The 121896-nt window shown below is 41.1% G+C and overlaps 5 protein-coding genes and 1 long non-coding RNA gene across 8 annotated transcripts; 2 read left to right on the top strand and 4 right to left on the bottom strand.

Moving 5' to 3' along the window:
* Positions 1 to 299: 299 nt before the first annotated feature.
* Positions 300 to 47679, top strand: ATP2A2 (ATPase sarcoplasmic/endoplasmic reticulum Ca2+ transporting 2). Of its 2 annotated transcripts, none has more exons than XR_010910498.1 (21): positions 300 to 983; positions 2847 to 2864; positions 2956 to 3038; positions 11902 to 12006; positions 15070 to 15208; positions 26317 to 26397; positions 27556 to 27641; positions 29369 to 29833; positions 31942 to 32030; positions 33670 to 33772; positions 34926 to 35057; positions 35171 to 35293; positions 35460 to 35678; positions 36104 to 36439; positions 37082 to 37302; positions 37605 to 37807; positions 38433 to 38518; positions 38875 to 39008; positions 39468 to 39585; positions 39753 to 41408; positions 46782 to 47679. XR_010910498.1 is itself a non-coding variant. In XM_060785497.2 (21 exons), exons 1-21 carry the CDS (start codon positions 866 to 868, stop codon positions 46793 to 46795), a joined length of 2994 nt encoding a protein of 997 aa, XP_060641480.1. In that variant the 5' UTR covers positions 301 to 865; the 3' UTR covers positions 46796 to 47679. The 2 variants fall into 2 exon arrangements, 1 of the variants encoding a protein (XP_060641480.1); XM_060785497.2 differs by having other exon boundaries at positions 301 to 983; positions 39753 to 39873.
* LOC132781339 (uncharacterized) lies at positions 47247 to 50671 on the bottom strand. Its single transcript, XR_009631977.2, has 2 exons — positions 49082 to 50671; positions 47247 to 48148 (listed from the first exon to the last, which is right to left on the bottom strand). It is a non-coding gene; the product is annotated as an uncharacterized lncRNA (long non-coding RNA).
* A 3300-nt stretch (positions 50672 to 53971) lies between these two features.
* Positions 53972 to 69646, bottom strand: ANAPC7 (anaphase promoting complex subunit 7). The gene is made up of 11 exons (XM_060785498.2): positions 69417 to 69646; positions 66063 to 66249; positions 65406 to 65525; positions 64049 to 64160; positions 63611 to 63764; positions 63186 to 63328; positions 61781 to 61898; positions 57915 to 58111; positions 57393 to 57617; positions 56734 to 56884; positions 53972 to 55953 (listed from the first exon to the last, which is right to left on the bottom strand). The coding sequence occupies exons 1-11, from the start codon at positions 69515 to 69517 to the stop codon at positions 55764 to 55766; spliced, it is 1698 nt and encodes a 565-aa protein (XP_060641481.1). The 5' UTR covers positions 69518 to 69646; the 3' UTR covers positions 53972 to 55763.
* A 6917-nt stretch (positions 69647 to 76563) lies between these two features.
* Positions 76564 to 86443, bottom strand: ARPC3 (actin related protein 2/3 complex subunit 3). The gene is made up of 7 exons (XM_060785488.2): positions 86288 to 86443; positions 81893 to 81992; positions 81110 to 81186; positions 79604 to 79672; positions 78354 to 78480; positions 78016 to 78110; positions 76564 to 76843 (listed from the first exon to the last, which is right to left on the bottom strand). Exons 1-7 carry the CDS (start codon positions 86291 to 86293, stop codon positions 76781 to 76783), a joined length of 537 nt encoding a protein of 178 aa, XP_060641471.1. The 5' UTR covers positions 86294 to 86443; the 3' UTR covers positions 76564 to 76780.
* Positions 86444 to 90013: 3570 nt separating this feature from the next.
* Positions 90014 to 99609, bottom strand: GPN3 (GPN-loop GTPase 3). 2 transcript variants are annotated; one of them, XM_060785490.2, is made up of 8 exons: positions 99363 to 99609; positions 96772 to 96880; positions 96018 to 96164; positions 94563 to 94705; positions 93702 to 93817; positions 92204 to 92300; positions 91801 to 91929; positions 90014 to 90291 (listed from the first exon to the last, which is right to left on the bottom strand). In XM_060785490.2, the coding sequence occupies exons 1-8, from the start codon at positions 99408 to 99410 to the stop codon at positions 90229 to 90231; spliced, it is 852 nt and encodes a 283-aa protein (XP_060641473.1). In that variant the 5' UTR covers positions 99411 to 99609; the 3' UTR covers positions 90014 to 90228. The 2 variants fall into 2 exon arrangements, with proteins under 2 accessions (XP_060641473.1, XP_060641472.1); XM_060785489.2 differs by having other exon boundaries at positions 94563 to 94687; positions 95997 to 96164; positions 99363 to 99608.
* A 61-nt stretch (positions 99610 to 99670) lies between these two features.
* On the top strand, positions 99671 to 113677 carry DENR (density regulated re-initiation and release factor). Its single transcript, XM_060785493.2, has 8 exons — positions 99671 to 99844; positions 106048 to 106167; positions 106838 to 106857; positions 107194 to 107278; positions 109581 to 109664; positions 109874 to 109990; positions 110082 to 110221; positions 113371 to 113677. The coding sequence occupies exons 2-8, from the start codon at positions 106068 to 106070 to the stop codon at positions 113413 to 113415; spliced, it is 591 nt and encodes a 196-aa protein (XP_060641476.1). The 5' UTR covers positions 99671 to 99844; positions 106048 to 106067; the 3' UTR covers positions 113416 to 113677.
* The last annotated feature ends 8219 nt before the right edge of the window (positions 113678 to 121896 follow it).

Genomic DNA, 121896 nt, shown 5'->3' with positions numbered 1-121896 from the left:
AAAAAAAAAAAAACCTTTGGTTTCGGCGCCCGCCCGCGTCCACTCCTTCCAGCCGGCGCCGTTTCCCAAGCGGCGGACGAGAAAGCTCCATCAGCGCTGCCGCAAAATCAACGCGCGGGCGGGCAATGAAAAAAAAGAGAAAAGACTTCAGGGATGTCTATTAGCCGGCCTTCATTCCGCTCCTCCTCTGCCGGCTTGTGGCGAAATCTCAGCCGCGTCGGGCTGGGGGAGTGACGTCACGAGGAGGGGCCGCCTCCTCCTCCTCCTCTTCCTCCTCCCCACCTCCCTCCGCCGCTGCCGCTTCCAAGCTCTCGGCCAATGAGCGTCGTCCACATGCCGCGGCGGCGAGAGGGGCAGCGGCGAGGTGGCTCCAATAAATTCTATTAGAGCGGACGAGGCCGGCTCAGCGAGGGAGGGAAGGAGGGACAGACAGAGAGAGAGAGAGAGAGAGAGGAAGGAAGCGAGGGAGAGAGCGAGAGAGAGAGGACGGAAGCGGCACCCAACGTTGCTCAGCTCGCTCTTCCCTCGAAGGAAGGGCAGCCGCGTCTTGGCGCCTGCCTGGCAGCGGCCTCCATCTCCTCCAGCCGAGCTCAAGTCCTGTCAGGGGCAGCGGCTCTTCCTCCTTGAGGGAGCTCTTCCCTTCCCTCTCCGCCCGGCTCGCCCGCTTGGGCACCCCCCGCATGGTGGCCAGGCCCAGGGCTTGGGGGGCTCCGTGAGGGGCGGGAAAGCGAGGGGCCCGCGAGAGGAGAGAGCCAGAAGAGGCAGAGAGCGGAGGGAGGAGAGCCAGTCCCTCTCGCCGCCGCCCGCCAGAGGAGGAGGAAGGAGGAAGCGCCCTTTGGGAAGAGGAGAGAGCCTTCCCGGCACCATGGAGAACGCGCACACCAAGACCGTGGAGGAAGTGCTGGCTTACTTCGGCGTCAACGAGAGCACCGGGCTCAGCTTGGAGCAGGTCAAGAAGCTCAAGGAGCGCTGGGGCGCCAACGGTAAGGCTTCCAGGGGGAGATGCCCCGAGGGAAGGAGGGCGGGGAGGAGATCCTCTCCATCCCCTTGAAGCCCCCCCCCCCATCCCTCCCCCTTCTCCTCTGGGCCCGGCTCCACCAGCAGGACCCGGGGGGGAAAAGGGACGAGGAAGGAGTGGAGGAGGAAAAGAAAAAAGAAAAAAAAGAAAGATGGCTGACGGTGCGAGCCACCTCGTGGGTTTCCCTTCCTCCCCGCCTCGGGGCCACTTGCCCCACTCGCCTGCCAGCCCCACGCTTGCCTTCCCTCCCGGCCTTTTCCGAGGCCCTCTCCCGAGACTCAGGCCACCCCTTTTTTGGATTCTTCTTGGCCTCCTCCTCCTCCTCCTCTCAGCCCCTTCTTCCTGTTCGACGTCGTTCTCAATGTCTTTTCCAAAGGGCAAGCAAACAAACATATCCCTGATGATGTGTTGGAGAACCCTCTTTCAAGGAGGGAAAGGATGGGGAATTATTCCATATAGGCGTATTGCTATTATTTATTCTGCCCCCCCCCCCCGCCGCCTTTCAAAGAAGGAGTGTATCACAGGACAGGAGAATGGGGAATTATTCCACATAGGCATATTGCTAATTATCATTATTCCCCCCTCCTTTCAAAGGGATTCAATCACAGGACAGGAGGATGAGGAATTATTCCATATAGGCATATTGCTAACTCATTTCTTGTGCACCCCCCTTTCAAAGGGACTCAATCATAGGGCAGGAGGATGGGGATTTTTTCCAAATAGGCATATTGCTAACTATCATTTATTCCCCCCCCCCTCCCTTCAAAGAGGGTATATATTACAGGGCAGGAGGATGGGGAGTTATTCCATATAGGCATATTGCTAACTATCATTTCTTTTGCCCCCCCCCCCCTCTCAAAGAGGGACTCAATCACAGGACAGGAGGATGGGGAATTATTCCACATGGGCATATTGATAACTATCTTTTCACCTGCTCCCCCCTTTCAAAGAGGGACTAAATCACAGGACAGGAGGATGGGGAATTATTCCACATAGGCATATTGATAACTATCATTTCATCTCCCCCCCCCCCTTTCAAAAAGGGACTCAATCATAGCAGAGGAGGATGTAGAGTTATTCCACATAGGCATATTGAGAACTATCATTTCTTCTGCCCCCTTTCAAAGGGATACCCAATCACAGAACAGGGGAGTTATTCCACATAGGCATGTTGCTAACTCATTTCTTATGCCCTCCCCCCCCCCCTTTCAAAGAGGGACTCAATCATAGAGCAGCAGGATGAGGTTATTCCATATAGGCATATTGCTAATTATCAACCCCCCCCCCCCCCACTTTCAAAGAGGGACTCAATCATAGGGCAGGAGGATGGGACATTATTTCATATAGGCATATTTCTAATTATCTATTCTTCTCCCTCCCCTTTCAAAGATGGACCCAATTATAGGGCAGGAGTATGGGGAGTTATCCCACATAGGCATAATTTCTTCTGTCCCTTCTCCTTTCTGGGAAAAAATTAAAGGTGGAGGCATGTCAATCCATGTTTGGTTGTGACCTAGAGAGAAAGTGGGGACAGGGAAGTGCTCGAAACCTTTGAACTGCATTAGAAGTTATGGTTAGCAGCAGTGATGACTTGGCTGAATTGGTAACCTCATTACTTTGATGCTGAAGCATACTACAATATAGGAAGCACGAGGCTTTCTCTGCCTGTGTCATTGTAAGAAGCATTTGCGTTGTGTGTGATGTTTGATTTAATGTAAATGTTTGTCAGTATCTAAGATAAATGATTGCTACCCTTATTTTAAATATCTTTGTCTTGATTCCTCCCCCCCCCCCCCCCATGCCTTCTGGAAACCTTCGCCTCATAAAGAATTACCAGCTGAAGAAGGTAAGCAAGCTCTTGAAATATGTGTGCTCTTTATGCCATCCCCTTTACTGGTATTTCATTGACAACTTTTATTTGCATTTTATATTGGCAGGAAAAACTTTACTTGAGCTTGTGATCGAACAGTTTGAAGATTTGTTAGTTAGAATTTTGTTGCTGGCGGCATGCATATCTTTTGTAAGTATCTTCTTATATCTATACTTTCCCACATTTATGTTAGAAGTTTCTCAAAAATAGTTAAAATTAAAGGTGCAATATGACCCCCCCCCCCCCCAAAAAAAAAAATTAGCCTTAGGTTGAGCATCAAGTTTCCTGTCTGGAAAAATAACCTCTCAATTTTAGGACAAGGCATTGTTTCTCAAAGCAAGTTCAATATTAGTGAACATTGGTTTAATGCAAAGGTGCGCTTAGAATGGGGTTGAGTTTACATACCGGTTAAACCAGATGTGTGCAATGCTAGTTTTGGATAAATATTTTCATCTGTCTTATTGAGTTTGTGATATTTGAGACAGGTTCTTCAGTGCTTTTTCTTGCCTTTTAACCTTGCCCCCAATAAGAAGGTGAACTAGCATTCTTTTTGCAGTTGATTGTTATGAAACTCACAGGGACTGCTGGCTGTCTTTTTTTGGATGCAATGCAAACTGTAAATAGAATTTGCATGGGGGGAGTATTCCAGTTGCCTTCTCTTGCTGATAATAGCAAGGTGACAGTTGTTGCTCTTGACAGTGACAAGAATGATGACAGCAGTGATGGCACCATTGTTGACCAAATTTGGTAACTGACCTTTGGGGAGCCTCTTGTAAAATAAACTCCTTGCCTTGCATTCTGAATTGGTAGATGAGACTGTAAAACTAGTTCTGGGGTCTTGATTTTTTAAAGAAAGAAAGTAATGAAGTGAGCTAATGTTGCATGGTGCCAAACATGTGATTGCGGAGGAATGATACATATGAAGAAAGATCAAAATAGAATAGGGGGCGGTTAAGGCATTCACATTCCGACATATTGAAAAAGAAATAACTACAGATTTCTTTTTAAAAAGCAATAAAGTTGGAGCTGAAATGTCATGCAGAGATGTGCATGATGCACCTGAACATGTATTGTTTGATTGTAAGAGGCCCAGGTTCAAATACCTGCTGTATCCTTAAGGCTCATATTGGCCAAGGGTATCTTGCTACCTGTCTACTTGATAAGGATGGTGTAAAGGGGGAGATTGAGATGAATAATATCCATAGCTTTGTACAATGAAAAGTGGGCTGGGATTTGGAAGACTCCCTGAGCACATCTAAGCATGTGCCATTGTGCTTCATGCACAGAATAAATGATAGATTGCTGGAAATGCCAACAGCATTTCAGCAAGACTGAGAAGCTGTGATGGTAGATGGAGGTTGAGAAGTCCTTTTTCACATTCAGCAGCCCTGGCTCATATGGAATTTCTACCTTGGCTCTCCTCCAGGTGCTGCTGATATATGGCAGCTTTCTAAGTAACCTCACAATGTAACCCAGTCTTGTTTTACCATTAGAAGAGGTATTAAGTTGGTGGGGATATGCTGAACGATAAAAATGCGGGAGAGAAGGGTCATCACTTGTACAGTTATGTGGTGTAGTATGTTGCTAATTCTTGCCCAGTGAAGGTTTCAGATGTCATGACGCTGGCATGCTATTTCAAAGAAATGAAGCTTCAATTCTAGTACATGTGCATCACTGTAGCCAGCCAAAAGTTGGCACTGTTTCTTCATGTGAAAACGGGCAGCTTAGTCATTCTGATTTTTTTTTCATTACCAAGGAGAACTGTGTTGTGATGGAGTTACCATTTTTTGAATGAATGAGCAGCTTGTTCTATGGGGCATCTGTTTAAGTGTGAGTTGAGATTTATATATTTTGGAGACCAGTAGAGAGTGATGGGAAATAAAGGTTTGTACATGCTCATGTATTTGTAATTTGAATGGTAATAGGAAGTAGAATTAGTAAGCAAACTGACCAGAGACTTATGCTACTCAAAGCCTTGTATTTGTAGTACCCGTTTCCTTTTTCAAACAATACAAATTCAAGGTTTTGAGTAGCATAAATCTCTGGTCAGTTCGATTACTAATTCTACTTCCCATTACCATTCAAATTATAAATGCATGAGCATGTGGTGCTCTAAGAAATGAACATTCACTGTTGTTGTAGTCTCTTTTGCTACATAGGCTTTTAGCATCATATCATTTGAAGAATTGCACACATAAATATGATTTTAGAATTAACCTGTTTAAACCAGAAGATGATTTGCCATGACTGAACTATTTGTCCGGAAGATGCTTTCCAAAAAAGTAGTATGAATGTGTACTGCTGATTCTGGTTCTCCACTGTGCTTTTCCATGTTCATCTGCAGGATATCTAGTCCAAAGTGGTAGCCAGCACCGAATCATAAAATCTTATATTATCTGCACTTTGTTTTTAAACTGAATTTATCCAAGTTATTGCTATTATCTTATAGTTTAAGTCTGCCTCAGAATTGAACAAATGCAATCCAAATCTGAATAATTAGATATTTACAACATAGCTTTTTGGGCACTGTTCAGCATTTGTAGTGTCCCTGGTTCCAGGTATTACCAGGTTCTTTTTAGTCTATAGATTGAGGGTGGGAATTATGTAGCCATCTAAAATATTGAGGGATTCTGCTCACAGATTTCTTTGCCATTTGCTGGTTTGGCTAGGTGTACTGGGACTTGCAGTTCAACAATATCAACGGGGCACATGATTCTCTACTGTAGAATTTACAGCTATACAAAACATATGTGAGGATTGCCAATTGAATGTAAGTTGTATAGTCACGAGCACAAAACTATTCAGCCTCTAAGGCTTGTATGGGATAGAGAAACAAGGAGTACACAACATGTGTCTTGTTTAAATATTATACTACCAGATAAGACTTTAACATTAGAAAACTTGAGTATTGGGTATAATTTTGGATCAATATATTCAACTTCCATGTGTAAGTAGAAAAAAAATGGCTGTATGTGGCACTGAATTCTTCACTTCTCAACAACAAAAGTTCAGTACACCAACAGAGTTTTCATTTACACCTGTGTCACTACCAACATGCCAGCCAGTGTAGCATTTTACCTTTCTCCCCTTGTATATGGTTGGTCCATGCTCTTCCTTATTATTTCTCCTCTATGTTTAACTGTTTTATGTGGCAGTGTTTTAAAATGGGCTAAATTCCATTAGAGAAGGCAATGGTGATTTTAAATGATCAACACTTCATTATTTTATGATTGTTCATTGTCAATAAATGGACTGTGGGAAGCCAGTTCTCTGTAAGTTTGCGTATGTCTGTTAGCAGTGCTGAAGGACCAATATTTGAAATTGTGGTACTGGCTATGCAACAATGGCTTTGAAACCATAATTCGATTTCTTGAGTCTAATGTCAAGTACCTTGTTTATGTAATCACTGTAGATAGTGCTTGATGGCAAGAAGAGAAATGAGAAGGTGGAATTCACATCCCCCTCAATCATGAAGCTTATTAGATGAACTTGAGCTGGCCACCGTCAGATTTATCTACCTGACATAGGTTTGGTGAAGTTACAATTGAATTGTACTTCCGTGAGCTTCTTGGAGAGGGGGACAGTGAAGTGGAAACATAATAAATAAAAAATTTTTGTAGTAAGAAACTGGCAGTGCTCTGTCCTGTGTTGTCTATTTTTGACTGATACCTCAGACAGGTCTTCCACAACTCTAGTAGCTATCATTCTTCGACTGCCAGTGCCGATAGATCAAGCTGGAGCTGTCTCTATGGTTAAACATATTCCCTGCAACTGAATCAGACTTCCACTGTTAGGAAGAACCTATTGTTTGACGTCAAACCAACCAATATTAGTATTGTTTCTTGAATGCATGTTGGAATATGAGGCATTATCTGCCCGAACAAAAATGGCCTTCTTCTGTACTTGTAATAGGGAGCATGAAATTGGCATGTGTGGGAAAGATCTTAGTTTTCAGTTGTCAACCTGGTTCTGGAGAAGAACAGATGCAACATAGATAAGATTAAATTATTGGAACATTAAAGGTCATCTTACCTGCTTGTAATAACACAAGGACTTAGGAATAAAACTTCATGCTAAGAGTTCATATACAGTTCCAGTTTTGGCAATCCAACTTGTGGATTAACATGCAGTACCTCCATGTTCTTTGTACTTATGCCAGATTTCCTATAATTCAAGAAGTGCACTTCTTGAATTATAGGAAATCTGGCATAAGTACAAAGAACATGCACTTGTATCGTGATACTGTGTGTATCTCCTTGGAAGATAGTTCCAGTGAGTAAACGGCTGCCGTGTTTTTTCCCTGCACTTTAATAGATCAAACTTTATTTTATTGACCTTTCCAAACAAAATTGACTTTGGTAAGTATGGTCTGTTTACCCGTGTGTGATATGGAAAGTAGTGGAGATCTGAAATGTTCCTAGCATAAGAGATTTGCAAACTTGTTTTTCTGGAGAACTGACTTACATTATAGGAAGATGCTTTTAAGTCCAACTGCATCCACATCTGCCAGTAGAATGGAGTCTTACATTCTTTCAGTCCTCTATTCACTACACAATTCTCCTGGAGTGCAGGACCTCCCTGGAATAGGTTTGTGCAAAGAGAATTTGGGGTGGAAGGGAAAAAAGGGAAGTCCCAAAGTACAAGTGGAAGTCTCCACGAGATGTTGGACATTGCGTCAAGTTTCTGCAAAATTCAGACATGTTTTTCATGTAGTTTAAAGAATAATAAATAATACATAAGTGAAGTTTAAGAAACCTGATGGTGCCATTTAGGAAACGGTAGTACAAAAATTAGAAGGAAAAACTGACTGGTTATTTATTTATATAGATAATAAATAAAAGATGGTTTGATTGCTAGAGTTTAGAATAGGGAAAATATATTTGAACATTAGTTTCAGAAAGCAAATGCTTATTCTCTGATGCAATGCCGTGTACAGATGTAATAATGACCTGTCTAAAAATAATAAGAACCTTGATATAGAAAGGTACTCTCTGATTAAAGAACTTCGCCTCTTTTCAAGCAGCCTTCCTTGGCAACTTAAAAACATTTTCTTTAAATTTTGTTTTCAAAAAAGTATCCTGAAATATAGGTTGAGAGATTGGAAATAAACTTGAGTTGGTGGTTACCAATTTCCCAGGGTGAAATTATTTATATGGAATAATTTGACAATATTATTGCAAAAATACTTTATTTGCTTAATTTTAAACGAAATATGGTAAATGTAATAGTCTATTTTTAAAAGGCTGGCTTTCTCTCAAGAGAAATGGGAGAAAAAACATTAATAATGTGCTGTGAATTCAGTAATATGTGCTCATATGCAAAATTATGAACTAATAATTTTAGCACATTTTAAGCAGAGAAGTGAACCCAATTTAATAAGATTTGGATGGGAAACATTTGTTCCCTATCTGTTCCCCATCTCCAGCACAGTGGATCAATAAATACGTAGGTTATCTACTTAATCACTTCTTTGTTTTAGCTGTAGCACTGGTTTTAACTCAGTCCATAACTCACTTTTCATGCAGTGTTAACTCCGTATAGAAGTAGTGTTGTAATTAATTTTATTGCCTTTCATTACTAAATTACTGTTTGATAATGTAAAGTGCAAGAAAACGCCAGTGTGGTGGAATGACTTAAGTAAGTGTTGGGCTGGGAAACCAGGGTTTGAAACTCCATTTAGACATGGAAACTCTCAGGGTGACCTTGGGAAAGTCAGACTCTCTCATCCTCAGAGGAAGGCAAGGACAAACCTCTAAATAAATTCTATGAAGAAAACCCTGTGAAAGAGGATTTTCTTGATCACCGTAGATTAGAAATAAAGACTTGAACAACGCAAAGTGCAACTCTTTAAATTTCTATTACTAAATAAGTAAGCCATATTGGGTTTGGTCAAGTTTCATTCTTTAAGATGTAGTATGCACAGAGTTCTCTGTCATTAGGCAGGATTGAACAGACGCAGGCTAGTTTCTGAGTACTGTAAATATTCACTGAGTTGTATTGTTTGTTGTAAATTCAGTGTATGCTTGTGTGCTGAGAGTGACACTGAGCTACCAGTGTTTGTATTATTCCAAAAACGTGATGTAGACAGTGTTTTTGGATAGGAAGTTCTCTATAGAGTTATCAGTATATTACGAGTCAAAATAGGGCACATGAACATTTTGAAATGCCCCCTTTCATGTCTGAAAAGTGTCACTAAAATCTACATAAGATTTAATTCTGTGATGAAAACTGAAGCCAAAAATACTGGTAAACCTTTTTTTGTTTTGTTTTAATTGCAGTCTTTTTATGGCAAGTTTAATCCAACAGATGTATTATCACAAAATTGTCATGGTGATTAGTCAAGAATTGTAGGTAGTGACCGTGGCTTTCTAAGCGCCTAAATATTCATCAGCTCTTGATATGCCACCTCTTATTACAAGGAGGAAAGGAAAGCTTAGAGAAGACAATTATGCTGGGGGGAAAGGAAGAGGGGCCAACCAAGGGCAAGATGGATGGATGGCATCCTTGAAGTGACTGGATTGACCTTGAAGGAGCTGGGGGTGGTGACGGCCGACAGGAAGCTCTGGCGTGGGCTGGTCCATGAGGTCACGAAGAGTCGGAAACGACTGAATGAATGAACACACAGTACAAGGAGTTTGAAGACTCATTTCTAAATAATTTAGTTTTATTAAACTATACAAGTAAAAACTTCTTTAAAATGAGACTCCTGGCTTGGTGACACACATATCTTAGTGTGTCTTGCTGTCTTCTCCAATTGAGAAGAAAAGGTGGGATCTACTTTTGGAAGTAGTGAGACAAAGAACTGTAGTACCCATCTTTGGGGTTTGAGTAATACAATTTAATTGTTAAATAGGGAAAGTTCACTTAACCTTTACAATAGAATGAAAAGATTGAAAAGATTAAAATATTTTAAGAATAGGTCCTGTATAGAAACTGACAATTTATCTGGCAGTTGTTAAGGAATGAATGATGTAAGAATCTGAATTTTCTCTTTATAGAATAGATTTCTTAACCTCATAGTTACTGGGAAAAAACAGATGTGTGAGAAATCCCAATAAATATACAGAGGAAAGTTCCTTGAACTAAATGATGGTTAGTTGGGCATTCCTTTAAAAAGCCTGATGCATTTTGTTCCGTATTTGGAAAAGGCCTTTGGGGACTTAAAAAAGACCAGAAATACAAATCTATTATAAATATTAAAAACAAGACAGGACAACACTAAATTAAACACATAGAATCATAGCATTGGGAGAGATCCTCGAAGTCATTTATTCCAACCCTTTGCTAACACCCAAGGTTACACTTTTTAAAAAACAAAAGGATACTCAAAAGTGTATTTTCTGCTTTAGTCAAGCTAGAGACCTGTATTTTCAATACTGAGAGCCCAATTAATTAAAACGTATTACTTAATTATGGTAGTTTAAGGCACAACAGACAACACCGTTACCCAGTAATGTCTGAACTGATTAAAGACTATCTATTAAAAATTATGTACATCATGCTGGTCAGCTTATGGGCTAACCTTGCTAACCAAACGTAATGGTTTTACAGCATATTTGCACAGAAAAATATTTTGTTGCTACTTTTTAGTAATTCATGAACTATCCTCATATTGGTGGTATGAGAACAGTTTGGGGCACTTTTAATTGAGATTTCTTTGTATCAGAACTCATTGGACATGTCTTAGTAGGCAAATATGTGTTTTGGTCAATAGCTCTCTTTGCCCTTATTCACTAGAACATCAGAAGAATATATGTGGCAGAAAAAGTTATTAATTTACATTGCAGTGATTTGTCTATTTAAATGCATTTTATGGTATAAATTAAACATAATGTCAGATTTTAAGCTTAATCTGTATATTATGTAAATTGTATTTGTGCTTCTTTTAATGGGCTTGTTATGTAAAGGCCTTTGGCCAAAATCAGTACATATTTGTAGATGAAAAGTGAGCTACTGTAAAACTTGCAAGTGAAAGAACCTACATTTTCCTGCTTCTCTACTCTCTTTTCAAGCTCCTACTGGGGTCTGATTAGCAACATGCTGTATGCTGACTTCCAAAGATTGGAAATTTCACATTCTTGTTCAGTTGCTTTGCACTTCCTGTTGCTCAACACGTTCAATATAGTAACTGCTATTTTTTTCAGTAAATATTGTAGCGCTTACTAATGGCTGCCAAGAAACTATAGATCTCTCCTATGAACTTACTAGTATTAGCAACATATCTTGGCCATGACTCAAAGCACTTCCTTCAGTACATACAATCCTTGATTCTGTACAAGAGGTTTCACACTTCTTGTGTATTCTTATCTCCTGATCACTTTGGAGAGAGACCAGTTTGTGCCAAAAGTATGCATGCAAACCAGGACCACTCGAGATTTCAAAAATTAGCATCTCTATATTGAACAGAGAGAATAAGTTTAAGAAAAAAGTGCAGTGGAGGTAGAATTAGAAAGCACAGCAGTTCATAGTATCATTTTAGAACTTGATCTTCCCATCGATAAAAACTACCATGCTTCAGTTCTCGATATAGCAAGCTGGTTAACCATAAAATGCCAACTCAGATCTTACATTGTGTTAAAATGGTTTAAATCATAATATCCTATGGTTCCTGATTTCAAGTTGCCCTTCATATTTCCTTGTTCGCTACTTGTAGGAAGATAACTGTGTTTTCTGTTTGTCAGTCTAATCTATTTTGGGTTTTGTTTATAATTTAGTAACTTGTTTTGAAAACAGCTCTAGTCTGCTCATGTCTCAAATGTGTAAACTGCTTTCAAAGAGCAAGCCATTTGGAAAAAGGCAGGTGAGGATTATTTCTTTGAAATGGAATTTGCTTTCCGCTTTTAAGGTGTGGTTTCAGTGAGTCAGCAAACATCTTTTAATGGTGCAGTAAACCTAGGGGATATCTAATTGCAAGTGAATAAAGGACAGCTAAAATTTTGATGACTCTGTGGTAGAAAAATTCCACCTAATAATTTCTTTATGCAATCTGAACATTCTTCAATTTCCCTTACAGGTGTTGGCCTGGTTTGAAGAAGGTGAAGAAACAATCACAGCCTTTGTAGAGCCTTTTGTAATCTTACTCATATTAGTAGCCAATGCAATTGTGGGTGTGTGGCAGGTAAGCAGAAACTTTTGTAATACTGAATCTCAGAAGACTTGAAACATGACATGTATAAGGCAAGGGTGTATCACCTTTTCAGCAGTGACTGAGGTTGCTTGAGGATACAAGCCTATAAGGCAAGTGGCCCAGTTTACATTTAAACTATTTTGAATTAAAATTGCCATTATCAGTACATATATAAATGGATTCCATTCTGAAATGATGGCAAGAATTCAGGCATCTTATATCCCCTAATTCAACTAATTCATCCAAGGAGAGTTAAAGCTTGTGCTGCCTAAACAGTGGTTCCTAGTCTCTTTTTTAATGGGGGAATTTCATTGTGATTTGGCTGTTCAGATACAGAATGAATATTTTATTGCTTGAAGTTGGTTTTATGAGGTCAGGAAAAATGTTGACCTTTAAAAAAAAACCAGAGTACTCTTGGGAACAAGACAGTGTCTCAATATTGTGTGTTTTATGGAACATTTTTGGAGAATACCATAGTCTCTGGATCTGCCCAAAACAATTACATAGGTCACAAATCTGCACACACTTTCTCAAAACAAAACTCTTAAAAGCCTGTAGTAATAGACATAAAGGACACTGCATATTGTAACTCCTAAAGGTTCACTCGGATCATAGTGCTTGCTAATATTTAAAATGATAGCATTAATGGCTTGGCCTGAAACTTGTAGCAAAACCAATCTCCCAAGATAATGTTGCTGCTTAGAAACAATGATAAGAAGAAACAATGATAAGAAGTCTGCAGAGCCATTGTATTCTGACTGCTTATTTCGCCATGTGAAGTCATTGTCTCACATAGATGAAGCTCATTGCTGAAAGTCGGTTGTGATATATTTAAAGTGCCTAATGTTGCAGGTCTGCCTGTTTTTTCAGTATGCTTTCACCACATTCATTAGGCACAACTGTAACCCCCCCCCCCCCCCCGCCTAACAATCTGCAGATGTGTTACACTACAATACCTGTAATTTCTAGCCATCACAACCATAGGCCTGTTGGTTGGAATTATCCCAACAGTGACATTTGTGATGCTGTTTAAGGTTAAAACATGGTTTTCCTAGATGTGTTTATATGGTAGCTAGCTTGTATATATTTAGATGCAAGTCGAAGGAAGTATGAAGTAAAACTGTGTGCCATGAACTGCTTCCAGTGTGCGCTTTTGTTCAATTCTTTATAATTCTCTAATGTTTCAGTGGTTTGAATGCCATAAGTTGCCATAATGTCCACATGGTGACCATACTTCATCATATTCAGTTATAGCAAATTGGTAACCTCTAGTGACCATAAAGTAGAAGGCAGCGGAGAAGAAGAGGATAGGACAAAAAGAGAGGGAAGAAGCTGTTAACATAAGTACTTAACATGTTCCCGAAGACCAAAGGACAGCATCTTAACTAGCCCAACATGTGTTGCAAGTTGCCCAATATTACTGAATATTGGTTTTGAAGTCATTAGTTAATTTTATAAATATGGTAGATGAATGTAGTAGAAAGCCCAGGCATAGTGCAGATCCCTTAATTTATACTGAGCTCTCTCTCATGTCATCACTGATGGAATGTTAAAAATAGTCATTCTGAAAATTTCCCAGGGAATTTCTTTAAAGATGGCTCATCTAGGTGGCTTGATACTGCAAGTCTGCTCTTGATGGAATTACGAATAGGCATTATAAAGGGAGATAAACACTGGAATTTTGTCCCATGTAATTTCTAGTAATAGTATGACCATTTGCTATGAAAGCTAACTGTAGCAGCTGGAATGGATGAAAGGGCACTTGATTTTTACTGTTCAGTGTATGATCCTTCAAGCATTTAACTGGAAGTAAATGGTGGTTTTTATGGTGGAATGGTATGGAGAATCATCCTAACATTCATTATTCGTTTGCTAGGATTTGTGTGTGACTTCCTCCATGGAATTTGAAATTAAAAAGTACCATATCTTTCTTCAGTGTGCCTTTAGAAGTGAGGAGGGGAAGATTAAAACTGTCTTTCTTTTTCATGTCAAACTTTAGTAAGAGGTTTGTGAAAGAACAATTTCAGTGATAAGTTTGAAGAGATCTGTGGCTAATAACAGCTCCTGTCAGGATTTCTCCCTCTCCAGTATAAGCTTTCATCTTTAATTCTAAAGACTCGTTGTTTTCCCCATTGCTCTGTCTGTGTTTAGTGACAGTATAAATCATGGACAGATGACTCTCATTTGACCTTCAGCGTACATGTTAGAACTGGAGCTGTTGGCTGGTTAAATACTTTTTAAAATTTTGGCAACCTGTAATAATTTAGCAAGATTGTAGCATTAAACTGTTGGGAGAGAAGACAGCCTTATTAACTGAACGGCCTTGGCTCTTATTAAATAACTGCGGCCATAAAGCACTGTTAATATAATCATAGGATCAGTTTTTACAGTTGGATAAGGGACATCTGAAACTCTGATGAGGCATTAATGTGTTCTCTTCTAGAATATTACACCTGACCCCAGTTAATAATGGACACTCTGTTAGCAAGTTAGAGGTGCAAAATATTGTGTACTGTCCTTTAAACCTTTAAATAGGAGGTGTTGGGAACAATTATTTTCACCTCCTAATCTTTGTTTTCCAAGTTAGAAGTGTGGGCATACCCAGCAAAACAGGCCAAATATTAATGAAAGGATGGAATAAAGATGTTCTAAATTATGTGAAATATGCTTTTGGGTCTGACCTGCTTGCTCTAAAATAAAACAGGTTGCTCTCTGCCTTCTGTGAGAAATAATAATCTAAATTTGAAAGGTCATTCTGCTTGTTGAATGGACTCCAAAAGAACCTTTTGCCTCAAAGCACTAAAACTATTATTTTCCTGCTGAAACTTTAATGAAAGAATGTGAAGCAAACTGAAACATAAAATAGTGACTTCTTGCCTGGAGTGAAGCTTTACGGGCTGTTTCCTTAGCTTCCAGAGCTGCATGATATATCTAGTTATGTCAGTAAATGAAAATAGATTGTTTGCTTAATGGTGTACTAAATGGGAACATTGGAAGCAACTTCAGTATAAAAACTAAAGCTTCTGAGCACTCTTGATTTAATTTTTCTTGAAGGAGAGAAATGCTGAAAATGCCATTGAAGCTCTTAAAGAATATGAACCTGAAATGGGCAAAGTGTACCGGCAAGACAGAAAAAGTGTACAAAGGATAAAAGCAAGAGACATCGTCCCTGGTGATATCGTGGAAGTAGCTGGTAAGATGCTTTGATTGCTATATAATATGTGTGGTTTATAATAACCTTTGATATTGCTAAAGTTTTTGAAGCATATGGTACTAGTAAATTTGTTCACATGGGCTAATGACCTAGACTAAACATGCTGAATAGGGGTAATCCAGACCCATCAATTTGGCTGTTAACTTGCTAATTTGGGTTTAATCTGCATACCCATGGATTATGTGCTCATGCTAAAATCGCACTTTATATTGTAATCAGATTGCTGCCATATTTCAGCTGAAATAAATCATGTTGGCTTCTGCAGTGCTTGCAGTATTTCAGTCTCCAATACCCTTCCCATTATTCCTCACCAGTCTCAGTGCTGTGAGGGCAGAAAATTTACTTCTGGAGGCCAAATGTGCAGCCTGAACAACAGCTGACCTGATGTGAAGTGACTAAAATAGAATATATGTCTTCTCAGAGTGATTTGCTTTGTCATGGGTACACAATAACTTGTCTGGTGTTGCAGCTGCAAAACATTAATAGGAATGTACTAGTAATACAGCCAGAAGGTACACCTTAATGTTCATTTGCATTGCAGTTCAGGCCAGAGGACTGAAATTTACAGTATGTAAAATAAATGCTTTGGTGGTGTACATTTCCAAGCAAACAAAATTTTATATACTGGTAATAGGAGATAATAACAGAAATGTGTACTTGCAGAACACTGAATAGGGCTTCCAACTACTTTATATGTTCAAGAGTGAAAAGTGTTTAATGGTCATACATTTCATTATGGGGTTTGGGAGGATAATTAAAAATGAGATTTGGGAGGAGAAACTTCTTCTCTGGCTGATGGATAGGGATGGTCTCTTCCTTACCTTTATGTTCTTTCATGTTGTCCTTCGTTTTATTTTGTGGTAGCACTTGCTAACCATTCACTATGTTTGATGACATATCAAAAGGAAAGCTGTACTTTATTCCAGTCTTGGGGGCATAAAGAAATAATTACAATTTGCAATCATACTTCATGAAACTTTTAGAACAAGTAAATACACATACTTATCTCTCTTCTTCAGATTACTGTCCTTAATCATAGTTACTGACTTAAATGTATCTGACCCTTGTGTTGACGATTTGACATTGACACTAATCACAGTAATTCCCAAAGTAGCAGCAGTGCAATGAGCAGTCTTAGGATGACAAAATTCTCAACAACCTTCAATACTCCATGTAGTCCATGATGTTGAAATCAATTTCCTATGAGTGATTGCAACCTGGCTAAAATGTTAGGGTGTGTGACAGAGTATATACACTGTGTTCCATAGCTAGTGTCAAGACCTGGAGGTGAGAGAAATTGTGTGCATGCCTCTGTCATAAGTGCAAGCTTATTGAATGGCCTTTGACATGATGCCTTCAAAAAGAGGACCATGTAGGGAAGCGACAAAGCACTTGTTGCAGGGATGTGTATCTGAGCATGGAATTCTAGGCAGCGTGCCAATAGAGAATTTGCATGTGCCGGCAAGTGCACCCCACCATTGACTGGAGTAGAATGACCAGGTGGAAGTTCTCTCCCATGTGTTATCGCCCAGTGATGACGAATGTTTGTGGGGGAGTTCAGTGTGGGGTTTTCAGAAGAGCAGGCATTGTGTGTGTAGTCATTGGCCCTAAAATAAGCATTCTTTTTGTCAGGAAGGAACTTGATTCTAAACACAGAATGCTTTTAAAAATCCATCCTGAGCCACATTATGTCAGGAAGTACTGTATCAGCACTGAGCAAACAACAGGCTTCCAAAATACATATAGGACGTGGCAGATGATGCATTGGTAAAGGATTATGTTGTAGTATGTTAGAGTAACAGAGAAGCATATTCCTGTATGGTATCAGTAGGTTTTGACTTTCAAAGAATAGTGCTTTTTGCTACTATGTAGAATTGGTGAAGGGAGTAGAAAGACTTCTTTCACTGTGCAATCCATCACTTTGAATTTCTGTACATCTAGGTGTAGTTGTGAAGTATTACTAAAGCAGTTGGCTTTCTGAGACTAGGGCTCCTTCCACACAGCTGAATAAAATCACACATCTGTTTTGAACTGGAATATATGGTAGTGTGGACTCATATTTCAGTTCAAAACAGATATTGCGGGTTATTCTGCCTTAATATTCTGGGTTATATGGCTGTGTGGAAGGGCAACTCTGAACTGTGAAATGCATTAACACCAGTGAAGTAAAGAGGCTTTTGCAATAGGAGAACAGTTAATATAGAAATGAAAATATGACAAACTTGGCAGAAGTTCAAGAAGTACATTTTGAAGCTTCTCAATAATATTGAAGACTATCTAGAAAAGTGATTGTTCAAGAAGAACCTGTGAAGAGATCCAGCCTGATGTAGTAGTTCAGGCACCAAACTATAATTCTAGAAGCCAAGGTTCAAATCCCAGCTCAGCCATGAAAATCAACTGAGTGACCGGCAGGTCCCACTCTCTCTGCTTCAGAGGAAGACAAAGTCCTCCAAACAAATTTTGCCCGAAAATCTAATGATATGTTCACCTTGTGTTTGGCGTAAGTTGGACATGAGTTGAAGGCACACAACAACGAACACCTTAGGGGTGCCCTTAGATACTTTCTGTTTAGAGACCTGAGGAAACATATTCAAACTCTATACCCATGGACACTCGGGTTAATTAACACTGATGGTCCCTGGGTAAAGTTTTAATTTGTAAAATTGTATAATGTTTTACTTGTTTAGTTTTAACTATATGTAATGGCAAGTTACTAAATCGCAATAAACTCTTGTTCTATTCTTTTATTGAGGTGGAATTTCTTTTCAACCCTCTGCCAGCCTTTTCAACATATACACTGTTCACTTACCCTTTAAGTTCCTTCTTTGTTAAAGCTTAATACAAAGCAATGCTAAAGATTAGTCAGAAAGGACATGCATATTTTAGCTAAAGGGCACTGTGGAGAATTCTTAATTAGAAATGATTTGAGAGCCTCTGAGCATATGTAGAATATTTTTCTGTGCAACTGAATGTTCTCTGTCTCTCTGCTCCTAAAAAAAGAAGCACAAATCGCTGCAAACATCAGTGGCAGAGCGCATGTTTTGCATGAACAAACCAGGGATCTCCAATTCAGCCACTGGTACCTCTATAGTTTAAAAGACCAGATATCTTAACATGGCTACTGTTCTCTTCATACGTCTTACCTTAAGATATCTCTGTTTTAAAATCTTCACTTTATCCAATGAAGTTGATGAAGTGATGTTTGCATTCATTAATTTAGGCTTGGGCTGGGAAGTGCTGAGTGCTGCCACCCCAAGAAATGCTCAGGCAAGGTGGAGCGCCAGGACTTCTTGAGCTGTCTCAGGAATCACAATCAGAATTAAGCATAAACAGTGGAGCATAACACAGATTAATATCTGGAACAGTTTAGGTATAGACCACACTGAACACATTGCAGGGACTCCAAAGTAGACATTGTACTTGAAATAATGTTTGAGACCAATTGAATGTTAATAGAATGGAAAAATAGTTTGCCCTCCCTGTGACTGATAGAATGGTTGCTGTGGCATGACGGGAGACTCCAAAAAACAGCATGAAGTAGTGTGTTGTGCCCTCAGTGGCCCAACATGTACAGATACTGTATATTTATTTAAGATAAATAGAAAATATCTACCCTTTAAGAGTTTCACAAGGGTGGATGTACTTCCCAGAGCAGGAGAACAAGAGAGCTTGCAGCAGCCATTTTTATTCTGTATGTCGGAGAAAAGTCCATAATACAGAATTAACCTTGAGTATTACCCCCAAAGTGTATTCTTTTTCTGGTAATTTTAGTTTGCATTCTGCATATACTCTGGGGCTCGTTTCTGTCAGTACTTCGGACTTATTGATGAAATTTAGCAACATTGTTGGGCCTAATGTAGGCAAAAGGAAGAGGGTATATCCGTATTATGAATAATACCTTAGTTATTGTTTTGTTAGCAATGATAAAATGCACTAGAAGAGGACAATGGCATTTGTTCCTGCTCACTCCACACAATAATATGGAGTGGTTCTCAGCCTTGGGTCCAGGCTCCCTGGGGGTCTATGCTGGCATCACAAGAGGCTTGCGAAAGACTGAATTACTAACTATTAATGTTGATACTGTTATTTTAAATTTGTATGGGATCATTATAATCAAGATATGATATTATAATTTGGAGTGTGTGCTTTAACAGATCAAGTTATACCCCTTCTCTCTAAAGTTGAAGAACCTTTATGAGAAAATCAAAACAATTATTTGATGAAGGTGCCTTAAATCTTGTGTTAAGCCTTGGCGGTGCATGACCACAAAGGATATTTATCAGGGTCCGTGTTGAAGAAAAGGTTGAGAACCACTGGTGTAGTGTATTGCACAAAGTATTTAGTGATAATTCAGGAGTACATTTCAAGGCAATCAAAGCAACATACACAGAATTCAGAGGGTCTTCTACTGAATAATCAGATTACCCCTTTCCACATTCACATTGCATTCTAGACAAAACCTCACCATACTCTTGCTTCTAGGCAACAGGGAAGTTAGAACAAAGGCAGCACAAAGCTATGTAATAGATTTTTTCTCCAACCCTGATCCTTTTTCTCCTGGTGCCCTACTGTTTTATTGAAACAAGCAAAGAGAGAGCTGCCTCAGCCTAAAACTGCCTTGAGTATAGGTTGCTTGATTCCCCCCGCTGCTGTATGTGATTGACAATTCTGCCTTTATTCGTTTAAGGAGAGTTTCTAGTTCTCTTGACAAAATTTGGAAATTTAGAACTAGTATGTTACATTATTTTGCATGTTCTGATAGTTACTGTGTTTATCAGCATAAGAAACAACTTGATGATAATTCCAGTGTTATGGTGAAGGAGTTTGTGAATAGTGTCTGCTTTTATAAGTGTCAGTTCTGCATTTATACTTTTAATAAATAGCATTTGTAAAGCAATGTTCAGTATTAGTAGAACTAATTGAAGCATACTTCTAGCATTTCCAGTGGTTTTTAGCCTGAATTTTTCTGGCTCTGAGAAGTCCTGCTAAGGTGATTCTACTCCAAAAAACTAATCCTACTTCATGCCATTTTCCACAGATCTGTAAAATGGTTTGGAGTTCAAACTAGGACAGCATAATTACTGCAGTATTTATAGACGTATTGTTGAATTTGACCTCTCTGGGTGTAGCGGGTATGGTGACTGAGCTATGAGGATTGAAGAGCATGAAATATGCTTTATTTGTGGGCTGCATTCATAGTACACCCTTACAACAAAAATTGTGCTGCAAAGGACATGTGTTATTGGAAGCAAGGAAAAGAACAAAATGTTTTAAGATTAAGATAATTTGTTGTTAACTCTATTCTGCTTTGACAAATTATGAAAATGTGTTGAGGTGATGGATGTTGTGCTAAAATAACATTCTTTTCTCTTGCCTTTCATTACCTGAATGCATTCAGAATTGTTAATAGTGGTACAGATTGAGGCAGTATCTACACTGCCGTATAAAATCCATATTATCTGCTTTAAACTGGATTATATGGCAGTGGCCCCTTCCACACTACATATAATCCAGATTACCAATGCATATTATCCACATTATCTGCTTTGAACTGGATTATGTGAGTCTACACTGCCATATATTCCAGTTCAAAGAAGATAATATGGAGTTTATATGGCATTGTAGAAGGGGCCGGGGCCAGTGTAGACTCACATAATGCAGTTCAAAGCAGATAATACGGATTATCTGCTTTGATAATCTGGATGATATGGCAGTGTAGATCCAACCTGAATATCCCTTATCAGGAATGCTTGGAATCAGAAGTGCTTGGGATTTTGTTTTTTTGGTTTTTTTTCTTCTGGATTTTAGAATGCCTATATTTGCATATGCTTCCATGATGAGATATCTTGGAGATGGAACCCAAGTCTAAACATATAATTAATGTATGTTTCATATATACCCTATACAGATACCCAGAAGGTGATTTCACACAACTTTTGAAAGTAATTCTGTGTATGAAAGTACAACTGTCACTATTCCATTCGCCCATGTGAGCGATTTTGGATTTTGGGATTCTGGATAAGGGATGCCCAACCTGTATAAATAGATATGGCTGTTTCATTTGGCAATCCTGCACAAAATTCTTGTGCAGAGCACAAAGTAATGGTGCTGCTTCTGGACTCTAGAGCTAAGAGGCTGTCCTTCTGCTACTAACCTGTCGACTGCAGTTCTTTACTTATTTTCATACTGTTACTACTGTTCCATGAATTCCTTATGTTTGTCAAAGCCTACATGGTTATCTGTTGCTATAATTAAGTCTTCCCATTTTGAACCAATTGTAATTATATTTACTGAAAGAAAGCAGAGTAGACTTGCTTATGAATACTGGTAGGAGGCTCACTAACATTAAAGTACTACTGTAAAAAAAACTACCAAACTGATTTATAATGAATGAATGTAGGCCCCAGCTTCATTTTTTTTTTTTTTTTACCGATTCTACTAATCTAGCACTCCCAACATACTGCCTCGGAGGATATCCAATGTTATGGTTCTAAAGTAAATCTGAGCAGGAATTTTTTGGAGTCTGGCCAGAGTTTGTTTGGAAATTGCTAGCTTGTGTGTGCTCCAAGTTTTTGAGGGAGCAGGATGGTGAAGGAATATATATGCTTAAATATGTTTGCCTTTCCCAATGTTGACTCTTTAAGTGAACAGAATACCACATCTGTCCAGTTTTCGACAGAACAGTTCAGTTTTGGGCATGCCCATGATGCAAAAACAACAACAACAATAATAATAATTACAACACAGCAAGGGCATAGAGATGCCAATTGGAAAAACCATAAAGTGCAATCAGCCTGAAGCCTATAAATATCTGGGCATACTACAGTTGGACAATATCAAGTCTGGGCAAGTGAAAAATGTGGTCAGCAAAGAATATATCCAAAGAGTCAGAAAGGTTTTGAAGAGCAAATTAAATGGCGGAAATACAATCAAGGCTATCAACACCTGGGCCATCCCCGTCATTAGATACACTGCTGGGATTGTGAACTGGACACAAGGAGAGCTGGATGATCTGGACAGAAAAACAAAAAAACTGATGACAATCCACTACTCATTACACCCGCATAGTGATGTCGACAGACTTTACCTGCCCAGAAAATTAGGAGGCAGAGGGCTTCTGCAAGTGAAATGAATGGTAGAAGAAGAGAAACATGCACTGGCAGGTTATGTGAAAGGCAGTCAAGAACCAACATTGAAGGAAGTCAATAGTAGTAAACTGCTTCAAGTGCAAAAGACGAAGAGCGAATACCGTCGAAACACAATCCAGAGCAGAAGTGAAAACTGGCAAAAGAAGGCTCTCCATTGACAGTTTCTGGCAAAAATTGAGAGCCAAATTGACAAAGAAAAAACATGGCTGTGGCTCACAAATGGAACTCTGAAAAAGGAGACAAAGGAGGACCTGATTCTGGCAGCCCAAGAACAAGCCATTAGAACAAATGTCATCAAAGCCAGAATTGAAAACTCGACAACAGATCCCAAATGTAGACTCTGCAAGGAAGCAGATGTAACAATAGATCACATCCTCAGCTGCTGCAAGAAGATCACATAGACAGACTACAAGCAGAGGCATAACACCATTGCTCAGATGATTCATTGGAACTTGTGCCACAAACACCATCTGCCTGTGACAAAGAACTGGTGAGATCACAAGCCGGAAAAAGTTACAGAGAATGAACACGCCAAACTCCTCTGGGACTTCCGAATTCAGACAGACAGAGTTCTGGAGCACAATACTCCTGACCTCACAATCATGTTAAAAAAGCAAGTATGGATCATCGATGTTGCAATCCCAGGTGACAGCAGGATTGCAGAGAAACAACAGGAAAAGCTGACATGATATGAGGATTTAAAGATTGAACTGCAAAGACTCTGGCACAAGCCAGTAAAGGTGGTCCCAGTGGTGATCAGCACCCTGGGTGCAGTGCCTAAAGACCTTGGCCTGCATTTAAACACAATCGGCGCTGACAAAATTACCATCTGCCAGCTGCAGAAGGCCACCTTACTGGGATCTGCATGCATTATTCGCCGATACATCACACAGTCCTAGACACTTGGGAAGTGTCCGACGTGTGATCCAATTCAACAGCCAGCAGAGTGTCTGCCATGGACTTATCTTGTTGTGTTTCTAATAATAATAATAATAATAATAATAATAATAATAATAATAATATAATCTTTATTTGTATCCCATCCTATCTCCCCGATGGGGACTTAGGGAGGTTAACAACATAAAACGGCAATATTCAATGCTGTGTAATACAACCAACCAATAAACTAGACATAAAATAAATTTAAAATGACACAGTAAGCCTTAACATAAGCAATAACAAAACATTACCACTGAATTAAAGGAACACTAAAATTACTAAACAGTTTTAAAATAGGTATTTTTTAAAACAACATTAAAAATTTAAAAGAATATAAACCCAAAGTAGAAGCCCTTTTCCATTGGTTGTTTGCTCTCGGAAGAGCAACAAATCAAATAGGGAAGATTAACTAAGCATTAAAAGTGGGAGTGCATATGGAAGATGACTCGCACGAAAAAGAGTTTGACTACATTCTGGGAAGCTTTGGTCCTGACTCTGCAAGACCTGACTGAGCAAGGCTGTGGATAACAGGGTGCCTTGGAGTCTCTCATTCTTTGGATCACCATATGTCAAAGATGACCTGGGGGCAGCTAACAAAACTGGAAATTTCATAGAATTATAGAGTTGGAAGAGACCACATGGGCTGTCTAGTCTAAACCCCTGCCATCAGGCCCGTAGCCAGAGCAAGAGGGTTAAGGGTTCAACCCCCCCCCCCCCAAAATGTGTCAGGTTAAAAAAAACCCCTGGATTATTCATGAATTGTAACTGGTTAGCCAATTCACGAGTATACCAGGTTTTTTTTAACCTGGCACATTGGGGAGGGGGGTTGGACCCTTAACTCTCCCCCCCCCCCCCGGGCTATGGGCCTGCCTGCTATGCAGGAAAAGCACAACCAAAGTATCTTTGACAGATGACTATCCACTCCTCTGTTTAGATTCCTCCAAAGAAGGGGCCTCCACCAGACTCAGAGGCAGAGAGTTCCATGGTTAAATAGCTCTTCCTAATATTCATGTGGGATCTCTTTTCCTGTAATTTGAACCCATGGTTCTCGAGTCCCTAGTCTCCATGGCAGCAGAAAACAAGCCTGCTCCCTCTTCCTTATGACAGCCTTTCAAATATTTATACATGGCTCTCATGTCTCCTCTCAACCTTCGCTTCTCCAGGCTAAATAGACCCAGCTCTTAAAGCCACTCCTCATAGAGATTCATGGCCTCCAGACCTTTGATCATTTTAGTGACTCTCCTCTGGACACAATACTGGATCCCTGTAGCTTATTTGAGCAACAACTTTGTTTTTACTTGCTCTTACCATTTTTGACTGTCCCCATTTTTGGTGAAGAATTCATAAGAAATATTCAGAAGATTTTCTCTTAAAAGCTGTGTTGAAGAGTAAATGTGATGAGACATTAATATTGAAAGGAAATTGTGTGTTGGATTGATCTCTTTGGTCATTCTTCCTATAGTTGCCACACTTCTAAGTCCATTTCTAGGCCGGTACCTATACATTGCTAATACGGTGATCCTGTCTTTTAATGTGGTGGAGCATTTGAGATGCCCAGCTGTGTACCCCTATAGATTGATAGGCTTTTTTTTTTGCATTGGGCTGAGTTGAAGCTGCCTGTTTTGGCGGAACTGCGATAGCTGAGAAACAGCTGCTATCATGTATCTACATATAAACTTCCTCACAACATCAGTGGAGTACATTCAAATATTTTGCCCATTTTTGGCCTTGGCCATTGTTTGTCTTGTACTATTTTCTCTTCAGTGCTGAAGGGCACAGTGAATTTAGAGTTTTCATGTGCAATAATGGAGCAGACAAGGAACAATGTTTCTGGATGTCCCTATATAAGGATAGTGAATAAAACACACTTAGCCTGTTGGTCTGTTTATTCTAAATAGAGACTCATGCATATATGATATAGTTTGTTTCTCATCAAAGGGTTTGCCAAGGCTAGCATTGTAATTTTAACTTTGCGAGACTATCTTAAAGAGCACCTACATCCACAAACGTGTGTGTGCTTCATTATGTAGTAAGTCTTTCTCCTGTCGTGACAGAGCACATAAGGTTGCAAATCTGCTAGCTTTCTCGCAGCCTCATACTCTCTCTGAATGCATGATTGCCGCCAGTTGCATAAGCAGTTCCTGTAGGAATTTGCTTTTCTTTTGTGCATCCCTGCAGTCAAACTAGAGAGGCTCTGACTTAACAAGTCTGTTCCTTATGATAGGATCAGTAATTGATTTACCGATGATGCAAGTATTTTCAGTGCCCCGTTCTTGAGCTTTCCATGTACTTTTAATTCCCTGTTATGGTAGCAGATGACTGAGTAAATACTTTACCCAGCTTGGTATTTGCCATTTTATAAAAACACTTGCAGAACAAAATGTGGGCAAATGCAAAGAAATTGAATCTTGACAGTAGCCTGCCCAACTCAAAAGAGCCCTGTTGCTCAGTCCCATGGGTTTCTGTGCTTCTAGTGCTTATTTTTCCAACCAAATGCGAAGCTTTGCATGCCATAGTACAAACTATTTGTGAAACATGAAGCTTCAAATGCAATTGGCTGCATGGCTTTTGACAGAGTGTGTCCATTATACTGATTAAGAAATCGAAAGTCTCCTTGGATATATATATATATATATATATATATATCTTCACAGTTGCCAACATCTTCATAAGCTGATGGAGAATTCATAGAAAGCTCAGCGTGCGTGTGTATACAAGCCTATGTGAACTCTTTGAATATGTGCAATCATGTTAATATAATTTCCATTTTTCAGCTAAAGGGGGAACTAAAGATAATTGGATATAAGCTGCAGGGAAATAAATTCCAGCAAGTAAACACTTTCCAAAGGAGATAATGAAAAATAATTTAAATATGTGATCTGTTTAATATTTTCAAAAGAAAGAAGTATTTGGATAAACATAGAACTGATAATATGATGTAGAAGATCTTGCCTTTGCTTCTGGTTCGTCAAACTCATGTGGTATATTTTAAATCCATAGTTGGTGACAAGGTTCCTGCTGACATAAGAATTACTTCTATAAAATCCACAACTCTACGGGTAGACCAATCGATTCTCACAGGTTGGTGATTCTTACAACTCTCTTTTATAAAGGATATTGCTCATGGCTAGCATTCAGGACAAACTAGGAGTCATCACTACTTGTTCATTTGAAGCCATTGTGTGAGCTTGGTGTCTTTCTAGGATTGTTTATACTGTAAACTAAATAAAATACCTGAAATACCTGGTTTTTATGAAAGTGTGATATGAATATGATTTACTTTTTATTTTGGAGGGATTTGTTTCATTTTAGAAATGGATTTGAATTGCTTGCTCATACTTGCAAAATGTAATGTTTCAATAAGAAAGAACTATATTAGCTCGTTCTTTTTCACTTTAATTTTGACCAATTGGACATCATTGTCCATTCTTTTCAGAATTCAATGGCTTACATGCAAATTGTCCCTAGCAGGTCTGGGAGAAAATCCTGTTTGAAGCCACTGCCAGTCAGAGCAGATGATATTGAACTAGAAAGAGACTCATTTAGTGCCCTTCCTTGGCTTCACAAACTCTTAATTTTAAGGATGCTGTTTATATAGCTGCCGAAAATGTTACTATTCAAAACATTAGAGAAAACTCTTCCATCTTCTTTTTCCTGGACCCCAGTTAGGCTTTTATGTGACATATTAAATGTGAGGATAGTGTACTTGCTTTGTAGAATTTTAGAGCCAATTTAAGTGTAACTCTTCTTACCCAGAGTATCTAAAGATCTATGTACACAAGAAGACTAAGGAAAATGTCCATTTCTTTTTCCCTATTTTTGCCACGTGGTTCTAGTTTTAGACTTTTTGAATGTATTTCGGTCATGTCTGCAGCAAAGCTGATGCTTGGATATTAAGATTTGCTGAAATTTTCCAATGTTTCATTTGCTTGATCTTTGACCTTTATTCTAGACTACTGTTAGGAGTCAAATAATTCCAAGACTAGTGAATCATGCCTGCACAGTACAAAGCCCAAAGACAAATTGACCCCCTCTGATCTTATTTACAGCCCCCAGGGAGAATCCCAGATATACTTTAGTTATCTGTATCCCTTTCCCACATTTCCGTGGGTATCCAAAATCTTCTCAGTCCTATCAGTAGTGCAGATGGAAACATGAAAAATGCAGACTTTACAAGACTGGCCTTTTCCCTCTTCCTGCTTTATACTGTATCTCATTGGTTCTATTACAATCTTTTAGGTGAATCTGTGTCAGTCATTAAGCATACGGACCCAGTGCCTGATCCTCGTGCAGTGAACCAAGACAAGAAGAACATGCTCTTTTCTGTAAGTAAAACTTGAAACATTTTTCAGTATGATTAAACTGACAAACACTAGCTCTTAAGAAATTATTCTGCAATACTGGTTCTTCCTGCAAGTGTATGTGCAAGTTATCTATCAATTTATAGCAATCTCATCAATTTCATAGCATTATCTTCGCCCAGGAATCCTCAGGGGTTTTGCCCATTCCTTCCTCTGAGACCCCTTCTACACTACCATATAACATCCAGATTATCTGCTTTGAACTGGATTATATGGCAGTGTAGACTCATATAATCTAGTTCAAAGCAGAAAATGTGGATTATTTGATTTGAAAATCTGGATTATATGGCAGTGTATGAAATGTAGCCTATATCACCAGAGATTATTTAATGGTCTCCCATCCAAGTACTGATCACTTAACTTGCAAGGTCATATAGGATGTGGAGCCTTTAGGGCAGTGGTTCTCAAGCTGTTGGTCCCCAGGTGTTTTGGCCTACAACTCCCAAAAATCTCAGCCAGTTTACCAGCTGTTAGGATTTCTGGGAGTTGAAGGCTAAAACATCTGGGGACCCACAGGTTGAGAACCACTGCTTTAGGGTATTTGGGGATTTAAAAAAATACTTCGCCTATTTTGTTTGTTGAATTTGTTGGAAATATCTTGACTTGGTGATTGCCTTGTGTGGTACTAAATGAGCCCTTAACATATAAGTATTCTGTTGCTTTACTCTGGATAAACTGATACTGTTATATTTACATATACAAAAAGCAGAAACTCCCATGTAGGCAAAATCCTTGGAAATATGCATTTGTTGCCTAGTGAGGTATTTTGAGCTTTTCTTGCTTGGTAAGAGTCATCTTAAGAGGTTGAAAAGTTACACATAAGACAAATTAATAAAGTAACATGCGAAAATCACCCATAGCTGAACCATGTTAAAATGCCAACACTGTGTTGTCACCTACATTATTTTTGTTGTTAGCTGTAGCATTATTTTGCTGTTGATTATAATTTGATCATGAAGGTATGCTTGTGATACAGATTCTAAAACTTAGCTGGAAATTACTTGGGCATGTTGAACAAGGCCCTCTGCCTCATTATCAACTTGCAGAGCTGGAAACAAGAGGCAGTGTGGTGTAGTGGTCCCCACTCGACCATAGAAACCCCCTGGATGACCTTGGGCAAGTCACAGTCTCTCGGTCTCAGAGGAAGAAAACGAAAACATCCTCTGAACAATTCTTGTCAGGAAAACCCTCTAATAGGTTTGCCTTCGAGTCCCCATATGTCAGAAAAAACTTGAAGGCACACAATAACAAAGAGTTGAAAATACTCTCTCTGAATTGCTCTCAAGGTCAGTAATATATAGAGTCCTTAGAGTAGAGCACACAGTAGATGTGCAAAATAAAATCCAAACTACCTTTTAAAAAGTTGATAACAACACAAAAGAGTTAAGTTATTTTCTTACTAAATTGTTTACACTACACTCTAGGTCTCAAGATCTGTGAGTGGTTTATATTTTTAAAAATCAATTTAAACTGTTATGCGCAAATGTTTGTTGCTCAAATTATCCATAATGAAAGAGAATATCAGTCTCTGAAGTAACCAAAAAAGACCTACATAGGCATAAGGTGGATTCTTGCATATATCACTAGGGATGTTAGCTAGCCTCTGAAAGCATATGTGGTTAGCCTGCTTTATGGCGTTAGTGACTTTAATTACACTCTTATTCAAGTCTTGTTTTGACTTCTTGGTTTAGGGTACCAACATTGCTGCTGGCAAAGCCATGGGTGTGGTGGTGGCTACCGGTGTGAATACAGAAATAGGCAAAATTCGTGATGAAATGGTGGCTACTGAGCAAGAGAGGACCCCACTTCAGCAGAAATTGGATGAATTTGGAGAGCAACTGTCCAAGGTCATCTCACTTATATGCATTGCTGTGTGGATCATCAACATTGGGCATTTCAACGATCCGGTTCATGGTGGCTCCTGGATTCGAGGTGCCATCTACTATTTCAAAATTGCCGTTGCCCTTGCTGTAGCTGCAATCCCAGAGGGACTGCCTGCTGTCATCACCACATGTTTGGCTCTGGGCACCCGCCGGATGGCCAAGAAGAATGCTATTGTTCGTAGCCTGCCTTCAGTGGAAACCCTGGGCTGCACTTCCGTCATTTGTTCAGACAAGACAGGCACTCTGACCACCAACCAGATGTCAGTTTGCAGGGTATGGTTACATCACTCACTTGTTCTGTTCTTTTCTTTTTGGAATTAATTGAGTATCATGACATAACTGTGAATTTGGTGATATGGTTGTCTTTACATTGGCATCATTGTAGCCCACTACCAAGATATAGTTCAATCAACAAAGGCATTATTATTGGGAAAGCTAGAATTACAGTTAATTGCGATGAGAATGCTGCACTTCTTAGAATTTAAGTACTCTGTAGCACACACCAAACAACACATACAGGACTTGGTTTGAGTCAAATCAAGAATCTTTTTGCACTCCCTGGATTCAATATATACAGATAGGACTAGAGCGGCTAGCAGTTTGTTTCTGTGAGCATTATAAGTCCAATTTTGAATACTGGTTAAGAGAGGTGGCATTGTGCTGTTAAGCAGTTATCCCAGATTTCTTTTATTCTTCAATGTGTGTGCCTCACTTGCACTTGGCATTCCAAGCAGAATTTTATTAGGAGTTCAAAGCGACATTTCTAACTCAAATTCAGACATTCATTTTTAAAGAATTTTCGCTGGATGGGGACTAAATGTGCTGGAGTTTCTCCAAATTATGTGTCCATTCAGAATTGTTGGGACAAAGTAGTATTTCATACAAGTAAATGATAATAAAATGTCAGGACTTTTCTGTGTCTTCTGAGTTTCTTCAGTATTGGCATATTTGTTTAAAGAAGTGTCTATTCTCATTTGAAAGAGCTTTTTGGCTATCTGTTATTCCTTTGTCTTACTCAGAATTTTTCTGCTGTAGAGTTTACTGTGAAACACAAAGCAGTGGCTCATCTGTATTCTAGAGGTGGTTACTTGCAGGAGCATTGCATAACTGCCCGTCTTTTAGGGAGGTGGATGCCAAAAAACCCAGAAAAGGTTCCTCAACATAGGATCATCCAAGTTCTTCTCCTTTTGAAAAGAAATTTTGCAGTGCAATACTGGACTCAGTATTATTTTTGGAGGAAAAAGTTTGGCTAATCCTTGATATTGTGACTGGGGGCATTTGTTTAGTTAATGTGAGTGTCAGATCCTTTAGATGATATACAAAAGCAGTGGTTCTAATTTTTTTTGGAAGAAAGCCTTAGCACATTAAAGCAATATTTTCCTGTATACAAGGAGAGGTTGTCTGTTCAGGAAGCTTTTGTAGACGTAATCCTAGGAGATGATTTTTCTTCCTTGCAGTATGTTGCCAAACCGAAACCAGTCCAAGTTGATGTGACTAGCTCAGAGAAGGGCTTCAAGGAAGGTAGCTGAAGTGTTGGGAATTCTTTTGGAAAGGCCTTGCCTTGTTTTTTGATGGAGGCATTCTGTTTTGGGAACTGGAGTTCAGCTCTCAAACTGAGCATAGTGTGCTACTCATCTATTATTGATAGAATCCTGCCACTCAGAAAAAGAAATCAATTTCTTGAGAGTATGCTGTCAAGTGTTTGCATTAAACAAATACCTGGAACTAGAAGTCAATGTAGTAGTACAGTGGAATCGACTCAGGACATAAACTCAAGCTACATTTTTTATCTTGAATTTGTTGGTTCTACACTGATAAAGATTCATGAGACTCAGATTTAAAAATAATACAGACTTGAAGTGAAGAGGTAAGGATTTAAAGGAATATTAAGCAAGTATTTTTTACTTGATTAAGCAAGTATTTTTTTAAAAGAAAAGCTGTGTAACAGTGTGAAGTAATTATGCACCAACTGTTCAATCTTATATGAGAATAGGGAAAGTAATTCATATTCTTGCTGATTTTCAGTAGTAGATATGTGCAGCTTTCTCCATAATACAAGTTAATCATGTGTCTATAAACAATTCAACCTTGTTGAATTGTATGGGCCTTTTTTTCAGTTATATAAAAGCATTAGAAATAGACCCAAAGTTACTTAAAAGTGTAATTCGGAGGGTTTTTGTCACAAAAGAAGAAGGAAGAGAGGAGAATGATCCCAAGCGCTAAACGAAGGCACTTGTGGCCCAAGATACAAGATTGATATCCCTCTAAAACCACTGGGCTGATTACAAAGTTTCTCTTTCTTGAACTTCTACCATTCTCATTCACAATTTCTAAATTACTTTAATTGCTTGACTATTGTTGTACTCTCTTCTCTCTTGCAGATGTTCATTGTGGACCGAATAGATGGGGATAGCTGTTCTCTCAATGAATTTACTGTGTCTGGCTCAACATATGCTCCTATAGGAGAAGTGTAAGAATTTTATTCTTGCTAATTATTTATCAGTGGATTCATGTAAAGGTTTCATTCTAGACAGGGCAGTACTTAAGGAAACTGGATTCTCTAGTTGGACTAAAGTGCTGCCTATCAATACATACATTGCCCATTCAAAGATCCTCTCTTACGGGGAAATGGGAGAAGTGGAGGAGCATTGGTGTTCCAGTATCTTGGACTACCGCTCCTACAACAATTTGGCTTGATGGAGCTAATAATGATCACTTTGGTGCCAATTTGATTTAATGCAATTTGCAAATATTTGACTTGAACATAGATGGATCAGAGTGTGACCAAATATGTCTTTTAACTATGAACTTCTGCTTAGCATTGTAAATACAAGCCAGTTTTATGCTTCAGACCCAGATCTTTGTCTTGGAGGAGTGATCTCTCTTATGAGCATCATTTTAATTAATATCATACTCTCAATTCTTTAGACATTTATTTCACCATATCTGTTACATTAAATGCACTTATATCTGCCTTGTCGTTTTGCCAGTTCTCTAATACTTCAGTTGGTTTATGTGGCAGTTTTCCTTCTGTATAAGGAAACATCAGTACTTATGCCTGTGTGTGATGTCAACTCAAAGACATCTCAAAGAATGGTACAGATTGAAAAAGTCATAACATCTGTCACAATTTCCTGGTTGATGGCTTTGTTTATATAGAACTGTTAGCAAAAGGAGGAAATGTTTCATGAAGACACTTCATTAAGTGATATATCTCCCAATTGGAGAAAATTCTAAATTAGTTATATCCCTAGCTCTTCATGGGTAAGTCACTGATGGGAACATTTGGTGCAAACATTTGGTCCATTAAGACTTCTGACTAATATTTTCCTCTGGGGCAAAGGTGGAATCATGAGTTGAATTTTAAAAATAACAGCACATTTTGCTTCATTTACCAGAGCTTTGATTTTTGTAGTTTGTCTAAGTATAAGTGACCCAGAAAAAATCGCTCTCATTCAGGTTAGAAAAGATTGAAATTGACTAGTTGCAATAGCAAACTTGCCAGTGATACTGGGCCTTGTTTTACTATATATAGTTATGTCAAAAAAAATCAACCCAAAAACCTGGGGGTACGAGTCATTCTAAGTGCTGTACCTAAACACTTATCAAAAAAGGAATCATCCCATTCTTGAAATAGTGTGGTGAGGAGTTTAGTTAGTTGCACAACCAACCTTACCATAGTTTCGTCTTCAAAAGTTATACCTTCTGGAATTCTGTAGGTTCTTTGGCATCATTTTCCTTTGCTCCTTCCTCTACATCCTTTGTTTCACGCCCCTAAGTTTTACCCTCAACTTATCAAAATCCCAAAACCTGCCATCAACTTACACAGAAGTTATATATTGAGTATATATATGAATACCTCACGCTTGCCGCATAAAATTTAATCCAGTACAAAGATGCTCATTTCCTTTTTAAAAGAACTGGCTCCCCATCAATTTGTTTAAATGGACCCTGTGTAGTTCATACCCAGTAGTCACCTATTTCTTGGGATTTTACCTACGAACACCTGTGGGGAGGGGAAAGGACCTGATGCACCAGTGAATAAATGCTGATAATAAATACACATATGTCAGAAGTGACCGTCCTGTCATTCGTTTTTTCTCTGATAGGCATAAAGATGAAAAACTTGTCAGATGCTCTCAGTATGATGGGCTGATCGAATTGGCAACTATTTGTGCCCTTTGCAATGATTCCTCCCTGGATTTCAATGAGGTAAGTAACTCCTTCCAATTCAAGAGGAGAGCAGATTGAACAAAGTATTTGGTCTCCTCTGTTAGTTACCAAAAAGGGGGGGGGGGGGGTAGGAGGAGTGAAGCTATAGCTGCAATATTAGTGTCAATATATCTCTTACCCCTCTGGTTCTTCTCCAGAAATACCATGGAAGAGAATTTGATATTTCTTAGTGCCATATTTGTAATAATAATAATAATTTTATTTCTTACCCTCCTCTCCTCGTGGCTCAAGGCGGGTTACACCATAATTGAAATACATAAACATTGTAAACCTCTATAGATACGCATATTAAAATGTATTTCTATAAAATACATATTAAAATACACAGAACAGAGATTAAGCACAATCCAAATTTATCTAGCAGAGATCTCCACTAGCCTTGTTTCTTACACTCCAGATAACAAGAAAGGAACAGAACCCAGGTGGTTTTAAGCATGAATTTTAAACTCATGACTTTCGTAGTATCGGTGAGCTTTAAGATACATGCTTTCAACCATGTAGAAGTACTGGTGTCTGTGCAAATTGCTCTCCTGTGATCTGTGGTATGTATTACTTTCTAGCATCAAAGAATCCAGGTACTGTATAAAACAAACTGTTCAATTTCAGTCTTTATGGTGTTAAAAATGCACATGCAGTGAACATATTTGAAAACATTTGAGGCAGATTGTAGAATTGATGGTCTCTTGGATAGGACACTTGAAAAACAAAAGCTGCCAACAAAAGCATGATCTATCAACTACATATGTACAAAAACTGTTATATCTGAGCTTTTTTCTCACTAGTATGTTCTGCACAAAAAGAGAAAGGGTGGCAGATGCAGGATTGGATGGGGGAAATCCAAGAATTGGGAGGAAATGACTTGTAGCTAAATTGGAAAGTTAAGTGTAAGGCAGTGTATATATGGTTCTACCTTGATAACTCCTGATTACTACCAGATAGGGATACCTTACTAAAGTGCTTGACACTTGAAGCGCAGTAGACTTCAGCTTATATTTTCCACTTATGGCACTGATAAAAACTAGTTTTCTTTGCACTTAAATGTGAATTTTCGTGTTACCGAGAAAATACTCTGCATGAGATTATTAAGCAACCTGTGATTTTTGATTATGCTGATAACAGCTTTGTTTCAAAGGCTAAAGGAGTATACGAGAAGGTTGGTGAAGCAACAGAAACGGCCCTCACTTGTCTGGTTGAGAAGATGAATGTGTTTGACACCGAACTCAAAGGGCTCTCCAGAATCGAACGGGCAAACGCTTGCAACTCGGTCAGTACTTCTGAAATGCTGCACAATGGAGAATCAAATGAAATTATCCGTTTCATGTGGATTCATTCTAATTCAGTTTTAACCTGTCTTCATTGTCCTACCTTTCTTTGCAGGTCATTAAGCAACTCATGAGAAAAGAGTTCACTCTTGAATTTTCCAGGGACCGGAAGTCCATGTCCGTGTATTGCTCTCCAAACAAGCCCAGCCGGACTGCCATGACCAAGATGTTTGTTAAGGCAAGTATAATGGAGCAAGCATTTCTAGGAGGCTTCACAGCAGCATGGCTTGTAACAGTGCTCCCACCCCCCTCTGTGGTTAGTGGTTTGCCCTGAATAGTTCTGGTGAAGGAAGGCAGATGTCATGTCTGTGATGCTGAGCATTTCTCCTATTCTTCTTCTGTAGGGTGCTCCTGAGGGTGTCATTGACCGGTGCACACATGTCCGGGTTGGGAGCATCAAGGTGCCTTTGACACCTGGAATTAAGCAGAAGATCATGAGTGTCATCAGAGAATGGGGCACTGGGAGGGATACTCTGCGTTGTCTGGCTCTTGCAACACATGACAATCCACCAAGAAGGGAAGATATGAAGCTGGAGGATTCTGCAAATTTCATTACTTATGAGGTTGGTTATTTTTCATTATCTATAGCTCAAAGAGTAGCTAAGGTGCCAAAGTTGTGTGAGCCTTCACGATACCTGTTAATAAGCCACTCTGAAATATTTGCAGGTGAAGGAGTCAATACTGGTTTGTACCTCTGTTTTAGCCCCATGCTAACATTGTTCATTTTCACTAGACATTCTGATCTATGTTTTATCGAATCCTTTGATTCTCTTTTTTTATAAAATGAGAAGAGTAGCAGTTTACTTCCATGAAGTTTGCTAATGACCTAAACTGCATTAAAAAGTAAAGTTTGGAGAGCAACATAAATATTATTTCCCTAATGTTTATAAACATATTAAACGTGTATTTGTTCTGCATCACAGATTGTGTCTATGAGGTTTTGATTCTAGTTTTTCTTCAACTTGAACTGGTGCTGTTCTTGTTTCAGACCAATTTAACCTTTGTCGGTTGTGTGGGGATGCTGGATCCGCCAAGAATTGAAGTAGCTTCCTCCATAAAGTTGTGCCGTCAAGCTGGCATCCGTGTGATTATGATCACTGGGGATAACAAGGGGACTGCAGTGGCTATCTGCCGTCGCATTGGCATCTTTGGGGAAGAGGAGGATGTCACCACAAAAGCCTTTACAGGGCGTGAGTTTGATGAACTTTCCCCGGCTGCCCAGAGAGATGCCTGCCTAAATGCCCGCTGCTTTGCCCGCGTGGAGCCTTCTCATAAATCTAAGATTGTCGAGTTTTTGCAGTCTTTTGATGAGATCACAGCAATGGTGAGTGTTTTCTGGTTAATAGGTACGCAACAACTTCTCATGTAAGGATGAATTATGTGTATTTGGAAAGAGGTCTTCATAGAAAAAGGCATGACATAAACACCTCTAAATCCTGACAACTGTTCTGTCTCAGTAAGAAGATACAGAATAGGCTAGAATGTATGCCAAGTCTTTCCACTGTCCCTTCCTGTAAGTTCTTTGAGAATGTGTACCTTATTCAAATGTAGAACTTATTGAATGTAGAGCTAATTCAAGATCTAACCAGTCCATACTCCAGGAAATAAAACCCAACTGCTCACTGGAGGGAAGGATATTAGTGGCAAAGATGATGTAGAGAAGACAGGAAAGCTTGGAGAAGACAATGATGCTGGGGAAAATGGAAGGGAAAAGGAAAAGGGGCTGACCAAGGGCAAGATAGATGGATGGTATCCTTGAAGGGACTGGCTTGACCTTGAAGGAGCTGGGGGTAGCCACGGGCGACAGGGAGCTCTGGCGTGGGCTGGGTCATGCGGTCACGAAGAGTTGGAAGCGACTGAACGAAAACAACAAGAGCTTATTCACCCATTCTCAATTTAACCCTTGATGTAATTTGGGATACTCTCTTTTTTTATTCCTACTGTCCATTTTTCAAATTTCTTTCAGACGGGGGATGGTGTCAACGATGCTCCAGCCCTGAAGAAAGCCGAGATTGGAATTGCTATGGGATCAGGCACCGCAGTGGCAAAGACAGCTTCAGAAATGGTGCTGGCCGATGACAACTTCTCAACCATTGTGGCTGCTGTGGAAGAGGGCCGTGCAATCTACAATAACATGAAACAATTCATTCGCTACCTCATTTCCTCAAATGTCGGAGAGGTTGTTTGGTAAGTGCACTGAACTTTTGCAAAGTGAGCTTGCTTTCCTAAATTGAGTACTGATGGCTGCTGGCCCCAGTGCAGTCCATAGGTGGCTGTCAGGTCAGTTAAGAAAGCTTTCATGCCCTGGCAGGGCGGTTGAGAAAAAATGGACCATTGAGCAAATGCTCGGTGACATATCAGCTCTGGTTGTTGAGACAAAACAAGCAAGGTAGTAATTAAGGGTCCCCGATAGCCATCTTTCAAAGCTCTTATTAAAATCTCAGTAATGACTTAACCTCACTTGTGTGTTTTCTTCCTTTCTTTGATAGTATTTTCCTGACTGCTGCTTTGGGTTTCCCTGAAGCATTAATCCCTGTCCAGCTCTTGTGGGTAAATCTTGTGACAGATGGGCTCCCTGCCACTGCTCTGGGCTTCAACCCTCCAGATCTGGACATCATGAACAAACCACCTCGCAATCCCAAAGAGCCCCTGATCTCAGGATGGCTCTTCTTCCGTTACTTGGCCATTGGATGTGAGTGTTCCTTTGAGCTCTGTTGGAGTCCTGAAAATGCTGCCTCTGCTCGTTCTCAGTGCCCCTTTCTCTTCCCGGCTCTTACAAAAAAGAAATCCCATCTCAAACAGCTGTATGACTTCAGCCAATTCCTCCCTCTTTGGGGAGAAAGTGGCAAAAGTTAGCTTAAGACAATTAGAAAAAAATTCTTCTCTCCTTTACATTGTTTCCTTCTCACTGCTTTGCTTCCTTTTAAGCTGAATCCCTTAAACCTTTTCCCCCAACCAGTAGTGCCTTCCTGTTGGATTGTATGCTGCATGGAAAGGGTTAAAAAGCATCAGTTTGTATTTGTAAAGGAGATTTTTCTACTAAGGTGTACTTTTAGGTAGATGCAGTGTAGGTTTCTGCACAGAACTGTGTTTTGCCGCTGTATCTGTTTTAAATAAGATATGCAATCTTGGAAAGAATCCAGTGGTGCTGACCTGGCTATCAGGATCTAAACATGGATAGTAATTGCAGGAAATGGCCAAGGTTACAAAGTAACCTATTGTATAGAGGAGAGGAAGTTCAGGTGAGGTGAGCGCCCAATACAGATGCCCCATTATTCAGCCTGGCGAGAACTGAAATGTTTTTCCCTCCCTTTAAGGTTACGTTGGAGCTGCTACAGTGGGAGCTGCTGCTTGGTGGTTTATTGCTGCTGATGGTGGCCCAAGAATTACCTACTACCAGCTGGTATTATTTTCTTATTAATACTTCAAAATTAGAAACATTGTTAACATTTTGGAACCCAGCTTACATTTTTCAGAGTGCAGCTGCTTAGCCGTATTGATTTAATAGAATACAGAAGTCTCAGATATCTTATTAAAAGGCCGCCAGTATTTATCTGTGGCAGGACCTACATCTCAAACTAATCCCTGCGTAACAATAAAAACTATGATTAAAGGGCTGATAAAAAAGGACTCGTTCCTTTCAACTTTATAGCTGTCTTTTTTATAAAACAAGGAAGTTCTGATGAGGTTTTTGGCAGAGGGAAAGGTATGGTGATGTAGAGAGTTAGACTGACCTGCGTGTGTGTTATGTTATTCCAGAGCCATTTCTTGCAGTGCAAAGATGACAATCCAGAGTTTGAAGGTGTTGACTGTGTGGTCTTTGAATCTCCATATCCAATGACGATGGCCCTTTCTGTCTTGGTCACAATCGAAATGTGTAATGCCCTCAACAGGTTCGTATGCTTGAAATAAAAAGCTGAAGGCCCTACTCTTTGAGTGGGAGTCAAGTGAGATGTAGATGGCCTCAAGAGAGCTGCCATTCATCAGCCCAGACCAGGATTTGTTTTACAATCTCATTTTGTTATTTGAATCACATTCTCCATTCCTCCCAGAATCGGAACCCATTGTGGCTTAAAACATAAATACAGTATAGCACATTATTATCTTCAACCGATTAAGACAGTTGAAAAAACACATTAATTCAGAACATTCAAAATAGATTTATGTTTTGAGGGTTACAAATGGTGATATATTAAGGCCATGCCAAATGTTTCAAAGAGCATGTGAAATAGACTTTATACCTCGTATCAGCTACCTATTAAGATACAATAGTGAACCCTGAAGGTGTGTGCGTGTGCGTGTGCATACGTACACTGGTGTTCTTACACATCTGGACTTCCTTTCCTTTTCAGCCTGTCAGAAAACCAGTCTTTGTTAAGGATGCCTCCCTGGGAGAACGTTTGGCTGCTGGGTTCCATCTGCTTGTCCATGTCTCTTCACTTTCTCATCCTTTATGTGGAGCCACTTCCAGTAAGTTCATGTAACTCATGTCGAGAGCAGGTTTCAATTGTTTTATTTGTTTGTTTAACCTCCAAAAGCGAAAGAGGATATGCTCTTCTTCCCCCAACCCTGGCTCTGCCATGATCTCTTGCCCCCTTTGAATGATTTTAAGGGTGTTGTCTTCCCTTTTTTCCTAGCTGATCTTCCAAATTACACCTCTGAACCTGACTCAGTGGCTGATGGTATTGAAAATCTCGCTGCCCGTCATCCTGCTGGACGAGACGCTTAAATTTGTGGCCCGTAACTACCTAGAGCCTGGTAAAGACAGTGTGCCACCTCCCACCAAACCACGTTCCTTGTCCGCATGCACCGAAGGGATTTCCTGGCCATTTGTGCTCATTACCCTTCCCTTGCTTATCTGGCTGTATAGCACAGACACTAACTTTAGTGACATGTTCTTGTCTTGACCTGAGGGGATGGTAGTTTGACAGAGCGATGTTTAACTTAATCAGTTTTTTTATTGTTTAAAGCAATTGTCTTATTCTGCTGAATTTTCACATGAACATATTTGCCGGTGACTGAGGTTCCCATATTCAAAAAACGTTTGGTTTTTCCTTTTTTCTTTTTTTTTTTTGATCCCTGACTCCAGTGGGGAAGTAGTATCCCCCTCTCTCCCTGCCTTTTATACACATCTAGGGTGTCCATTGACATGTACAGAGAAATTAACACTATTTTATGCAAATATTTTTTGTAGAGGAGAAGCATGTACAGTGTTCTGTTTAATAGTCAACTCATCCTTGTAAAAACAAATCAGAAAAGTGTTTTTTGGGGGGAGTGCCAGTGGACACTATATCTTGAGCAAACTGTAATTGGTAGCAGATTTTAGGGAATGAATGTCTGTGTACGTGTGTTTTTGTTTTTCTGAAACTAAAAGCATGCAACTATTTGTCTTCTGCATGGTCATCTAATCTTAATTTGTCATTCATTTGGTTTTTTCTGCACTGGGCAGATTATACTGCTACCTCAGTATCTTTCTTCCCCGCCTTCCATTTTTTGCCTTTTCCTTTCTATTCTTTTTTTTTTTTTTAGATTCAGACTAAATCTTGTTTACACCTGTCTTTGTGAGAGGTATGCCTATTCTTGCTGGTGCAGAAAACATCATTCCAGGGGCAACCTGTTAGTATTCCCTCCCAACCCCTCCCTCCCCAACATATGTAGGTTTTTTAACATGAATTATTTATTTAAAGATATCGTATGCATTTTTATTGTAACCGCATTGTTTCACCAGCATTGCCCACTTTGGGGGTGGGGTGGGGGGGAGGGCCAAAGAGGGAAAAGACTACCTGGATGAATTAAAAGGACAAAACAAGAATAATAAAACGTTTTTTAATTGACAAACAAAATACTGCTTTTCATTTCATTTATATCATATAGAAGGTTTTTGAGTTCCATTTTAGCAAATAGGATCTATGTGCCAGATCTTTCCATTCCTTTTTGATTGGGGGCAGTTGTAATGGGACCTAGAAAAAAACCGAACAACTCTCACATATAATCCACTGACCACATCCTACCCTGAAGTGGAGAAGTAACAAATCGTGTGTGTGCGTGTATGTACATGTGTGTTTTTTGTAAGATCTGTAAATACCACATGACCAAATGAACATATTGTATAGAACTATTTTTATTTTTAATGTGGCACTAACCACCATCATTCTATTGCGATAAATGTTAGCGCATGATGTTGTGTTTCCCCCTGTTCAAATTGAGTCCTGTACCAACCAATGTGTAAGTTCATTAACAGTCCTAACTGTGTGGTGTTTCTCTCCAATGCCTTCCAACATTCATCGACTGAAGTGAGTATTTCTTCCATTTCACCATTTCAGTGGTGATATGCTGTGTAAAAAAAGAGTGAGAGAGAGAGAGAGAGAGACAAAAGATAGCATATGCTGTATAAATGTTAACAATAAATGCTAATTTTTCCTTCATTCCATGCTGCGTTTTGTCAAATATTCTGCTGTGCTACATTATTATCACCACTCTTCATGTCCTGTATATGGCAGCATTAATATCCAGTGTATTTGTGTCCCCGGTTTCTTTTGGCATCAGTCTTTAGAATCTAAACCAGTGGGAACAGTGTCCTAGGAGGCTTAGGAAATGTCTTCTAGTTTAAAAATCACAGGTTTTCCATCAATGTGATTGCTGGCACCTCCAGCATGACTTGATGCAGGGGCAGCTTTTTTAGAGCCACTAGTCATAGATGCCCTCTTCCTTGCATCTCAAGCGTAACAAAGGCATCTGGATGCCGGTTCCGAGTAGGTTATGTCACGCTGTGATACTATTGGACTCCTTTTCTTTTTGTCCTAAAGGTGTCAGAACTGTTTTGGATTAACTTCAGAGCATACAGCTCTTGCAATTGCATTCTCACTTACCTCTGTCTGTGATGGAAACCTTTTTTGATGGCCCCCGCTGTGTTGGAAGCCATCTTGCTCCTCACAAACACAGGCTGGATCAATGGAATTAGCCTGGCTTAGTTTGGAGACATAGGAAACAATGTTCTGGGGAGCAGCTATGTGAGTGGAGCACTTGCTGGCTAATTCTTAGACTAAACTTTGGCCGTAGTTGTGCTAAAGAACTTCTCACTAGCACTGGATCACTCTGTGGATTTCTGATTGTCTAAACATGGAACCAGATTAATATAGTGGTTTGAGCATTGGACAGCAACTCTGGAGATCAGGGTTGAATTCCTGCTTCGCCATGAGACCCACTGGGTGACCTTGGGCAAGTCCCACTCCGGCTTGGAGGAAGGCAGTGGAAGACTTCTTCTGAACAGATTTTACCAAGAAACGCCAGTTATACATTCCCCTTAGGATTGCCATAGGTCAGAGGCTACTTTAAGGCACACATTAACAAAGTGTGGATGCTCTTGGATATATCAAGTCAACCTTCTTGATCATGGAAGATTTTACATGTGTCTGTGTTCGAACAGTTCCTTACAATAGTAATTGATCTTTATGCAAAGATGCCAGAAATCATCCTAAATACTTATTGACTCTAGTGCTCGCCATAATACAATATATTATCTAAGCTATATAATTATACGTATATAGATGTATGTATGTATTGCATACAACTTCACCACCGTTATGGGATGGCTTTGACCTCTTGTCCACTGTTCTGGGAACAGATGACAGCATAATATTGGTGTCAGATCACATTTTTGTTTTCAAGCAGGGCTATCACAAAGCTTTTTCTGTCACCACTATGTTGGTTGGCCACATATACTCTGGTAGAAGATTTCTGATCTCTGACAAAGCAAATAAGGTGTGCTACAGTATAAAGTCTCCCCTCTCCCAGTGTGTCTTTATTTGCCTTCCATATCTCACTCTGTCACAGTCAGGTTAGATGCCCAGAAATTTCCAGATTAAGACATATAGGTCTTAAGACATATGAGATAGACTCATATAGGTAGGCCCATACATAGTTCAGTGGGAAAGCAGAATTTTTTTTACATAGTCTGGGCAAATTTAAGGGGGAAATTTGTTCCAAGTTGTGGAGAACTATTGCTCTCCCCACTGGGATAGGTGAGCCCCAGTCTATGTTCTTTTGTGATAGCTTCAAGCATGGATCTCTCAAGCATAGCTCCAGCTACAAAGTGGCCTTCCTCGGTGTTACTAGCTCCCCCTTCTATGCCCTCATACTGAAGAAAGGGTACAATAAATACATGTTTGTGGTATGGTAGCATAAGTAGTTGATAACTTCCAATTCATGGTACCAAAATGTGATCAAGAACTCATGGACCCAAAGGAAATGCATACTTACCAGGCTAATGAAACATTTTAAGATGTAAGATGGGCTAATAGAACCCATTCTTCAGCTTCTGCGTTGGTTCAAGATGCACTTGAGAAATAATAAGTGCTCTTCAAAAATGTAACTGAGCTAGTCTGTTCCAGCATAAAATGACACAAAGGACTCCTGTAGCATCCTTGAGACTAACGGAGCAAAAGAAATTTCTAAGCTTTTGTGGACCCCAGTCCACTTTCATTAATAAGTGTCTGTGAGTATACAGGTGACCCATTCCTTTGAAATGAGTAACAAGAACCAGGTTTGGCAAACTTGATACAGAAAACATCGAGTGGTTCTCAATCTTACACTTGTCTCCTTGGGCTAATAGCTTCTTGAATCATTTTTTTTAAACCCCAAAGTGGCTGGCCAGGTGGTGATAGGGATTCATGAGCTGCTTTTTCATGTAATTGACTGCCTTCTGCCTGGTTGAAAGATCTAAACACTGTGGTGATAAAATGCAGTACAGCAGTCTTCTAGTGTCTTCCAAGGACACGGCCGATAAAAGACAAATGGAGAAAAACGGGGATGATTGCAGAGGATGGGCGAGGCATAGGTAAAACAACCCAAATTGTCTGTCTTTGCACCTGTCTCGTTTGACTTCTTGCACTTCTTAACCATTTTTTCCCTAATCTCTGCTCTCACTGCACTAAAACAAAACAACCAATTAACACTGTCATTAAAACAAAACACTCTCTGCATACTTTCTAACACAATTTCCATGGGAAGGGGAGAGAGTAATTCTGTTAACACCAAACTGAAAATAGAACAGGAGTAAGCAAAGCTAGGGGCTGCAGCCTGAATTTGAACAAAACTTCTATCCTAGCTCTAAATTTCCACGAGAAGAAATATGCTTGTATGCCATGTGTCTAGTGAAAATGTGTTTCCCAGGGACAAGATAAGTTTGCTGTTCTTCTGTTGTCCACCTTTTTAAAAAATAAAAAGGCATGCATTGTATTTGGAAGATTGGGGAGAGACAAGCCAATAGAACATCTTCACCATGTCTGTCTCTCCTCATCATGTTCAAGAAGCTGCTGGCAGGAAAAACGAAATGCAAAGATACAAAATGGGGAATGCCTGGCTCGAGAGCAGTACGTGTGAAAAAGATCTTGGGAGTCCTCGTGGACACAAGTTAAACATGAGCCAATGGGATTTTGGCCTGCATCAATAGGAGCATAGTGTCTAGATCTAGGGAAGTAATGCTACCCCTCTATTCCACTTTGGTTAGACCACACCTGGAATATTGTGTCCAATTCTGGGCACCACAATACAAGAGAGATATTGACAAGCTGGAATGTGTCCAGAGGAGGGCGACTAAAATGATCAAAGGTCTGGAGAACAAGCCCTATGAGGAGCGGCTTAAGGAGCTGAGCATGTTTAGCCTGAAGAAGAGAAGGCTGAGAGGAGATATGATAGCCATGTATAAATATGTGAGAGGAAGCCACAGGGAGGAGGGAGCAAGCTTGTTTTCTGCTTCCTTGGAGACTAGGACGCGGAACAATGGCTTCAAACTACAAGAGAGGAGATTCCATCTGAACACGAGGAAGAACTTCCTGACTATGAGAGCTGTTCAGCAGTGGAACTCTCTGCCCCGGAGTGTGGTGGAGGCTCCTTCTTTGGAAGCTTTTAAACTGAGGCTGGATGGCCCTCTGTCAGGGGTGATTTGAATGCAATATTCCTGCTTCTTGGCAGGGGGTTGGACTGGATGGCCCATGAGGTCTCTTCCAACTCTTTGATTCTATGATTCTATGTTTGCACCTCAAAACTAGCAACATGTCCTGAAGGACTCACATTTTAAAGCACTGCACAAAATGCACTCCAGTTTGAGAAAAAAAGAGGTTCCCTGAACAATGGAGTGGCTGCTGTAAATTTTGCTGCTGGTTCAGATCTTGAAAAAGAAATTAATTGGGATGGCAACAGAACTGATGTTTGCCAGTTTGGACGTGCACAAATGAAATCATATGCAACAATGCAACTAGCTTGCATTTGTGACTCTTGCTGTGGGTTGGAAAATGGAGTAATAAGGATTCGGATGTGCCAGAGAGCCCCAACATACGATGCACTTTATTATCCCATTTTCAGTAAGCTTTCACAACCAAGGCATGTTCGTAGATAAAAGCTTAAAAGGAATGGTCCAGGTTGAGTATTCCTTCTCCAGATATCTGAAATAATCTAAAATCCTCCACATGGGCATAGTTATACCTATTATCTGATGGTTTGGGGTACGCAAATATTTCTTGCACACAGTTCTTAAGTATACTGTATTAAACTAGCTTCAGGCTGTGTATAAGGTATATATGAAGCAAACATGGGTTTTTATATTTAGTCTTGGAGTCCCATCTCCAAAATGCCTCATTATGCAGATGTATGGAAACACAGGTATTCCAAAATCCAAAACTCTGGTCCCATGCATTTTGGATAAAGGATGCTCAACCTGTTGTGGCGTTGGGCACATGGTGCCAGGGCCATATTCTCAGTACTTCAACCAGAGCAATTGCTCCAGGCCCTTCTCAAGCTAGTGTGAAGTAGAAAAGGTGTAGGTTCCTTCCTCTTCAACAGTAACTCCCAATATGTTCAGTATTTCTTAGTGTTATTGAGCAATTGCGTATCAATGCATGGAATCAGGCTGTTAGTCTCACTGAAGGTTGAGAATTAATTCAGCTGCCCTGAGTCCCTTTGGGGAGAGAGGGCGGGTTAAAAATAAACCTATTATTACTATTATTTATTACACATGAAGATTTGGGATTGGGGGGGGGGGGCTGTCTTCTGCCTGGTATTCGGTAACTTTTGTGCCTCTCAGAATGGTTCTCACACATAGAAAGGGACCTTATATTGAGAACTGCTCTGAGATCCAGAACCACCTCATTTTGGCCTTGATCACTGGTGGTTAATCTGAAACTGCTTTTATGCAGTCGGCCATTCAAAGTAAGTGATGAGATTTTGTCTTGATTAGTTCTCAGGGGGCTTCCATAATGAAATCCTATGCTGTCACATTACAGACTCTGTTCCTTTTAAGGGAATGGACGATCCTGTACAGTGTCTCCATTCTTCCCTTTTGCAACAGCTACCAAATCAAAAGCCCTGGCAGTTAGCTAGATGCCTGCCATCCAAACCATGAGCAAAGCTCCCAGGCTCCTAAAGAGTGATGGGCGGAGGACTGCTAATGGGGTGTTCTTCCAGCTTTTAATTCTCTTTCATTGCTTTTTTTTTCAATTAACCTGGTTTCTCCCCATTGGAAAAAATGGGGAGGCCCACAATCAAACTGTGTCAAAATGGTCTTTCGTGCCTGAGCTTTTAAAACAAAGTCCTTGCTTTTATTAAGTTCTCTTTATTCATCCTTTTCACTAATGTTTTTTTCCCTTTTCTCTCTCTCTTTTCCTTTGCAGCCAAACTGGAGTAATCATTTAGCCCTAAACACATTTTTGCAGACTTGTAAGGTTAATTTTCTTGCATGCGTCTTTAGCAGCGCATCTACTGAAAACATCTGCATGAAATCTTGTAAATGGAAAAACAAAATATCTTTCCTTAGGGAGGGAGAAAAAAAAATAGAACTGAAAACTTGTGTTCCAAGAAGGAAGTGTGTGGTGCTCTTTAAAGCTTCAGTTTTTATGCAGATCTACCAATGTGCAATATAGTTTTAAACTGAAAACAGACCTTTGCAAAAGACGTTTTGGGGTTGCATGAAGTCAAGACTCCCTAAACTGCTAAGCAAGAATTAAAGAGTGATGATTGGCCAAGTTTTACCCTTTTTTTTTTTCTTTCCATATCGCGTTGTGTAAAACGTCATAGTTTATAAAATGTACAGTATCAAACTGTAATGCATGCCTTTCAATTGTAAGTAGCTGATGATCTTTATTGTATCTTAGCATAACACTTTACAAAGCTCTGTACAATATGCAAATCTATTTATACAGACTCATTGACAAATGGTACTGTTGCTGAATGTTTAAGAAACTGTTAAAAAACGTCAATTCCATAACTTCAGCTTTTTGAACAAAAAAAAAGATCTCGGAGTGTGCAAATAGACTTATTTTGCACTGTAATAATGTAACTTATTTAAAAGTAAAGCCGTAGACACACATTGGTGCAATACACATGTGATGCGTTTTATCATAACGAAGAAAACAAAAATCCCTAATAATGAACCTAGTCAGTTCATAAAGACAGCATGTGTGACTTTTTTTAGAAACTGTAAATAACATTGTCTGATTCAATGCTGATGGTGACTAGCATCACACCTACTACCATCCTAGTTTTGGGTAAAATAAACTTATACAATATGTAGTTGCTGTGTTGTCTGGATGTATTTTTAGATGCGGTGGGAACATGCATCTTGTTCCTTAGCTCCAAGTTATCTTCACATTACATAAAAACGAGATAGTTCTGAAAAGTTTAGCTTCATAATATGGGGTGCCAGAATGTTTCCCCATGTGTTCGGGGAAAAAGAAAATGTGCCACCAATATATTGCTGTCAGATTTTAGCATATAGCTTCTGATCTGCCACATTTGAGGAGCTTTTTACATAGGAAAATATTCCAAAATACAAAGTCTTATCTGTAATCTCATACAGTAGAGTCCAGAGAGCTCAATCTGGTCATTCTAAATAATGTCAAGAGTGGCTTGTTGAGAAAGTTGCAGAGCCAGAAACCAGGGAACCAATACCAAATGGCTTGAAATAATGAGTTTATTCTAAAAGCAAGCTACTCCCAACCATCACTGAAGAGCCTTTCCAAATCTGCCTTCTAGTGTGCTACTAAAAGAAAAGAAAAAAGACTATTGAACCCCATGCACAAATCCTTGGTCACCTCCTAAGGTGTAACCTTTGATGCACAACATGTTTTTCCATTTTGATTTCTTAATAACCCTGTGCTTCAAGGTTTTTTTTCCAAGCGTGTTCCTAGCAATACTTGCCAACAATACCTGCTCGTAGATTCATATAGCTCTCCCCCCCCCCCGCCACCTTGTGTGTGCCTCTTACATGAGAAACTTGAGGAGCAGCTGCACATTAATAATATCATCCATACCTTATAATGTATTTTATTCTCTTCACTAGTTTTAGATGTTCTTTTTAATTTTAAGAAGAACATACCAATGCTTATACTCAACACTAAATGGTCTAGATAACCATTGTTTACAGTAGGGAATATATACAGTAGAGTCTCGCTTATCCAACATAAAGGGGCCGGCAGAACGTTGGATAAGTGAAAATGTTGGATAATAAGGAGAAATTAAGGAAAAGCCTATTAAATGTCAAATTACGTTACGATTTTACAAATTAAGCACCAAAACATGCTTTACAACAAATCAACACAAAAAGCAATTCAATACACAGTAACGTTATGTAGTAATTACTGTATTCATAAATTTAGCACCAAAACATCACAATGTATTGAAATAGCTGTGGATCCGGACGGGAGGCAGTTTGCATTGGTTAATACAGAACATTGGATGAGCGAAGGTTGGATAACAAGACTTCTGTATATATTTGTGCAGCATACATATCCAGCATGGGCCTACTGCCCACCTGCTTTCTCCCTTCTCCAGCTTTGAGAGGGCATCTCTTGCAGTGTCTACATAACAAGAATAGACATGTCACCTTTCTTTCCCAGTGACGTCACAAAGGGACACTTCACCTAGCAATAGCCTTTGTGGTAAATAAAGCAGTATGGGCTGAGAATAGACTTACCCATGTGATACCTCAGAAAGTGGAGGACACCTGTAGAAGCAGACAGAATACATCACATGTGATGGCTGCAAATGAATGATCTGTTTTTCTAAAGAAACTGAAAGGCACGAAATACAACAGTAAGAAGACCATTCCCCCTACTTCATGCTCCTAATGGGATGAGGTCCTAAGATGAATTCCACTGCTAACCTAGTTGAATCCTGTATGTAGAAAGGGGGCCCATCTTGCCATTTGCCTCTGGTTGGGCTGGTCCTGCCTTGTATTACTAAAGTCCAGCCTGAGTGACACAGCGAGGTCTAATGGTTTGAGCACTGGACTAGAATCTGAGAGACCAGGTTTTAAATCTCTGCTTGGCCATGGAAACCTGGTTGACCTTGGGTAGGTGATATTCTCTTAACTTCAGATTAACATAAGGGCAAACCCCCTCTAAACACATCTCTGCCAAGAACACCCCATGTTAGGATGACCTGAAGGCACACAACAACAACAGACGCTGAATGTTTCTGGAGTATGGCTAGCCATGGCAAGTCATTGGGATACTTTTGGCAAGAATTTGAGCTGGGGGCGGAGGAGAGGGGTTTAAATATAGAGACGAGGACACTGGAGGGGAAAAATAACTGATGAACCAGAGGATTTGAATGGAATTCGATTCCAAAGATGCATCAAAAACAGCTTGGCAATGGGAACTGGAAATAACCCACAACATTGCTAGCTGCATTTTCAGGCGTTTGGAACATTTCCCGGTCGTGAGTCCCAACTCTGAAAAATTTAGTGGTTGGTAGGAATTAGATGCCTCTCCTGATAATGCAAAAAGCCCTGATCAGGTAGGGTTTCTGCCCTTGGACCCTTCCAGTTCAGAGTTTAGGCAAGTATACCTCTTGTGTTGTTGGATCATCGTTGCAGATTTGTATATAAGCTAAGTACGCAAACGTTTAGAGCCACAGATGATAGGTCTGGTTATGTCTCTTTAAAAAACACGCACACAAAAATAATTGTACAATATAAAATACACAGCGGACTCTTAAAACTCAACATCACTTAGGTATTCAGTTCGTCTCAATTTGACTCAGACTGCATCATGCTGACTCTCTGCTTCTAGTCTGTTTGGCTCTTTGGTGAATATTGTCAGTGGTATGTTGTAGGTGTTGTTTCTTCTTGAGTTTGGGCTTGCTTTAAACTGACAGCATCTCCCGTTTTAACATATTTCTGTTTGCCATTATTTTGCTTTTTTTTAATGTATGAGCTGCCTTCTCCATTCTTCCAGCCAAAAAAGCAATATACTGTATATATTCGAATATAAGCCTAGTTTTTCAGCCCTTTTTTAGGCTGAAAAAGTCCCCCTTGGCTTATACTCAAGTCAAGGTTACTTATAATTTTACTCTGTTATTATTATTATTACATTTATTATTTTACTTTATTATTATTATTATTATTATTATTATTAAATGTATCATTTCACTCTATTATTACATTTATTATTTTACTTTATTGTTGTTGTTATTATTACATGTATTATTTTACTCTATTTAATATTACAGTTATTATTTTACTTTATTATTATTATTATTATTATTAAATGTATCATTTCACTCTATTACATTTATTATTTTACTCTACTATTACTGTTATAATTACATGTATTATTTTACTCTATTTAATATTGTTAATATTACATTTATTATTTTACTCTATTATTAGTTATAATTACATTTACATTATTTTACTCTTATTTTTATTTTTATTAAATTTATTATTTTACTCTATTAGTATTGGAAGGATACATAAGCACATGTACATTGAAGAAGGCTAGAATAATGGTTTAATCAGAGTTTAGCAGTCTTATCTTAAACTACAGTTTTATGCAAATACTCAAAAACATTTAACCTACTGATGCCTCAAGTAATGTAATTGTATTGGTATTTATTTTTACTTTGAAATTTACAAGTAGCTGCTACATTTTCCACCCTCAGATTATACTCAAGTCAATGCAATTTCCCCTGTTTTTTAGTGGTAAAATGGGGTGCCTCGGCTTATATTTGGGTCGGCTTATACTCGAGTATATACGGTAAATGTTGCAAATGAAATAATATGTATTCCTTATGTAGAACTTTGTCTCTGCGCAGAAGAACATAGCTGCCAATTGACATCTTCTTGCTCTGGAACTATGAAGTCTTCATCAGTAGGTGTCTGTTTTTATATAATGTACTTTAAAAAAAAAGAAAAGAAAACCTGTCATGCTTCGGCAGCCCTGGTGTGGGCGTGCAACTCACAGCCTCATAAAAAAGCACTTAGAAAAATTAAAAAGGCAGCTTCTTCTGCAACAAGGGAATGTGGTTTTTCCAAGTCCATTAAAGCCCCCCTGCGTGTATGCTGGAGGCTGGAGAAAGGGTGGTTGGCAGTCATTTTAATGAGAGATTTCATGATATAAATATCCATCACCAGCTGCAGTAAAACTTCCAATGCTCCTTCCCTGCATGGCACTAAAAGCTATTAAATCCATCATTATTAACACTGGAGGCAGGCGGTCCAGAGGCATTCGAAGGAAGTGACTATGGGTGATGTAAACTGCCCACCAGCAAGGCCTTGGCTTGCGGGGATATTTGCCCTGTCGGTTCAAAACGCCAGTCTCCTTTCTCTGCCTTGAACCCGGCTGAGCAGCATTGTATTAATTTGCTCCATGAGCAAACTCTGAGTCACTCTAAATCATAGGCGGCAGCAGCAGATTGTGGCATTGGGCTGGTAGACGGTGCCATCTTCTTGCCAAACCAATTTGAGCTTGGCAGCTCTTTTAATAGGCAGCTTCTTTTTTACTCATGTCCAGTTCTGGGCTCCACAATCCAAGGAGGATATGGGCAAACTGAAAGGCATCCAGAGGAAGATGGCCAAAACAATCAAAAGTCTAGAAACTACTAATCCTTTTGAGGAGCTGCTGAGGGAGCCGAGAGTGTTTAGCTTGGAGAAGAGATGGTCAAGATAAAGGAAACATGATAGCCATGTTTAAATATTTGAAAGGAGGTGCCACTGAGGAGGGGGGAGGCTTGTTTTCTGCTGATCTGAGACTAGGACACAGAGCAATTGATTCAACCACCGGGGAAAAGAGATTCCACCTAAACGCTAGGAAGAACTGCCTGACACTAAGAACAGTTCAATGCTTCCTTGGAGTCTGGTGGTATCTGTTTCCTTGGAGTCGGCCGATGACGAAGTCGTCTGTGTGCATTCAGAAGAAGACCTACAAGCCACTCTAAACACCTTTGCAGAAGCATACGACAAGCTCGGCCTGTCATTGAACCTTGAGAAAACTAAATTGCTCTTCCAGCAGGCTCCAGTCAACCCCTCTCCAATGCCAGACGTAGTTAATGGTGCAACGTTAAAAAATGTTGACCATTTCCGCTACCTTGGCAGCCACCTCTCCACAAGTCAGTATCGACACCGAAAAACACCACCTGAGCTCTGCGAGTGCAGCATTTTTTCAAATGAAGCAGAAAGTGATTGAGGATTGGTACATCCGTAGAGAGACCAAGGTGCTTGTTTATAAAGCTATTGTCCTCCCAATCCTGCTATATACCTGTGAAACGTGGACTGTCTACCGATGTCACACTCAACTCCTGGAACGATTCCATCAGTATTGCCACCCAAAAATCCTGCAATTCTCTTGGGAAGACAGGCGGACAAATGTCAGCGTGCTGGAAGAAGCAAAGACCACGAGCATTTAAGTCATGCTCCTACACCATCAACTCCCCTGCACTGCAACGTTGTCCGAATGCCCAATCACCATCTCCCAAAACAGGTACTATACTCCCAACTCAAGAACACAAAACATAAGTTGATGGACAGGAAAAGAGATTTAAAGATGGGGTTAAAGCCAACCTTAAAAACTGGGAACTGGGAAGCCCTGGCCCTTGAGCGCTCTAACTGGAGGTCAGCTGTGACCAGCAGTGCTGCAGAATTAAAAGAGGCACGAATGGAGGGCGAAAGGGAGAAAGGTACCAAGAGGAAGGAGCGTCAAGCCAACCCTGACCAGGGCTGCCTTCCACCTGGAAACTGATGCCCTCCCTGTGGAAGAACACATGGATCAAGAATAGGGCTCCACAGCCACTTACAAACCCACCTTCAAGAGACCATACTTGGAAGACCATCATCCTCGGGCTACAAGGGATCACTTAAGTAAGGTGAAATCTCTTTCTCTGGAAGATTTTGAGCAGAGGCTGGATGGCCAACTGTCCGGTTGGGTTGTGCCTGGCGGAGTGGGGTTGGACTGGATGGTTCTTGGGATCTCTTCCAAGGCTGAATGCAGCACCAACAGCAGTTCCATTAAGTTGCTCCCTCCTTAGAATCCTGAACATCTCCTAGTTGCTCCTTTCTACAGAAAACCTTTTCCTCTCTAATTCCTTTCCTTTTGGGTGTGCTGATAGGGTTTTACTCTCTCCTCCTTCTCCGTTTTTTGCAAGTGGTGGTGGAAAGCTTTGCCGTTCGGAAATTGTGGTTTGCAAAGGTATAGAGAGGATGACTGACAGCAACCAAATATAGCTCTTTCTTCTGCTGTTCGGGGCTGCAGGATCCCTGAGGCAAAACTTTTGTTTCCATAGAGTGTAGTAAACTACAATAAAGAGCCAGGTTCCAATGTCACCTTTGCAAAAAGTAAATGAGCCACCCTTTGCTTTATGACAAGTATTAAGCTTGCATAAGACTTAGAAAGTCAGAACAAGATTCAAAGAAGGAATGAGTATCGTGAACCTAAGGATGGTTTTAGCCATCTTCCTTCGGTCTTACGAGTTATCTCCTTCCATTCCTGTCTCTGGGTAACTTCTCAAATTAATTTTGTTTTATGAAGTTTATTTCTGCAGTTTGAAGATTCAACTCCACAAGGAACACAAAAAGTGCAACCATGGGGAAAGTCTGCTTCAGAATTTATTGCCACCTCAGGTCTTGGACACAATTCTGGCCTCTGAAGGCAAGTGTGAATTAAACATAAACGAACCCTTCAACTTCCAAAATAAATACAAACAACCAACTCTCTAATGCCTAAAAAGACAACCATGACTGTTGGGAACATCCAGGACACAAGAGAATAAAGTCTTCTTCTGCAGAAAAGCCAAGTTCTATTTCCAGGGGATGGAGGGAAAATTATTGAAAGGACTGAAATACATTTGACTTATAAAGCCCTATATGGTTCCGGCCCAGTTGACCTGCCCGAAAGTATCTCCCTCTATAACCCACCTCAGAGTTTACGATCATTGGGGAAGATCCTGCTCTCAATCCTGCCACCCTCACAAGTGCGATTGGTGGGGACGACAGGGCCTTCCCGGTGGTGGCCCCCCTGTCTGTGGAATGAACTCCCCAGTGAAATCAGGGTGACTCCTTCTCTCCTCTCCTTTAGGAAAAAACCTCAAGTCTTGGCTTTGGGGCCAAGCATTCGGGCAGCTCGCTGAGTAACAACTGTAATGACTCGTGAGAATTGTCAATGAAGAGACCCTTGGACTGGAACTCTGAATTTGGATTTGCGGACTCAGACTTGGTTGTGTTAATAGTTTAAGGGCCAATATTTTTAATGTATTTTTACTGTTGTTGATCCGTTTATGTTATTTGTTGTGCTTTAACTGTTTCTTTGTCGGCATCTAATGACTGCCAATTGTAAGCCGCCCTGAGTCCTCCCTTCGGGGGTTGAGAAGGACGAGATACAAATGCTCTAAATAAATAAATAAATAAATCTTCCCCACCCCACCTGTTACCTGGCATATGTCATAAGAAAATAGATGTCAATTCGAAAACCCAAAGAGGCTCAAAGGGCAGGCAAGACAAAGGAAACAGTCTTATTTGTTGAGAAAATGTTTAAAAGAACAACCGCTGTAGTTATGGATTCTTTTCTGCAGCAGGCTTCAACAGGGCCTGCTCAGGAGAACTTCTTGCTGGACTGTGTCTTGACAAAGCACAAAGTGTGAACAAGAAAGTTTTAATATTCATATATTCTTGGGAGCATTTGGGGGGGGGGGGTGAGGCATTGTGACTTGATCCTACTCAGTATGAAACAATCTTAAGAGCCTCTTCCCAGTTGTATTTCCCTCAGAGCTGCTCCAATTTTCCCGTGACTCATATAGAGGCTTTGGCGCTTGTTAGTGCAGAAGTGGCATGCTTTTTTTATTTTGGAGTGTGCTTGTGAAGCGGCCTACACAAAAACACAGGAGAGAGGGACAGGGCTGGGAGGAAAGTGACTGCTCCGTTGTGGGACCCCTGTTGGTTTCTGGAGGAGGACATGCATCTCAAGACATTGTACAGGCTCTGACATCAAGCTTTCTTTCACAAAAGGGTAGAAGAGCAGCCTACATTTATCCACCACTGGAGATCAAGCGTAATTAGTTGGCAGCATGGTTGCAACATCATTTTCATCTGTTTGAGAATGCTTTATGCACTTTAAACCTTCTAATTTTAGACCTAAGAACTCAAAATCTCTGCTTGACATCAATGCTTCCCCACCAAGCCACTCAAGTTGCTCAGCTTTCACGGAGCAGAATGCAGACCCAGAACACAAATACTTTTTTTCAATGGTTTCATGGTTTTGGATGGGGCCTCGGTCCAGTTTCTCCAGCAGCACATGCTGCTCTTGGTGTTTGTCAGACCAGGAAGACGCAAGGGATCGTGGATCTCGCCTCCCGTGAGATGATTCCCGGGCACCTTCAAGGCCACCTCACTGCATGCCAAACCACTGTTCCTGATCCGCCCACTGGGCTGCCTCACTGTCACTACCTTCCAGATCACCTTCCTCTCCACTGCCTTCCATGTCATCCACATCTTCTTCCTGAGTAGCATCTGTAGGGCTTTCCTCTTTCTCCATCTTCTGCATTCCCTCCAGTGACTTCTGATCATTTGGATCCAAACTGAGAGAACAGAAGAACAAAAAGATATCCTGAAATGAAAAAGACTGGTCTGCCCATGTGGGTTTTTTTAGCTTCCTGGCTTCAGCATACTCTTTCTGATGCATACAGCTCCTGTTTCTCTCCCCAGAGATACATTTAACCATCCTCGCACACTCTGAGGAGGAAGTGGCTCATAAGCGTCCACTCTACATTCTTACAGAGTTTAGCTTTTGAACAAGCTCAGCAAAACTCCCTGAGCCTTCTTGCAGCTTATATGCATAACTCTCAAAACAATCACAAACACACAAGAGGTAAGACAGACAATGCAATCTTTGACTACTGTAAGGAAGCACTTGAGCACAGCTTCAACTCACAGGCATTCCTTCCATTATGGCTCCAGGACCATAGGAAAGAAGGGGAGATGTTTCACAAAGATGAAATGTTGGGTTCAAAGTAAGTGCACTCAAGAAAGTATCCTGCAAACTTACTCAAAAGTCTAATTTGCCAGTTGGCCAGCCAACATTCTTAAAAGCATCACACAAGTTTAGTTTAAAGAGTGAGGCTGTGGCCTACCCACCATTTGTAGTGCACTGAAGGCAATTCTGTGATGGTGGATGAGGAGTAAGCGAACAGGGAATTTATCCATCTACAGATTCAAAATAAGACTGTAACCAAAACTCAAGCCCACATATGATCAAATGATAGGAAGGAGAATCAATCAGGAGATTAAGGAAGAGGCTGGCCATAGGAGTTGCAAGTCTACACCATCAGGTAATGACAACAATATTTCCAGAAAGTTACCTTAGAGCAATACTGTACTGGTCCATGGCTTCCTGATACTCATTTACAGCTACGAGGAAGTCCCCTAACATTCGATGCAGAATGCAGTCACTCTGGTTGGCCAGAGCATTCCTCAGCAAAGCAATCCCATCGTCATACTTCTGTTCCCGGCCTGTTGACACAGATTTAAAGATACCTATATCAGGGTTATCCTGCACTTAAAATCATCTCTGTTGACTAGAGAGTTCACAGCTTTTGGATATAGTTTAAAAATCATTTTAAAATGTATTTTATTCAATGTTTACACTCTCGTCTTTCTCTCCATGGGACGCAAGACGGCTTACAATAATTTAAAATAAAAGTTTAGCTAAAATTCTGTATTAAGAATACATTATTTGACTGTCTGGTTAGATGGGGGATACTCCTGTAGAAAGTCAGCCCAACCCTATCAACTGACTAAAGGCTGCAGTTCCAATTTCTAAGCCAAGACCTGGCAGCCGGTAGCCCATTCCAAAAAAGAGAGAAAAAGATGTAGGAAGTCAAAAGCGCAGCTATATTTTGAGGAGCTTTGGTACCTCTGAGGCTGGGCGGAAGTGATTCTGCTTTGGAGGGACACTCGCTGATTAGAAAACAATGCTGACAAGGTTGTAACAAGCACCAGAAGAGGGTAGGAAACTTACTGAGAAGCTCTGCCTTTTTGACCACTGCTTTGATGTAATCGGGGCGCTGTGTCAACGCTTTGTCCAGTAAAGTTTTTGCTTTCTCCTGTGCCACAGGATCTTCTAGGCAAACGGTGGCCAAAAGAGTCAGCGTCTGTGCATTGGCTCCCAGGGTTTTGTAGACATTATTCGCCATAACTGTGGCTTCACGGAGACCATTTGATGCCAAGTAGCACTCAATGAGGCCTGGGAGAGCGAAGGGGTCAAAGTTATTATCTGTAGATACAGCCAGATTTTTAAAATTTCAGTACCATTTACAGCAGGTGGTGTGTGTGTTATCTATTTAGCTCAAAAGTCTCATTGAAGCAACTATCAAAGAATTTTGCACATTGGCTTGGCAGCTCAAAACCTTCGGGAAGGACCCGGACACGCAAAAAATGTGCGAACTCAGGGATGTAGTGCATTTGACAGCCTACAAGGATTTCCACTCTGCCACCAGATTCAAGAGCGCACATTTCCTCAAAATCTGCAATCTTCACATACCTTCGTAGCAGTCCAGCCTGCAAGGAGCGAGCCGTATGGCTTCGCGGAAGTGGATGATGGCTTCCTGCACTCTGCCCATATTTCGAAGAGCTGCCCCTTTCAGCAGCAAAGCTTGGACACTGTTGCTATTCAGCTGAATTGCTTTGGCTCCTAAATATAAGGCCCGGGAATAGCGCTTGCTGTAGAAACTATGACACCTGCAGAAAGGAGGAGGCAACAGTGGGGTGTGACATTTTACACTGGTTGCAACCCTTTCCCCTACACTGTTCGGTATTTTTAAAGAAATTAATTTATCAAAAAATGGACTCCCAGACAATTTCCAGCTTTGTTGGCTTTCTATTTGCCTCCCTATGAGTCACGGGCTGAAAAATCGCCCCTAAACTTGTCACAATTGCTTTCTCCTTGGCCTAGGAGAGAGCAGGCATTGCATAAACACCAACAGGAAGGAAGAACCCAGTTAAATAATTTTCAAATCCTGTAGAGCTATAGCAAAAAAAAATCACATGTCATAATTTAGGTTGTAAACCGGTTATAGATGCTGCCATAATGAGTGCTTATGAGGAAGTAAAAGGTAGTGAAGAGTCCGCAGAGCAAAAACGTGAGGAAAAGGTGCTGCCAGATGGAGGACAGATGGGGCGACCAGTATGTCCGAAGGAATGAGAGGTCAGCCTGACATAACCAAACTTAATTATTACTTTGATTTTCCTCACAATCACGTTACCATACATGACCAAGGTCCCTATAGCAAGAATTCAAATAATTAAAAATAAATGTTCAGAAAACACTGGGGTATAAATAAATCATCATCAGTATTATTTGAAACACAACAAGATGAGTCCACAGCAGACACTCTGCTGGCTGTTGAATTGGATCACTCGTTGGACCCTAACCAAGTGTCTAGGACTGTGTGATGTATTGGCGAATAATGCGTGCAGATCCCAGTAAGGTGGCCTTCTGCAGCTGGCAGATGGTAATTTTGTCAGCGCCAATTGTGTTTAAGTGCAGGCCAAGGTCTTTAGGCACTGCACCCAGTGTGCCGATCACTATTGGGACCACCTTGACTGGCTTGTGCCAGTCTTTGCAGTTCGATTTTTAAATCCTCATATTGTGTCAGCTTTTCCAGTTTTTTCTCTTCAATCCTTTTGTCACCTGGGATTGCAACATCGACGATCCATAATTTGTTTTTTTAACACGATTGTGAGGTCAGGAGTATTGTGGTCCAAAACTCTGTCTGTCTGAATTCGGAAGTCTCAGAGTAGCTTGAAGTGTTCATTCTCTGTAACTTTTTGTGATCCCACCAGTTCTTTGTTGCAGGCATTGTTGTTGTTGTTGTTGTTGTTGTTGTTGTAATCTTCTTTTTTAAAAAAATAATCTTTATTGAAAGTTTCTTTTATGTTACAAAGTCATCTAGAAATAGAAAGTAGAGGGGAGAGGGGAAAAGTAGAGAAGGGAAGATGGGGGGAAGGGAGAAAAGTGGTGGAGGGGGGCAGAAAGTTGGAGGGTAATAGAAAGTAGAGAAAAGTAAAGATTAAAGATTAAAAACAAATAAAACTTGGAGACAGGTGTTATTGTCTCTCTCGTTGACTTCCTTTGTGTCTTCCAAGTGGGTCTTCCTTTTCCTTCTTCCATCTTTGAGTTCTTCTCTGTTCTTCTCTTCTACTTATTCTTCTGTATTTTTATTTAATTGGTTAACATAATTTGTCACCTTTGTCCAATCAGTTTCTTTTATTGGGGTTCCTTTGTTTTTGTATAACAGATATGTTAATCTATCCATATTTCTAATGTCTAGTATTTTTTCTATCCAGTCTTTTGTTTCCGGTATTTCTTCTTTTTTCCAGAGTTTCGCATAGCAAATTCTTGCGGCTGTGTTCAATAAGAAGAGGAGTTTGTCTGTATTTCTTTCCATTCTTACATCGAATATTCCTAATAAAAATGCCTCAGGCGTGAATGGTAATTTTATATTTAAGATTTCCTGTATTATTCTATGGATTTTTTTCCAATATACTTTTGCTTTTTGGCACGACCACCACATGTGGAAATAGGAGCCCTCCATCTTCCCACACTTCCAACATGTGTAATTTAATTTTTTATACGAATTATTCAATTTTTGGGGGGTCATGTACCATCTATGTGCTACCTTCAGCCAATTTTCTTTTAATTCTATTGCATATGTATATTTAAGTTTTGTTCTCCAAATTTTTTCCCAATCCTCTTTTTTAATTGTTTTTCCCAAATTCTCGTTCCACCTTTTCATGTATTTTTTTCTCCTTCTGCTTCTGAATTCCATTCTAACAATTTCTTATATAATTTTGTTATTATCTTTCTATCCGTTTTTAGTATCTTATCCCAGAAGGTATCCTGTTCTTGAAAACCGTACCTTCTGTCTTTTTTGTAGCACTCAGTTATTTGTCTGTGTTGAAACCACGATATATTTTTATTTATCATGTTCATTTCTTGTTGTGTTTTAATAACCATCTCTCCTCTTTCCTTTTTTAATAGTTCTTTGTACTTGGGCCAGTTATTCCATCCCATTTCCCTTCTTTGCGTGGCCTCCAAGGGGGATAACCATAAGGGAGTTTTGTCACAGATTTTTGATTTATATTTCTGCCAAATCTTTATGATAGCCGATCTGGTGAAGTGGTTCCCGAATTTTTTTTCCTTTTTTTGACCTTCGTACCATAGGTAATGGTGCCAGCCTGTTCTTAACTCAATTCCTTCTAAAGTAAGCAGTTTCTCCTTTTTCAGTTCTACCCAGTCCTTGGCCCACATTAATGCACTGGCTTCAAAGTATGATCTTAAATCGGGCACTGCAAATCCTACCCTCTTTGTGTCCTCTATCATATTTTTGAAATTAATTCTTGCTTTTTTGCCTTGCCAAATGAATTTCATTATCTCCTTGTTCCATTCTTTTAATATGTTTTGATTTCTAATTATAGGTAAATTTTGAAAGAGGAAAATCATTTTAGGTAATATTTTCATTTTTACACTAGCGATTCTCCCTAAGAGTGACAAATTCAGATTCCTCCAGCTTTCCAATTCTTTTTTCATTTTTTTCCATCCTTCGATGTAATTATTCTGTAGTAGCTGTAGATTCTTAGCTGTTAATATTATACTTAAGTATTTTAATTTAGTTACAATCTGGATGTCCCATTTCTCTGCCAATTTCTCCTTTTCTTTTCGTGTGATGTTCTTTGTTAGGGCTTTTGTCTTATCTAGATTTAATTTAAAACCCGCTACCTCACCGAATTCATTTATGGTTCTTATCCATTTTCCCAAATTTTTCTCCGGATCCTCTATTATACAAATAATATTGTCTGCATATGCCCGTAGTTTATAATCTTGACCATGTATTCTCGTGCTTTCCAATTCTTTGTCTTCTCTGTTGTTGTAATCTTCTAAGCTTTCTTCTGGTCATGTGAAATTTGCCTGCCTCTTCCCTTTATTTTACTTTTCTAAATAAAGATGCTTACACTTTAGAATGAAACCTGTGGGTATTCAATACCCTTGGTGGATGGACTAACTACCTAGAGCAATGATTCTCAACCTGGCCTACAAATCCCAGTCAGTTTACCGGCTGTTAGGATTTCTAGGAGTTGAAGGCCAAAACATCTTGAGACCCACAGGTTGAGAGCCACTGATCTAGAGCCTAAAGGGACCGGATACATAGTAGGGACTTTTGTCACTATGGTGTGCTTAAAGAATCATTGAAAACTTTCAATTACTAGTTTTGATGATGCAAATCATTTTGCATCCAGTAACGGGTCTTTCCTACTAAAATTAAGAAATGCAACTGTAAATTTCAGCATTCAAAACACTCAAAACAGTTCAACAAAGGAGCCAAAAGGTAGAAAGCAGCATGCTATTACCCCGATACCACCCAAGGCTCTGCGTGCTGGTCGGAAATATTGAAGAGCCGACAGCCTAGATTCTCCACATCCTCCAAGCGTCCTTCACGAGCTAACAAGTACCCATACACGTCCATTCCTAAACACAAAAGGAAAGAAGTGGATACTCAAAGCCAATTATACATTTTGTTTGTATGTTTAATTTAATTTTCTCTTACATTAGCAAGCATAAGGACAGACAGGGTTGTTGTTGTTGTTTTTTTTGGACTACCTAATTTGTCCTAGATTTAATTTCAATGCTAGAGAAACTACAAACAAAGATACAAGACTCCTGTAACTTCCAAACCCATTTCACTGATCTACACCTGGGAGGAAATGGACTCTGGAAATTTTCTAGGTATACTTCCCCCAGAAGTTACGCTTGGAAGACCTATCAAATTCCAAAAGAGGATACCTGTCTAGGAATCACTGGGTCCTCCAATGCAATTGTACAATACAATGGGATTGAAAGTGAGATAATTCAATGGCATTTGGTTATATTTGCAATTTCACATAACCACAGTCCAGATGAGAATGTATACAGGGGCCTTACTATATTGACCCCTCCCTCCCCCATTTTATTAAAGCAGTTAAAGTTGCACACCTGCTTCTACTTATTTAGGATTCTCTGAATTTAACAGGATATACTTCTGAATTAACTGTTGGAATGACCTCCCCGGAGGCCAATGGCACTGATGCTAATTTCATTCCAGAACCAAGTTAGAACATTTTTATAAAATCATATCTTTAGGCATATAAAAATCTTACCTCAAATCTACATAAGTTTTCAACTATTTAAAATTGCTTTCTTTGTTTTCAGACTATTCTAAATTGCTTTGGGAAATTTTCTTGTGTTAAGAGCACCAAAATTTCCAGCAATGGAAAAGATATCCTTGAGGTGCATCTATGCTGTAGATTGAATCCACTTTAACTGCTCTAGCTCAATGCCCAGGGGTCATAATTTGAGATCATGGGAGCTGCCAAAGAATGCTGATGCCTCATCAAACTACAAATCCCAGGATGTCATAGCATTGAGCCAATGCAATTAAGTGAGAGATGAGGTCCCTCAAAGAGGAGTTCTTGAAGCTGCTTCTCCTTTTGCTTTGGATCAGTAGTAAAATCACCATATTACGCGAATCTAAAGTGCACCCTAATTTTGGGAAGGTAATTTAGCAAAAAAAAAAAAAAGAGCATTAGATTCAGGTAAATATGATATAAGTCTTCATTCATATAAAAGATTTATCCCAATCACTTGTGTTCTATATTCAATCTAAAAGTGCCAACTGGGCCTCCACAAGGAAGATCCGCCCACTAGGTGGAAACAGAGCCAGATCCCTGCAACTAACCATATTTATGGGATTCAGACATATATTGGCGATGGACTTACCTTTTATTAAATACGGATCCAACATTTGTGCTTGCTCAAATTTTAGAATGGCATTCTTATTGTCACCAGCTCTGAAATACAGATCTGCTAAGCTTCCCAGTATATCCACGTTATCCCTCAGGAGTGACTTTTTCTCCAGTGAGCTTATAAGAGTAAAAAAAATTGAAAAAAAAGAGAACGCAATATCAACTTAAATGTGGAGTATTTACATCTATCTATTATAGTATTGAAGAATTACAGATGGACAGTACAGTGAGAGCATTACATTATGAAATGGAGCTGGGAAGCCGTCAAATACAACATAATGTACAGTATTCTTAAATTCTATAAACAATTAAGAACCCAAATAAAAATGTGGTAGTGAAAATGCATTTCTCTCAGGAGCAACTCAGATGTTCTTCAAGAAGCCTGTCCTGGACTCTTACCAGATGGTGTTAATGGCTCTGGTGTTATCCCCTGTGTGCACAAACGCATACGCTTTGATCCACACTGAAAGCCAATCCAAGTTTGGGATACTCTGAATCACATTCATCGTCATGGAGGCAACTTCTGCACCTTTCACTGATAGCGACAACAAACCTAAATAAGAAGCAACGATAGTGGTCACTCCTGTTCTGGCCAAGGAGATTATCACATGGGGCTGGCAGCATGCACCTTTTTTTGCATTCCTATTCCTATTTAAGTGTTTGCCCTGAAATGAACAAAGAGGGACAATGCACAGATTGGGAGGAAGCAGCTGAGATAAGATAACTATGTATTCATCTTACTGAAAGTACTGACAGCAAAGAGTGGCTATTGTGGCATGCTCCAGCTCTCAGCAAGATGGTTTGACAATAATCACTGATAACAAGAAACATGTCTACCTAGGATGGCATCAAGAGCAAGTGGGCACTGTCTCAGAACTTCTTTGTAACTTGTCACAGAGGAGCGTTCCTGGCCCGCCTTTTTATACAGGTTCGCCAGCATCATGTTAATCTGTAAGCCATGGAAACACAATGGTGAAGTTATAAAGTAGAAATAGAGATAGTGGTCTGACACGTGTCAAGAACTCCGAAGAGATGAAACACACACTTGAAACTTGGCATATATACGAAGGGGGACTTGGGGCGTGCACCTGGAAGCCATTTGATTTTTAAATTTTATTTATTTTCATGTCAGGACCCCGGGGGGGGGGGGGGGTTGCCAGGGGGTGTCAGAGGGGTTACCAAAGACCATTAGAAAACACAGTATTTTCTGGTTGTGATGGGAGTTCTGTGTGGGAAGTTTGGCCCAATTCTATCATTTGTGAGGTTCAGAACGCTCTTTGATTGTAGGTGAACTATAACTCTCAGCAACTACAACTTCCAAATGTCAAGGTCTATTTCCCCCAAACCCCACCAATGTTCACATTTGGGCATACTGAGTACTTGTGCCAAGTTTGGTCCAGATCCATAATTGTTTGAATCCACAGTTCTCTTTCTCTCTGAATGTAGGTGAACTACAACTCCAAAACTCAAGGTCAACGCCAACCAAATCCTTCTTGTATTTTCTATTGGTCATGGGAGTTCTGTGTGCCAAGTTTGGTTGATTTGGTTCAATTTTATTGTTGGTGGAGTTCAGAGTTCAGATTGTAGATGAACTATAAATCTCAGCAACTACAACTCCCAAATGATAAAATCAACCCCCCCAAATCAACCCAACCAGTATTCAAATTTGGGTGTATAGGGTATTTGTGCCAAATTTGGTCCAGTGAATGAAAATACATCCTGCATATCAGATATTTACATTACAATTCATAACAGTAGCAAAATTACAGTTATGAAGTAGCAACGAGAATAATTTTATGGTCGGGGGGTCACCACAGCATGAGGAACTGTATTAAGGGGTCTTGGCATCAGGAAGGTTGAGAACCACTGCTTTAAGGAGCAGGCTGATATGGTTTCACTTGGGTTAACATAGACAACTGTTAAAATCTCTACCAAATTGTTTGCCTTGGGACTTTTCCTCCAGAAAAATAAGCTAGAATTATATACCCATTGTGTCTTTTCCTCCCCTCCACGTAAGGGTTGCTGATACAATCCTCTGGTCTTGATTGCCATGATTAATGCCAATTACTTCCTACCTTTATATAAAAAGCTAGAGATTTATGCCTTGTATCTTGCAACCAAAGAATGCTGAAATAATTGTTCTATCTTGCATGCTTCTGACTAAAAACTCTTTTTTGGTACAAGAGAACCCTACCTTTGGAGTTCTCTGTCTGGAAGGGATCCCGTCAAGGATGGCAATGGCATCTTTGTCTTGCTTTAACATTGTGTAGCACTCTGCCATTTTGTACTTCACTTCGATTTCAGAAGGCAGGCACTACAAAGACAATGGAGATCCTTCTTTAATAATTTCATAACTCATGCAACACGTGGTAAAAGACAAATGCATTGTTCATAATAATAGATTTTAAAGTTTAAAGAAGTACTCTACAACAAGTCAAACCCATGGACAATCTGACTCAGCACTGAAAACTGGAATTTCTCCATAATTTTCTCAGGCACATCATTCACAGAAAAAGTGAAGACAGGGATTTTACTCAATGTATATCCTATTCCTGAACTGGGTCATCATCCTTTTTCCTTTTAAATGTTGCATTTGCAATTGATATTTTAAAGTATAAAAACAATAAGAGGAATATATCATACTAACACAATGCAATAGAAACCCGTCCCTAAAAATAAATTTTTAGGGATTCAATCCCTCCTTCTGGGATCCAGGACAAACCTGGCTAGTTGTTGAATGGCCTACATACACATATGTGCTGGATTTGGATAAGATTTTTTGCCATGGATTTTCACAGCCAATGCAACATGGGTTTGTCTGATGGGCAAGACATGATGAATATTTGACTACCTGGTTTTGAGGAGTAGATGCCCCATTCCCGGTCGAAGGCCTGACTTTGGATGTTTTACTCAAGGCTTTCTTCTGCTGCAAGGCCATCGTGTACTTACTGACGGCATTTCGGTACTCCTTGTCATGGAAAAGGGAATCGGCATGGTACACAAGCAGCTGATACTTCTGTGACGGGGAAAACAACTCACTGGAAGAAACAAGAGAGCAAACCATGTTGGCCGACCTTCACCAAGCAGCTGTATTGATCATTAAAAGGATGGTACAATCGACAGAAGTGTGTCAAGATCTGCCTAAGGGCCCTTCTGCTTTGAACTGGAATATATGGCAGTGTGTACTCAGATAACCCAGTTCAAAGCAGATATTGTGAGATTTTCTGCCTTGATATTCTGGGTTATATGGCTGTGTGAAAGGGCCCTCAGTAAGGCTTCTCCCCAAGTAAAGGGTTCGAACAGCAGCCTAAATAGTACCAAGGAGAAGCTACTTCATGATATGGAAGAAGACTGAGATTTAGTCGATGGGGACAAAGACCCCTGTTACACTGCCATATAAATCCAAATTATCTGCTTTGAACGGGATTATATGACAGTGTACACTCACAGAATCCAGTTCAAAGCAGATCATGTGGATTTCCTGCTTTGATTATCTGGATTATATGGAAGTGTAGAAGAGGCCTAAAATACCCATATTTTTTAAAGAAAACCAAAGCAGTTATTGGTAAGATATCACACTGCTTCTATTTGCCGCTATCATATTTTATGGATTTTCACTGCATTTAAAAATACCCATGACATTGAATTCTGTTGTAATGTCTGTATATTTGCTGCTTTGAAATTCTATTGCAGGCTGTCCAATCTGTACTTCATGGCCATTATGGTACAGTTAAGAACAACTAACAGCCAATGCTTACCCAATTTTTAACGGCGCTGACTACGTTAGATGTTTTACTGTTGATCATGCTTTTAAATGTATTTGTTTAGTGATTAGTTGTTCTATGTTGATATCTTGATATTTAATTTTATTTGATTAGTATAATGTTGTTGTTATTCTGTATTATGTTTTATTGCTGTAATATTTTGGTATATGTCGGGCATTGAATGTTTCCCTTTGTATGTGTAAACTGCCCCGAGTTCCCCGGGGGAGATAGGGCGGTCTAAAAATAATGTTTGTTTATTTATTTATTTATTATTATTGTTGAAATGTGTTTAATGCAAACCACTTTGAGGCACCTTCTACACTTCCATATAATCCAGATTATTGAAGCTGATGATTCACATCCGCTTTGCACTGGATTCTATGAGGCCCCTTCCACAGATGTGAATAAAATCCCAAGTTATCTGCTTTGAACTGGAATATATAGCAGTGTGGACTCAGATATTAGAGTTCAAAGAAGATATTGTGGGATTTTCTGCCTTGATATTCTGGGGCCCTTCCACACAGACCTATATCCCAAAATATCAAGGCAGGAAATCCCACATTATCTGAGTGTGGACTCAGATAACCCAGTTCAAAGCAGATATTATGGGATTTCTGCCTTGTTATTCTGGGATATAGGGCTATGTGGAAGGACCCTCAGACAGGCCCTTTATCCCAGGATCTGATCCCAGGTTTTCTGCTTTGAACTGGATTATATGAGTCCGCACTGCCAGATAATCTGGAATAAATGATAAATGTCATTGGAGTATATGTCGTCCCCCCTCTGTGGGAAAGCTTGATTCCACAACTCTGCTATAATGAGTTCTCCTCCACAAATAATCTGTCTCTTTTTATCTCACCAGAGTTTTAAATTAGTTTTAATTAGTCTCTTTTAATCATTACATGCAGCCCGCCCACTGTCATTGTGATTGCGTCTATTGTAACTTTATATTATTATTGTTACGTATTTACATGTTTTATTTTATTACAATGTTGCTTTTACCATTTGCGTTTTATTTTATTGTAATTTGTTGTTCGGGTTTGGCCTCATGTAAGCCGCTTCGAGTCCCCATTGGGGAGATTATTATTATTATTATTATTATTAAACTTTATTTGTACCCCGCTAGCATCTCCCGAAGGACTCGATGCGGCTTACAAAGGCCAAGGCCTCAACACACAATATAACAATACAAAACCTAAGGCAAATTAAAAACAATTAAGGCAATATAAACAATAAGCAATCAACAATATATTAAGACACAATAGAACTGGGCCGGGCCAGAGTAATGGGTACAAGATTGAAAGTGCTGATGTGACAGGTGGTATATAAGGCTTATAGGGCAAGTGCAGAGTGCGATGTGCAACAATCTTGGTTCTAATAAAGTGCTTATGGGACTTGGTATTGGAGATTTCCTAATCTGGGAAGGCACATCAGAACAGCCAGGTCTTCAAGTTCTTTCTGAAGACTGCCAATGTAGGGGCCTGTCTAAGATCTTTGGGGAGGGTGTTCCAGAGTCGGGGGGCCACCACAGAAAAGGCCCTGTCTCATGTCCCCACCAAACGTGCTTGCGACGCAGGCGGAATCACGAGCAGGGCCTCTCCAGATGACCACAGTGAACGCGTGGGTTCGTAGACGGAGATGTGGTCACGCAGGTAGGATGGTCCCAAACCGTTCAGGGCTTTGTAGGTAAGCACCTGCACCTTAAATTGGGCTCAGAAAATAAACGGCAGCCAGTGGAGCTCCTTGAACAGGAGGGTTGACCTCTCTCTGTAAGGAGCGCCAGTTAACATCTTGGCTGCTGCCCGTTGGACCAGTTGGAACTTCCGAGCTGTTTTCAAGGGCAGCCCCACATAGAGCGCATTGCAGTAGTCCAATCTGGAGGTGACCAAGGCATGGACCACCCCGGCCAGATCAGCCTTCGCAAGGTACGGTCGCAGTTGGCGCACGAGTCTCAATTGTGCGAAAGCCCTCCCGGACACCGCCGACACCTGAGCCTCAAGCATTAGCGATGAATCCAAGAGGACTCCCAAACTGCGGACCTGTGGCTTCAGGGGGAGTGTAACCCCGTCCAACACAGGTTGGTGGCAGGGTACAAATAAAGTTTATTATTATTTATTATTATTATAAACAGAAAACCTGGGATTAGATCCTGGGATAATGGGCCTGCCTGGAAGGCCCTTCCACACAGCCATATAACTCAGGGCCCTTCCACACAGCCATGTAACTCAGAATCTCAAGGCAGAAAATCCCACAATATCTGCTTTGAACTGGGTTATCTGAGTCTACACAGCCATATATTCCAGTTCAAATGTGGGATTTGATTCAGCTGTGTGGAAGGGTCCTCAGTGTGCCTGCAAGGCTTCTCCACCAACTCTCCTTTGGGTTGAAAGCGGGTCGGAGGCCACCAAGCCTCCCGTGTCGGCCTCCAGCGCCTCACTCACGGGTTGTTGCCGCTCATCGTAAGGAGGAGGCCGCTCAGGAGCCTCACGTTGGAGTGCAGCCCCGCCGCTGCCATCTCCCGAACATGGTCCACCACGCTCATGGCCTCGGAAAGACTCGACAGAGGGACGGGAACGAAAAAACAGCGTACTTCAAGTCGGCCGTAACGGACAGAGTCCTCTCAGCAAGTCTAAAATGGCGCCTCCCCGAAGGGTCCTCGCCGAAAAAGCCGCCCTGACACTTCCACAACAACCCTCACCGAGGAAAGGCTGCCCCCGGCGTTCGCCTGTCAGCCTCAGGGGGAACTTCCATTCTACGCATTGCGGGGTTACTCTCCTACTTCAGCTAACTATAACTTTCCTCCTTTTTTAAAAAAATTAAAAAGTCCTTTGCAAAGGGGTGATTTTTAAAATAAAACAAAACCAGGCACTGCTGTAGACACCTTTCCCGAGTCGTGACTATGGAAGCGAGAGACGAGCGAGGGAGGTGTTGAGCATGCGCGGCGAGGCACGGAAGGCTGCTTGTGTCCTTTTTCGGAGAAAAGCCTCTCTCAGTGTTTCTCAACCTTCCTAATGCCGTGACCCCTTCATACAGTTCCTCATGTTGTGGTGAACCCCAAACACTTTTTTCCCGTTGCTACTTCATAACTGGAATTTGCCTACTGTTATGAATCATAATGTAAATATCTGATATGCAGGATGTATTTTATACACTAGGCTAAATTAGGCACAAATACCCAATACGCCCAAATTTGAATACCAGTGGGGTTGGGGGGGGGGGGGGTTGATTTTGTCATTTGGGAGATGTAGTTGCTGGGATTTATAGTTCATCTACAGTCAAAGAGCATTCTGAACTCCACCAATGATGGAATTGAACCAGACTTGACACACAGAACTCCCATGACCAACAGAAAATATTGGAAGGTTTGGTGGATATTGATCTTGAGTTTTGGGAGTTGTAGTTCACCTACATCCAGAGAGTACTGTGGATTCAAATAATGATGGATCTGGACCAAACTTGGCACTAATACTCAATATGCCCAAATGTGAACACTGGTGGAGTTTGCGGAAATTATACCTTGATCTTTGGGAGTTATAGTTTCTGGGATTTATAGTTCACCTACAATCAAAAAGCCCCTTGAATCCCACCAATGATAAAATTGAGCCAAACTTCCCACACAGAACCCCCATGACCAAGAGAAAATACTGTGTTTTCCTATGGTCTTTGGCGACTCCTCTGACACCCCCTTGCGACCCCTCCGGGGTCCCAACCCCCAGGTTGAGAAACACTGGCCTATATCCTTAGGGCCAGAAGGCATAACAGTAATTCTTTTCAATTGGTGAAACCCGAGGATGTGGACAAGATACTTGGAAGAATGAGGCCTACCACGTCCATCCTGGACCCCTGCCCATCCTGGCTTCTAAAGGAGGCCAGAGGGGGATTGGCTGAGTGGGTTGAGGTGGTGGTTAATGCCTCCCTTCGGGAAGGCAATATTCCAGCGAGCTTAAAACAAGCTATAATAAAACCGCTGTTGAAAAAACCATCACTGGACCCCCCCTAAATTTGACAACTTTCAGCCAGTGTCCAATCTCCCCTTTTTGGGCAAAGTCCTGGAATGCGTGGTGGCCTCACAACTCCAGGTATTCTTGGTAGACACAGATTATCTGGATTCGGCACAGTCTGGTTTCAGACCGGGACATGGAACTGAGACAGTTTTGGTCGCTTTAGTGGATGATCTACGCCGGGAGCTCGACAGGGGGAGTGTGTCCCTGTTGGTGCTGCTGGACCTCTCAGCGGCCTTCGATACCGTCAACCACGGTATCCTTCTGGAACGCCTCGCGGGGATGGAACTTGGAGGTACTGTGTTACAGTGACTCCGGTCATTCCTAGAGGGCCGATCCCAGAAGGTGTTATTGGGAGACACCTGGTCAACCCCACAACCGTTGTCTTGTGGGGTTCCACAGGGTTCAATACTGTCTCCCATGCTGTTTAACATCTACATGAAGCCGCTGGGAGAGATCATCCGTAGTTTCGGGGTACGGTGTCATCTGTACGCAGATGATGTCCAACTTTGTAACTCCTTCCCACCTGCTACTAAGGAGGCTGTCGAGGTCCTGAACCGGTGTCTGGCCGCTGTAACGGTCTGGATGAGGGCGAACAAATTGAAATTGAATCCAGACAAGATAGAGGTACTCCTGGTCAGTCGCAAGGCTGAACAGGGCATAGGGTTATGGCCTGTGTTGGATGGGGTCGCACTCCCCCTGAAGACACAGGTTCGCAGCTTGGGTGTGATCCTGGACTCATCGCTGAGCCTGGAACCCCAAGCTTCGGCGGTGACCAGGGGAACATTTGCACAGTTAAAACTTGTGTGCCAGCTGCGCCTGTACCTTGGGAAGTCTGACTTGGCCACGGTAGCCCACGCTCTGGTTACATCCCGTCTAGACTACTGCAACACTCTCTACATGGGGTTGCCCTTGAAGACGGCTCGGAAGCTTCAACTAGTCCAACGTGTGGCAGCCATGATTTTAACAGGAGCGGAACACAGGGAGCACACAACCCCCCTGTTGTACCAGCTCCACTGGCTACCGATCTGCTACCGGGCTCAATTCAAGGTGCTGGCGTTGGCCTATAAAGCCTTAAACGGTTCCGGCCCAAGTTACCTATCCGACCGCATCTCGGCCTATGAACCCACCAGGACTTTGAGATCTTCCGGGGAGGCCCTGCTCTCGATCCCGCCTGCTTCACAAGCACGGCTGGCGGGGACGAGAGATAGGGCCTTCTCGGTGGTGGCTCCTCGGCTGTGGAACACCCTTCCCACAGACATTAGACTAGCACCATCTCTAATAGTTTTCCGCAAAAAAGTGAAGACCTGGTTGTTTGAGTAGGCGTTCGAAGAATTAGTGCAATGAACTGTAATGACATAGGAATGGAACAATGGATGACGATTCTGGATCCTGTCCTTTAGTGATGAGACGCTAGTGAATGGTTATTGTAGTAATTGTTTTCTAAGTGTGTAATGTGTTAGGTTGTTAATTGTTTTTATATTGGAGCATTGAATTTCTGCTGTTCTTGTTTGTTGTGAACCGCTGTGAGTCGCCTTCGGGCTGAGAACAGCGGTATATAAGTAGAGTAAATAAATAAATAATCCGTAGAGGCTGAGAGAGTGTGAGTCACCTATTGTGTGGGGATTTGAACCCTCTTCTCCAGAGTCATAGCATCTACACTGTAGAATGAATGCATTTTAACACCACTTTAACTGCCCTGACTCAGTTTATTTATTTATTTATTTGCTATATTTGTATACCGCCGTTTCTCAGCCTAGCCGGCGACTCAACGCGGTTTACAACAACTTATAACAAACAACAGTATACAGTTTAAAAACATAAAAACACAATCCACAGTACATATATCAATAAACAATCCAATTCATCTCTTGACTAAAATCGCGATCCAGTTTCGTCGTCCAAATTGCCAGTCCTTCAATCAATTACACTTATTGCACTGAGTTAACCGAACGTCTGCTCGAACATCCAGGTTTTTAGTCTTTTCCGGAAAACCATCAATGAGGGGGCTGATCTTACCTCCATGGGGAGGGCGTTCCATAGCCGCGGGGCCACCACAGAAAAGGCCCTGTCCCTCGTCCCCGCCAGCCGCACCTGTGAAGCAGGCGGGATAGAGAGCAGCCCCCCCCCCAGAAGATCTTAGGGTCCTGGTGGGCTGATAGGCCGAGATACGTTCGGATAGGTAAGTTGGGCCAGAACCGTTTAGGGCTTTAAAGGCCAACGGCAGCACTTTGAATTGAGCCCGGTAGCAAATCGGCAGCCAGTGGAGCTGGTGCAGCAGAGGAGTTGTATGCTCCCTGCGCTCCGCTCCAGTTAGTATCATGGCTGCCGAGCGTTGGACTAACTGGAGCTTCCGGGCCGTCTTCAAAGGCAACCCCACATAGAGAGCGTTGCAGTAGTCTAAACGGGATGTAACCAGAGCATGGACTACCGTGGCCAAGTCAGACTTCCCAAGGTACGGGCGCAGTTGGCGCACGAGTTTTAACTGTTCCCTTCCACACAGCCATGTAACCCAGAATATCTGGCAGAAAATCCAACAATATCTGTTCTGAACTGGGTTATCTGAGCCCACACTCAGATAATGTGAGGTATTACTCAGCTGTGTGGGAAGGGCCTCAATGCTATGAGACCATGGCAGAGGTAGCTTGATAGGGAAGGCTTAAGACCTTTAGCACCTTGGTATCCCTACGGATGTCCCGGTTCTCAAACACTCTCTGCTTCATTTGGAAAAATGCTGCACTCACAGAGCTCAGGCGGTGTTGTATTTCGGTGTCAGTGTTGACTTTTGTGGAGAGGTGGCTGCCAAGTAGCAGAAATGGTCAACTCTAATGTTACACCATTAAGCTGTATTTCTGGCATTGGAGAGGGATTGGCCGGTGACTGCTGGAAGAGCACTTTGTTTATAAAGCTATTGTCCTCCCAACCCTGCTATACGCCTGTGAGACATGGACTGTCTACAGACATCACATGCACCTCCTAGAATGATTCCATCAGCGTTGCCACTGAAAAATCCTGCAAATCTCTTGTGAAGATAAGTGGACAAATGTCAGCATGCTGGAAGAAGCAAAGACCACCTGCATTGAAGCGATGGTCCTCCACCATCAACTCCACTGGACCGGCCACGTTGTCTGGATGCCCGACCACTGTCTCCCAAAGCAATTGTTCTATTCCGAACTCAAGAACGGAAAGCGGAATGTTGGTGGGCAGGAAATGAGATTTAAAGATGGGCTGAAAGCCAACCTTAAAAACTCTGGCATAGATACTGAGAACTGGGAAGCCCTGGCCCTTGAGCACTCCTGCTGGAGGTCAGCTGTGACCAGCAGTGCTGTAGAGTTTGAAGAGGCATGAATGGAGGGCGAAAGAGAAATGTGCCAAGAGGAAGGCGAGTCAAGCCAACCCCGACCGGGACCACCTTCCACCTAGAAACCGATGCCCTCACTGCAGAAGATGCAGGTCTAGAATAGGGCTCCACAGTCACTTACGGACCTACCACCAGTACACTGATCTTGGAAGACAATCCTACTCAGACAACGAAGAATTGCCTAAGTAAGTAAATTAAGACCTTGTAGAATCATAGGCCCCTTCCACACAGCTGAATAAAATCTCACATTATCTGCTTTAGCTGGAATATATAGCAGTGTGGACTCAGATAACCCAGTTCAAAACAGATATCGTGGGATTTTCTGCCCTGATATTCTGGGTTATAAAGCTGTTTGGAAGGGCCCAAAGAATCCTAGAGTTGGAAGAAACCTCATGGGCCATCCATCCAACCACTTTCCGCCAAGAAGCAGGAAAATTGCATTCAAAGCAGCTCCGACAGATGGCCATCCAGCCTCTGCTTAAAAGCCTTCAAAAAAGAAGCCTCGACCATATCCAGAGCAGAGAGTTCCACTGCTGAACAGCTCTTACTGTCAGGAAGTTCTTCACAAAGGGAAAAAAGGACAACCCAAACAATTACTGTCTGGTCAGCCTCATGTTGATACCAGGCAAAATTCTGGAAAAGATCGTTAAGGAAGTGGACTGCAAATACTTAGAAAGGAATGCAGTCATCGCTAATAGCCAACACGGATTTATCAAAAAACAAGTCATGCCAGACTAATCTGATCTCTTTTTTCAATAGACTTACAAGCTGGTAGATGAAGGGAATGCCTTATCTGGATTTCAGGAAGGCCTTCCTTGGACAAGGTCCCCCGTGACCTTCTGGCAAACAAACTAGTCCAATGTGAGCTAAGCAAAACTACGGTTAGCTGGATCTGTAATTTATTAAATAACAAATCCAGCGAGTGATTCTCCCTAAAAGCTTCCTCTTCATCCTGGAAAGAAGTGACAAGTGGAGTGCCAGCAGCAGGCTTCCATCCTGGGCCCCGTCCTGTTCAGCACCTTTATTAATGACTTTGATGAAGGGTTAGAAGGCATGATCGTCAGGTTTGCAGACAGGACCAAATTGTTAGGGATAGCCAATACTTCAGAACAGGAGCAGAATTCAAAATGATCTTAACAGATTAGAGAGATGAATGGCCAAAACTAACAAAAGGAAGTTCAACAGAGACAAATCCAAGATACCTCATTTAGGCAGAAAAAATGAAATGCAAAGATACAGAATGGGGGACACCTGGCTCAACAGCAGAACATATGAAAAAGATCTTGAGAGTTCTCATGGACAGGAAGGTGAACATGAATCAACAATATCACGTGGTGGCTAAAAAAAGCCAATGGGATTTTGGCCTGCATCAGTAGGAGTCTAGTGCCTAGATCCAGGGAAGTCATGCTCCCCCTCTCTTCTGCCTTGGTCAGACCACACCTGTGTCCAATTCTGGGCACTGCAATTGAAGGGAGATGCTGACTCTAAGCTGGAATGTGTCCAGAGGAGGGTGACTAAAATGATTAAGGGTCTGGAGAACAAGCCCTATGAGGAGTGGCTCAAAGAGCAGGGCATGTTTATCCTGCAGAAGAGAAGGTTGAGAGGAGACATGATGATGGCTATGTATAAAGATGTGAGGGGAAGTCATAGGCAGGAGGGAGCAAGCTTGTTTTTTGCTGCCCTGGAGACTAGGATGCAATGGAACAATGGCTTTAAACTACAGGAAAGGAGAATCCAGCTGAACATAAGAACACCCTAACTGTGAGAGCTGTTCAACAGTGGAACTCTCTGCCCCGGAGTGTGGTGGAGGCTCTTTCTTTGGAGGCTTTGAAACAGAGGCTGGATGGCCATCTGTTGGGGGTGCTTTGAATGCGATTTTCCTGCTTCTTGGATGGACTAGATGGCCCACAAGGTCTCTTCCACCTCTATTATTCTATATATTCCAATTCAAAGCAGATATTGTGGGATTTCCTTTCTTGATATTCTGGGTTATATGGCTGCATGGAAGGGCCCTTAGTTATCTCTGGCATGAGTGATCTTGTCCTGTTCTAGCCTTGGGTGGGGATGTAGAAGATAGATTTTAAAAAGGGAGATACAAATGGAAATAAAGGAAGCCAGGCCTTAGAACTGCCCCCCCCCCCCCCCCGGGTCTTTAAGCAAGGCAGTTCTTGTCCTTCTAGATTATGGCCAAGGGAGTTGTCAAATGCAAGGACAGACAAAACAACGTGAGAACCCACTTCTTTTTATTGTCATTGATCAACCCCTTCAGTTCAACAAGACACGCCCATGATTATTGCTCCCTTTTTTTTCTTTCCAAGGTGACTTTTTTTTCCTATTCATGGAAGCACGTAATTGCGTGTGGTAGAAAACATTGTAAAAGAAAGGCAAAATTTATACATCCAGAAGTGAAGCACGTTGATTTCTCAAGTCGCAGGTTCCGTCCTCACTGCCCTGGACCCGACAGGCTCTTGTTCATGAACTGCCTCTTCACAAAACAGGTCCACCACTAGGAGCCAGAAGGAAATGAAACCAAGATGTCAAAGCAAAGGGAAAGGCAGCCCTTAGGGTTTCCCCTAGAACAGTTGTTTGCAAAAGACACCAAGTTCCCATGGTAAATGGCACCCTGGTATCCACTTCTAGCCTATTTGATGGAAATGAAAATCACTACTTATCATGACAGCTGGTCTAAGCAAATTCAAAGGGCTGAAAGCCAAACCCTATGAGGAGCAGCTTAGGGAGCTTGGGATGTTTAGTTTAGGGAAGAAAAGGCTAATGGAGGGAGTCCTGAGAGCCATGTTTAAATATTTGAAAGGAGGTCATAAGGAAGAGAAAGCAGGATGGAGACTAGGACTCAGTGGAGCCATGGGTTCAAACTGCAAGGAAGGAGATCCTATATAAACATTAGGTCAGAGCTGTTCAACAGGGAAATATCCTGCTGCCTTAAAGTGTGATGAAGTCTCCTCTGGAAGTTTTTCAACAGAGGCTGGATGGCAATTTTTCGGGAAAGCTTTGGCTGTGCCTTCCTGCATAGCAGAAAGGGGGTGGACTGGATGGCTCTTCCAACCCTATGATTCCAAGCAATAAATACTGCCAAGGATCGTCATAAATATATAACGACAACACGCAACAACAACAGAAGGGGAGATGGGGGTTTTTTTTAAGCAAGGAAACCACTTGCCTTCCTCATTTAAGAGATGAGACAAAGTTTACTCATACATTTCAAATAGGCAACCTCAAGCCACTGAAGTGATTTAGGTAAAAGGTAAAAGTTTTCCCCTGACATTAAATCCAGTCGTGTCCAACTCTGGGAGTTGGTGCTCATCTCCATTTCTAAGCTGAAGAACCAGCATTGTCTGTAGACATCTCCAAGGTCATGTAGCTGGCATGAAGCGCCGTTACCTTCCCACCGGAGCGGTACCAATTGATCTCACATTTGCATGTTTTCAAACTGCTAGGTTGGCAGAAGCTGGGGCTAACAGCACGAGCTCACCCGCTGCCTGGATTCGAAGCTGCGATCTTTTGGTCAGCCAGTTCAGCAGCTCAGTACTTTAACCCACTGTGCCACCAGTGACTTACAAAGTTCCAATTAAAATGCAATGTTTTAGGGTTTTTGTAGAATAGAGAGAAAGCATCCGATGCTTCGGCAGAGCAAAGTCACAAGTGAGATCCACCTCTTACCTTGCTAGGTTTGTCACTCTGGGGATCGAAGACCTTTTCGCAAAGCCTCAGGCCTGTTTCTTGCCTCAGCTGCTGTAAGTAGGCTCTCATGATTTCTGAAAGCAGAAAGAATTGCAGCCAGCTGAGATCATGATAGCTCTCATTCACTCTGGCATGTACCTCATTTTGAAAAAAATCAATCTTCAAGCAGGGGCATACAGAACACAAATAGGCTGTTCCTATGCCAACTTGCTTTACAATAGACCCCAAAGAACACCGTACTCTTCAAGGTCAATACATTGAAAATTGAGCCGTGCTGCTTTCTCCACCTGCGGTCCTCGCTGCCGCATCCCGCTTACCTTCCTCTTGCTTGTTTATGGGCCTGGCATAGAGAGCGTTCAGTGGGAAGCCTGGCTCTCCAGGGATCGGGAAGTTGGTGATTCCTAATGTATACATCTCTTTCTCTCCTTGGCCCTTGGCATTGCACTGGAGGCAAAAGAAAGCAGAAGAGGAGATCAACAACGGATGCCAATATGGGTTGGGGAAAAAACATGGAAAGCCACAAATTTGCCTTGGTGTTTTATGCTACTAGAATTGCCAGCTAATGAAACAGTTAGTTAGAAATTAATATTCCAACTTTTGCTTGACAGAGGACTGAACACAGCTTATATAGGTTGTTGTAGGTTTTTCGGGCTGTATGGCCATGTTCTAGAAGCATTCTCTCCTGACGTTTCGCCTGCATCTATGGCAGGCATCTCAGAGGTTGTGAGGTCTGTTGGAAACTGGAAAAATGGGTTTATATATCTGTGGAAAGTCCAGGGTGGGAGAAAGAACTCTTGTCTGTTGAAGCTAGGTGTGAATGTTTCCATTGGCCACCTTGATTAGCATTTGATGGCCTGATAGTTTTTAAGTGTGGCTTGTTACTGCCTGGGGGAATCCTTTGTTGAGAGGTGATCATCTGTTCCTTATTGTTTCTTGTCTGGAGGTCCCCTGTGTTTGAATTTTGTTCTTTATTTACTATTTGACAATACATAGAGCTTATATAACAAGAATGCAAACAGAGTTTTCCTCCCCAGAAGGGTTTAACAGTGCAACTCTATACAGATACCCCTCAGAGTAAGTCAAGGGACATAAGTCCAATGGTAGCTTTGGGTTCTCAGGGCTCAAGCAGAATAGAAAATGGCATTAATGGTTATGTCTTCGAACACTCTTCTTGAGAAAAAGACTCATAAAACATACAGCAGGCCTTGCAATGTTCAAAATCACAAATATTACATAAATATGGGTGTCTTTCTTATCCACTATTTTCCCTCTAACCGGAACCACAATAATTTCAAAACACTACCAGAGCAAGCACATTTTATACATTTACTAAACTGAAAATAATTGCTCAATCCAAAAAAGTACACAGAACCACAAACGACTTCGCGATCAACAGTTGCACAGTGTGGCACCAGACTCTAGTTAGAGAAAAAAATAACGTACATCCTTCCAAAAGCTTAATCAACAGATTTTAACAGGGTTTTTTTTTTTTTTTTGCCTGTTTGAAAAACATACTCCCCAGTTGAAAGCAACAAACCAACCCAAATGAAACCTCCAGCTCCCTTACCTTTTGTAGTTTTTTCAAGCACTCTGAAATGTAGAGTGTGACATAGATCAATGTTCGGTCAGCCTCATTCTGAAATTAAAGGAATACATCCAATTGGCTCATGGGAACAGCTGAGATCTCCACCCCATGTCCTGAATTTGTCATTGTTGCCAGAATTTGGTTGAATTTATAGTTTCCTCCCACTTTTCTGGCAGCTTTAGGCCCCTTCCACACAACTGTGTAAAATCCACATTTAACTAGATTATCTGGCAGTGTGGACTCAGATAAACTAGTTCAAAGCAGATATTGTGGATTATCTGCTTTGATATTCTGGGTTATATAGTTGTGTGGAAGGGCCCTTAGAAAGAGATCAAACCAGTCTTTCCCAAACCAGGATCTTTCAGATGCATTAGACCAGGCATGGACAAGCTTCAGCCCTCCAAGTGATTTGCACTTCAATTCCTACAATTTGGCTGTTAGGAATTGTAGGAATTGAAGTCCAAAACACTCGGAGGGCCTAAGTTTGCCTATGCCTGTGTTAAATTCCCATCATCCATACTGGCTAGAAGAGATGGGAATTTTAGCTCATGTGAAAAGGATTATTTTGGAGAAATTGCCAACATTTCTTAAAGCCTGTGTATGTCCACTGTAATAAAGTGGGAAGAGGCTTACATGGGATTTTTGCCTCATTTCGCAGGGCTCTTCATCAGTGACATGTTTTTGGATTTCTCTTATTTTGGGACCCGCCTACCTGCGTGACCGCATCACTGTGTACGAACCCATGCAATCTCTTCGATCATCTGGAGAGGCCCTGCTCGTGCTCCCGCCTCCATCGCAAGCGCGATTGGTGGGGACGAGGGACAGGGCCTTCTTGGTGGTGGCCCCTCGACTCTGGAACTCACTCCCCAGGGATATCAGACATGCCCCAACGTTGGCAGTCTTTAGGAAGAGCCTGAAAATGTGGTTGTTCCAGTGTGCCTCCCCAGAATGGGAAAACTCTTAGCAATATGTCCTCAAATGCACTTTAATATTGATTTAGGATTGTCTGCAAGCCCTCATCTTTCTTTGAAAACCCTATCCTAGCTTACCTACCAGAATAAGGAAACTCCCAGCAATATGTCCCTAAACACATATTAGTGATCTAGGATTGTCTGCACGCTCTATCCCTCTCCAAAATTTCTATCCTGTTTATAAGTCACCTGGTCACACACAGCATTATTTTTTAAATTTGTAATTAGTACATTTGGCCCTGCCATAGGTTTTTAAACATCGTTGTGTTATTGTTAATGTTTATTGCTATTTTCTGTTTATGAGTTTTATTTTATTTATTGTTTGTATTACTGTTGCTATTGTTTTATTGTTGTATTGTGGGCTCGGCCTCATGTAAGCCGCACCAAGTCCCTTGGGGAGATGGTAGCGGGGTACAAATAAAGTTATTATTATTATTATTATTATTATCTTATTTTTCATTCACTTTGATGCCACTTCCAAGAACAATCGGAAGTCCCTTTGCCTGCACCCTCTTACCTTGATTTCATAATTTTTAAAGAAGACGTTGGCTTTGAAGTAACAGATGGCTTCATCAATGATGTCCATATCCTTTGCTATCAAGGGAGGAAGAGAAGCACAATGCGTTGGCAAGGAATATGAACAATGGCATTTAGGTATACACTTAAAGGGAGATTGATGCAAAGAGGGCAAAACAGCCAACCATCATCCCCTGTCTTGTATCAGATTCCCTCCATTTATTTGGGGGGGAAGGGGTGCTCCGTTTGATGCCCTTTAAGTCAAGGGTAAGAAACTTGTAGCTTCCTGGATATTTTTGGAATGCAATTCCCATCATCCCTCACCAATTTCAAGGCTGCTGGTAAATGCAGTCTAACAATACCTTGGCCGCAAAACAATATCAAGAATAATAATAATAATATAAAATAATAATGTAAAATACTGTACTACTACTAATAGTATACTAATAATACAATATAAAATAATAATAATAATAATAATAATAATAATAATGATGATGATGATGATGATACTTGTTACTTGTACCCGGCTTTCCTCAGAGCACCTTACAAGATGGTTAAAACAGATGGATAAAATATAATACTATTTAAATATATATATTCCAATACACATAACACAAATTGACACTTTTGCTAATAAAATGCCAGTTGAAACTTTGCAAAGCACCCTAGCATCTTACATCTGAAGTGATTTTGAGTAGTTTACTTCGTGATCATTAGGAAGTTATAATGATTTTTCCAATATGTAGATATTTCAAAGGCGATCTGAAAGCTGCCAACTTACTTTCTCTGGGCGCTGGCCCTTTAAACTGACTCTTAATTGGAAGCAAAGCCATATTTCCAATCAGTTTGGTGTCTGAATCCATCAGAGTAGAGTGATAGGCCTGTGAGAGAGAAATGAAAGGTCAGCAGTGGAGGGAAAAAAAATCAAAAGTTCCAATGGTGTAAAGTGCATTAATTCTCCAGTTTAGATGCACTCCTTGGTTACGGAAATTTCGCATTCAAAGTCCATTTGACTCATACGCTTTTTGATGCTATGTACAGTATTACGCACATTATCTGCAGGGATACGTTTCCTTGGCAACTGGGAACCATGAATAGCAATCTATTTAGGGATGAATAATTTCCATTGGAAGTTACAACGGAATCCTGCTGGAGGACCTAGACAATTCCTAGAGAAGAACACATTTTGTTCAATGAAGGTTGGTTACTGTCCTGTGGTCATAAGAGTCATACTAGACAAAGATCTGTTCAAGCTTTGGGACAATAAGCAACTAGTTTATTTCTTTTTCTCCCCCTGTTTTGGATTCCTTGTATGTATTTTATTAATCAAATCACTGTGTTCAGTTCTTTTAGATATTTATAACTGGTGATTTGGCCGGTCTTTTTATGGAGATGAGCTGCCTTGGACTCAGATGTCAAAGGGAAGTGTATCAATGGGAGAAATCACAGCATGAAACGCAAATCAGTTTTGACTATAAATCACATTCTGTGTTTATTGCGTTTAAACTTTTGTTTCACATATTTTAATCGGTGCTTTATGGATGTGTTGTAACTACGTCATACCCCACTGTAAGCCACATGGAGAGGTGGATAATAAATACATCATGATGATGATGATGATAATAGGAAATGACAAGGGATATGCTCATGTTTTACAACTGATTAATATGTTTAATTCTATTCCAGTATTTTGCTCCATCAACATTTAACATTTATACAAATGATCAGCCACTGCCAGAAGGGACAGAGAGTTTCATCTATGCTGACGATCTTGTCATCACTGCTCAAGCAGGGAGCTTTGAGATGGTTGAACAGAAGCTCTTCAAAGCTTTAGGTGCTCTTATTCTCTATTACAGGCAAAACCAGGTGATTCCTAATCCATCTAAAACATAGATATGTGCTTTTCATCTTAAGAACAGACAAGCATCTCAAGCTCTGAGGATTACCTGGGAAGGAACCCCACTGGAGCATTGCAGCACACCCAAATACCTGGGGGTCACTCTGGACCGTGCTCTGACCTACAAGAAGCACTGCTTAAATATCAAGCAAAAAGTGGGTGCTATAAACAATGTCATACGATAGCTGACTGGCACAACTTGGGGATCACAACCAGACACAGTGAAGACATCTGCCCTTGTGCTTTAGTATTCTGCTGCTGAGTACACATGTTCTCACCATGCTAAAACAGTGGATGTGGCTCTTAATGAGACATACTGCATTATCACAGGATGTCTGCACCCTACACCACTGGAGAAATTACATTGTTTAGCCAGTACCGCACCACCTGACATCCGCCAGGAAGTAGCAGCCAATAATGAAAGGACAAAGGCAATGACATCTCTGGCCCATCCCCTGTTTGGATATCAGCCAACATGCAAACACCTTAAATCAAGAAATAGTTTTCGAAGATCTACAGAGATACTCGCAGGAACACCTCAGCAAGCAAGAGTCCAAAAGTGGCAGGCTAAAATCCATGGCTGATACCAAAGGAGAGACTCCCTTCTGGGCACACAGAAGACTGGGCGACTTGGAAGGCGCTGAACAGACTGTGCTCCTGAACCACGAGAGGCAGAGCCAACCTTAAGAAATGGGGCCACAAAATGGAGTCCACGACATGTGAGTGTGGAGAAGAGAAAACCACAGACCACCTATTACAATGCAGTCTGAGCCCTGCCACATGCACAATGGAGGACCTTCTCATAGCAACACCAAGGGCACTCCAAGTGGCCAGGTACTGGTCAAAGGACATTCATATACTGCCAAGATTCTAAATTGTGTGTGTGTGTGTGTTTATAAATACATTACAATGGTACCCTTGGTTTGCTCCTGATATGATAAATAAAATTATAATATTTACATGTCGTAGATTTTAAATTGCATAGTTTTGTCAAGTTGTGACCCGCCTGGCGTCTCAGTCAAGAGATAAAAGCAGGAAATAATAATAACAATAATAATAATAATAATAATAATACCACCAGGAAACAACAAGGGATATGTTCATTTCTTACGACTGATTTGTATGATTAATTCTATTCTAATATGTATGCATTGTAGATTTTAAATTGCATTGATTTTTCATGCTGTGAGCTGCCTGGCATCTCGGTCAAGAGATAAAAGCAGGAAATAATAGCAATAATAATAATATTTATAATTGTTATTATTTGAAGAAGCACCACAGAGCTATTACTTAGCTCTATTGGACTGCCATGGCTCAATGAGATTGGATCCTGGGAGTTATAGTTTGAAAACTGGGGTAGCTTTCCCTGCCAAAGAGGGCTGCTGTCTCATCAAATTAGAAACCCCAGAATTCCATAGCTTTGAGCCATGGCAGTTCAAGTAGCACCAAACTAGATTATTTCCACAGTGTAGATGCACCCAAAGCCAGTGCCTGAAATGCAAGATGTTGGTAGACTGTGACTCCCATCTTCTCAAGTCAAGAGACAATATTTTACCAGGTCAAGAAAGACAATCTTCTCAAGCCAGGCATATATCCAGCCACTTCAACTCCTCTGTGCCTCTATTTCGGCTATTACCAGCCGATCAAGTGGATTCAGGCCATTCATCTTAAGGAGCAAATGCAAGAGCAAAGCAAAGTCATCTCTATTATTTTTTCTTTTTTTTTTTTTGAAAAAAAATACTCCAATTAATTCTGCCATTTGTGGCAAGACTTCAAAACAATTTAGAGTAATGATGACTCTAATAAATAAGAAGAAAAGACTCTAGGTACATAAGTACAATAAAGCGATACTCGAAAAAGGATGTACAAAGGAAATGGGGAAAGGAGAGCCAGATAAGCCTCGGACTGGAGTCAGAAACACAGAAAGACAAGACAAGCTGATGCCACAACCAAGAAGGCGCTGCATTACCATCACAATGGAAGGCACTTCAAAACCAATTTTCCAAGAAGACTCAATATAAGAGAATTACAAGGGGTGCTGGGGTATCGAGTCAGATTTTTTGTTCAAAGCCAATTTTGCCATAGCCTTTTAGTAATAACACCTAACACAGAAAAATCTCGAGTTCGACACTTCTTGGAGTGCCATGGCTGAGTGTGACGGGATCCTGGGAGTTGTAGTTTTCCAAGGCCTGCCAAAGAGGGTGGCTGACTCTCCAAACTACGCCTCCCAGGCTCAAGTGGTCTCAAACCACATCCATCCCACAGTGGAGATCCATCAAGTGCTGCGGGATTCGGGTTCGAATCCTCCCATTGTTTGGTTTCCCCCCCAAAATCAGCCTTGCCTGACAGCCAGTGTCGCCTGACTTCCCTCTTGAAACCATATAAGGAAGTTTCCCCCGCGGCTGACATTTGAAGTCCCAGCCTTTTGGGACAGACCCGAAACAACAGCCTTTGGGGACAGGTGGCCTTGGGGACAGCAGCTCCCATCATCCCCAGCTGTTTTCAAGATCCGAAATCCCCAAGCTGGTCACTGGGTACATTACTAAAAGAAACCTTTTTACCCATCTCTCAATATAATATAATATAAATTATATTATAACAATATATTATAATAATATAATATAACAATAATATAATATAATAGGGGAGGGGAAAGGCTTTATGGATGGATTTGGAGGCATAAAATGTTGGGATCTGTATTTGTCAGTGTTCAAATAAGCGGATGCAAACCAGTTTGGGGAAAATTGTAGAGACACCAAAAAAAAAAAGGAAAGCAACAAATCCACTATCTATTTCTCTCTATATACACATACATACATACACACAAATACAAATAGAGAGGTCTGTAGTTTCGACCTATAATGTATGTTGTCTAGCTTGACATGCAATGGTTGTGAAGCATGTCTGAGTGTATGTATAAACAGGGACTGCTATTGTATATTTATTTGTGCCCTTTTTGTGTTCAGAAAAGTAATTTAAAATATTGGGGGGGGGGGGCAGAAAGTCCCAAGCTGGGGGGAAATAGACCTGGGAAAGAGAAGTCTGTTGGGTGCTACAGAAGTCCTACCAACCCAAAAAATCATCCTCACCCTCACCCCAACCTTGCTTCCAGCAGGGCAGCCATTGGGCAGGCTCCCATCTCGCTCCCGTCTGGGCCCCTTTGGGTCTGAAGCTAGTGGCTCTCTTGGGCCAGTTGGGAGTCCCAGCATCCACCTCCACCTCCACCCCCAAGCGATGGGACTTGAGATCCCCAAGGATCCATCCCCCCCTGCCCCTTACCGGCATTTTGGGAAGCACTTGATGGGAGCCGGAGAGGACAGGCTCTTCCTTCTCAGCCCGCCAGGCAGCCAAACGCGCCCTCCTCCCTTCCTGCCTGCCAGCCTTCCTTCCTCTTCCACCCAAAGCAGGAAGGGCGGGGCCCGGCAGGAGCGGAGGCAGTGGCTTCGTTGGTCAGGAGGGGGCGCCCGAGAGCAAGGCCCACGAAGAGGCCCGCTGGCTTTCAGCGCCGCGTGGAGTTCCCTGGCTCCCTGGGACTTGTAGTTCCCCAAGGTCTCGAGTCTCCTCTGCCCAAAGGGAGCTTCTCCAATAGCAAATGTACAGTTTGACCACTTCAATAGCCCTGGCTCAGTTCCCTGGGAGTTGTAGTCCCCCAAGGTCTCGAGCCTCCTCTGCCCAAAGGGAGCTTCTCCAATAGCAAATGTACAGTTTGACCACTTCAGCCCTGGTTCATTGCTCTGAGTTGTAGTTTCCCAAGGTCTTGAGCCTCCTCTGCCCAAAAGGAGCTTCTACAAGAGCAAATTTACAGTTTGACCACTTCAACTGCCCTGGCTCTGTGCTTTGGAAGCTGTAGTTCCCCAAGGTCTTGAGACTCCTCTGCCCAAACCACTTCAGCCCAGGCTCTGTGCTCTGGGAGTTGTAGTTCCCCAAGGTCTCAAGCCTCCTCTGCCCACATCACTTCAATGGCCCAGCCTCTGTGCTCTGAGAGTTGTAGTTCCCCAAGGCCTCGAGCCTCCTCTGCCCAAAGGGAGCTTCTGCAATAGCAAATGTACAGTTTGACCACTTCAACAGCACTGGCTCAGTGCTCTGGGAGTTGTAGTTCCCCAAGGTCTCGAGCCTCCTCTACCCAAAGGGAGCTTCTGCAATAGCAAATTTACAGTTTGACCCTTGCCTTCCCACTGAATTGGTACCTATTGATCTACTCACTCTTGCATGTTTTCAAACTGCTAGGTTGGCAGAATCTAGACCTAACAGTGGAAGCTCACCCCGCTCCCTGGATTCAAACCGCCAACCATTTGTTCAGCAAGTTCAGCAGCTCAGTGGATTAACCCTCTGCGTAATCAGGAGCCCCACAGCACTCCATGCTGTCATGCTGGCTGCATAACCCTTGAGGTGTGTACGGACAACACCAGCTCTTTGGCTTAAAAATGGAGATGAGACCACTCCCAGATTTGGACACGACTAGACTTAATGTCAGGATAAACCTTTACCTTTAACAGTTTGACTATTTCAACAGCCTCTAGGAGTTGTAGTTTCCTAAGGTCCCGAGCCTCCTCTGCCCAAAGGGACCTTCTACAGTGGTGAATTAACACAGTTTAACAACTTCAACTGTCTTGGCTCAGTGCTCTGCAAACCTGGGAGTTATAGTTTCCAAAGTATTGTCGAGGACACCCCCCCCCTCCCCCTTGAGCAAAATATTGATATAGTTGGCACCGCAGCGAGGAGTTCCACAGGTGACGGGAGCTCTTTTAGTTTCAAAAATCAATTTTTGCGAATGATCAGCGGTCTGGAGGAGGTTAGCAGCAGCTACCAGTGCCCAGGAGACTTATCTGCAGCCTTCTCCCCCACCCCCCACCCCCCATATGATTAGTTATCTTGTCGTTTACCCTTCAGTAAAAGGGTTATCCTTAGCTTTTGCTTCCTTGTCTTTTCTTTCGCTCTACTGAGTCTTTTCTTTCCACTCCCGCATTTCACAGCCGGCCCAGCAGCCGCTTGGGCCACATGGCCCACTTGGCCCCCATGGCCTCCCCAGCCCTGGAATCAATGCTCTCCTCGTCTCGAAGCTCCCTTTGGGCAGAGGAGGCTTGAGACCTTGGGAAACTACAACTACCAGGTTTGCAGAGCACTGAGGCAAGACATTTTAGCCGGTCAAACTGTGTTAATTCAGTATTGTAAGAGCTTCCTTTGGCAGAGGAGGCTCAAGACCTTGGGAAACGACAACACCCAGAGCACTGAGCCAGGGCTGTTGAAGTGGTCAAATTGTGTTAATTCGCTATTGTAGAAGCTCCCTCTGGGCAGAGGAGGCTTGTGAACTTTTGAAATAGAGCAATTTAAATGGCCGCAGATAATGTGATCCAGGCCATGGATAGGGAAACCTGAAGCACTGATACCAAAGTGGCCACAGAATTAATCAATCAGTCTAGTATAGAGTTTGTGTATTGTTTCTTGTTTCAATACAAATCTTCTATCTATACATATGATAAAATTGATGTGTATGTGGCAGGGGTGTCCCCTTACACACACAGCCTCCCAATTTAACCCACAGTGCTGAGGAGCCACTCAAAGCACTCCTTCCAAGGACATTTCAGGTTATGGTGGGTGCCATGAACATGTCTCCCAACCCCTGCCAATGTTCTCCACAAACACCATACTGCCTACCACCCAAGTTAAGGCTTCAATTTGGGGACAATTTCATCCTAGATGTTGTTTTTTTCCTCCAGAATGGACATCCCAGGGTTCCTTACTTTTTCCATTGCTGTGGAATTTGCATGACCATGCCCACTTTCTCTCCCTTATCCCTTTCCTATGGCACACAGCAAACAGCAACTGAACAAGAGGTTTTGGGGGAAATTGACCTTGATTTATAGCAGCCGTAGTTCACCTGCATCCAGAGCATTGTGAACCCAACCAACAATGGATCTGGACCCACTTGGCATGGATGATGGGATTTGTAGTTCCTTTACTAAGTTCCTGAGATCACTGCGGCCCGACTAATGATGGATCTGGACCAAACTTGCCACACAGACCCCTCCATGACCCACTTTACATCCTGGTGCGGTTTGCAGAAGGATGGACCACGGATGATTGGATTTACAGTACCTTCATCCACTTCCACAGACCACTGCAACCCTCACGAATGACGGGCCTGGACCAAACTTGGGACACAAAACCCCCATGACCAACAGAACATACTGTAAGAGTTTGGGGGAGGACTAACCTACCCGTGTGGGAGTTGTATTTCACCCTGCACCCAGAGAGCATTCTGAAGCCCCCAATGGCAGATCTGGAACACATGTGCTGCACAAAACCCTGAGGACCAACGAAACATAATGGAGGGGCTGGGGGTGTGTGCATATAGAGCACTCTGAACCCCATCCATAATGGATCTGGACCACAAACTTGGCACATAGACCCAATATGTCCAACTGTGAATACAGGCAGAGTTTGGGAGTGATTGCCCTGGGAATCTGGGAGTTGTAATTCACCTGCATCCAGAGAAACAGTGACCCCACCAACAATGGACCGGGACCAAACTTACCACAGAGAAACCCCATGACCAAGTGAACATACTACAGGAGTTTGTGGGAATTAACCTTGATTTTGAGATTTGTAGTTCACCTGCATCCAGAGAGCACTGAACCCAGCCAACATTGGATCTGGACCATACAGGCCTGTTTTGGGGAGGACTGACCAACAGTTTTGGGTATTGTAGTTTACCCACATCCTTATGCATTTTCTAATGGGGGCATTAATAAAAAAACAAATAAAAACTGGCTTTTTTCTAATAAATAGTGTTACTAATTAACTAAATGATACTACCTAACACCCCAAAAACAAACAATGCCTTGTTGCTTGTTGGCAACACATTCACCCTCCTTACCTTAGACTGAATCAGAGCAAAGGACAGCAATGCTGAACAAGTTAACACACTCAAGTGACAATGGCAACGCAGCCTTTTCTGTATTTGCTTCCGCCACCTGAGCTAACAAAAGCACACCAAGAAACAGATAGGAAGACCAGATACTCTCATGTTTATTATTGCCAAGGAAGCAATCAAACAATGAAATAACACAATAATTTATCTCTCAGTATGTACAGTAAACTCTCCAAGGGGGGAAAAAGTCTATGGGGCAGATCCCTCTGGGGATCTCTTTGCCTTGGCTGCATTTGATGTTTGATGCATTTGATCTTGATACCTTTCCTCAAAATGGATCCCAATCTTGTCACTCATCCACTCGCTCTTGGAAGAACTCATCAAAAGTGGAAGGTTTATTCTCCTCATTTTCCTGTGGAGGGAAAAGGATAGGAAGGATTACAGCAAACTGCATTCTTCAAGAAGGCAAAATTATTCAAAGTGTAGGGTGCATCTCTCCACTGTAGAATTAAAGCAGTTTCGGCACGACTTTCAGTGTTATGGCTCAAGGCTGTGGAATCCTGGGAGTCGTAGTATGATGAGGTCCCAGCACTCTCGTAGAAAATGCAAAGCTGCAATTCCCATGATTCCACAGTATTGAGCCATGACAGTTAAAGCAGCATAAAACTGTATTATTATTATTATTATTATTATTATTATTATTATTATTAGAAACACAACAAGATGAGTCCACAGCAGACATTCTGCTGGCTGTTGTATTGGATCACACGTTGGACACTTCCCAAGTGTCTAGGACTGTGTATCGACGAATAATGTGTGCAAATCCCAGAAGGATGGCCTTTTGCAGCTGGCAGATAGTAATTTTGTCAGCCCCAATTGTGTTTAAGTGCAGGCCAAGGTCTTTAGGCACTGCACCCAGTGTGCAGTGTGCACCACTGGGACCACCTTGACTGGCTTGTGCCAGAGTCTTTGCAGTTTGATCTTTAAATCCTCATATCGTGTCAGCTTTTCCAGTTGTTTCTCTTCAATCCTGCTGTCACCTGGGATTGCAACATCAATAATCCACACTTTTTTAACATGATCATGAGGTCAGGAGTATTATGCTCCAAAACTCTGTCTGTCTGAATTCGGAAGTCCCAGAGTAGCTTGATGTGTAATTTTTTCAGGCTTGTGATCCCACCAGTTCTTTGTTGCAGGCAGATGGTATTTGTGGCACAAGTTCCAATGAATCATCTGAGCAACAGTGCTTTGCCTCTGCTTGTAGTCTGTCTGCGCGATCTTCTTGCAGCAGCTGAGGATGTGATCTATTGTTTCATCTGCTTCCTTGCAGAGTCTACATTTGGGATCTGTCGTCGACTTTTCAATTCTGGCTTTGATGGCATTAGTTCGAATGACTTGTTCTTGGGCTGCCAGAATCAGGTCCTCCTTTGTCTCCTTTTTCAGAGTTCCATTTGTGAGCCACATGCACGTTTTTTCTTTGTCAATTTGGCTCTCAATCTTTGCCAGAAACTGTCCATGGACAGTTTTTTGCCATTTTCGCTTCTGCTCTGGATTGTGTTTTTACGGTATTCGCTCTTCGTCTTTTGCACTTGAAGCAGTTTACTACTATTGACTTCCCCAATGTTCGTTTATTATTATTATTATTAATCCAATGTTGGCTACATGTGAATTCCTCTTATAAATACACCCAAACTCCTCTTCCTTTTTCTGAAGAAATTTGAACTGACAAATGTTAAAAAAGTAACTTTTCCTAGCTTGAATCTACAGTAGATGTGCTGGGATAGTGGGGATATCAGTATCGCATGAATACCCAAATGAGATGGATCTTGGGTAAATGGCCCTTTCCTTTTGTAGTTTCCGTTTTTGAGGCTGGCTCAGTTGTGTATAAAAAGCAGGAGCACCACTACCTCTGACCCCTCACCTTTGGCTCTTTGAACTCCAGATCTTCCCCATACTGAATGGCAAAGTCAATGTGCTGCAGCACAATGGTGATGCTCTCCTCGTCGGAGCGGTCGAAGGGCAAAAACCGGACCATGCTGTAGTCATCGATCTAAACACAGAACAGATTTAGAGACGATAGTCAACTGGATTTGTGTAGGCTATAAGGAGAGAAGTGGCTAAATGTATAAGCGACAAGGCTCATTCACATCTCTGCTTAGTCGAGGATAATGGGAGTTGTAAGCCCACATGACTTTAGAGCACCAGGTTGAAAGTTGTCGTTTTAAACTATCAGTTTCGGGGCTATAATATTGTTAATTATTAGAGCACGGCCATGAGAACATGGTATTTTTACATTCTTTCCTGGATTATAAAACCACACTTACCAACCCACAGATAGCTTTAGTCAGCTTCTTAAACTGCTTGCTTTTGAGCAAACCTGTAGAATCTTCCAGCGTTGAATACATGTCAGGGTCCAGGTACCTGGAAGGTGTTGAGCATTAAAATTATTTTATTATTATTAATACTAATACTAATAAAGTCTTTGTCCTGTGGGGTCCCACAGGGCTCAGTATTGTCCCCCGTGTTGTTTAACATCTACATGAAGCTGCTGGAGGAGATCATCTAGAGTTTTGGAGTTTGATGTCACCTGTGTGCAGATGACGTCCAACTCTATCACTCCTTTCCACCTGCTACTAAGGAGCCTGTCCAGATCCTGAACTGGTGCTTGGCGATTGTGACGGTTTGGATGAGGGTGAACGAATTGAAATTGAATCCAAACAAGATGGAGGCACTCCTGGTCAGTCGCAAGGCCAAACAGGGTATAGGGTTACAGCCTGTGCTGGGCGGGGTTACACTCCCCCTAAAGACACAGGTTTGCAGCTTGGGAGTCTGCCTGGATTCATCGCTGAGTCTGGAACCCCAAGTTTGGCAGTTGCCAGGGGAGCACAATTACAACTTGTGCGCCAGCTGCACTCCTACCTTGAGAAGCCAGACCCGGCCATGGTAGTCCACACTCTTGTTACATCTTAAATAGACTACTGCAACATGGGGCTGCCTCTGAAGACTGGAACGAGGCGATCGGGAAGTAATGCAATATGGAATTCGATCTAAATGCAGCATCACAAATAACGACTATGAGACTAGGAATTATATTTTAATCTGTTTTGATTGTATTTATATCTTTTATTGCTCTATGTGTCATATTTGTTTTTGTATTTATAATGCAGTATTGAATTTTGCCATAATCTGCAAACCGCTCTGAGTCCCCTTCAGGGTAAGAAGAGTGGGATAAAATATAGTAAATCAATCAATCAATAATATTTATGTATTTATTACTTTTTTATTAATAGTAGTAATAGTAATATCAACAGCAATATATTCCACTTTTTTCTAGGCAATCGGTTTTAGCTATGCATTTTATAATCATATTCTATGTTTACTGTGCTGTAATGTTTGTTCCATGTATTTTAATATGTGTATGCTTTAACATGTGTGCTCTTATGGAATGTATTTTTAACTATGTTGTGCCCTGTCTTGAGCTGTAAGGAGAGGCGGGTGATAAATGTATTAGTATTATTATTTATTACTACTCTTCTCTCTTAAAATGAAGTCCTTGTCAGAAGGCCACATTTTAAGAGAGAAGAGCAGTAATAAAACATGCTTTACAACAACTCTGTCTTTCTATTTTTTTAAAGGTTCATGTGCTTATTAATTACCTATGGAACATTGCAAGGCTATTTCTAATCTATAAGACACCATCAACAATGCTTCGGCAAACAGGTGGTATATCAACACAATACATGGAGTAGATGATGGCGGAGAGCCTGTTTTATCCTCCACTTCAGCATTTGAAGGTAAAAACCCTGACTTCCCAAATCCTACTTTTCAATTTCGGTTTTGGCCTTCTTGCTCAGCAAGTCCATCTTTGTCATGACGTTGACTTGAGGGATCTCCAAGGATATCATTGCGCTGAGGGCTGCCATGGCACCAGAGATAAACTAGAGGAGAACACACGCAGTGACAAAAGAGTGGAATCAGGAAAGAATCAGGTTTACCCATTTTCCCAAATCCTGGCAGTGGAAAGAGAGGGAGCAAGAAGCGACAGGTCACATTGGGACATTTGTAATGGAGCTTGAAAAGATTAAACAGCTTTTTTTTTCTTGTGTTGGGGGTGACTTGAGAAACTGCAAGTTGCTTCTGGTGTGAGAGAATTGGCCGTCTGCAAGGATGCTGCTCAGGGAACACCCGGATGTTTTGATGTTTTACCATCCTTGTGGGAGGCTTCTCTCATGTCCCCACATGGGGAGCCAGAGCCAACAGAGGAAGCTCATTTGTGCTCTCCTCAGATTTGAACCTCCGACCTGTCGGTCTTCAGTCCTGCTAGCACAAGGGTTTAACCCATTGCACCACTGGGGGCTCCGGTGCTCCAAACTGTATGGGAGCATCGGTGCTCCAGATTGTATGGGAGCATTCCATCCCCAGTGAATAAAGTCCCGCACAACCTGGAGGAGCCAGAAAACCAAAATTGAGTTTGCTGATCAATAGCATTGCCTGCCTTCTGTGGAAGGAAGTGAACACTGAATTATGCTTTGCAAAAAAAAAAAAGAAAAAAAAGGGGGGGGGGAATATTTCCTCTCTCCTGAGCCCTATTGATTTTGCAAAGATGCAACATAATGGGCCGCCAAGTTGTGCCAAAAGCCTGAAAAGTTAAAAACAGACACTTTTACACTTTTCGCAAAATACCTTAAAGGATTCCACCATGAATTGAGAATCGACAAGGAAGACCCCACAGACCCGGAACTCCCACTGCTGCAGCTGTTCGACCAACTGCTTCATCACCGGTAAATGGGTATAGAGTTCAATCTGACCTGAGGAACACAGAGACAGTTCTTCATGTCAAGGACCAAAATGTCCAAAAAGACTAATTTTTAAAGCATCTAGCATACTTGAATTCCATAACGTAAGTACATTGTAAGCCTGACGGCAAATTAAAACTTTGGAAGTTGTACTGAATGCCTTTGAAGCTGAGGAACTGGGTAAAAATCCTCTAAATATAACCAATAACATATAATTTGTGTTCAAATCACATACTGCATTTTAATATTTGGTCTGTGTTTTTAAATATGTGTATCTTATAGAAGTATGCTTGAATCTATGCAGTTGATGCAATGTTTTTATGATGATGTTTTTAACCTAGGGAATGCCTCACCTTGAGCCATGAGGAGAGGCAGATAAAATTATATTATTATTATTATTAGCATTTTTGAAAACGGAAATAGCAGATAAAACAATAGCGTAAAGATTTCAAATCAAAGGTTAATTGAGCATATCAGTAAAAATGACCTGTTACCTGTTGAGGTTGTTCAGAACTAAAAATACCAATAGACTCCCATCACGAGTTAATGCTGAAATTCTAAGTGCCATTTCAAACCAGATGCCATTTCGCACAAAGAAGGCCAAGACTTAGACATAGAAGGCCTTTTACATTTTGCCTGATTTGTGTTGCCAGCTATTACTGTAGTTGCCACCAACTCATCTCTGGCCCCATCGACATCTAATGCAGTTTCAGAATGCAGTTTAATGGCATTAAACTGGATTCTATTGCAGTGTAGATTCAAATAATCTAGTTTAATGCTGTTAAATCGCATTCTGAAACTGCATTCTATGGCAGTGTAGATGGGGCCTCCAACCATGTACTTTTAATCGTATGAGTATTTTTATTGTCTTTAAACTGTATTTTAACTTGTATCCATAATTTCTGTATTTGCCGTGCTTCTAAATGTATTGGGTTGTGTCATGTCATTGGAAGCTGCCTTGAGTCTCCATGGGGAGAAAGGCAGGGTAGAAATAAAATTAATAATAATAACACCAAAAACCAAAGCTCAACAACAACTAAAACGCCTCAAGCACAACAGTGGAGTGGCTGAGTCCGTTTCTTATTGTTTCCTCTAATCTTGTATGAAGCCATAGCGATTTCCCCCCATCATGTCTCTGTCTTCAACAGCTCTATACACTAAGCCAGCTTTCCCCAACTCAGCCCCCTCCAGATCTGTTGGATCGCAGGTCCTACTCTGCCTGGGGATGATAGCACTGGGAGACAACACACCTGGAAGCCTGTCAGATGGGGCTAAGCTGAGTCCTAAGCTTAAAAAGATAAACAACAGGTTCTTTGCTGACCTGGGCAATCGAAAAGGATATAATCATCTTCGACGTGCCCAAGGCATTCCTCCAGCCAGTCAAAGTTACTCGTGAAGTATTCCATGCAAAACACCAAGCCACCATTGGGGCCGAAGCGCAGGGAATCGTCTTCCATGACGTCGTCCAGTTCAATTAACTCTCTGATATCTGTAAGGAATAGGGAAATCAATCGCTTTGGGACAAAAAATACTACTGTCAGGAATTGCCAGAACTTCTCCAAGATCTGGTTGGACTACAATGGCACTGGGATTGTGGCATAACTGGCTGAGTGTCAGATGCATTAAGATCACTCTGACCAAATGAAGCCAGCCTGGGTTGGAGTGGGCTTCCAACCAATTGTGTAGCCTGTTGTCGACCTTTACAACCCAAAAGACAGTTGCATCTGTCAAGTAGGAAAATTGGGTACCACCTTGTGTGGGGAGGCTAAATTAATTAATTTACGAGGCCATAAAAAAGACTCCAGCAAAGCACTCCAGCAAAAAGCATGCGGGGAATGCGGAAGTACTTCATCAGCGTCGCAGACAATGAACACGACAGCTCCCCTGGCGGCCAGAAAAAGTTAAATAGCCTCTGTGTATGTCTGTATACGTTGTATGTCAAATTGGCATTGAATGTTTGCCATATATGTGTACACTGTAATCCGCCCTGAGTCCCCTGAGAGGTGAGAAGGGCGGAATATAAATACTGTAAATAATAAATAATAGTTGCCAACCAATATGCTGTCAAGGGGCAGGGAAGGCATGCTTGGTCTGACCTGCCATGACATGATAGTCAAAGTGCTCAGCTGCGGGGTCCAGGTTCACCACTTGGACTGAGCGATTCAGGGTCTCGCAGTGCTGGACCATTGTGGAGCAGTAGGTGCTCTGAAATGAAACACAGGGAAAGACATCAAGCGTCTCCAGTCCCACCCTTGTGGGACCAGAAATCAGCAATCAAGCCATTACCGTCTGGGGAGAAAGATCCTTTCTTTCCAAGAGTCTGGCCGTCAGAGTTCAAAACTGGCATTGAACTGCATTAAACAGTGAGTGAAGATGAGGGTCTCAAAACAGGGGCAGATCACCCCCTCAAAAGCAACAGTGGGGCCCCTTCTACACTACCCTATACCCTAAGAACTGATTCCAGATTATCTGTTTTGAACTGGATTACATGAGTCTACATGGCCGGATAATCTGGGATAAGATCTTGGTATAGAGAGCAATGTAGAAGGGGCCTGAGATGCCTTTTATAACAGGGGTGCTTTTATGTCCTTTACACTGTGGGGCTGCTCCCTTCTTTAGAATGTATAAAACACATGAATGTATGAAATAAAAATAATATATACATATACATTGCTAATTGTCACATGGGGATTTTTGTTGTATTTTTTTACTGTAACTGTCTGATTTTACAGGTTGTAAGCCACTTTGAATCCCCTTGCATGGAGAAATGCGAGATAGAAATAAACAAATAATAATAATAATACATATAAAATAAACATATTTTAAACTGAGGCTCCTTCCAGACAGCTGAATAAAACCCAACATTTTCTGCTTTGAGCTGGAATATATGGCTGTGTGGACTCAGATAACCCATTTCAAAGCAGATATTGGGGGATTTTCTGCCTTGATATTCTGAGTTATATAGCTGTGTGGAAGGGTCCTACGTTTTGTGAATGTTTTCTCTGTAGGGAGACTTTTCTGTAAAAGCAAAGAAAGAAATGCATCCAGGGAATCTGGAAGAACTTGCCCCAATACAACAGGCCAAGCTCACGCCCTCTCTAAGACATCTATGCTTTCATGGCTATTGTTAAGAATGTTATGTATGTATTCATGGGTATGCTTCTTCTTCTCACGATTATCTTTCTTGTACTCTAGTGTATTTAAAACAACACAACAGTAATGTGTTGTTGAAGGCTTTCATGGCCGGAATCACTGGGTTGCTGTGAGTTTTCCGGGCTGCCTGGCCATGTTCCAGAAGCATTCTCTCCTGATGTTTCACCCACATCTATGGCAGGCATCCTCAGAGGTTGTGAGGTCTGTTGGAAACTAGACAAGTGGGGTTTATATATATGTGGAATGTCCAGGGTGGGAGAAAGAACTCTTGTGTGTTGGAGGCAAGTGTGAATGTTGCAACTGGCCACCTTGATTAGAACTGAATGGCTCTGCAGCTTGAAAGCCTGGCTGCTTCTTGTCCGGGGGAATCCTTGGTTGGGAAGTATTAGCTGGCCTGGATTGTTTCTGTCTGGAAATCCTCTTTTTTTTTTGTTCTTTATTTACTGTCCTGATTTTAGAGTTTTAAAATACTGGGAGCCAGATTTTATTCATTTTCATTGTTTCCTCCTTTTTGTTGAAATTGTCCACCTGCTTATGGATTTCAATGGCTTCTCTGTGTAGTCTAACATGGTAAGTTTGTAAGAGTGAGCATTTCTGTGTTCTGCAATAATATGCTGTGTCCAGGTTGGTTCACCAAGTGTTCTGCTATGGCTAATTTATCTGGTTGGATCAGTCTGCAGTGCCTTTCATGTTCCTTGATTCCTCCAATGAAGAAACATAACCTACAAGCTATCTGCAGACCCACTAAGAAAATCCAACAAATGCTACGTTCATCCAAGGACAAGAGGGATCTTCTCACCTCTGCAGGAGTCTACCGTTTACCATGTAGCTGCGAACAAGTCTACAGAGGGACCCCCAAACGCAGCATTGCCCAAACACAAATCAAGGAATGTGGCCATATAATCAGGAAAACTCACAGCAACCCAATACAATAGTATCCCCTACACCAGGCATGGGTAAACTTCAGCCCTCCAGGGGTTTTGGACTTCAAGTCCCACAATTCCTGGCCTCAGACCTTTTCCTTTTCCCCCTCAGCCGCTTAAACTTCGGCCCTCCATAGAATCATAGTTGGAAGAGACCTCATGGGCCATCCAGTCCAACCCCCTGCCAAGATGCAGGAAAATTGCATTCAAATCACCCACGATAGATGGCCATACAGCCTCTGTTTAAAAGCTTCCAAAGAAGGAGCCTCCACCACACTCCGGGGCAGAGAGTTCCACTGCTGAACGGCTCTCACAGTCAGGAAGTTCTTCCTCATGTTCAGATGGAATCTCCTTTCTTGTAGTTTGAAGCCATTGTTCCATTGCATCCTAGTCTCCAAGGAAGCAGAAAACAAGTTTGCTCCTTCCTCCCTATGACTTCCTCTCACATACTTATACATGGCTATCATATCTCCTCTCAGCCTTCCTTATGCGGCTGAGGGGGGAAAGGAAAGGGCCTGAGCCAGGAATTGTGGGAGTCGAAGTCCAAAACTTCTGGAGGGCCGAAGTTTGCCCGTACCTGCCCTACACCAACGAGACAGGAGCTGGCCCACCTTTCCGCTCCCCGCAGGGCCCATCACGAGCTGGGCAAAGCGAGGCATCGCAACCTCTCGCCCAGCGACGACGCCGGATTAGTTTGGACCAAAGGGCTACCCGTCGCCCATGCCTCCTTTGAGTCCTCTCGCCTGCATGCAAGGCTTTGCACGTCATTTCCTCCACGACGGAAGGGGGTGGGCAACGACAAGAACCGCAGAGCAGGGCATTTCCCTTATTATTATTTTTTCAGGGCGTCCGCTAGCCCCGCCCACAAGGCAGGAGGGGCCAAGGTGGGATGGCACTGCGCCTGCGCGGCTCACTTCCTCCTCGAGCAAGGAGGCGAACAAACGTGTATTCTCGCGAGAAGTCCCTCGCTTTCGGGATTTCTGGCCTCCATCCGCCTGGAACTGGGCTGCTGCTGGGAGCGCTGCATGTGCCGCTTGGGAGGGCGGTCGGAGGAGGAGGAAGAGCTGCCGCCCCCTTCGCTGAGGCTGCCTGGGTAAGAGAGGTCTTTTCTGCGAAAGGATGCCGCAAACTGCCACTCCCAGGAGCCCATCGCATTGAGCCCTGGCCGATCAAGTGCGGGAGGTTGACTCCAGAGTCACACTGGAGAACCAGGGCAAAGCCCTCCTCAATCTCTGGCCCTCCAGCTGTTTGGGCCTCCAACTCCCAGAATGTTCGACCAGAATGTCTCCAGCTCCCAGGGCTTCTGGGAGTTGGAGGCCCAAACAGCATGACCAAGAGAGTTCTAGGATAATAATAATGATGATGATGATGTGCAGGATTGGATAGAAACAACTAGAAAAGCTGACACGATACGAGAATTTAAAGATCGAACTGCAAAGTCCCAGTGGTGATCGGCACACTGGGTGCAGTGCCTGAAGACCTTGGCCTGCACTTAAACACAATCGGTGCTGACAAAATTACCATCTGTCAGCTGCAAAAGGCCACCCTACTGGGATCTGCACACATTATTTGCCAATATATCACACAGTCCTTGACACTTGGGAAGTGTCCGACGTGTGATCCAGTACAACAGCCAGCAGACTGATTTTGTTTGCTGTGGTCTCATCTTGTTGTGTTTCAAATAATAATGTTGCAATCCCAGTCGACAGTAGGATTGAAGAGATATAACTGGAAAAGCTGACACAATACAAGGATTTAAAGATTGAACTGCAAAGACTTTGGCACAAGCCAGTAAAGGTGGTCCCAGTGGTGATCGGCACACTGGGTGCAGTGCCTAAAGGCCTTGGTCTCCACTTAAACACAATAGGCACTGACAACATTACCCTCTGTCAGCAGCAAAAGGCCACCTTACTCGAATCTGCATGCATTATTTGTCGATACATCACACAGTCCTAGACACTTGGGAAGTGTCCAACGTGTGATCCAATACAACAGCAAGCAGAGTGATCTTGTTTGCTAGGTACTAGTCTTGGTGTATTTATAATAATAATAATAATAATAATAATAATAATAAACTTTATTTCTGACCCGCCTTCTCTCCACGTAAGGGATTCAGGACAGCTTCCAAAAAACAATTGGCAGACATTCAATGGGAGATGCAGTAATAAGGTAAAACCAACCTATCCAATAGGCCTTTATTGGCATATATAACAAGACAGTGTAAAATACAGTATAAATTATAAAAAAGAAAACTTCACATTTGTTACATGTTTAGTTCACAGACTTCATTCAGGATCCTTGCCATTGAAAGGCAATGTTTAAAATATTGGCAGTTTAAAAGCATAATTAACCAAGGGTACATTATAGAACCAACAAGTAGTCCAATTAAAATAAACAGATTTAAAATACACAAATAGGATAAGATAAAACAGCCTTGGCTAAAACATTATCAATCAGGCCTCATAAATAACACATTAAGCAGGTAAAACCTGTATAAAAATAATATAGATGAGGTGTGGCTCTCCAATAAGTTAAGGCAGTTACTGTCAGCGTTGTGACATGAAGTGAAATCAATGACACTAGTCATCTTCCTCTCCAAAGGCTAAAGTGTAAAAATAGGTTTGTAATTGGGGGTTTTTAAAAGGAGAGGAGTGATGGGGCTGTCCTGATTCCCATAGAATCGTTCCCTCTCGTTCCCACCAGCTGCGCTTGTGACGGGGGATGGGACCAAGAGGAGGGCTCCCTCCGATGATAGTGTCTGGTTTATGAGTGGGGGTGTGGTTTGTCAAATAGTCTGAGCCTGAACTGTTTAGGGCTTTAAAGGTAATGATCAGCACTTTATATGTAGCCCCGAAGTGGACTGGCAGCCAGTGGAGCTGTCATAACATGGGAGTTGTCTGCTCCCTGAATGGCGCTCCCGTGAATAGTCTGGCTGCTGATCTCTGGACTAATTGAAGCTTCCAAACTATCTTGAAAAGCAGCCCCACGTTCAGAGCATTGCAGTAGTCCAGACAGGATTTGACTAAAGCATGCATCACCATGGCTAGATCGAGATGCATCTGTTTATTTACATCCCGCTTTATCTCTCCATATGGAGGCTCAAAGTAGCACACAATTAAAAACATTATAACTTAAAATATACAAATATACAACAAACTGTATTATAATTCTATATTATATATTATCAGTAGTATTCTATTTCATATATTAGTACTATTATATTAGAATATTAGAATATATTATATTATATAATTATTGTATTACATTATAATATTTATTTACTGCATTTTTACCCTGCTCTCTCTCAACCCCGGAGGGGACTCTGAGCAGCTTCCAATTTGGCAATATTCAATGCCACATTAAAAATAAAAAAATACAAACAAAAATACATTGTGCATTAAAATCATAAAAACAATAGCATATAAATACATTAAATAAGCTGTTAAACAATGCATGTAGACTCAAAATCATAATCCAAAATCCGTTACAATTACATTACATTCCATTCACTTTGTTAAACCCCTGTGCCGGCAGGACTGAAGACCTACAGGTCAGAGGTTCGAATCCGGGGAGAGTGTGGATGAACTCTCTATCAGCTCCAGCTCCCCGTGCGGGGACATGAGAGAAGCCTCCCACAAAGATGGTAAAACATCAAAACATCCAGCTGTCCCCGAGCAACGTCCTTGCAGACTGTCAATTCTCTCACACCAGAAGCGATTTGCAGTTTCTCAAGTCACTCCTGACACACACACAAAAAATCACTCCATAGCTGCATGTTGCCCTGTACTACTCTCTAAATGCTTGGTTCCATAGCCAAGTTTTAACTTTTTAAAGACAGGAGGGAGAGAGTCAATCTGATTTCACTAGGAAGGGAGTTATAGAGCTGAAGGCCCACCACTGAGAAGGCCCTGTCCCTCATCCCCACCAGCTGCACCTGCAAAGGGGGCGGGACCGAGAGTAGGGCCTCCCCAGAACATCTTAGCGTCCGGGCTGGTACGCTGAGATACGTTGAGACAGATATATATATATATATATATATACACACACACACACATACACACAAGCATAGCACAATATAAGTATTATATAGTATTATATTGTATTGCATTATAATATTATTAATGTGATTGATATATATATATATATATATATAGGGTTGCTGTGAATTTTCCGGGCTGTATAGCCATGTTCCAGAAGCATTCTCTCCTGACGTTTCACCCACATCTGTGGCAGGCATCGTCAGAGGTTGTGAGGTCTGTTGGAAACTAGGCAAGTGAGGTTTACATATCTGTGGAATGTCCAGGGTGGGAGAAAGAACTCTTGTGTTGGAGGCAACTGTGAATGTTGCAATTGGCCAGCTTGATTAGCATTGAATAGCCTTGCAGCTTCAAAGCCTGGCTGCTTCCTGCTTAGGGGAATCCTTTATTGGGAGGTGTTAACTAGCCCTGATTGTTTCTGTCTGGAAATCCCCTGTTTTCTGAGTGTTGTTCTTTATTTACTGTCCTGGTTTTAGGGTTTTTTTTTTAATACTGGTAGCCAGATTTTGTCAATTTTCATGGTTTCCTCCTTTCTGTTGAAATTTCAGTGGCTTCTCTGTGTAGTCAGACTACACAGTTGTTAGAGTGATCCAGCATTTCTGTGTTCTCCAATAATATGCTGTGTTCAGGTTGGTTCATCAAGTACTCTGCTGTGGTTGACTTCTCTGGTTGAATTAGTCTGCAGACAGAAACAATTGAAGTCCAAAACACCTGGAGGGCCAAGGTTTGCCCATGCCGGATTTACACCGTCGAATAAATGCCCTGGCTCTGTCCTATAGACTCCTAGGTGCTGTAGTTTTACAATGCCTTCAGCCTTCTCTGTCAAAGAGGACTGGTGCCAGGATGTCATCACATTGAGCCCAGTTGTGTCAAGCTGCATTCGTTCTGCAGCAGAGATCTACCCTCCAAAACATGGATGGGCTTCCTTCTTCAAAGAACCCTCAAAGCAACCTGCAGTATATGCCCATGGGGCTATCATTTGGACTCTAGCTCCCAGAATCCCTTATCATTGGCCAAGGCAGCTGAGAATGCTGGGAGTTGAAGTCCAAAACACCTGGAGGACTAGAACTTGGGGATCATTGGGGATTGTATCTGGGTTTCACTTCAGGAGCCAGAAAAGAAAAATGGGTTCCCCTGACACTGTGGAGACAAAAACTTCAGGAGCCCCATTTAGCTCAGTTAGACTCCCAGGCCTTGCTGGCTGACAATGTGCTGGTCGTTGTAGTTCAACAAAGTAACTTTTCCAAGCTGCTCAAACGAAAACATTGTTGCCCAGCCCTTCTGCTTCCCTGACATCCAGAGGGCTAATGTGACCAACTCTTTTCTGCCTGCCTTCAGCTTGGCACCCAGATTTATAGCATAGGTTGTCTTTAAGCATTACCTGGTTGTTTTCAGCGTCATTTGCCACTTTTGAGTCTCATTTTAAGCGAGAAAAAGTGGCATACAAATAATAATGATATAATAATACCACATGTTTCCATCGGAATCTTTTATACCGATTTGCTCATTCCTTAGATACAGAAAGGTGAACGTAAAAACCTTTCCCCGCTTTCTGTCTACTCCAGATCACAACAAACTGTACTTGTGTAGTTTAGCCACCAAGAAGCCAGCTTTACAGCCCCAAATAAATTAATCCACAATTGCATTACACAGTTTGTGATGTGTTGTGGGCTTCAGGGCTTTTTCGGAGGTGGCATTTCAGTGGTGGAACTAATTTCCACCAGAGATCTAATGTCGTCCAGTCTTAATACCAGTTAAATATGTCTATTTTGTATGCATTTGAGCAGAAGAAATTGGTATTTTACTATTTGTTGCAATGCACACACACACACATACACATATATACGTAGATTGCATTGAGAGCACCTGGTGGCACATCAGGTGAAATCACTGAGCTGCTCAACTTGCTGACTGAAAGGTTGGTGGTTCGAATCTGGGGAACAGGGTGAGCTCCTGCTGTTAGCCCCAGCTTCTGCCAACCTAGCAGTTCAAAAACATGCAAATCTATCTAATGACAGCAGCTCGCATCCTATTGGCTAGAGTATGGAGACAAACTGCAATCCCGACAAAGGAAGAATGGATGGAGAAGATAACGAATATCATGAACATGGATCGGTTAACATACATACTAGCATCCTTACGAAATACGCCTGTCAAAGCAACAGACTGGAACCCTATTAAACAATGGCTGAAGGAAAACAAGATAAAGATATTAATATGATCTCAGCTAATAGTAAGAGGAATAGGAATAATAATATGATAAATAAAGAAGAAGAATAATAAAATGAGAGCAAAGGAAAATGAAGAAAGTAAAGAGGAGAAGAAAAGGAAAAGGAAAAAGGGAGAAGAAGAAGGAAAGAAAAAAATAATAAAAAGAAAACAAGAGGAACACTGAGAAAAGAAAAGAAATAAAGACAAGTTGAGTGATGAGGAGAAGAAGAGAAGATAGAAAGAGAAGAGAAGAAGCAAGGAAGAAAGGATGTAATGGAGAAGAAGAGAGAGGAGATGGGAGGGGAAGGAAAGGAGAAAGAAAGAAAAGTGAAAACACTGATGACTGCAAACTAGAAAAGAAACAACTCCGAAGTGCTGTTGTAAGAGAAATCTTGAAAGCCACATTAGGGAAGGGGGGAGGTTTTGTTACTAATGTCTCTCCCTTTATTCTTTCCCCCCCCCCTCTTTTTTCTTTCTTCTTTCTTCTTCTTCTCTTTCCTTCCTCTATTTCCTTTCTTTCTTTTTGTTTCGTTTCTTCCCCTCCCTATCGTTCTCTACCACTCCCACCTCTTTTATTTTTTTTTCCTTTTCCTTTTTAATCTTCTATTAAACACTTGTAGATAAGACTTGTGATTTTATCTTTGTATACTTGAAAATTTAATAAAAACTAAAAAAAAACCCCATGCAAATGTGAGTAGATCAATAGGTACCGCTTCGGCAGGAAGGTAACAGTGCTCCATGCAGTCACATGGCCTTGAAGGCATCTATGGACAATGCCAGCTCTTCGGCTTAGAAATGCAGATGAGCACCACCGCCCAGAGTCGGAAACCTTTACCTTCACACACACACACACACACATATACACAGTATATATGTAATGTATGACCTTGTACTTTTATGTAACTTGTTAGCCATCTTGTGCTCCTGTAAAGTAAAGTGCAGTACAATCAATCCATTCGGGTCATAGGATAATTACCTTCCATTGTTGCCATTGGTTTCTAGGGCTGGAATTTTGACCTAATTTATGTTCTGTGTTTGTCCTTCCTAGATTTGTGAGGTGAGACTGCAATGGAGGCAGCTGAGCCAGTGATTGTCGATTCTAAAGGAGATCAAAGGTGCAACACCAGACCAGATGCAGACTATCCTCTCAGAGTCCTCTACTGTGGAGGCAAGTATTTAAGGGGCACGAGATTGTTGCTGTGAACAACACTAAACCAAACAGATACCAAAAGAAATTGCTATTTGTGTTGATTTGCCATTGGTTTCTCGAGAACCAACATGTGGATGTTCTCATGAACATTTATGAGAGATAAGTTGTCAGGTTTTTTAAAAAAAAAAAACCCAAAAGGAGTCACGTGAAACTGCAAAGCCTCACTATTACTGTGATATAAGCTTCTGAATAAGGGAACTATACTCCTTAAATGTTTCTGTCATGCTAACCCAGTACCCTTTCTGTGGTTTGTAACAAGCTACCATATGATTAAAATGGGAAAGAGGATTTCTGAATCTCTCCTTGACAAAATAAATGTTGGGTTGTGAGGAAGGAACTGTGGTTATCAAAGAATGAATCGTCTTCATTGCAGCTGATCAGGTGGGGTAATCTGTTTCCTCCACCTCTTCTGTCCCTCCCCCCCCCTTTCTTGCTCCTAAGAAGATGCTTTACAAGAAGCTGATGACATACATTTTACAATGTTATTCAATAAAAATGTTTTATTGCAGCAGTAATTAATGCACAAATCAAAAATGTTTGTTTTGAAAATAATACTTTCACATATGAGAGCTGTAGAGAGAATGTCATGTTCCTTATCCTTAAAATCTATTTTCTGCTCTGTCCACAGTTTGCTCATTGCCAACAGAGGTGAGTTGCCTTTATTGTTTCTGTTCGTCAACTTTCCATGGCCTTTGAGTATGCCCAGTCCTCTGCTATTTTGAAGATGCCCCTCAGTTTTGTGCTTTCCTAAACCTTGCCACTTTCCTGTGCCTGAGTGGTGCCCGTTTGGTTACTACCGCAGTGGCACTTCCAGCTGGAAGATCGGAAATGAGGTGAATGATATAAGTGTGCACAGGTGCACATATTTGCACAAGTGTGCATTCTTACAAGATCATTATTATAAAGATTTCTGTCAGGCCGTGAGAATTTGTCTGTGTGCAGAGTCTCCTCAGGTGACAAATGTGTGCTGTGTTTCTCTTACAGTACTGCGAATACATGCCCGACGTGTCAAAATGCAGGCAATGGCTAGAGAAGAATTTTCCAAACGAATTTGCAAAACTTACTGTAGGTAAGAAGAGGCCTGTGTTGTTTTTAATGCACAGCTTAGGTTGCAGTCTGATAAAGTGTAGGAGATAAGAACTTAGGAACCGGTGTTGAAGACAGCAAAGTCAATGCGGGTTTTGCCTAGGAATATCAAAAAGTATTTTTTTGACTTTTTAAGTCTTCCGGTGTGTTTTTCAGTGTTTTTATGAGTGATGGTCACTTGTTGGCCTGATAGGTGTATTGTGTCCAAATGTGATGTCAATTCACCCAGTGGTTTTTGAGGTATGTTAATCCCACAAACGAACATTACATTATATTGTTGAAGGCTTTCATGGGCGGAATCACTGGGTTATTGTAGGTTTTTTCGAGCTATTTGGCCATGTTCTAGAACATTACATTTTTATTTATATAGACTAGCTGTACCCGCCATGCGTTGCTGTGGTCAACCCTCCCTCCCTCTTTCTCTCCTTCCTTCCCTTTTTTTCTTTCCTTCTCTCCTTCCTTCCTTCCTTCTCTTCCTCTTCCCTTCCTTCCCTCCCCATTTTATTTCCCTTCCTCTTTCTCCCTGTTCTTTCTTCTCTACCTATTCTTGGACAGCAACTCCCAGCAGTCCTCCTGATGTATCGATTGATCTATCTATCTGTCTCTCTATCTATCTATCTATCTATCTATCTATCTATCTAATCTATCTATCTAGAGGATTGCTGGGAGTTGCAGTCCAGGAATAGGAAATTGGAAATATGCAGGGATTGGGATGCTCTCAAAGAAATCCAAGACGAAGAAAGCTTGCATCTTGGAAGCAGTGCATTTGGATCATCTTCCTGTCCTAAAGGAAGTGTTATATTTTGTATTGTTTGTTGTGTGATTTGGGCATCTAATTGTGCCTCCTTTGTAAGCCGCCCTGAGTCCCCCCCGGGGTGAGAAGGGCGGGGTATAAGTAGATGAAATAAATAAATAAAATAAATAAATAAAGGGCCTGGTCTAGGTGATGTTAGGAGCTGTAGTCTGGGAGAGAGTGTAGAAATGCTAATGTGTGTTTTGTTTGCCGGGGGAGTTGTTTTGCGGATGCGCTGTAGCAATTTTTTTTTGCTTTTTTTGCTTTTTAAGTCCCTTCTGCTGTGTTTTTCAGTATTTTTATGAGTGATGGTCACTCGTTGGCCTGATAGGTGTATTGTGTCCAAATACACTAAATAAACTAACATTACATTTTTATTTATGTAGATTAGTAACTATTTTGTGTCTTTCCATACTTCATGATCACTTTCACTCCCTTTATACTGGAGTTGCTTTATTTGACTAGTTTGCTAGAGTTTTCAATCCCACAATCCTTTCTTTGGATGGGAAAGCAAAATGGCTTTTGTCAATTACCTCCTTGCAAGGTTGAATAAGAATGCTAAAAAAAGTTTATGTCATCGTAAATGTGTTAGCCCTTATGGTAGCCCAGGATATTTTGTGAGAATGCATCTGTAGGGATCCTCTTCTCAATCAAGTTACAAGAAATTGTGTAACACTATTCCATTGAAGAAGCGATCCCTTTTCTTTCCGTAAGTAGGACGCCACAGATGCAGTCTAGCAAGGGCTGGAGCAAGTCCTATTCTGATGCTATTTGCACAAATTGAGCTGGGATCTGTATCTCTTTTAAGCTGCAACAGTAAACATATTTGTAGCCAGTCTGGGTTGGAGTGAGCTCCTGACCATTCATAGTCTAGCTTTCTGTTGACTTATGCAGCCCGGAAGACAGTTCCATCTGTCAAGTAGGAAATTTAGGTACGACACTATAAAACCTTCCAGCAGCGTGCATAAGAATGAGGAAGTACTCCATCAAGGAGTCGATGTCACAAGTGGATGGTGAAGCAGCAGCTCCCTCTATGGCTGGAATTGAGCATACCCTCATGAAGCTGGAAAAGCTGGAATGTTAAATTGCCTCTGTGTCTGTCTATATATGTCTATGGCATTGAATGATTGCCATGCATATGTGCATTGTAATCCTCCCAGAGTCCCCTGTGGGGTGAGAAGGGCGGAATATAAATACTGTAAATAAATAAATAAATAAACTGGAGAGTACATCCCATTGCACTTAGGGTAATATATTTCTGATTACACTATCCAAATGGAGCATTTTCCCTGGCATTGCATTTTTTCTAAGTGAGAACAAAATCAACTGTATGTTACCAATTTGCTAAGCTTAAAAAGAGTAGCACTTGAAAACTAACTGGGGAAACAACCACAAATTAGCCCTGCTCGTGTCCCATCAGTTCAGAGGTAATCTTTATTCATTTTTTTCATGGTCAAGCTTAAGTATTGTTCCTTTCTGTATTCTTATTTAGAAAAATCTCCCAAACAAGAATCTGGAATTGGAGAAGGGCAAGGAATGACTGGTGAAGAGGAAGAGAAAAAAAAGCAAAAAAGAGGCAAGGTCTAAATTGTTATTTGTGAGTTAGATACAGTAGGGAAAAAAACCTGAAATACTAATTTGAATGTGAAGACTAGCTATTGTTTGCTAGTTGGGTCAGAGCAGCACTGGTGAAGAGATTGGAAACCCAAAAACCTGGCACTACTGCTTCTGTGTAGCCTTGCAAGGTATAATAACTGGCGTTTTCTGTTTTCCCTATCCCTCCAGGTGGAAGAGGTCAGATAAAACAGAAGAAGAAAACGGTCCCTCAGAAAGTCACAATAGCAAAAATCCCTAGGGCAAAGAAGAAATACGTCACAAGGGTTTGTGGTCTCGCAACTTTTGGTGAGTGAAGAAGTAAGGACTTGGCACCCACTGGGATCTCTAATCTCCTTTACTGGTTTTAATAATTGTTTTTTCTTCTTCCTTGAAACAGAAATAGACCTTAAGGAAGCACAAAGATTCTTTGCCCAGAAGTTCTCTTGTGGTGCCTCAGTAACGGGAGAGGATGAAATAATAATTCAGGGGGACTTTACAGACGACATCATTGATGTCATCCAGGAAAAGTGGCCAGAGGTGAATGATCTCTTAATCTACACTTGTGTGTCTGAGTGACTGAAAGAGAGAATTTCATTTCCTGTTCTATCTATTTATTTGAAGTTGGAGTCACTGTGCGTTGTGCTTTTGCACTACCCAGAACTGTAGTATTTGTAAGAGAGAAGGCAAGAGTGACTAGACTGTCCTCAGGTTTAGTTTTTTTTCCCTCATCAAAGCTTTCCATGGCTTCTTGTTAGAGATTTTTTTAGCATTTAACTGTGTTCTGTTGCCAGTCAACTTTTTGGTTGAATTATTATGAATATTTATTATGATTATGATTATTATTTTACTGACACAAAACCACAGTATGTCACAGCAAACGAGATCTATATGCATGATTTCGTATCACAAAATCACAAGTCGAACATTTCCCAACCATCTAGGACTGTGTGATGTATTTTCAAATGATGCGTGCAGATTCAAGTAAGGTGGCCTTTTACAGTTGACAGATTGTGATTTTGTCAATGTTTATTGTTTCCAGATGCCAATTGAAACCTTTTGGCATGGCACCCAGTGTGCCAATGAGCACTGGGACCACCTGTACTAGTTTATGCCAGAGCCTTTGCAGTTTAATGATGATGATGATGATGGTTGTTGTTGTTGTTGTTATTATTATTATTATTATTATTATTATTATTATTATTATTGCGTCACCTGCCACGCATTGGTGTGCCTCAGTCTGGTGATCTGGAAAATAAAGTAACGAGAAAGTGTTGGTTTCTAATATATGTAATTTCTTGATGCTTGTAAGTAAATAGTTTTTCTTGCTGCGTCTTTGTCAGTGGAAATTGTCTGGTTTGCCTACTCTGGAACATGCAAGATATAATTGTCCTTCTTTAGGGGTCCCTTCCAAATCTATGATACTATGTCTGTGTGTGTGAATCATATATATCTATATCTATGTTTGGATGGCTCTTTCTCAGGAGGGCTTTGATAATGTTTTTTTTCCCTGGTGAAGGGAGTTGGACTGGATGGCCTTAAGGCAGCATTTCTGTTGGTCATGGGGGTTCTGTGTGGGAAGTTTGCCCGAATTCTGTTGTTGGTGGGGTTCAGATTGCTCTTTAATAGTAGGTGAACTATAAATCCCAGTAACTACAACTCCCAAATGTCAAGGTCTATTTCCCTCAAACTCCATCTGTGTTCATATTTGGGCATATGGAATATTCATGCCAAGTTTGGTCCAGATCCATCATTGTTTGAGTCCACAGTGCTCTCTGGATGTAGGTGAACTACAACTCCCAAACTCAAGGTCAATGCCCACTAAACCCTTCTAGTGTTTTCTGTTGATCACAGGAATCCTGTGTGCCACACTGAACTCCATCATTGGTGGAGTTCAATATGCTCTTTGATTGTGGATTAACTGTAAATCCCAGCAACTTCAACTCCCAAATGACAAAATCAGTTTTTTTAAGTGATGGTCACTCCTTGGGTTAGTAGGTGTCTTGGGGCCAAATTTGGTGACAGTTTGTCCTGTGGTTTTTGAGTTATGCTAATCCCACAAGAGAACATTACATTTTTATTTATATAGATGAATTATTTTAAAATAAATAAAGAAAGAAGTAGGATTATGAAGAAGGGTGAAACCTTTCAAGTGAACTTTTCAAATCGTTCTTGTCCTCATTGTTGCTATATATTTGCATTTTACTCATTAGTTCGATCCTCTAATGTTGTAGCACCCATCCACTCACCCACAACGAGACATTGAATTTTGCTTTCGCCTGTTGGTTTTGATGTTTGTTTATATACTGTATAATGTTTGTTGTTTTTATTTTGTTATTTTGCTTTTGTTACTATTTTGTTGATATGCATTTTAATGTGTGACGTTTTAACTGTTCTGTTAAAGGAGCCCCCGGTGGCGCAGTGGGTTAAACCCCTGTGCCGGCAGGACTGAAGACCGACAGGTCACAGGTTCAAATAGATAGAGCTCCCTCTATCAGCTCCAGCTCCTCATGCGGGGACATGAGAGAAGCCTCCCACAAGGATGATAAAAACATCAAAAATAATCTGGGCTTCCCTTGGCAACGTCCTTGTAGATGGCCAATTCTCTCATACCAGAAGCGATTTGCAGTTTCTCAAGTCGCTCCTTACACAACAAAAAAATAAAACAACTGTTCTGTTGGGCTTGGCCCATGTAAGGTGCCCCAAGCCCCTTTGGGGATATGGAGGTGGGGTATAAAATAAAGTAGTAGTAGTAGTAGTAGTAGTAGTAGTAGTAGTTGTTATTATTATTATTATTATTATTATTATTATTATCTACTCTGCCCATACTGCCATCAAACTGGCTAGAGTGAAGATACAGAGGGATCCCCCATGCCCAACGACTTTGCATTTGTGGCACAGGGGAAATAGAAGACCTAACACACTATTTGCTACGTTGCCCCTTGTACAATGATCCTAGGAAAAATTTCCTAGGCTCACTCTTGGAAGAAAGGGCATCATGGCAACAATCTGTGGTGATCTGCGACTTGCTAGCAGATCATTCTAAAAATATAACACTAAAGGTTGCCACACTTGCAATCGCAGCCCAAAAGATCAGAGCCAAAGCATCAAAATCCATACTGGGGGTCAGAAATGGAAACGGTTTGGATTGACACAAAGCAGACACTGTCATTGTCATGTCTCTGCTTTCATAATTTTAAAGAACTTGTTTTAGTTTTAATCCTTGTTATGTTTTAAGGTTTATATTGGAAAGTGTTTATAAAGTTACTAGATTATTGATGTCATGGCCTATGGCTAGTACAATAAGCAATTCATTCATACTCTGCCCATACCATATATAAACATTATGTTGTTTTCATGGATCACTTTATAAATCATAATCCTCTTGGTTGCCTTTTTCATCATAAACTGAAAAGGAAAAGGTGCTTCAACTCCTTTCGATCGAGCTCTATCCTTTTACCTCCATGTGCAATCATTTCACTAGACTTCCATACCTTCCTTTAGCAGAAAGTCTGTGTGTATGTTTGAAAACCTAGAATATTTTCTGCCCAATCCCTTTGTTTCACATGCAAGGACTGCTTTCATCCCCAGAGGGTCTTTGGGGGGGGGGGGGGAGGCCCCCAAACCCAAGCTTGCCTCCTTCTACCAGATGGTATTATAATGCTGATAATGCTATTTGTCTATTGTAGGTTGATGATGATAGCATCGAAGATCTGGGAGAAGTCAAGAAGTGAAAATGTGTTTTTAAAAATCAAAACCTGCCTTCCAACTTGCACCGAGTTCTAGTTGATGTAGCCAAAATAAGGCTTCTTCTCTGTGTGTTTGCCTGGCAAAAAGAACTGTTAAAGAACTGTACCCCTTACTGTTGGCATTTTCTGTATTGGCTACGTATACTCTGTTTGTGTTCTTGCCAAAGTTTAAACCGGGAGGAAGTGGGACGATTGTGCTTCCAAACACAGAGTTCATTGATTAAAAAGTTAATGTTCCTCACACAAATAGTTTCTTGGGTTTTTTTTCCTAACAGTTTTTGGTTCCTCAGCAGACTTCTGGATTATGTTGTTAAACGAAGGCGGATTGTTTGAACAATTGATCTACAGGAAATCAAATGAGAGTTGTCTACACAAGTTTGCAATGTAACAAGAGACCATATTTACTCAAATCTAATGCTCACTCTTTTTTCTTTCTTTCTTTCTTTCTTTCTTCTTCTTTTTTTTTTTTTTTTTTTGCTAAATGACCGTGCCAAAATTAGGGTGCATATTAGATTTGTGTAATATGGTAATCTTAGTGCTGAGCCAAAGCAGAAAGGGAAGCTACTTCAGGAACTGCACCTGGAACTCTTTTTGAGGGACATATTCTCTAATTTAATTGCCATGGCTCAATGTTATACAGAGTTGGGATTTGTAGTTTGGTGAGCCACCAGCATTATTTGGCAGAAAAAGCTCAAGATGTTGTCAAATTACATCCCCCGTGATTCCATAGCATTGAACCAAGGTAGTGTAAGTGGATTCATTCTACAGCATAGATGCACCCCAAGGTTTCCTATTCAGTTGTTGGAAGCTTTGGTGTTCCAACACTTTTGTTATGAAAGAAGGAATGGTAAGCCTGCAGCCACTCTAATACACACCTTTTGGGTCCAAATTACAAAGAACACCGTTTTTCTCGCTGCACATTACATTCGCCAGCACATGCTCTCTTTTTTTAGTTCCAGAGTTTTGAAAATTGTGGTGTGTATTAGATTCAGTGGCTCATTAAACTCGAATCAATAGACTCATTTGTGTCTATGCATTTGCTTGAAGAGATGAATATAGATTTGTCTCTGGAATTCACAAGAACGGGATGCCTTCAAAGTGCTGAGCTTTTTTGTCTGTGAGAGCGCCACAATTATCCTCCTCCTCCAAGCTCCAGAGAAAATATATAGGAAAAAAGATACAAAAGTTTTGATAGAGCTGCCCATGGGATGTAAAGGATTCCCGTAGAACATCTCAATATGTAAACCTGTTGGACACTGGAAGCCCACTTCGGCACTGTTGACTGTGGAATATTATTTTTAACATAACGTCTTCATCATCATTTTACACCTTTAAGGCATTTTAATTTATTGAGTTTTTATCATAACTGTGTATGATCAGGCCTACTTGTTTTTAAGTAAGTATTTTTGTTATTGTAAGTTCACATTTATGTTTATTTTATGTATTATTTGGGTTAAAGTGCTGAGCTGCTGAACTTGTTGACTGAAAGGTCGTAGGTTCGAATCCGGGGAGCAGTGTGAGCTCCCACTGTTAGCCCCAGCTTCTGCCAACCTAGCAGTTCGAAAACATTCAAATGTGAGTAGATCAATAGGTACCACTCCGGCAGGAAGGTAACAATGCTCCATGAAGTCATGCTAGCCACATAACCTTGGAGATGTCTACAGACAATGCTGGCTCTTCAGCTTAGAAATAGAGATGAGGCTCTTCGGCTTAGAAATGGAGATGAGCACCACACCCCAGAGTCAGACATGACTGGACTTAATGTCAGAGGACAAACTTTACCTAGTGATATTTGGCTGAGTTATGATGCCACAGAGTAGTGAGTAGTTCCTTGGTTCTCTAAAACGATTGCTACGCCGGGCTTTTGGAAATGAGAGGATTGTGAGAGAATTTCAGAAATTATTTATTTACCACATTTGTACCCTTCTCTTCTCACCCCAAAGGGACAGTGCAATAAAGGGAAAGCTTTCGGGACAGTGCAATAAAGCAGCGATACCTTACCAGACCAATTAGATTAGACACAAATAATCAAGACGGCTTTTTTTTAGTTATTTTTTAATTTTTTAAAATTTTATTTAAGTAAACATACATTTGCAAGTGTTTGTTGCATATAGTGCAATACTCGCCATCTATTAATGTTCTATAATCCTTTATCTCATAGTATATTTCTATTAAGGGGTCACAGTCTACTATCTAAATATTACATAAAAAGATATCATAGATTCTTACTTTGCATCCACTTCTTCCTTGTCTACAGTCTTATAGGATCCTCTATATACATTTTTAATTTAACTTTACATTAAGATGTTGAATCATTGGTTGCCATTCATTAACGAAGTTGTCTAGTATTTCTCCTCTTAATTATACAGTTATTTTGTCCATTATCAACATATCTATAATATATTTTTCCCATTCTTCTAAAGGAAGTATATCTGGGGTTTTCCAATATCTAGCATATACTATTCTAGGTGCCACTGTTGTGTAAAACAATTTTTTTCCAAATTTTCTTTCTAATTCTTCCTCGGGCATATTCAAAAGGTACATTTGAGGTGTCATTTTGAAATTTGTGTTTAACATTTTTTCAAGATATATGTGGATCTGTTTCCAGTAATTTTTTACTTTGCTACAAGACCACCATGTGTGGTAGAATGTACCTTTTTCTTTCCCACATTTCCAACATTTGTTGGAACAATTGTACATCTTAGCTAGTCTCTCTGGAGAGAGATACCATCGCAAATGCATTTTATAAACATTTTCCTTTAAGTTTTGACATGCAGTGTATTTAATTCTTCTCTTCCATGTCTTTTCCCATTGGGACATTTTTATCTCTTGACTTATATTTTGGGCCCATCTAACCATAGAATCTTTTACTATTTCCTCTTCCGTGTGCCAAGTCAGTAATTTTTTGTATATATATGATATAAGACGTTTTGGTTTCTGAAACATTGCCACATCAAACCATGTTTTCGCTGTCTGGAAGCCTGAGGTTCTAAGTTGTTCTTTAAATTTCTCTCGCAGTTGTCTATGCAGAAGCCAATTGCATTTAAGGCCCTTTTGGTTTAGTTCTTCTAGGGATTTCATTTCTGGTTTTTCTAAATCAGTCTGGATCAGTTCCCTGTAGGTTAGCCATTTCCCTTGGAGGATATTCTCCTTTTTATAATATGCTTCATGTGGGGACATCCACTCTGGTGTCTTTGTGTAAATTCTGTTTTTATATCTGTTCCAGGCATTTAGAATTGGTCTCCGTATATAGTGATCATTAAATATGCCTGTTGGTTTGGCCTTTTGTATGTCCAGATATGCATGCCATCCGAATGGGAGATTTAGACCTCCTAGATCGAGTAGTTCATTGTCTTCTAAGGTAATCAAGACGGTTTTAAACAGTGCATTTTAATATTGAGACAAATGTTTTTAATGCTTATGTATGCATATAATGGAGCAATTACTGCATTTTTGGAAGGCCAGAAAATGGGGATCCAATTAATCTGGGCAGGTTTTGGATTGCAAAAAAACCCCATGCCTGTTTGAGAATTTTGAGGTTTGTTTTGGGGTTTTTGCGTGGAATTTGGGGTTGCTTTGATGATTACAGTTGTGTCCCTAGCTCTTTAGTTGTTCCGTGGACAAGAATTCACCCTCTTCACGAGTGGTTGAAGGGCCGCAAGCTTCCAAACATCTGCTCAAAAGATGATGATGAGCAATGTTATTTTAAACCTGATGACAAACATTTTGAAAATAGATATACATATAAGTTAAACTAGCTGTCCCCTGCCACGCGTTGCTGTGGCCCAGTCTGTTGATCTGGAAAATAAAGTAATGAGAAAGTGTTGGTTTCTAATATATGTAATTTCTGTATGTTGTTGTTCATTCGTTCAGTCGTCTCCGACTCTTCGTGACTTCATGGACCAGTCCATGCCAGAGCTCCCTGTTGGCTGTCACCACCCCCAGCTCCTTCAAGGTCAGTCCAGTCACTTCAAGGATGCCATCCATCCATCTTGCCCTTGGTCGGCCCCTCTTCCTTTTACCTTCTACTTTCCCCAGCATAATTGTCTTCTCTAGGCTTTGCTGTCTCCTCATGATGTGGCCAAAGTACTTCAACTTTGTCTCTAGTATCCTTCCCTCCAATGAGCAGTCGGGCTTTATTTCCTGGAGGATGGACTGGTTGGATCTTCTGGCGGTCCAAGGCACTCTCCGAACTTTCCTCCAACACCGCAGCTCAAAAGCATCTATCTTCCTTCGCTCAGCCTTCCCTAAGGTCCAGCTCTCACATCCGTAGGTTACTACAGGGAATACCATGGCTTTGACTATGCGGATCTTTGTTGCCAGTGTGATGTCTCTGCTCTTTACTATTTTATCGAGATTGGACATTGCTCTCCTCCCAAGAAGTAAGCGTCTTCTGATTTCCTGGCCACAGTCTGCATCTGCAGTAATCTTTACACCTAGAAATACAAAGTGTCACGGCCTCCACATTTTCTCCCTCTATTTTCCAGTTGTCAATCATTCTTGTTGCCATAATCTTGGTTTTTTTGATGTTATTTCTGTATGCTTGTGGGTAAACAGTATTTCTTGCTGTTTCTTTGTCAGTGTTAATGTGGAGAGTGTCTGGTTTGTCCACCCTGGAACATGCAACATATTGTCCTTCTGTAAGGATCCCTTTCATATTTATGATACTATATGTGTGTGTGTGAATCATATCTCTATCTATCTATCTATCTATCTATCTAATCTATGGCTGGATGGCTCTTTGTCAAAAGAACTTTGATTACATTTTCTTGCCCTGATGAAGGGAGTTGGATTGGATGGCCTTAAGTATTTTTTTTTATTAGCAAATTTTTTATAAATACAACAAGAATAAAAAATAGGGGGGGGGGTTGGGATATATACAAAAAAGGGGAGGGTAGAGTGGGGAGGGGAGGGGGCATGCAGGTCCGGGAGGGAGGAGGTTTTTTAGGGGGGGGGAAGGAAGTGGGGAGGGATAGGGTTTAGAGGGTGGAAGGAGGGGTTGACTTCCGACTCCGATTTCTCCGCGTTCTTGTTTTCATTTCTTCTGGATATATCTCTTTTGTGGCTTTTCCCTTGTGATTCTTCTTTTTCTCTTGTTTACTGTTCTACTCATATCTCTTTAAGAGCTAGATTTTCTCTCATATATTCATTTAATGGGCTCCAGTCGGTTCTTTTGAGTAGGCGTCCGTATGAATCTTTTAACGCGTAGGTTAACGTGTCCATTTCTCTTATCTCTAGAACTTTCTCCATCCATTCTTCTTCCGTTAGTGTCTCTTTTGATTTCCATTTCCTTGCATAGACTATTCTCGCTGCCATTGTAAGGAATGTGAGTAGTATGTCTTTATTTGCGTTCAGCTCCCATTCTTCTTTAAATATTCCAGGCAGGTAGCATTCTGCTCTTTCTTAGATCTTCAGCTTGAGAATCTCTTCGCATCTTTCGTTGATCTTCTTCCAGAAATTTTGTGCGGTGGGGCAGGACCACCATTGATGGAAGAAAGTTCCAGTTTGTTTGTCACATTTCCAGCACCTGTTACAGCTATTTTTGTACATTTTCCCCAGTTTCTGGGGCGTCATGTACCAACGGTACTGCATCTTATACCAATTCTCTTTAAGTACTATAGAGTATGTATATTTAGTCTTCTTCGTCCATAATTGTTCCCACTCTTTCAGCATTATTGGTCTTCCGATGTTTTTGGCCCATTTTGTCATGCATTCTTTAAGTTGCCCAATCTAGTAGCTTATTATAGATGGCTGTTATGTTTTTTTTTTCTTTTTGTAGAATTTTTCCCCAGAAGTCTTATTTTCCCCATAAAGCCTTCCTTTTGGTCCTTGTTAAAATGATCTCTTAACTGAAAGTAATGGAGCCAGGTAAATGATTTGAAATCTCTAGATAGCTCTTCTTTCGTCTTTAGTTGGAGTGTTCCTTCTCTTTTGATAGTGGATGTTTTATAAGTCGGCCACTTCCTCCAGCCTAACAGTCTTCTTTGTACTCCTTGTAAAGGTGATAGCCACATGGGTGTTTTTCCTGGGTATAGGTAGTTTTTGTGCTTTTCCCATATTTTTAATAAGGGCCTTCTTATGGCATGGTTGTTAAAGTTTTTTTCTTTCTTTGTTTGGCTTAGCCATAGATATGAGTGCCAGCCTCCTCTCAAATCGAACCCCTCTAGTGCCAGTGTTTTTTCCTTTTCTAGAAGTATCCAATCCTTTATCCAGGCGATTCCGCAAGCATCGTGGTATAAGTTCAAATCTGGGAGTCCCAGGCCTCCTCTTCTCGTTGCGTCGATCATATGGATATGTTTGATCCTGTTTTTGCCTTTCCATACAAACCGCCTGATCTCCTTGTTCCACTCATTAAATGAGTGGATGGCCTTAAGTATTTTCTGTTGGTCATACGGGTCCTGTGTGAGAAGTTTGCCCCAATTCTGTCGTTCGTGGGGTTCAGAATGCTCTTTGATTGTAGGTGAACTGTGAATCCCAGTGACTACAACTCCCAAATGTCAAGGTATATTTTCCCCAAACTCCATCTGTGTTCATATTTGGGCGTATTGCGTGCTTGTGCCAAGTTTGGTCCAGATCCATCATTGTTTGAGTCCACAGTGCTCTCTGGATGTAGGTGAACTACAACTCCCAAACTCAAGGTCAATGGCCACCAAACTCTTCCAGTATTTTCTGTTGGTCATGGGAGTTCTGTGTGCCAAGTTTGGTTCAATTCCATCGTTGGTGGAGTTCAGAATGCTCTTTGATTGTAGGCGAACTATAAATCCCAGCAACTACAACTCCCAAATGACAAAATCATAATTTTTTGAGTGATGGTCACTCCTTGTGTTGTGAGACGTTTTGTTGCCAAATTTGGTGTGATTTCGTTCACTGGTTCTTTTGTTTTTAAGGTACTCATTATGCACATAGCATTTTTATATATATAGATATGCGGTTAAAGTGGGTAAATTAAATCCCTTATAGAAGATAAATTGGTTAGTAGAAAGATTGCATAATGGAAAGAAGAGGGAAGATGGAACTACAAATTATAAAGCAGAATGTTATCTTAAATTTGGTGACTAAGAACTAGAATATTGATACATATATATGTTAAATAATGCAGTTAAGGTTATTAAGGTGTTAAACAGATCCAGAAAGTTATTTTAAACCTGACGACTAATTGAAAATTGATACACATATATGTTAAATATGCAGTTAAGGTGGTTAATGTGGTTAAACCCCTCATAGAGGAGAAACTGGGTAGTAGAAGGATAAAGATATAGAGTACTGTAGATATAATAGATTTCTGGTTGTTTATTTATAACACAAATGTACTAACAAACAGATTTAGAACATATTTTCCTAAGACTGGTTCGGTAATGAAAAGAAGTAACCCAACAGGTAAAATTAAGAAGAGAAAAAAAGAAAGAAAGAAAGAAAGAAAGTATATAGAGACTTATTAAAAGAGATAAACAGTAGAATTAAAAACAAGATTCCCCCCACCCCCTTTATACAGAATCATAGAATCCTAGAGTTGGAAGAAAACTCGTGGGCTATCTAGTCCAACCCCTTTCTGCCAAGAAGGAAGCAGGAATATTGCATTCGAAGCACCCCTGAGAGATGGCCATCTAACCTCTGTTTAAAAACCTCCAAAGAAGGAGCCTTCACCACATCCCGGGGCAGAGAGTTCCACTGCTGAACAGCTCTCACCGTTAGGAAGTTCTTCCTAATGTTCAGATGGAATCTCTTTTCTTTCCTGTAGTTTGAAGCCATTGTTCCATGTTGTAGTCTCCAGGGCAGCAGAAAACAAGCTTGCTTGCTTCCTCGCTTTGACTTCCCCTCACATATTTATACATGGCCATCATGTCTCCTCTCAGCCTTGTCTTCAGAAGGTTAAACATGCCCAGCTCTTTAAGCCGCTCCTCATAGGGCTTGTTCTCCAGACCCTTGATCATTTTGGTCACCCTTCTCTGGACACATTCCAGCTTGTCAACGTCTCCCTTCAATTGTGGTGCCCAGAATCAGATGCAGTATTCCAGATACGGTCTGATCAAGGCAGAATAGAGGGGTATCTGGCTCTAGACGCTATGCTCCTATTTATGCAGGCCAAAATCCCATTGACATTTTTGACTCATTTTTAACCTTGTCCATGAGGACCCCAAAATCTTTTTCACATGTACTACTGTTGAGCCAGGTATTATATTATACACGGTATTATAAATAAGCTAGATAAATAGATATAGAATATGGTGTAGATAGAGGTATTATATTCTATATAAATTTTGTGTATTTGTATATTTTAAATGGTTATGCTACTACTTTTATGTCAAGCTGTTTTGAGTCCCCTTCAGGGGAAACAAACCGGGGTATAAATATAATAATAATAATAATAATAATAATAATAATAATAATAATATGTTATATAAAATGTTTTATTTCCTTGCCTTCCACAACATTTTCCCTTTCTGTGATGATTCATTAGATCTGTGC

Source organism: Anolis sagrei, chromosome X (genome assembly GCF_037176765.1).
Source record: "Anolis sagrei isolate rAnoSag1 chromosome X, rAnoSag1.mat, whole genome shotgun sequence".
Taxonomy (NCBI): Eukaryota; Metazoa; Chordata; class Lepidosauria; order Squamata; family Dactyloidae; genus Anolis; species Anolis sagrei.
Note: the sequence above shows the minus strand (reverse complement) of the source record. Positions and strands in the feature narration are given on the sequence as shown.

Bases quoted from the DNA above. Each gene is read 5' to 3' on its own strand.
- ATP2A2 (XM_060785497.2), top strand. From the start codon at position 866: ATGGAGAACGCGCACACCAAGACCGTGGAGGAAGTGCTGGCTTACTTC. The intron at 3,039-11,901 runs GTAAGTATCTTC...TTTCCCTTACAG, and splicing joins TGGCGGCATGCATATCTTTT to GTGTTGGCCTGGTTTGAAGA. The intron at 37,808-38,432 runs GTGAGTGTTCCT...CCTCCCTTTAAG, and splicing joins CCGTTACTTGGCCATTGGAT to GTTACGTTGGAGCTGCTACA.
- ANAPC7 (XM_060785498.2), bottom strand. From the start codon at position 69,517: ATGAGCGTGGTGGACCATGTTCGGGAGATGGCAGCGGCGGGGCTGCAC. The intron at 64,161-65,405 runs GTAGGGTTCTCT...CATGGCTTACAG, and splicing joins CCAGACAGAGAACTCCAAAG to ATTAACATGATGCTGGCGAA. The intron at 63,329-63,610 runs GTAAGAGTCCAG...TACTCTTATAAG, and splicing joins AGAGCCATTAACACCATCTG to CTCACTGGAGAAAAAGTCAC.
- ARPC3 (XM_060785488.2), bottom strand. The intron at 79,673-81,109 runs GTAAGAGGGTGC...CTTTAATTTCAG, and splicing joins TTAAAAATTATGAAATCAAG to AATGAGGCTGACCGAACATT. The intron at 78,481-79,603 runs GTAAGGGAGCTG...TTTTGCCTCCAG, and splicing joins GCTTGAAAAAACTACAAAAG to TGCAATGCCAAGGGCCAAGG.
- GPN3 (XM_060785489.2), bottom strand. From the start codon at position 99,410: ATGCCTCGCTTTGCCCAGCTCGTGATGGGCCCTGCGGGGAGCGGAAAG. The intron at 94,688-95,996 runs GTCAGCAAAGAA...TGTGTTCCTCAG, and splicing joins TATCCTTTTCGATTGCCCAG to GTCAGATTGAACTCTATACC. The intron at 92,301-93,701 runs GTAGGATTTGGG...AACACCTTCCAG, and splicing joins GCCAAAACCGAAATTGAAAA to GTACCTGGACCCTGACATGT.
- DENR (XM_060785493.2), top strand. From the start codon at position 106,068: ATGGAGGCAGCTGAGCCAGTGATTGTCGATTCTAAAGGAGATCAAAGG. The intron at 106,858-107,193 runs GTGAGTTGCCTT...TTTCTCTTACAG, and splicing joins TTTGCTCATTGCCAACAGAG to TACTGCGAATACATGCCCGA. The intron at 107,279-109,580 runs GTAAGAAGAGGC...ATTCTTATTTAG, and splicing joins ATTTGCAAAACTTACTGTAG to AAAAATCTCCCAAACAAGAA.